Source organism: Rana temporaria (assembly GCF_905171775.1).
Source record: "Rana temporaria chromosome 7 unlocalized genomic scaffold, aRanTem1.1 chr7b, whole genome shotgun sequence".
Classification (NCBI taxonomy): Eukaryota; Metazoa; Chordata; class Amphibia; order Anura; family Ranidae; genus Rana; species Rana temporaria.
This window is the reverse complement of record NW_024404469.1, coordinates 92,462-236,640: the sequence shown is the minus strand read 5'-3', so window position 1 is coordinate 236,640 and position 144,179 is coordinate 92,462. Positions and strand designations below refer to the sequence as shown.

Here is a 144,179-nt window from a genome sequence, read left to right as displayed (position 1 = left end):
TCAGGGTGAATTCGGGGGTGGAGTGTCGGGTTACTTCGGATCGGGGGGTGGGGTGTCGGGGTGTCTGGGGTGACTTTGGGTCGGGGAAGGGGTGGCGGGGGTTACTTCGGGGTGTCGGGTTGTCGGGGGTGACTTCGGGTCGGGGGTGGGGTGGCGGGGGTTACTTCGGGGGTGTCGGGTTGTCGGGGGTGACTTCGGGTCGGGGGTGGGGTGAGTCAATCGATCGTCCCCGGGATTATTGATCGTCTTTCTTGCAGGACGTGATTCGGACGAGGAGTTTCCGGGAAATCTCGGATTTGGGGATGATCAGCATCCTGAAGAGCGATCGGATCTCCCTGGATGAAGTTCCTCTGATTCACGCCGTCCGGGAATGGGCCCATGTCAGCTCAGTGAGTGATCCCGGCCGATGTGTGGCGGGGGAGGGGCGGTGAATGAGTGGTGGGGGAGGGGCGGTGAATGAGTGGCGGGGGAGGGGCGGTGAATGAGTGGTGGGGGAGTGGCGGTGAATGAGTGGTGGGGGAGGGGCGGTGAATGAGTGGTGGGGGAGGGGCGGTGATTCGGTGAATGAGTGGCGGGGGAGGGGCGTGCCCGGTACTGAAGGGGTTAATGGTAAAAGGGCGGAGTCTTGTGACGGGTTCTCTTTCTATTTCCTGTTTGATGATTACAAAGTATCACTGAGAGGAAATGTTTGCTGGTTGTCGGGGGGCGTGTCCATGTCTTCCATGACAACTCTGCTGTGACCTCATCACACAATACCGACCAGAGGGCGGGGCTTATTATACATAGATTTGGAGAATTAGGGTGGGGTTTGTAGCAGAAGTGCCCCTCCTCCTCCCCCCGGGAACCCCTCATAATGGGGGACAGACATTCACGGGGTATAACTAACATTAGTCTGAGGATCCTCGGGGGCGGTCCTACATTTTAGGGGTTCTTATATTTGATTGGATGTGTAACGATGGTGTTTCTGGTTGTAGGCGGTCCTGGGCGTGTCCGTGGCTGAAGTCGCACATGATGTGGTGCGGGAGCTCCGCCTCTTCCTGTTGTCCCCGGAGGAGCTGACCACTCTGGAGAAGGAGAACGCCAAAGACGAGCTGATCCCTGTAAGACCGCCCCCTGTGTCACCCCCGGCCTATGAGGAGCTTAATAATTCCCGGCCAATCAGAACTGATCTTCTCTTTGTTTTCTCAGGAGTTTCAGATCGCTCAGTCCTGGAAGTTCCTCGCCCTGAAGAAAGCGATCGGCTCGGAGCCCCAACTGATCCGCCGGAGGAGGGGCACTCTCCCCAGAGACCATCACCGCTACCTGGACCCGCCCCCTAAGGGAGGAGCAGAGCGCTAGCTCCTGGACCCGCCCCCTAAGGGAGGAGCAGAGCGCTAGCTCCTGGGCCCGCCCCCTAAGGGAAGAGCAGAGTGTAAGCTCCTGGACCCGCCCCCTAAGGGAGGAGCGCTCTCTCCTGGACCCGCCCCCTAAGGGAGGAGCAGAGCGCTAGCTCCTGGGCCCGCCCCCTAAGGGAAGAGCAGAGTGTAAGCTCCTGGACCCGCCCCCTAAGGGAGGAGCAGAGCGCTAGCTCCTCGACCCGCCCCCTAAGGGAAGAGCAGAGCGTTAGCTCCTGGGACCGCCCCCTAAGGGAGGAGCAGAGCGTTAGCTCCTGGGCCCGCCCCCTAAGGGAGGAGCAGAGCGTTAGCTCCTGGGACTGCCTCCTAAGGGAGGAGCAGCGCGTTAGCTCCTGGACCCGCCCACAGTCTGATGACGTCATTCGTTCAGCTTGTAAACGATCGTCTGGAAATTTCATAAAAATCTTTTCTTATTAAACTTTATTGTTGTCAATCATTTCCTGTCCGGAGAATGTCCAGCAGCATCAAGTCCTTTCTTCCCCATCCCCAGCCTGACCACGCCCCTTTCATTCCTCCCTCCCCCTTCCAGGCTCCTCCCCTCATCCTACTCACAATGCTCCGCCCTTTTCAGCTCTTTCAGTCAGAATCACATGTGGGCGTTACCTATGCAAATACGGCCTGCCTAGGAACGCCCACTTCTCCACCCATCAAGGCATGACTCCGCCCACTTCTTACATCAGCAGTGAGGGTTCTGAAGAGGCGTATTAAGGCGGGGCTGGGATGGTTTCAGGAAGTTATGTACCGCCCCCTGCTGGCTCCTCCCACCAGCCATGATCTTCCCACATTGCATAGAGAAGCGCAGAGACCCGGCGATGACGTCACAGTATGTCAAGAAAATTGAAAAGTTTTGTTACAAAAATTAAACCGGAATCTTGATGGGGGAGGGGCAGGGGAGAAATGTAGCGGGGGCAGCACTCCCGGGGGGGGAGGGGCTTCTGATATTCACAGTACCGGGGTTCCTCCGCAGGATGACGAGCCGCAACCTTCCCGACCAATCACATTAGGGAAACCCGGAGGAGCCTATTACCAGGTCAGGGGCCCCAATTACAGGGCCACTCCCAACTAAACTGATCTCCATCAATTATCGATGGGACTCTGACCAATGAAAGGAACTCATAACTCCTCATACTGGGGGGCCCTGTCAGATGTTGGGGTTCCGGGGACCTGGGGGGCCCTGTCAGAATTTTGGGGTTTCGGGGACCTGGGGGGCCGTCTGATGGTTCTGGGAAAAGAATTGGGATTTATCGGATAATTTGATGTTATTTAACTGCTTTAGACCCAAAAGACGGCCTCCAGGGGGCGCTAGAAATCCGGGAGGCCGTTTTTGACGGCCTTGCGTCCTCCGGCCACTGGGGGGCGCACCCGGCGCATCCCCGAGATGTCGATGCATGTGCCTGGAGGCCGCGATGTCCGCCAGGTACCCGCGATCGGCAGTCACAGAGCAGAGACATGGATCTCTGTGTAATGATGGGGTGCAGGGGCGGACTGACAACTCATGGGGCCCCCGGGCAATAGAAGATTATGGGGCCCCCGGGCTTACAGGTGGCCACCACGCCAGGAGGCAGTGCAGAGGCGAGCAGCTAAAATCTCAGGATTTTCACATTAAAAGCATGTCGGTTTCGGACATATCGGGGACAGATCTAAAAAAACACAGATTTTTACATACTGTCCCTGGTTTTACTGAGCCTGGGGGCCCCCTAGTGGCACGGAGCCCTCGGGCAGTGCCCGAGTGACTCAATGGTCAGTCCGCCCCTGATGGGGTGTAAACACAGAGCTCCATGTCCTGTCAGGGGGAGGAGGTGTGTCCCTTGTACATAGGAACACAGATCGGTCCCCTCCCCCAGTCAGTCCCCTCCCCCCACAGTAAGAATCACTCCCTAGGGAACACAACCCCTTCCCTGCCAGTTACATTTTACAGTTATTAGTGCATTTTTGTAGCTCCGATCGCTGTATAAATGTGAATGGTCCCAAAATAGTGTCAAAAGTGTCCGATGTGTCCGCCGCAATGTCGCAGTCCTGACAAAATTCGCAGATTTCCGGCACTACTAGTAAAAAAAAATAATAATAAAAAAAATGTCATAATTCTGTCCCCTATTTTGTAAACACAGTGGGCCGGATTCAGAAAGAAGATCCCCCGTCGTATCTCTGAGTCCGGCCGTCGTATCTCTGAGTCCGGCCGTCGTATCTCTGAGTCCGGCCGTCGTATCTCTGAGTCCGGCCGTCGTATCTCCGAGTCCGGCCGTCGTATCTCTGAGTTCCGGCCGTCGTATCTCTGAGTCCAGCCCGTCGTATCTCTGAGTCCGGCCGTCGTATCTCTGAGTCCGTCCGTCGTATCTCTGAGTCCGGCCGGTCGTATCTCTGAGTCCGTCCGTCGTATCTCTGAGTCCGGCCGTCGTATCTCTGAGTCCGGCCGACGTATCTCTGAGTCCGGCCGTCGTATCTCTGAGTCCGGCCCTCGTATCTCTGAGTCCGGCCCTCGTATCTCCGAGTCCGGCCCTCGTATCTCCGAGTCCGGCCGTCGTATCTCTGAGTTCCGGCCGTCGTATCTCCGAGTCCGGCCCGTCGTATCTCTGAGTCCGGCCGTCGTATCTCTGAGTCCGGCCGTCGTATCTCTGAGTGCGGCCGTCGTATCTCTGAGTCCGGCCGTCGTATCTCTGAGTCCGGCCGTCGTATCTCTGAGTCCGGCCCGTCGTATCTCTGAGTCCGGCCGTCGTATCTCTGAGTCCGGCCCTCGTATCTCCGAGTCCGGCCGTCGTATCTCCGAGTCCGGCCCTCGTATCTCCGAGTCCGGCCCTCGTATCTCCGAGTCCGGCCGTCGTATCTCTGAGTTCCGGCCGTCGTATCTCCGAGTCCGGCCCGTCGTATCTCTGAGTCCGGCCGTCGTATCTCTGAGTCCGGCCGTCGTATCTCTGAGTGCGGCCGTCGTATCTCTGAGTCCGGCCGTCGTATCTCTGAGTCCGGCCGTCGTATCTCTGAGTCCGGCCCGTCGTATCTCTGAGTCCGGCCGTCGTATCTCTGAGTCCGGCCCTCGTATCTCCGAGTCCGGCCGTCGTATCTCCGAGTCCGGCCCTCGTATCTCCGAGTCCGGCCGTCGTATCTCTGAGTCCGGCCGTCGTATCTCTGAGTCCGGCCGTCGTATCTCTGAGTCCGGCCCTCGTATCTCCGAGTCCGGCCGTCGTATCTCCGAGTCCGGCCCTCGTATCTCCGAGTCCGGCCGTCGTATCTCTGAGTCCGGCCGTCGTATCTCTGAGTCCGGTCGTCGTATCTATGCGCCGGATTCATAGAATCAGGTTACGCATAGATCTCCCTAAGTGACTTACACCGTCGGATCTTAGGCTGCAATTCCAGGCCGGCCGCTAGGTGGCGCTTCTGTATTATTACGCAAGGAATATGCAAATGAAGATTTACGCCGATTCAGAAACGAACGACCGCCCGGCGCTTTTTTTTTACTCGTTTGCGTTCAGCTTTTTCCGGCGGATAGTTACCCCTGCTATTTGCGGCGTATCCAATGTTAAGTATGGGCGTCGTTCCCGCGCCGAGTTTTGAATTTTTTACGTCGTTCACGAATACGGATGGACGTAATTTACGTTAACGTCGAAACCAATGACGTCCTAGCGACGTCATTTGGAGCAATGCACACTGGGAAAATTTGCGAACAGCGCATTCGCTGTTTGATCAGCGCGAGGACGCCGGGGGATTTACGATACGCCGCCGCAACTTTAGAGGCAAGTGCTTTACCTCAAAAACTTGCAGCGGCGGATTGTAAATCAGATCTAAAGATCCGCTCACCTATCTGAATCCGGCCCTGTAACTTTTGTGCAAACCGATCGATAAAACGATTATTGTGATTTTTTTTACCACAAATATGTAGAAGAATTCGTATCGGCCTAAACTGAGGGAAAAAAAATGTTTTTTTATTTATTTTTTGGGGGATATTTATTACGGCAAAAAGTAAAAAATGTGTTTTTTTTTCAAAATTGTCGCTCTATTTCTGTTTATAGCGCAAAAAATAAAAACCGCCGAGGTGATCAAATACCACCAAAAGAAAGCTCTATTTGTGGGGAAAAAAGGACGCCAATTTTGTTTGGGAGCCACGTCGCACGACCGCGCAATTGTCAGTTAAAGTGACGCAGTGCCGGAAGCTGAAATTCCACCTGGTCAGGAGGGGGGTATGTGTGCCCAGTAAGCAAGGGGTTAAAAAAGAATCCTGGGGGGGGGTTTATAATATCAGCACACGTGTCATGACCTCTGACCTCTGACCCCCAGACAGCTGAAGGGGGAGGGGGAGGGGCATCTGTCATCGCACTCTGCGACTTCCATGTCATTGGGACCCCATTGCAGTTCTGGGAGACCGGTGGAGACACAGCAACACCTTGTGGGATCCGGCAGTACTGCGCCCGACATTCCTTCTCCATTCACACCGACGCGTTTTGCAGAAACGCAGGGAAATGTTTTATCACTTACCTCAGTGCCGTCCTCCTTCACTCACCTCAGTGCCGTCCTCCTTCACTCACCTCAGTGCCGTCCTCCTTCACTCACCTCAGTGCCGTCCTCCTTCACTTACCTCAGTGCCGTCCTCCTTCACTTACCTCAGTGCCGTCCTCCTTCACTTACCTCAGTGCCGTCCTCCTTCACTTACCTCAGTGCCGTCCTCCTTCACTTACCTCAGTGCCGTCCTCCTTCACTTACCTCAGTGCAGTCCTCCTTCACTCCCCTCAGTGCCGTCCTCCTTCACTCACCTCAGTGCCGTCCTCCTTCACTCACCTCAGTGCCGTCCTCCTTCACTCACCTCAGTGCCGTCCTCCTTCACTTACCTCAGTGCCGTCCTCCTTCACTTACCTCAGTGCCGTCCTCCTTCACTTACCTCAGTGCCGTCCTCCTTCACTTACCTCAGTGCCGTCCTCCTTCACTCACCTCAGTGCCGTCCTCCTTCACTTACCTCAGTGCCGTCCTCCTTCACTTACCTCAGTGCCGTCCTCCTTCACTTACCTCAGTGCCGTCCTCCTTCACTTACCTCAGTGCCGTCCTCCTTCACTTACCTCAGTGCCGTCCTCCTTCACTTACCTCAGTGCCGTCCCCCTTCACTTACCTCAGTGCCGTCCTCCTTCACTTACCTCAGTGCCATCCTCCTTCACTTACCTCAGTGCAGTCCTCCTTCACTCACCTCAGTGCCGTCCTCCTTCACTTACCTCAGTGCCGTCCTCCTTCACTTACCTCAGTGCCGTCCTCCTTCACTTACCTCAGTGCCGTCCTCCTTCACTTACCTCAGTGCCGTCCTCCTTCACTTACCTCAGTGCCGTCCCCCTTCACTTACCTCAGTGCCGTCCTCCTTCACTTACCTCAGTGCCATCCTCCTTCACTTCCCTCGGTGCAGTCCTCCTTCACTTACCTCAGTGCAGTCCTCCTTCACTTACCTCAGTGCCGTCCTCCTTCACTCACCTCAGTGCCGTCCTCCTTCACTTACCTCAGTGCCGTCCTCCTTCACTTACCTCAGTGCCATCCTCCTTCACTTACCTCAGTGCCGTCCTCCTTCACTTACCTCAGTGCCGTCCTCCTTCACTTACCTCAGTGCCGTCCTCCTTCACTTACCTCAGTGCAGTCCTCATTTCCACCCCCTCCCCCCATTCATGTGTGTGGGGGACGGAGGAGCTGGAAGGAGGAATGTGTGCGAGACGATCGTCTGCTGTTCTGTGGCGCCCTCTAAGGCCTCGTACACACGGATCTCTCCGATGAAAACGTTCCGCGGACCTTTTTCAGAAGACATGTTCGGTGGTGTGTAGACGGCCTTACAGGACGATCTATAGATGAATGTGGGGGGAGGGCGCCATCTAGTGGTGAAATGTCTGCAATGCAGGAATATGGATCACACAGGAAGAACCGTTTGTAATTTTTATTCTGTAATCCACTGAAATCCAACCAGCTTACATCCGATACGCTGAAATCGTAGGCGGGATCGCGGTGTAAGAAGTGAGTAGGCGGGATCGCGGTATAAGAAGTGAGTAGGCGGGATCGCGGTGTAAGAAGTGAGTAGGCGGGATCGCGGTGTAAGAAGTGAGTAGGCGGGATCGCGGTGTAAGAAGTGAGTAGGCGGGATCGCGGTGTAAGAAGTGAGTAGGCGGGGAGTAGGCGGGATCGCGGTGTAAGAAGTGAGTAGGCGGGATCGCGGTAGAAGAAGTGAGTAGGCGGGATCGCGGTGTAAGAAGTGAGTAGGCGGGATCGCGGTAGAAGAAGCGCTCGGTGATCGGGGAGTAGGCGGGATCGCGGTAGAAGAAGCGCTCGGTGATCGGGGAGTAGGCGGGATCGCGGTAGAAGAAGCGCTCGGTGATCGGGGAGTAGGCGGGATCGCGGTAGAAGAAGCGCTCGGTGATCGGGGAGTAGGCGGGATCGCGGTAGAAGAAGCGCTCGGTGATCGGGGAGTAGGCGGGATCGCGGTGTAAGAAGCGAGTAGGCGGGATCGCGGTGTAAGAAGCGCTCTGGCGAGGAGTAGGCGGGATCGCGGTGTAAGAAGTGAGTAGGCGGGATCGCGGTGTAAGAAGTGAGTAGGCGGGATCGCGGTAGAAGAAGCGCTCGGTGATCGGGGAGTAGGCGGGATCGCGGTAGAAGAAGTGCTCGGTGATCGGGGAGTAGGCGGGATCGCGGTAGAAGAAGCGCTCGGTGATCGGGGAGTAGGCGGGATCGCGGTAGAAGAAGCGCTCGGTGATCGGGGAGTAGGCGGGATCGCGGTAGAAGAAGCGCTCTGGCGAGGAGTAGGCGGGATCGCGGTGTAAGAAGCGCTCTGGTGGGGAGTAGAAGGGATCGCGGTAGAAGAAGCGCTCTGGTGGGGAGTAGAAGGGATCGCGGTGTAAGCAGCGAGTAGGCGGGGAGTAGGCGGGATCGCGGTAGAAGAAGCGCTCGGTGATCGGGGAGTAGGCGGGATCGTGGTAGAAGAAGCGCTCGGTGATCGGGGAGTAGGCGGGATCGCGGTAGAAGAAGCGCTCGGTGATCGGGGAGTAGAAGGGATCGCGGTGTAAGAAGCGAGTAGGCGGGATCGCGGTAGAAGAAGCGCTCGGTGATCGGGGAGTAGGCGGGATCGCGGTGTAAGAAGCGCTCGGTGATCGGGGAGTAGGCGGGATCGCGGTGTAAGCAGCGAGTAGGCGGGGAGTAGGCGGGATCGCGGTAGAAGAAGCGCTCGGTGATCGGGGAGTAGGCGGGATCGCGGTGTAAGCAGCGAGTAGGCGGGGAGTAGGCGGGATCGCGGTAGAAGAAGCACTCGGTGATCGGGGAGTAGGCGGGATCGCGGTAGAAGAAGCGCTCGGTGATCGGGGAGTAGGCGGGATCGCGGTGTAAGCAGCGAGTAGGCGGGGAGTAGGCGGGATCGCGGTAGAAGAAGCGCTCGGTGATCGGGGAGTAGGCGGGATCGCGGTAGAAGAAGCGCTCGGTGATCGGGGAGTAGGCGGGATCGCGGTAGAAGAAGCGCTCGGTGATCGGGGAGTAGGCGGGATCGCGGTGTAAGAAGCGCTCGGTGATCGGGGCGGCTCTAAAGTCTTCTCTTCACTTCCACATTCCAGAACTGCGTCAGGAACAAACATCTGGATGACAATATTTTCCTTCTGTGGTCAGAAAATCTCCAATTCTGGGACTTTAGTAAATAAGTGAAAAACTTGCAATTTAACATGAAAGATAAAGAAATTCTTCGGACACATGAAGGGTTAAGCCGCCTCCCACGGTCACCAGCGGTACTCGGCGTTCACCAGCAGAGGGCAGCGCAGGACTTCTATTCTACATTTTGGTAACATTGTATCTCTTCCATCCACTTCATATCCCAGGGGGGGAGGGGGCGCTCATCCAGCAGCCCTCCAACTACAAGTCCCATCATGCCTCTGGGAGTCATCGGCTTGCAATGCCTCATGGGGCTTGTAGTTCTGCAACAGCTGGAGGGCCGCAGGTTGAGCCCCCATTATGTGACACTTTGGAGAAGAACTAAAGACAGAATAATAGAGGATTGTAACCCGTCAGATTTCTTTGCCTCCTGTGTCCCCATTGGAGAGATTTCCCTTCACTTCCTGTCCCATGGCCACAACAGGAAGTGAGAGGAAATCTTTAGAACGTCCCCATTGGCAGATTTCCCTTCACTTCCTGTTCTGGTGACAACCCAAAATGTAGGATTTTCTTTCACTCTCGGTGATAGCGGGACAAATAGAGAGGGGGAGGGGGATCTCCCCAGAAGGGGCACCGGCAGCCCTTAGGACCCCTTTCCACGCTGAGCTCATTTTAAGGCGTTTTAGCGCTAGAAATCACCCTTTGGAAAAAGCGCCTGAAAACCGCCTCCCATTCATTTGAATAAGCGATTTCACACGGGGGGCACTGCGCCTGCGCAACGTTCGAAAAAGTCCTGCAGGCAGCATCTTTGGGGCCCACCCCATTGAAATGAATGGGCAGCGCTTCCCAAGCGCAATAAAAGCGCCAGAAAACGATATTTTGGGGATTTGTCACATGACAAAAAACACCCCGCTAACGCCTGAAAAACGCCGCTAAAACGACCAGCGCTTCAGTGCTAAAGGGCTAGATTCAGAGAGAACTGACGCCGACGGATCGGTTGATACGCCGCGTGAGTTCAGTGATGCGCCGTATTCACATTACAAGATACGCCTGAATTTTGCCAAGATATGACCAACGCAAGTCTCTTACGCCGTCATAACTTGGGCGCATATTTACGCTGGCCGCTAGGGGCGCTTCCATTGATTTACGCGTCGAATATATAAATGACCGAGATACGCCGATTCACGAACGTACTTGCGCCCGTCGCAGTAAGCTACGCCGTTTACGTAAGGCTTACGTCTGGCGTAAAGCAGGGGTAAGTCATGTTAAGGTATGGCGCGGGAACAGCGTCGTATTTTACATCGTTTACGTAAGTCGTACGTGAATGGGGCTGGGTGTAAGTTACGTTCACGTCATACGCATTGAGCCGTCGTATCTAAGGGAGTATATGCAACGCGATTCTGAGCATGCGCCGTTCGATCAGCCATGCATTCACATGGGGTCACGCTTCATTGCAATACATCACGCCCACTGCCAGCCTACATTGAATTAGGCGCGCTTACGCCGGCGTACATATGGGAGCGAGTGCTTTGTGAATACTGGACTTGCCTCTCAATGTTACGTCGGCGTAGGGCATATGAGATACGTTACGCCCGCACAGAGATACGCCGATCTACCTGAATCCCGCCCAAAGTGTCTAAATTATACTGCAATAGTTAATTTCACATCCATTAAACAATATAAACAAATACGTGTATAATCCTAATACATACATAAATAGAAATAGAAAATAAATATGTACAATATTATATATATATATATATTATTTTTGAAAAAATTATAAAGAATAAAAGATATTTAAATAGGAATAAAAAAATCAAAATGTTAAATTTAAATATAAATAATAAATTATTGTACATAAATAGACAAATAAAAAAGTAAATGAATAGAACATAAAAAAATATTAATACAAAATAAATAATAATAAATATATATATTGTATTATTACTTATTTTGTATTGTTATTTGTTTTGTATTTTTTTTTATGTTCTATTTATTTACACACAGAGGGCCAGATTCACGTAGAGATACGCCGTCGTATCTCTGAGTTCCGTCGGTCGTATCTATGCGGCTGATTCATAGAATCAGGTTACGCATAGATCTCCCTAAGATCCGACAGGTGTGTTTCACCGTCGGATCTTAGGCTGCAATTCCAGGCCGGCCGCTAGGTGGCGTTTTGCTTTATTTACGCGACGATTATGCTAATGTGGAGATATGGTGATTCAGAAACGAACAACCGCCCGGCGCTTTTTTTTTTACGTCGTTTGCGTTCGGCTTTTTCCGGCGTATAGTTACCCCTGCTATATGAGGCGCAGCCAATGTTAAGTATGGCCGTCGTTCCCGCGCCGAGTTTTGAATTTTTACGTCGTTTGCGTAAGTCGATTCACAAAAAAGCTGGACGCAAGTTACGCTCACGCCGAAACCAATGACGTCCTTGCGACGTCATTGGGAGCAATGCACGCTGGAAAATTTAGCCGGCGGCGCATGCGCAGATCAATGGGCGTGGGGACGCGCCTGATTTAAATAGTACACTCCCCCTAGCCGCGGAATTTGAATTCCGCCGGGGGATTTACGATACGCCGCCGCAAGTTTTGAGGTAAGTGCTTTGTGAATTAACCACTTGCCTCAAAAACTTGCGGCGGCGTATCGTAAATCAGATCTAAAGATCCGCTGATCTATGTGAATCCGGCCCATACAGTATATATATATATCCATCTATATAATATAAATATATTGATTTTAAAAGAAATATTAAATATTTTTAAAACATAAATAAATATAAAAATAAATAAATATAAAAATAAATAAATTAAAATGATAAAATAAATCTGCATTTTTTTCCTGCCTGAAACCAAACCTGGCGTGATTTTTGTGTAGGGGGGAGGGGAGGGGGGGGTTATGTATTGGGGTCTCCCTCTATCCCGGACCCTCATCATTCCACACTAATGAGATACATTGTGTGAGAGATCTGAGGCTCTGCTGGTCCTTGTAGTTCCTCAGTAGCAGGTGACACCAGGTAGGGGAGGGAGGGACAGGTCGGGGGTCTCGCTGTGGGTGGTCTCTGTCTGTATCTCACACATAGAAGTGTTTACTGATCCTTCCTCCATACATCAACCACAAGCACCTCCCTGACACATGGAGACCCGCCGCCGCCGGACCACCCACAGCCGTCCAACCACATTCACCGGGGTGAGCGTCTCCCGTCCCTGCCGGGAAATGTCTCCTCTAGATGGGGGTCCGCGCCCTTCCCCCTCTCCAAATCTACCAACCCCACCCAATATTCCAAACAGAATCTCCTCCAGAGATCACTTGGGGGTCCCAGAACAATGACACCCTGACACTTGGGGGCCCCAGAACAATGACACACTGACACTTGGGGGCCCCAGAACAATGACACCCTGACACTTGGGGGCCCCAGAACAATGACACCCTGACACTTGGGGGTCCAGAACAATGACACCCTGACACTTGGGGGATCCCCAGAACAATGACACCCTGACACTCGGGGGTCCCAGAACAATGACACCCTGACACTTGGGGGCCCCAGAACAATGACACACTGACACTTGGGGGCCCCAGAACAATGACACCCTGACACTTGGGGGCCCCAGAACAATGACACCCTGACACTTGGGGGTCCAGAACAATGACACCCTGACACTTGGGGGATCCCCAGAACAATGACACCCTGACACTTGGGGGTCCCAGAACAATGACACACTGACACTTGGGGATCCAGAACAATGACACCCTGACACTTGGGGGCCCCAGAACAATGACACACTGACACTTGGGGGCCCCAGAACAATGACACCCTGACACTTGGGGGCCCCAGAACAATGACACCCTGACACTTGGGGGTCCAGAACAATGACACCCTGACACTTGGGGGTCCCAGAACAATGACACCCTGACACTTGGGGGTCCCAGAACAATGACACCCTGACACTTGGGGGTCCAGAACAATGACACACTGACACTTGGGGATCCAGAACAATGACACCCTGACACTTGGGGGTCCCAGAACAATGACACCCTGACACTTGGGGGTCCAGAACAATGACACCCTGACACTTGGGGGTCCAGAACAATGACACCCCGACACTTGGGGGTCCAGAACAATGACACCCTGACACTTGGGGGTCCCAGAACAATGACACCCGGACACTTGGGTTCCCAGAACAATGACACCCTGACACTTGGGGGTCCAGAACAATGACACCCTGACACTTGGGGGTCCAGAACAATGACACCCTGACACTTGGGGGTCCAGAACAATGACACCCTGACACTTGGGGGTCCAGAACAATGACACCCTGACACTTGGGGGTCCCAGAACAATGACACCCCGACACTTGGGGGTCCCAGAACAATGACACCCTGACACTTGGGGGTCCAGAACAATGACACCCTGACACTTGGGGGTCCAGAACAATGACACCCTGACACTTGGGGGTCCCAGAACAATGACACCCTGACACTTGGGGGTCCAGAACAATGACACCCTGACACTTGGGGGTCCAGAACAATGACACCCTGACACTTGGGGGCCCAGAACAATGACACCCTGACACTTGGGGGTCCAGAACAATGACACCCTGACACTTGGGGGTCCCAGAACAATGACACCCTGACACTTGGGGGTTCCAGAACAATGACACACTGACACTTGGGGGTCCCAGAACAATGACACCCTGACACTTGGGGGGTCCCAGAACAATGACACCCTGACACTTGGGGGTCCCAGAACAATGACACCCGGACACTTGGGGGTCCCAGAACAATGACACCCTGACACTTGGGGACCCGGAACAATGACACCCTGACACTTGGGGGTCCGGAACAATGACACACTGACACTTGGGGACCCAGAACAATGACACACTGACACTTGGGGATCCAGAACAATGACACACTGACACTTGGGGGTCCAGAACAATGACACCCTGACACTTGGGGGTCCAGAACAATGACACTCCGACACGTGGGGGTCCAGAACAATGACACCCTGACACTTGGGGGTCCCAGAACAATGACACCCTGACACTTGGGGGTCCCAGAACAATGACCCCTGACACTTGGGGGTCCCAGAACAATGACACCCTGACACTTGGGGGTCCAGAACAATGACACCCTGACACTTGGGGGTCCCAGAAGAATGACACCCTGACACTTGGGGGTCCCAGAAGAATGACACCCTGACACTTGGGGGTCCCAGAACAATGACACCCTGACACTTGGGGGTCCCAGAACAATGACACACTGACACTTGGGGATCCAGAACAATGACACCCTGACACTTGGGGGCCCCAGAACAATGACACACTGACACTTGGGGATCCAGAACAATGACACCCTGACACTTGGGGGTCCCAGAACAATGACACCCTGACACTTGGGGGCCCCAGAACAATGACACACTGACACTTGGGGGCCCCAGAACAATGACACACTGACACTTGGGGATCCAGAACAATGACACACTGACACTTGGGGGTCCCAGAACAATGACACACTGACACTTGGGGATCCAGAACAATGACACCCTGACACTTGGGGGTCCCAGAAGAATGACACCCTGACACTTGGGGGTCCCAGAACAATGACACCCTGACACTTGGGGGCCCCAGAACAATGACACACTGACACTTGGGGATCCAGAACAATGACACACTGACACTTGGGGTCCCAGAACAATGACACCCTGACACTTGGGGGTCCAGAACAATGACACCCTGACACTTGGGGGTCCCAGAACAATGACACCCTGACACTTGGGGGTCCCAGAACAATGACACCCTGACACTTGGGGGTCCCAGAACAATGACACACTGACACTTGGGGGTCCAGAACAATGACACCCTGACACTTGGGGGTCCCAGAACAATGACACCCTGACACTTGGGGGTCCCAGAACAATGACACACTGACACTTGGGGGTCCCAGAACAATGACACCCTGACACTTGGGGGTCCCAGAACAATGACACACTGACACTTGGGGGTCCAGAACAATGACACCCTGACACTTGGGGGGCCCAGAACAATGACACACTGACACTTGGGGGTCCAGAACAATGACACCCTGACACTTGGGGGTCCCAGAACAATGACACCCCGACACTTGGGGGTCCCAGAACAATGACACACTGACACTTGGGGGTCCAGAACAATGACACCCTGACACTTGGGGGTCCAGAACAATGACACCCTGACACTTGGGGGTCCCAGAACAATGACACCCTGACACTTGGGGGTCCCAGAACAATGACACCCTGACACTTGGGGGTCCCAGAACAATGACACCCTGACACTTGGGGGTCCCAGAACAATGACACCCTGACACTTGGGGGTCCCAGAACAATGACACCATGACACTTGGGGGACCCAGAACAATGACACCCTGACACTTGGGGGGTCCCAGAACAATGACACCCTGACACTTGGGGGTCCAGAACAATGACACCCTGACACTTGGGGATCCCAGAACAATGACACCCTGACACTTGGGGGTCCAGAACAATGACACACTGACACTTGGGGGTCCAGAACAATGACACCCTGACACTTGGGGGTCCAGAACAATGACACCCTGACACTTGGGGGTCCAGAACAATGACACCCTGACACTTGGGGGTCCCAGAACAATGACACCCTGACACTTGGGGGTCCCAGAACAATGACACCCTGACACTTGGGGGTCCCAGAACAATGACACCCTGACACTTGGGGGTCCAGAACATTGACACACCGACACTTGGGGGTCCAGAACAATGACACCTTGACATTTGGGGGCCCAGAACAATGACACCCTGACACTTGGGGGTCCCAGAACAATGACACCCTGACATTTGGGGGCCCAGAACAATGACACCCTGACACTTGGGGGTCCCAGAACAATGACACACTGACACTTGGGGGTCTCAGAACAATGACACCCTGACACTTGGGGTCCCAGAACAATGACACCCTGACACTTGGGGTCCCAGAACAATGACACCCTGACACTTGGGGTCCCAGAACAATGACACCCTGACACTTGGGGGTCCCAGAACAATGACACACTGACACTTGGGGGTCTCAGAACAATGACACCCTGACACTTGGGGTCCCAGAACAATGACACCCTGACACTTGGGGTCCCAGAACAATGACACCCTGACACTTGGGGTCCCAGAACAATGACACCCTGACACTTGGGGTCCAGAACAATGACACCCTGACACTTGGGGGTCCCAGAACAATGACACCCTGACACTTGGGGATCCCCAGAACAATGACACCCTGACACATGGGGGTCCCAGAACAATGACACACTGACACTTGGGGGTCCAGAACAATGACACCCTGACACTTGGGGGTCCAGAACAATGACACCCTGACATTTGGGGGCCCAGAACAATGACACACTGACACTTGGGGGTCCAGAACAATGACACCCTGACACTTGGGGGATCCAGAACAATGACACGCTGACACTTGGGGGTCCCAGAACAATGACACCCTGACACTTGGGGGTCCAGAACAATGACACACTGACACTTGGGGGTCCCAGAACAATGACACCCTGACACTTGGGGGTCCCAGAACAATGACACCCCGACACTTGGGGGTCTCAGAACAATGACACCCTGACACTTGGGGTCCCAGAACAATGACACCCTGACACTTGGGGTCCCAGAACAATGACACCCTGACACTTGGGGGTCCAGAACAATGACACCCTGACACTTGGGGGATCCAGAACAATGACACCCTGACACTTGGGGGTCCAGAACAATGACACACTGACACTTGGGGGTCCAGAACAATGACACACTGACACTTGGGGGTCCAGAACAATGACACACTGACACTTGGGGGTCCAGAACAATGACACCCTGACACTTGGGGGATCCAGAACAATGACACCCTGACACTTGGGGGTCCAGAACAATGACACCCTGACACTTGGGGGTCCAGAACAATGACACCCTGACACTTGGGGGTCCCAGAACAATGACACCCTGACACTTGGGGGCCCAGAACAATGACACCCCGACACTTGGGGGTCCCAGAAGAATGACACCCTGACACTTGGGGGTCCCAGAACAATGACACCCTGACACTTGGGGGTCCCAGAACAATGACACCCTGACACTTGGGGGTCCCAGAACAATGACACCCTGACACTTGGGGGCCCCAGAACAATGACACCCTGACACTTGGGGGTCCCAGAACAATGACACCCGACACTTGGGGGATCCAGAACAATGACACCCGACACTTGGGGGATCCAGAACAATGACACACTGACACTTGGGGGACCCAGAACAATGACACCCCGACACTTGGGGATCCAGAACAATGACACCCGGACACTTGGGGGTCCAGAACAATGACACCCTGACACTTGGGGGTCCCAGAAGAATGACACCCTGACACTTGGGGGTCCCAGAACAATGACACCCTGACACTTGGGGGCCCCAGAACAATGACACACTGACACTTGGGGATCCAGAACAATGACACCCTGACACTTGGGGGCCCAGAACAATGACACCCTGACACTTGGGGGTCCAGAACAATGACACCCTGACACTTGGGGGTCCAGAACAATGACACACTGACACTTGGGGGTCCAGAACAATGACACCCTGACACTTGGGGGTCCAGAACAATGACACCCTGACACTTGGGGGTCCCAGAACAATGACACCCTGACACTTGGGGGTCCCAGAACAATGACACCCTGACACTTGGGGGAGCCAGAACAATGACACCCTGACACTTGGGGGTCCCAGAACAATGACACCCTGACACTTGGGGGTCCCAGAACAATGACACCCTGACACTTGGGGGTCCAGAACAATGACACCCTGACACTTGGGGGTCCCAGAACAATGACACCCTGACACTTGGGGGTCCAGAACAATGACACCCTGACACTTGGGGGTCCCAGAACAATGACACCCTGACACTTGGGGGTCCCAGAACAATGACACCCTGACACTTGGGGGTCCCAGAACAATGACATACTGACACTTGGGGGTCCCAGAACAATGACACCCTGACACTTGGGGGTCCCAGAACAATGACACCCTGACACTTGGGGGCCCAGAACAATGACACCCTGACACTTGGGGGTCCCAGAACAATGACACCCTGACACTTGGGGGTCCCAGAACAATGACACCCTGACACTTGGGGGTCCCAGAGCAATGACACCCTGACACTTGGGGGTGCAGAACAATGACACCCTGACACTTGGGGGTCCCAGAACAATGACACCCTGACACTTGGGGGACCCAGAACAATGACACCCTGACACTTGGGGGACCCAGAACAATGACACCCTGACACGTGGGGGTCCAGAACAATGACACCCTGACACTTGGGGGTCCAGAACAATGACACCCTGACACTTGGGGGTCCCAGAACAATGACACCCTGACACTTGGGGGTCCAGAACAATGACACCCTGACACTTGGGGGTCCAGAACAATGACACACTGACACTTGGGGGTCCCAGAACAATGACACCCTGACACTTGGGGGTCCCAGAACAATGACACCCTGACACTTGGGGGTCCCAGAACAATGACACCCTGACACTTGGGGGTCCCAGAACAATGACACCATGACACTTGGGGGACCCAGAACAATGACACTCTGACACTTGGGGGGTCCCAGAACAATGACACCCTGACACTTGGGGGGTCCCAGAACAATGACACCCTGACACTTGGGGGTCCCAGAACAATGACACCCTGACACTTGGGGGGTCCCAGAACAATGACACTCTGACACTTGGGGGTCCCAGAACAATGACACCCTGACACTTGGGGGTACAGAACAATGACACCCTGACACTTGGGGGATCCAGAACAATGACACCATGACACTTGGGGGTCCCAGAACAATGACACACTGACACTTGGGGGTCCAGAACAATGACACCCTGACACTTGGGGGATCCAGAACAATGACACCATGACACTTGGGGGTCCCAGAACAATGACACCCTGACACTTGGGGGTCCCAGAACAATGACACCATGACACTTGGGGGACCCAGAACAATGACACCCTGACACTTGGGGGGTCCCAGAACAATGACACACTGACACTTGGGGGTCCAGAACAATGACACCCTGACACTTGGGGATCCAGAACAATGACACCCTGACACTCGGGGGTCCCAGAACAATGACACCCTGACACTTGGGGATCCAGAACAATGACACCCTGACACTTGGGGGATGCAGAACAATGACACACCGACACTTGGGGGTCCAGAACAATGACACCCTGACACTTGGGGATCCAGAACAATGACACCCTGACACTTGGGGGTCCCAGAACAATGACACCCTGACACTTGGGGGTCCCAGAACAATGACACCCAGACACTTGGGGTCCCAGAACAATGACACCCTGACACTTGGGGGTCCAGAACAATGACACACTGACACTTGGGGGTCCCAGAACAATGACACCCTGACACTTGGGGGTCCCAGAACAATGACACCCTGACACTTGGGGGTCCCAGAACAATGACACCCAGACACTTGGGGTCCCAGAACAATGACACCCTGACACTTGGGGGTCCAGAACAATGACACCCTGACACTTGGGGGTCCAGAATAATGACACCCTGACACTTGGGGGTCCAGAACAATGACACCCTGACACTTGGGGGTCCAGAACAATGACACCCCGACACTTGGGGGTCCCAGAACAATGACACCCTGACACTTGGGGGTCCAGAACAATGACACCCTGACACTTGGGGGTCCCAGAACAATGACACCCTGACACTTGGGGGTCCAGAAAAATGACACCCTGACACTTGGGGGTCCAGAACAATGACACCCTGACACTTGGGGGTCCAGAACAATGACACCCTGACACTTGAGGGTCCAGAACAATGACACCCTGACACTTGGGGATCCAGAACAATGACACACTGACACTTGGGGGTCCCAGAACAATGACACCCTGACACTTGGGGGTCCCAGACCAATGACACCCTGACACTTGGGGGTCCCAGAACAATGACACCCTGACACTTGGGGGTCCCAGAACAATGACACCCTGACACTTGGGGGTCCAGAACAATGACACCCTGACACTTGGGGGATCCAGAACAATGACACCCTGACACTTGGGGGTCCCAGAACAATGACACCCTGACACTTGGGGGATCCAGAACAATGACACCCTGACACTTGGGGGTCCCAGAACAATGACACCATGACACTTGGGGGTCCAGAACAATGACACCCTGACACTTGGGGGTCCAGAACAATGATACCCTGACACTTGGGGGTCCCAGAACAATGACACCCTGACACTTGGGGGTCCCAGAACAATGACACCCTGACACTTGGGGGTCCAGAACAATGACACCCTGACACTTGGGGGTCCCAGAACAATGACACCCTGACACTTGGGGGTCCCAGAACAATGACACCCTGACACTTGGGGGTCCCAGAACAATGACACCCTGACACTTGGGGGTCCAGAACAATGACACCCTGACACTTGGGGGTCCAGAACAATGACACCCTGACACTTGGGGGCCCCAGAACAATGACACCCTGACACTTGGGGGTCCCAGAACAATGACACCCTGACACTTGGGGGTCCCAGAACAATGACACCCTGACACTTGGGGGTCCCAGAACAATGACACCCCGACACTTGGGGGTCCAGAACAATGACACCCTGACACTTGGGGGTCCAGAACAATGACACCCTGACACTTGGGGGTCCCAGAACAATGACACCCTGACACTTGGGGGCCCCAGAACAATGACACCCTGACACTTGGGGGTCCCAGAACAATGACACCCTGACACTTGGGGGTCCAGAACAATGACACCCTGACACTTGGGGGTCCCAGAACAATGACATACTGACACTTGGGGGTCCCAGAACAATGACACCCTGACACTTGGGGGTCCAGAACAATGACACCCTGACACTTGGGGGATCCAGAACAATGACACCCTGACACTTGGGGGTCCCAGAACAATGACACCCTGACACTTGGGGGATCCAGAACAATGACACCCTGACACTTGGGGGTCCCAGAACAATGACACCATGACACTTGGGGGTCCAGAACAATGACACCCTGACACTTGGGGGTCCAGAACAATGATACCCTGACACTTGGGGGTCCCAGAACAATGACACCCTGACACTTGGGGGTCCCAGAACAATGACACCCTGACACTTGGGGGTCCAGAACAATGACACCCTGACACTTGGGGGTCCCAGAACAATGACACCCTGACACTTGGGGGTCCCAGAACAATGACACCCTGACACTTGGGGGTCCCAGAACAATGACACCCTGACACTTGGGGGTCCAGAACAATGACACCCTGACACTTGGGGGTCCAGAACAATGACACCCTGACACTTGGGGGCCCCAGAACAATGACACCCTGACACTTGGGGGTCCCAGAACAATGACACCCTGACACTTGGGGGTCCCAGAACAATGACACCATGACACTTGGGGGTCCCAGAACAATGACACCCCGACACTTGGGGGTCCAGAACAATGACACCCTGACACTTGGGGGTCCAGAACAATGACACCCTGACACTTGGGGGTCCCAGAACAATGACACCCTGACACTTGGGGGCCCCAGAACAATGACACCCTGACACTTGGGGGTCCCAGAACAATGACACCCTGACACTTGGGGGTCCAGAACAATGACACCCTGACACTTGGGGGTCCCAGAACAATGACATACTGACACTTGGGGGTCCCAGAACAATGACACCCTGACACTTGGGGGTCCCAGAACAATGACACCATGACACTTGGGGGTCCCAGAACAATGACACCCTGACACTTGGGGGTCCCAGAACAATGACACCCTGACACTTGGGGGGTCCCAGAACAATGACACCCTGACACTTGGGGGTCCCAGAACAATGACACCCTGACACTTGGGGGTCCAGAACTTCCCCGATCACAGTGGAACGATCTGTCAGATGTGACATTTGACATCTATGGGGTCCTCACAATATCTGGTGAAATGTCACCCGTCAGTCTGGGACAGAATCGTCCAATCACTGAGCGCCCCCCCCCGGTCACACGCTCTCCCCAGGATCTGTGTCTATTGACAATGTGCGGGTGGAAGGAGCCATGACACACAATGCAGACAATGGGCTAGGTGGGAAGTTTGGGATTAGTTACAGAGGGGGGGTGGAGGAACATCTCATCCTTCTCTTTAGTAACCTGTCCCCCGGGGGAGGGGAGGGGGGAGAGTGACAAGACACTTAATTAGACAGCAGACCACCCAACAAGACCCCCCCAGCACAGAGAACAGTCCCGGGTCACAGGGGCCCCACAAGACGCCTTAACCCTGCAGGGGCCACACCGCAGCCTGACCACCGCCCAATGTACTGGCACCGAAATCCGGCCAATAAATGCCGGACCCCCAAATCCCCCCCCCCCCCCCCCGACCACCAACAGACTCAGTGATCTCTGTACAGCACTACGGTATATGTCAGAGCTATAGAAATGGATAATAATAGTCAGTGAAAGGGTTAATGTCTGGGGGGGGGAGGGGGGGTCCTGCCTGGGTGGGCTGCAGCCTTTGTTGTGATAGGAGGCGGCTCTTCCCTCCATGTGGATTAGTCTCCTCTGTCACCGTCCAGTCCTGGGTGGCCTCAGTCCCGTCACCGCCATATACCGACCCCCCCCCCCAACGCTGACAGGAAGTGCGCTCAGCGCAGACCGCGGGACGTTCGATTATACAGGGACCGGCGACCGGCTCAACCTGGATACACACCATACAATCTTCTTCAGATTTACCAAAACCGTCTGATATGAGGTCAGAGCTGAACCCTCCCCGTGTGATCCGAGAGAAATCCAAGGACAGAAGTTGTGTAATGTGTGTCCAATCTCAGGATTGCCGTTCACTGATATAAAATCCGATACAAAGAGATAAAATCCGATACAAAGAGATAAAATCCGATACAAGGAGATAAAATCCGATACAAAGATATAAAATCCGATACAAAGAGATAAAATCCGATACAAAGAGATAAAATCCGATACAAAGAGATAAAATCCGATACAAAGAGATAAAATCCGATACAAAGAGATAAAATCCGATACAAGGAGATAAAATCCGATACAAAGATATAAAATCCGATACAAAGAGATAAAATCCGATACAAAGAGATAAAATCCGATATAAAGATATAAATCCGATACAAAGAGATAAAATCTGATACAAAGAAATAAAATCCGATACAAAGAGATAAAATCCGATACAAAGATATAAAATCCGATACAAAGATATAAAATCCGATACAAAGATATAAAATCCGATACAAGGAGATAAAATCTGATATAAAGAGATAAAATCCGATACAAAGAGATAAAGTCCGATACAAAGATATAAAATCCGATACAAAGATATAAAATCCGATACAAGAAGATAAAATCCGATACAAAGATATAAAATCCGATACAAGGAGATAAAATCTGATATAAAGAGATAAAATCCGATACAAGGAGATAAAATCTGATATAAAGAGATAAAATCCGATACAAAGAGATAAAGTCCGATACAAAGATATAAAATCCGATACAAAGATATAAAATCCGATACAAAGATATAAAATCCGATACAAGGAGATAAAATCTGATATAAAGAGATAAAATCCGATACAAAGAGATAAAGTCCGATACAAAGATATAAAATCCGATACAAAGATATAAAATCCGATACAAGAAGATAAAATCCGATACAAAGATATAAAATCCGATACAAGGAGATAAAATCTGATATAAAGAGATAAAATCCGATACAAGGAGATAAAATCTGATATAAAGAGATAAAATCCGATACAAAGAGATAAAGTCCGATACAAAGATATAAAATCCGATACAAAGATATAAAATCCGATACAAGAAGATAAAATCCGATACAAAGATATAAAATCCGATACAAGGAGATAAAATCCGATACAAAGAGATAAAGTCCGATACAAAGATATAAAATCCGATACAAAGATATAAAATCCGATACAAGGAGATAAAATCTGATATAAAGAGATAAAATCCGATACAAAGAGATAAAGTCCGATACAAAGATATAAAATCCGATACAAAGAGATAAAATCCGATACAAAGAGATAAAATCTGATACAAAGAGATAAAATCCGATACAAAGAGATAAAATCCGATACAAAGAGATAAAATCCGATACAAGGAGATAAAATCCGATACAAAGAGATAAAATCCGATACAAAGAGATAAAATCCGATACAAGGAGAGAAAATCCGATACAAGGAGATAAAATCCGATACAAAGATATAAAATCCGATACAAAGAGATAAAATCCAATACAAAGAGATAAAATCCGATACAAAGAGATAAATCCGATACAAGGATATAAAATCCGATACAAAGAGATAAAATCCGATACAAAGAGATAAAATCCGATACAAAGAGATAAAATCCGATACAAGGAGATAAAATCCGATACAAAGAGATAAAATCCGATACAAAGAGATAAAATCCGATACAAAGACATAAAATCTGATACAAGGAGATAAAATCCGATACAAGGAGAGAAAATCCGATACAAGGAGATAAAATCCGATACAAAGAGATAAAATCCGATACAAGGAGATAAATTCCGATACAAAGAGATAAAATCCGATACAAGGAGATAAAATCCGATACAAGGAGATAAAATCCGATACAAAGAGATAAAATCCGATACAAAGAGATAAAATCCGATACAAAGAGATAAAATCCGATACAAGGAGATAAAATCCGATACAAGGAGATAAAATCCGACACAAGGAGATAAAATCCGATACAAAGATATAAAATCCGATACAAAGAGATAAAATCCGATACAAAGAGATAAAATCCGATACAAAGAGATAAAATCCGATACAAAGAGATAAAATCCGATACAAAGAGATAAAATCCGATACAAAGAGATAAAATCCGATACAAAGAGATAAAATCCGATACAAAGAGATAAAATCCGATACAAAGAGATAAAATCCGATACAAAGAGATAAAATCCGATACAAAGAGATAAAATCCGATACAAAGAGATAAAATCCGATACAAAGAGATAAAATCCGATACAAAGAGATAAAATCCGATAAAAGGAGAAAAAAAACGATACAAAGAGATAAAATCCGATACAAAGAGATAAAATCCGATACAAAGAGATAAAATCCGATACAAGGAGATAAAATCCGATACAAAGAGATAAAATCCGATACAAAGAGATAAAATCCGATACAAAGATATAAAATCCGATACAAAGAGATAAAATCCGATACAAAGAAATAAAATCCGATACAAAGAGATAAAATCCGATACAAAGAGATAAAATCCGATACAAGGAGATAAAATCCGATATAAAGATATAAATCCGATACAAAGAGATAAAATCCGATACAAAGATATAAAATCCGATACAAAGAGATAAAATCCGATACAAAGAGATAAAATCCGATACAAAGATATAAAATCCGATACAAAGAGATAAAATCCGATACAAAGAGATAAAATCCGATACAAAGAGATAAAATCCGATACAAAGAGATAAAATCCGATACAAAGAGATAAAATCCGATACAAAGATATAAAATCCGATACAAAGAGATAAAATCCGATACAAGGAGATAAAATCCGATACAAAGAGATAAAATCCGATACAAAGAGATAAAATCCGATACAAGGAGATAAAATCCGATATAAAGATATAAATCCGATACAAAGAGATAAAATCCGATACAAAGAAATCAAATCCGATACAAAGAGATAAAATCCGATACAAAGAGATAAAATCCGATACAAGGAGATAAAATCCGATATAAAGATATAAATCCGATACAAGGAGATAAAATCCGATACAAAGATATAAAATCCGATACAAAGATATAAAATCCGATACAAAGATATAAAATCCGATACAAAGAGATACAATCCGATACAAAGAGATAAAATCCGATACAAAGAGATAAAATCCGATACAAAGATATAAAATCCGATACAAAGATATAAAATCCGATACAAAGATATAAAATCCGATACAAAGAGATAAAATCCGATATAAAGAGATAAAATCCGATACAAGGAGATAAAATCCGATACAAGGAGATAAAATCCGATACAAACAGATAAAATCCGATACAAAGATATAAAATCCGATACAAAGAGATAAAATCCGATACAAGGAGATAAAATCCGATACAAAGAGATAAAATCCGATACAAGGAGATAAAATCCGATACAAAGAGATAAAATCCGATACAAGGAGATAAAATCCGATACAAGGAGATAAAATCCGATACAAAGAGATAAAATCCGATACAAAGATATAAAATCCGATACAAAGAGATAAAATCCGATACAAAGAGATAAAATCCGATACAAGGAGATAAAATCCGATACAAGGAGATAAAATCCGATACAAATATATAAATGTGTTGCGCCGGTTCACACCTCGGGTGCGCTAGAAAAGTTATTCATCGAACGTGGAAACCGAAAACGATAATAAATAATTAACCCTTCTGATGCTGATCTCATTCCGATCACTTCTAATAGATCTTTGACATTTTTTTTCTATTTTCACACAAATTTTTCATTACAAAGAACAGAATTTCTTTCTAAACCCAATAAATGAAATTTTCGGATCTTTATAGGTGAACCCCAAACACTGCAATCAGTTCCATCCTAAAAATAATTAGAATTCAATTTAGTGGAAGAGCCGTTTGATTTCCCTATTGATTTCCCGTTTGATTTCCCGATTGATTTCCCGTTTGATTTCCCGTTTGATTTCCCGATTGATTTCCCGATTGATTTCCTGTTTGATTTCCCGAATGATTTCCCAATTGATTTCCCGTTTGATTTCCCGATTGATTTCCCGTTTGATTTCCCGTTTGATTTCCCGATTGATTTCCCGATTGATTTCCCGTTTGATTTCCCGATTGATTTCCCGTTTGATTTCCCGTTTGATTTCCCGATTGATTTACCGTTTGATTTCCCGATTGATTTCCCGTTTGATTTTCCGATTGATTTCCCGTTTGATTTCCCGATTGATTTCCCGTTTGATTTCCCGTTTGATTTTCCCATTTGATTTCCCGATTGATTTCCCGATTGATTTCCCGTTTGATTTCCCGATTGATTTCCCGTTTGATTTCCCGTTTGATTTCCCGTTTGATTTCCCGATTGATTTCCCGATTGATTTCCTGTTTGATTTACGGATTGATTTCTCGTTTGATTTCCCGATTGATTTCCCGTTTGATTTACCCAATTGATTTCCTGTTTGATTTCCCGATTGATTTCCCGTTTGATTTCCCGATTGATTTCCCATTTGATTTCCCGTTTGATTTCCCGATTGATTTCCCGTTTGATTTACCGATTGATTTCTCGTTTGATTTCCCGATTGATTTCCCGTTTGATTTCCCATTTTATTTCCCGATTGATTTCCCGATTGATTTCCCGATTGATTTCCCGCTTGATTTCCCGATTGATTTCCCGATTGATTTCCCGTTTGATTTCCCGATTGATTTCCCGTTTGATTTCCCGTTTGATTTCCTGTTTGATTTCCCGATTGATTTCCCGATTGATTTCCCGTTTGATTTCCCGATTGATTTCCCGTTTGATTTCCCGTTTGATTTCCCGATTGATTTCCCGTTTGATTTCCCGATTGATTTCCCGTTTGATTTCCAGTTTGATTTCCCGATTGATTTCCCATTTGATTTCCCGATTGATTTCCCGATTGATTTCCCGTTTGATTTCCCGATTGATTTCCCGTTTGATTTCCCGTTTGATTTCCAGATTGATTTCCCAATTGATTTCCCGTTTGATTTCCCGTTTGATTTCCCGATTGATTTCCCGTTTGCTTTTCCGTTTGATTTCCCGTTTGATTTCCCGTTTGATTTCCCGATTGATTTCCCGTTTGCTTTTCCGTTTGATTTCCCGTTTGATTTCCCATTTGATTTCCCGATTGATTTCCCGATTGATTTCCCGATTGATTTCCCGATTGATTTCCCGTTTGATTTCCCGATTGATTTCCCGTTTGATTTCCCAATTGATTTACCGTTTGATTTCCCGATTGATTTCCCGTTTGATTTTCCGATTGATTTCCCGTTTTATTTCCCGATTGATTTCCCGTTTGATTTCCCAATTGATTTCCCGTTTGATTTTCCCATTTGATTTCCCGATTGATTTCCCGATTGATTTCCCGATTGATTTCCCGTTTGATTTCTCGATTGATTTCCCGATTGATTTCCCGTTTGATTTCCCGATTGATTTCCCGATTGATTTCCCGTTTGATTTCCCGTTTGATTTCCCGTTTGATTTCCCGATTGATTTCCCGTTTGATTTCCCATTTGATTTCCCGTTTGATTTCCCGATTGATTTCCCGTTTGATTTCCCATTTGATTTCCCGATTGATTTCCCGTTTGATTTCCCGATTGATTTCCCGATTGATTTCCCGTTTGATTTCCCGTTTGATTTCCCGTTTGATTTCCAGATTGATTTCCCGATTGGTTTCCCAATTGATTTCCCGATTGATTTCCCGTTTGCTTTTCCGTTTGATTTCCCGTTTGATTTCCCATTAGATTTCCCGATTGATTTCCCGCTTGATTTCCTGATGGATTTCCCGATTGATTTCCCGTTTGATTTCCCGTTTGATTTCCCGATTGATTTACCGTTTGATTTCCCGATTGATTTCCCGTTTGATTTTCCGATTGATTTCCCGTTTGATTTCCCGATTGATTTCCCGTTTGATTTCCCAATTGATTTCCCGTTTGATTTTCCCATTTGATTTCCCGATTGATTTCCCGATTGATTTCCCGATTGATTTCCCGTTTTATTTCCCAATTGATTTCCCGATTGATTTCCCGTTTGATTTCCCGTTTGATTTCCCGATTGATTTCCCATTTGATTTCCCGATTGATTTCCCGTTTGATTTCCCGTTTGATTTCTCGTTTGATTTCCCATTTGATTTCCCGATTGATTTCCCGTTTGATTTCCCGATTGATTTCCCGTTTGATTTCCCGATTGATTTCCCGATTGATTTCCCAATTGATTTTCCCATTTGATTTCCCGATTGATTTCCCGATTGATTTCCCGATTGATTTCCCGTTTGATTTCCCGCTTGATTTCCCAATTGATTTACCGTTTGATTTCCCGATTGATTTCCCGATTGATTTCCAGATTGATTTCCCAATTGATTTCCTGTATGATTTCCCGTTTGATTTCCCGATTGATTTCCCGTTTGCTTTTCCGTTTGATTTCCCAATTGATTTCCCGTTTGATTTCCCGTTTGATTTCCCGATTGATTTCCCGTTTGCTTTTCCGTTTGATTTCCCGTTTGATTTCCCATTTGATTTCCCGATTGATTTCCCGATTGATTTCCCGATTGATTTCCCGATTGATTTCCCGTTTGATTTCCCGATTGATTTCCCGTTTGATTTCCCAATTGATTTACCGTTTGATTTCCCGATTGATTTCCCGTTTGATTTTCCGATTGATTTCCCGTTTTATTTCCCGATTGATTTCCCGTTTGATTTCCCAATTGATTTCCCGTTTGATTTTCCCATTTTATTTCCCGATTGATTTCCCGATTGATTTCCCGTTTGATCTCCCATTTGATTTCCCGATTGATTTCCCGATTGATTTCCCGTTTGATTTCCCGATTGATTTCCTGTTTGATTTCCCAATTGATTTCCCGATTGATTTCCTGTTTGATTTCCCGATTGATTTCCTGTTTGATTCTCCCATTTGATTTCCCGATTGATTTCCCGATTGATTTCCCGATTGATTTCCCGTTTGATTTCCCGATTGATTTCACGATTGATTTCCTGTTTGATTTCCCGATTGATTTCCCGTTTGATTTCCCGTTTGATTCTCCCATTTGATTTCCCGTTTGATTTTCCCATTTGATTTCCCGATTGATTTCCCGATTGATTTCACGTTTGATTTCCCATTTGATTTCCCGATTGATTTCCCGATTGATTTCCCGTTTGATTTCCCGATTGATTTCCCGTTTTATTTCCCGATTGATTTCCTTTTTAATCACCCATTTGATTTCCCAATTGATTTCCCGTTTGATTTCCCATTTGATTTCCCGAATGATTTCCCGTTTGATTTCCCGATTGATTTCCTGTTTGATTTCCCGATTGATTTCCCGATTGATTTCCTGTTTGATTTCCCGATTGATTTCCCGTTTGATTTCCCGTTTGATTTTCCCATTTGATTTCCCGATTGATTTCCCGATTGATTTCCCGTTTGATTTCCCATTTGATTTCCCATTTGATTTCCCGATTGATTTCCCGATTAAATTCCCGTTTGATTTCCCATATGATTTCCCGATTGATTTCCTGTTTGATTTCCCGATTGATTTCCCGTTTGATTTTCCCATTTGATTTCCCGTTTGATTTCCCCATTTGATTTCCCGATTGATTTCACGTTTGATCTCCCATTTGATTTCCCGATTGATTTCCCAATTGATTTCCCGTTTGATTTCCCGAGTGATTTCCCGATTGATTTCCCGTTTGATTTCCCGATTGATTTCCCGTTTGATTTTCCCATTTTATTTCCCGATTGATTTCCCGATTGATTTCCCATTTGATTTCCCATTTGATTTCCCGATTGATTTCCCGATTGATTTCCCGTTTGATTTCCCGATTGATTTCCTGTTTGATTTCCCGATTGATTTCCCGATTGATTTCCTGTTTGATTTCCCGATTGATTTCCCGTTTGATTTCCTGTTTGATTTCCCGTTTGATTTCCCAATTGATTTCCCGTTTGATTTCCCGATTGATTTCTCGTTTGATTTCCCGTTTGATTTCCCAATTGATTTCCCGTTTGATTTCTCGTTTGATTTCCCAATTGATTTCCTGTTTGATTTCCCGATTGATTTCTCGTTTGATTTCCCGTTTGATTTCCCGATTGATTTCCCGTTTGATTTCCCATTTGATTTCCCGTTTGATTTCCCGATTGATTTCCTGTTTGATTTCCCGATTGATTTCCCGTTTGATTTTCCAATTGATTTCCCGTTTGATTTTCCCATTTTATTTCCCGATTGATCTCCCGATTGATTTCCCGTTTGATTTCCCGATTGATTTCCCGATTGATTTCCCGTTTGATCCCCCATTTGATTTCCCGATTGATTTCCCGTTTGATTTTCCAATTGATTTCCCGTTTGATTTTCCCATTTTATTTCCCGATTGATTTCCCGATTGATTTCCCGTTTGATTTCCCATTTGATTTCCCGATTGATTTCCCGATTGATTTCCCATTTGATTTCCCGATTGATTTCCCGATTGATCTCCCGATTGATTTCCTGTTTGATTTCCCGATTGATTTCCCATTTGATTTCCCGATTGATTTCCCATTTGATTTCCCATTTGATTTCCCATTTGATTTCCCGATTGATTTCCCGATTGATTTCCCGATTGATTTCCAGATTGATTTCCCGTTTGATTTCCCATTTGATTTCCCGATTGATTTCCCGATTGATTTCCCGTTTGATTTCCCGATTGATTTCCTGTTTGATTTCCCGATTGATTTCCCGATTGATTTCCTGTTTGATTTCCCGATTGATTTCCCGTTTGATTTCCTGTTTGATTTCCCGTTTGATTTCCCAATTGATTTCCCGTTTGATTTCCCGATTGATTTCTCGTTTGATTTCCCGTTTGATTTCCCAATTGATTTCCCGTTTGATTTCTCGTTTGATTTCCCAATTGATTTCCTGTTTGATTTCCCGATTGATTTCTCGTTTGATTTCCCGTTTGATTTCCCGATTGATTTCCAGTTTGATTTCCCATTTGATTTCCCGTTTGATTTCCCGATTGATTTCCTGTTTGATTTCCCGATTGATTTCCCGTTTGATTTTCCAATTGATTTCCCGTTTGATTTTCCCATTTTATTTCCCGATTGATCTCCCGATTGATTTCCCGTTTGATTTCCCGATTGATTTCCCGATTGATTTCCCGTTTGATCCCCCATTTGATTTCCCGATTGATTTCCCGTTTGATTTTCCAATTGATTTCCCGTTTGATTTTCCCATTTTATTTCCCGATTGATTTCCCGATTGATTTCCCGTTTGATTTCCCATTTGATTTCCCGATTGATTTCCCGATTGATTTCCCGTTTGATTTCCCATTTGATTTCCCGATTGATTTCCCATTTGATTTCCCGATTGATTTCCCGATTGATCTCCCGATTGATTTCCTGTTTGATTTCCCGATTGATTTCCCATTTGATTTCCCGATTGATTTCCCATTTGATTTCCCATTTGATTTCCCATTTGATTTCCCGATTGATTTCCCGATTGATTTCCCGATTGATTTCCAGATTGATTTCCTGTTTGATTTCCCATTTGATTTCCCAATTGATTTCCCGTTTGATTTCCCGAGTGATTTCCCGAGTGATTTCCCGTTTGATTTCCCATTTGATTTCCCGATTGATTTCCCGTTTGATTTCCCGATTGATTTCCCGGTTGATTTCCCATTTGATCTCCCGATTGGGGAGGGGACTCGCCCCGAAAGCTTGTCCATGAAAAATGATATGTTGGTGCAAATAATAAAAGATGTCAGTTTTCTCTATAATTTGAATGAATTGTTCAGCTGCGTCTTCCTTTTACCTATTTTGCAGAAATCTCGAGTTGTACAGAAATTGGCCAATCAGATTGCAGAGTGTGTGACCATCCGAAGTGCCGTATTTGGAATGTAGATGTTCCGTGACCCTCTTGTATTGTCACACATGGAACCTTCATCTCGGATTTTATAAAATCCGATACAAAGAGATAAAATCTGATAAAAGGATATAAATGCGTTGCGCCGGTTCACACCTCGGGTGCGCTGAAAAAAGTCATTCATCGAACCTGGAAACCGGCGCACTTTGAAGTGCAAAACGATAATAAATATGTAAACGGTGACTGTTGCCGGGGTAACAGCGGTTTTCTCTTTGATAATGGATAAGGAGGGCACAGTACAAGGGGAGCCAGGAGGGCACAATACCCGGATCAGGAGGGCACAGTACCGGGATCAGGAGGGCACAGTCCCGGGATCAGGAGGGCACAGTACCGGGATCAGGGGGGCACAGTACCGGGATCAGGAGGGCACAATACCGGGATCAGGAGGGCACAATACCGGGATCAGGAGGGCACAGTACCGGGATCAGGAGGGCACAATACCGGGATCAGGAGGGCACAATACCGGGATCAGGAGGGCACAGTACCGGGATCAGGAGGGCACAGTACCGGGATCAGGAGGGCACAGTACCGGGATCAGGAGGGCACAGTATCGGGATCAGGAGGGCACAGTACCGGGATCAGGAGGGCACAGTACCGGGATCAGGAGGGCACAGTACCGGGATCAGGAGGGCACAATACCGGGATCAGGAGGGCACAGTACCGGGATCAGGAGGGCACAATACCGGGATCAGGAGGGCACAGTACCGGGATCAGGAGGGCACAGTATCGGGATCAGGAGGGCACAGTACCGGGATCAGGAGGGCACAGTACCGGGATCAGGAGGGCACAATACCGGGATCAGGAGGGCACAATACCGGGATCAGGAGGGCACAGTACCGGGGTCAGGAGGGCACAGTACTGGGATCAGGAGGGCACAATACTGGGATCAGGAGGGCACAATACAGGGATCAGGAGGGCACAGTACCGGGATCAGAAGGGCACAGTACCGGGATCAGGAGGGCACAGTACCGGGATCAGGAGGGCACAGTACTGGGATCAGGAGGGCACAATACCGGGATCAGGAGGGCACAGTACCGGGATCAGGAGGGCACAGTACTGGGATCAGAAGGGCACAATTCTGGGATCAGGAGGGCACAGTACAGGGATCAGGAGGGCACAGTACCGGGATCAGAAGGGCACAGTACCGGGATCAGGAGGGCACAGTACCGGGATCAGGAGGGCACAGTACCGGGTTAAGGAGGGCACAATACCCGGATCAGGAGGGCACAGTTTCGGGATCAGGAGGGCACAGTACCGGGATCAGGAGGGCACAGTACCGGGATCAGGAGGGCACAGTACCGGGATCAGGAGGGCACAGTACCGAGATCAGGAGGGCACAGTACCGGGATCAGGAGGGCACAATACCGGGATCAGGAGGGCACAGTACAGGGGGAGCCAGGAGGGCACAGTACCGGGATCAGGAGGGCACAATACCGGGATCAGGAGGGCACAGTACCGGGATCAGGAGGGCACAGTACCGGGATCAGGAGGGCACAATACCGGGATCAGGAGGGCACAGTACCGTGATCAGGAGGGCACAATACTGGGATCAGGAGGGCACAATACCGGGATCAGGAGGGCACAATACTGGGATCAGGAGGGCACAATACCGAGATCAGGAGGGCACAATACCGGGATCAGGAGGGCACAGTACAGGGGTAGCCAGGAGGGCACAATACCGGGATCAGGAGGGCACAGTACAGGGGTAGCCAGGAGGGCACAATACCGGGATCAGGAGGGCACAGTACCGGGATCAGGAGGGCACAGTACCGGGATCAGGAGGGCACAGTACCGGGATCAGGAGGGCACAGTACCGGGATCAGGGGGGCACAGTACCGGGATCAGGAGGGCACAATACCGGGATCAGGAGGGCACAATACCGGGATCAGGAGGGCACAGTACCGGGATCAGGAGGGCACAGTACCGGGATCAGGAGGGCACAATACCGGGATCAGGAGGGCACAGTACCGGGATCAGGAGGTCACAGTACCGGGATCAGGAGGGCACAATACCGGGATCAGGAGGGCACAATACCGGGATCAGGAGGGCACAGTACCGGGATCAGGAGGGCACAATACCGGGATCAGGAGGGCACAATACCGGGATCAGGAGGGCACAGTACCGGGATCAGGAGGGCACAGTACCGGGATCAGGAGGGCACAATACCGGGATCAGGAGGGCACAATACCGGGATCAGGAGGGCACAGTACCGGGGTCAGGAGGGCACAGTACTGGGATCAGGAGGGCACAATACTGGGATCAGGAGGGCACAATACAGGGATCAGGAGGGCACAGTACCGGGATCAGAAGGGCACAGTACCGGGATCAGGAGGGCACAGTACCGGGATCAGGAGGGCACAGTACTGGGATCAGGAGGGCACAATACCGGGATCAGGAGGGCACAGTACCGGGATCAGGAGGGCACAGTACTGGGATCAGGAGGGCACAATTCTGGGATCAGGAGGGCACAGTACAGGGATCAGGAGGGCACAGTACCGGGATCAGAAGGGCACAGTACTGGGATCAGGAGGGCACAGTACCGGGATCAGGAGGGCACAGTACCGGGTTAAGGAGGGCACAATACCCGGATCAGGAGGGCACAGTACCGGGATCAGGAGGGCACAGTACCGGGATCAGGAGGGCACAGTACCGGGATCAGGAGGGCACAGTACCGGGATCAGGAGGGCACAGTACCGAGATCAGGAGGGCACAGTACCGGGATCAGGAGGGCACAATACCGGGATCAGGAGGGCACAGTACAGGGGGAGCCAGGAGGGCACAGTACCGGGATCAGGAGGGCACAATACCGGGATCAGGAGGGCACAGTACCGGGATCAGGAGGGCACAGTACCGGGATCAGGAGGGCACAATACCGGGATCAGGAGGGCACAGTACCGTGATCAGGAGGGCACAATACTGGGATCAGGAGGGCACAATACCGGGATCAGGAGGGCACAATACTGGGATCAGGAGGGCACAATACCGAGATCAGGAGGGCACAATACCGGGATCAGGAGGGCACAGTACAGGGGTAGCCAGGAGGGCACAATACCGGGATCAGGAGGGCACAGTACAGGGGTAGCCAGGAGGGCACAATACCGGGATCAGGAGGGCACAGTACCGGGATCAGGAGGGCACAGTACCGGGATCAGGAGGGCACAGTACCGGGATCAGGAGGGCACAGTACCGGGATCAGGAGGGCACAGTACCGGGATCAGGAGGGCACAATACCGGGATCAGGAGGGCACAATACCGGGATCAGGAGGGCACAGTACCGGGATCAGGAGGGCACAATACCGGGATCAGGAGGGCACAGTACCGGGATCAGGAGGGCACAGTACCGGGATCAGGAGGGCACAATACCGGGATCAGGAGGGCACAATACCGGGATCAGGAGGGCACAGTACCGGGATCAGGAGGGCACAATACCGGGATCAGGAGGGCACAATACCGGGATCAGGAGGGCACAGTACCGGGATCAGGAGGGCACAGTACCGGGATCAGGAGGGCACAATACCGGGATCAGGAGGGCACAGTACCGGGATCAGGAGGGCACAGTACCGGGATCAGGAGGGCACAGTACCGGGATCAGGAGGGCACAATACCGGGATCAGGAGGGCACAGTACCGGGATCAGGAGGGCACAGTACCGGGATCAGGAGGGCACAGTACCGGGATCAGGAGGGCACAGTACCGGGATCAGGAGGGCACAGTACCGGGATCAGGAGGGCACAATACCGGGATCAGGAGGGCACAGTACAGGGGGAGCCAGGAGGGCACAGTACCGGGATCAGGAGGGCACAATACCGGGATCAGGAGGGCACAGTACAGGGGGAGCCAGGAGGGCACAGTACCGGGATCAGGAGGGCACAATACCGGGATCAGGAGGGCACAGTTTCCCGGGATCAGGAGGGCACAGTACCGGGATCAGGAGGGCACAGTACCGGGATCAGGAGGGCACAGTACCGGGATCAGGAGGGCACAATACCGGGATCAGGAGGGCACAGTACCGGGATCAGGAGGGCACAGTACCGGGATCAGGAGGGCACAGTACCGGGATCAGGAGGGCACAGTACCGGGATCAGGAGGGCACAGTACCGGGATCAGGAGGGCACAATACCGGGATCAGGAGGGCACATTACAGGGGGAGCCAGGAGGGCACAGTACCGGGATCAGGAGGGCACAATACCGGGATCAGGAGGGCACAGTACAGGGGGAGCCAGGAGGGCACAGTACCGGGATCAGGAGGGCACAATACCGGGATCAGGAGGGCACAGTACCGGGATCAGGAGGGCACAGTACCGGGATCAGGAGGGCACAATACCGGGATCAGGAGGGCACAGTACAGGGGGAGCCAGGAGGGCACAGTACCGGGATCAGGAGGGCACAATACCGGGATCAGGAGGGCACAGTACCGGGATCAGGAGGGCACAGTACCGGGATCAGGAGGGCACAATACCGGGATCAGGAGGGCACAGTACAGGGGGAGCCAGGAGGGCACAGTTTCCCGGGATCAGGAGGGCACAATACCGGGATCAGGAGGGCACAGTACCGGGATCAGGAGGGCACAGTACCGGGATCAGGAGGGCACAATACCGGGATCAGGAGGGCACAGTACCGGGATCAGGAGGGCACAGTACCGGGATCAGGAGGGCACAGTACCGGGATCAGGAGGGCACAGTACCGGGACCAGGAGGGCACAGTACCGGGATCAGGAGGGCACAATACCGGGATCAGGAGGGCACAGTACAGGGGGAGCCAGGAGGGCACAGTACCGGGATCAGGAGGGCACAATACCGGGATCAGGAGGGCACAGTACAGGGGGAGCCAGGAGGGCACAGTACCGGGATCAGGAGGGCACAGTACCGGGATCAGGAGGGCACAGTACCGGGATCAGGAGGGCACAGTACCGGGATCAGGAGGGCACAATACCGGGATCAGGAGGGCACAGTACAGGGGGAGCCAGGAGGGCACAGTACCGGGATCAGGAGGGCACAATACCGGGATCAGGAGGGCACAGTACCGGGATCAGGAGGGCACAGTACCGGGTTCAGGAGGGCACAATACCGGGATCAGGAGGGCACAGTACAGGGGGAGCCAGGAGGGCACAGTTTCCCGGGATCAGGAGGGCACAGTACCGGGATCAGGAGGGCACAGTACTGGGATCAGGAGGGCACAATACCGGGATCAGGAGGGCACAGTACAGGGATCAGGAGGGCACAGTACCGGGATCAGGAGGGCACAATACCGGGATCAGGAGGGCACAGTACTGGGATCAGGAGGGCACAGTACAGGGGGAGCCAGGAGGGCACAGTACCGGGATCAGGAGGGCACAATACCGGGATCAGGAGGGCACAGTACTGGGATCAGGAGGGCACAGTACCGGTATCAGGAGGGCACAGTATCGGGATCAGGAGGGCACAGTACCGGGATCAGGAGGGCACAGTACCGGGATCAGGAGGGCACAATACCGGAATCAGGAGGGCACAATACCGGGATCAGGAGGGCACAGTACCGGGATCAGGAGGGCACAGTACCGGGATCAGGAGGGCACAGTACCGGGATCAGGAGGGCACAATACTGGGATCAGGAGGGTACAGTACCGGGATCAGGAGGGCACAATACCGGGATCAGGAGGGCACAGTACAGGGGGAGCCAGGAGGGCACAGTACCGGGATCAGGAGGGCACAATACTGGGATCAGGAGGGCACAGTATGGGGATCAGGAGGGCACAGTACCGGGATCAGGAGGGCACAATACTGGGACCAGGAGGGTACAATACTGGGATCAGGAGGGCACAATACCGGGATCAGGAGGGCACAATACCGGGATCAGGAGGGCACAATACCGGGATCAGGAGGGCACAGTACCGGGATCAGGAGGGCACAGTACCGGGATCAGGAAGGCACAATACCGGGATCAGGAGGGCACAGTACCGGGATCAGGAGGGCACAGTACAGGGGGAGCCAGGAGGGCACAGTACCGGGATCAGGAGGGCACAATACTGGGATCAGGAGGGCACAGTATGGGGATCAGGAGGGCACAGTACCGGGATCAGGAGGGCACAATACTGGGACCAGGAGGGTACAATACTGGGATCAGGAGGGCACAATACCGGGATCAGGAGGGCACAATACCGGGATCAGGAGGGCACAATACCGGGATCAGGAGGGCACAGTACCGGGATCAGGAGGGCACAGTACCGGGATCAGGAGGGCACAATACCGGGATCAGGAGGGCACAGTACCGGGATCAGGAGGGCACAATACCGGGATCAGGAGGGCACAATACCGGGATCAGGAGGGCACAATACCGGGATCAGGAGGGCACAATACCGGGATCAGGAGGGCACAATACTGGGATCAGGAGGGCTCAATACCGGGATCAGGAGGGCACAGTACCGGGATCAGGAGGGCACAGTACCGGGATCAGGAGGGCACAGTACCGGGATCAGGAGGGCACAATACCGGGATCAGGAGGGCACAGTACCGGGATCAGGAGGGCACAGTACCGGGATCAGGAGGGCACAGTACCGGGATCAGGAGGGCACAGTACCTGGGATCAGGAGGGCACAATACCGGGATCAGGAGGGCTCAATACCGGGATCAGGAGGGCACAGTACCGGGATCAGGAGGGCACAGTACCGGGATCAGGAGGGCACAGTACCGGGATCAGGAGGGCACAGTACCGGGATCAGGAGGGCACAGTACCGGGATCAGGAGGGCACAGTACCGGGATCAGGAGGGCACAGTACCGGGATCAGGAGGGCACAGTACCGGGATCAGGAGGGCACAGTACCGAGATCAGGAGGGCACAGTACCGGGATCAGGAGGGCACAATACCGGGATCAGGAGGGCACAGTACAGGGGGAGCCAGGAGGGCACAGTACCGGGATCAGGAGGGCACAATACCGGGATCAGGAGGGCACAGTACCGGGATCAGGAGGGCACAGTACCGGGATCAGGAGGGCACAATACCGGGATCAGGAGGGCACAGTACCGTGATCAGGAGGGCACAATACTGGGATCAGGAGGGCACAATACCGGGATCAGGAGGGCACAATACTGGGATCAGGAGGGCACAATACCGAGATCAGGAGGGCACAATACCGGGATCAGGAGGGCACAGTACAGGGGTAGCCAGGAGGGCACAATACCGGGATCAGGAGGGCACAGTACAGGGGTAGCCAGGAGGGCACAATACCGGGATCAGGAGGGCACAGTACCGGGATCAGGAGGGCACAGTACCGGGATCAGGAGGGCACAGTACCGGGATCAGGAGGGCACAGTACCGGGATCAGGAGGGCACAGTACCGGGATCAGGAGGGCACAATACCGGGATCAGGAGGGCACAATACCGGGATCAGGAGGGCACAGTACCGGGATCAGGAGGGCACAATACCGGGATCAGGAGGGCACAGTACCGGGATCAGGAGGTCACAGTACCGGGATCAGGAGGGCACAATACCGGGATCAGGAGGGCACAATACCGGGATCAGGAGGGCACAGTACCGGGATCAGGAGGGCACAATACCGGGATCAGGAGGGCACAATACCGGGATCAGGAGGGCACAGTACCGGGATCAGGAGGGCACAGTACTGGGATCAGGAGGGCACAATACCGGGATCAGGAGGGCACAGTACCGGGATCAGGAGGGCACAGTACCGGGATCAGGAGGGCACAGTACCGGGATCAGGAGGGCACAATACCGGGATCAGGAGGGCACAGTACCGGGATCAGGAGGGCACAGTACCGGGATCAGGAGGGCACAGTACCGGGATCAGGAGGGCACAGTACCGGGATCAGGAGGGCACAGTACCGGGATCAGGAGGGCACAATACCGGGATCAGGAGGGCACAGTACAGGGGGAGCCAGGAGGGCACAGTACCGGGATCAGGAGGGCACAATACCGGGATCAGGAGGGCACAGTACAGGGGGAGCCAGGAGGGCACAGTACCGGGATCAGGAGGGCACAATACCGGGATCAGGAGGGCACAGTTTCCCGGGATCAGGAGGGCACAGTACCAGGATCAGGAGGGCACAGTACCGGGATCAGGAGGGCACAGTACCGGGATCAGGAGGGCACAATACCGGGATCAGGAGGGCACAGTACCGGGATCAGGAGGGCACAGTACCGGGATCAGGAGGGCACAGTACCGGGATCAGGAGGGCACAGTACCGGGACCAGGAGGGCACAGTACCGGGATCAGGAGGGCACAATACCGGGATCAGGAGGGCACATTACAGGGGGAGCCAGGAGGGCACAGTACCGGGATCAGGAGGGCACAATACCGGGATCAGGAGGGCACAGTACAGGGGGAGCCAGGAGGGCACAGTACCGGGATCAGGAGGGCACAATACCGGGATCAGGAGGGCACAGTTTCCCGGGATCAGGAGGGCACAGTACCGGGATCAGGAGGGCACAGTACCGGGATCAGGAGGGCACAGTACCGGGATCAGGAGGGCACAATACCGGGATCAGGAGGGCACAGTACCGGGATCAGGAGGGCACAGTACCGGGATCAGGAGGGCACAGTACCGGGATCAGGAGGGCACAGTACCGGGACCAGGAGGGCACAGTACCGGGATCAGGAGGGCACAATACCGGGATCAGGAGGGCACATTACAGGGGGAGCCAGGAGGGCACAGTACCGGGATCAGGAGGGCACAATACCGGGATCAGGAGGGCACAGTACAGGGGGAGCCAGGAGGGCACAGTACCGGGATCAGGAGGGCACAATACCGGGATCAGGAGGGCACAGTACCGGGATCAGGAGGGCACAGTACCGGGATCAGGAGGGCACAATACCGGGATCAGGAGGGCACAGTACAGGGGGAGCCAGGAGGGCACAGTACCGGGATCAGGAGGGCACAATACCGGGATCAGGAGGGCACAGTACCGGGATCAGGAGGGCACAGTACCGGGATCAGGAGGGCACAATACCGGGATCAGGAGGGCACAGTACAGGGGGAGCCAGGAGGGCACAGTTTCCCGGGATCAGGAGGGCACAATACCGGGATCAGGAGGGCACAGTACCGGGATCAGGAGGGCACAGTACCGGGATCAGGAGGGCACAATACCGGGATCAGGAGGGCACAGTACCGGGATCAGGAGGGCACAGTACCGGGATCAGGAGGGCACAGTACCGGGATCAGGAGGGCACAGTACCGGGACCAGGAGGGCACAGTACCGGGATCAGGAGGGCACAATACCGGGATCAGGAGGGCACAGTACAGGGGGAGCCAGGAGGGCACAGTACCGGGATCAGGAGGGCACAATACCGGGATCAGGAGGGCACAGTACAGGGGGAGCCAGGAGGGCACAGTACCGGGATCAGGAGGGCACAATACCGGGATCAGGAGGGCACAGTACCGGGATCAGGAGGGCACAGTACCGGGATCAGGAGGGCACAATACCGGGATCAGGAGGGCACAGTACAGGGGGAGCCAGGAGGGCACAGTACCGGGATCAGGAGGGCACAATACCGGGATCAGGAGGGCACAGTACCGGGATCAGGAGGGCACAGTACCGGGTTCAGGAGGGCACAATACCGGGATCAGGAGGGCACAGTACAGGGGGAGCCAGGAGGGCACAGTTTCCCGGGATCAGGAGGGCACAGTACCGGGATCAGGAGGGCACAGTACTGGGATCAGGAGGGCACAATACCGGGATCAGGAGGGCACAGTACAGGGATCAGGAGGGCACAGTACCGGGATCAGGAGGGCACAATACCGGGATCAGGAGGGCACAGTACTGGGATCAGGAGGGCACAGTACAGGGGGAGCCAGGAGGGCACAGTACCGGGATCAGGAGGGCACAATACCGGGATCAGGAGGGCACAGTACTGGGATCAGGAGGGCACAGTACCGGTATCAGGAGGGCACAGTATCGGGATCAGGAGGGCACAGTACCGGGATCAGGAGGGCACAGTACCGGGATCAGGAGGGCACAATACCGGAATCAGGAGGGCACAATACCGGGATCAGGAGGGCACAGTACCGGGATCAGGAGGGCACAGTACCGGGATCAGGAGGGCACAGTACCGGGATCAGGAGGGCACAATACTGGGATCAGGAGGGTACAGTACCGGGATCAGGAGGGCACAATACCGGGATCAGGAGGGCACAGTACAGGGGGAGCCAGGAGGGCACAGTACCGGGATCAGGAGGGCACAATACTGGGATCAGGAGGGCACAGTATGGGGATCAGGAGGGCACAGTACCGGGATCAGGAGGGCACAATACTGGGACCAGGAGGGTACAATACTGGGATCAGGAGGGCACAATACCGGGATCAGGAGGGCACAATACCGGGATCAGGAGGGCACAATACCGGGATCAGGAGGGCACAGTACCGGGATCAGGAGGGCACAGTACCGGGATCAGGAGGGCACAATACCGGGATCAGGAGGGCACAGTACCGGGATCAGGAGGGCACAGTACAGGGGGAGCCAGGAGGGCACAGTACCGGGATCAGGAGGGCACAATACTGGGATCAGGAGGGTACAGTATGGGGATCAGGAGGGCACAATACCGGGATCAGGAGGGCACAATACCGGGATCAGGAGGGCACAATACCGGGATCAGGAGGGCACAATACTGGGATCAGGAGGGCTCAATACCGGGATCAGGAGGGCACAGTACCGGGATCAGGAGGGCACAGTACCGGGATCAGGAGGGCACAGTACCGGGATCAGGAGGGCACAGTACCGGGATCAGGAGGGCACAGTACCGGGATCAGGAGGGCACAGTACCGGGATCAGGAGGGCACAATACCTGGATCAGGAGGGCACAGTACCCCCCATACACCCTCCATATATACACCCTACACCCCTCTTGTACTCGGTTATGTTTTTTCTTCATCTTCTTTTTTTATGATGAAAATGTGAGAAATAATCTCATCCAATCAGCAGATATCATTTGTGTATAAAATAGTAACTCCTCCCAAATGTTGTCACTTCCTGTCACACAGCCAAACAGGAAGTGAGGGGAAATCCCTACCAATGTCTTTCCTCGGGGACAATCTAACGTGTGTCCCCCTCCCCCAATTAGGTCTCATACTTTGGGGTCACTAGAAGTTCAGCTGCTGGAGATCCGTCTCTGCTTCTTCAGGATTGGATGATAAAATCAGCAGAGCTTCCCCCTTGTACTGCCGAGTGGATTTGTCTTTACTGAACCCCAAAATACCGAATCATTCGGAGGGGGGGGGGGGGGACACTATTTAGAGGGATCAGTGTGTCCCCAAGGAAAGACATTGGTCGGGTTTTGTCACTTCCTGTTCGGCTGTGTGACACAGGAAGTGAAGACAATTCTAAGAAAAGGGACACAAAGCCCAACCAAGCAGGGGTCCTAACACTCACTTCCCCTCAGAGGCCCAGAAGTAGGAGAGGAATCAGCGATTCTCCAGCAGGGTCCGGGTTTGGAATCATGTGTCCGGGTTCAGACTGGACTGTGGACTCCCTGGCTGGCTGTTACTCTCCTTCACACTGCCCCGCCCCCCCCCACTGACATGAGAGGAGAGGGCCTGATTGGCTCCCGTTCCTCCCCCTCTGTGTTCCCGCCCCCCCACACTCCAACCCCCGGCGCTGAGCCTCAGAAAAGGGACGGGGGGAGTGAGCTCACCATCCATCCCTGCCTCTGAGTGAGGATATCAGTGTTCCCAGAGTCCCCCCTTACATCAGAGTCTGCAGAGTCCTCTCCATACATCAGAGTCTGCAGAGTCCTCTCCATACATCAGAGTCTGCAGAATCCTCTCCATACATCAGAGTCTGCAGAGTCCTCTCCATACATCAGAGTCTGCAGAGTCCTTTCCATACATCAGAGTCTGCAGAGTCCTCTCCATACATCAGAGTCTGCAGAGTCCTTTCCATACATCAGAGTCTGCAGAGTCCTCTCCATACATAAGAGTCTGCAGAGTCCTCTCCATACATCAGAGTCTGCAGAGTCCTCTCCATACATAAGAGTCTGCAGAGTCCTCTCCATACATCAGAGCCTGCAGAGTCCTCTCCATACATCAGAGTCTGCAGAGTCCTCTCCATACATAAGAGTCTGCAGAGTCCTTTCCATACATCAGAGTCTGCAGAGTCCTCTCCATACATAAGAGTCTGCAGAGTCCTTTCCATACATAAGAGTCTGCAGAGTCCTCTCCATACATCAGAGTCTGCAGAGTCCTCTCCATACATCAGAGTCTGCAGAGTCCTTTCCATACATCAGAGTCTGCAGAGTCCTCTCCATACATAAGAGTCTGCAGAGTCCTCTCCATACATCAGAGTCTGCAGAGTCCTCTCCATACATAAGAGTCTGCAGAGTCCTCTCCATACATCAGAGCCTGCAGAGTCCTCTCCATACATCAGAGTCTGCAGAGTCCTCTCCATACATAAGAGTCTGCAGAGTCCTCTCCATACATCAGAGTCTGCAGAGTCCTTTCCATACATCAGAGTCTGCAGAGTCCTCTCCATACATAAGAGTCTGCAGAGTCCTCTCCATACATCAGAGCCTGCAGAGTCCTCTCCATACATCAGAGTCTGCAGAGTCCTTTCCATACATCAGAGTCTGCAGAGTCCTCTCCATACATAAGAGTCTGCAGAGTCCTCTCCATACATCAGAGCCTGCAGAGTCCTCTCCATACATCAGAGCCTGCAGAGTTTTCTCCATACATCAGAGTCTGCAGAGTCCTCTCCATACATCAGAGTCTGCAGAGTCCTCTCCATACATCAGAGTCTGCAGAGTCCTTTCCATACATCAGAGTCTGCAGAGTCCTCTCCATACATAAGAGTCTGCAGAGTCCTCTCCATACATCAGAGCCTGCAGAGTCCTCTCCATACATCAGAGTCTGCAGAGTCCTCTCCATACATCAGAGTCTGCAGAGTCCTCTCCATACATCAGAGTCTGCAGAGTCCTCTCCATACATCAGAGTCTGCAGAGTCCTCTCCATACATCAGAGTCTGCAGAGTCCTCTCCATACATCAGAGTCTGCAGATTCCTCTCCATACATCAGAGTCTGCAGAGTCCTCTCCATACATCAGAGTCTGCAGAGTCCTCTCCATACATCAGAGTCTGCAGATTCCTCTCCATACATCAGAGTCTGCAGAGTCCTCTCCATACATCAGAGCCTGCAGAGTCCTCTCCATACATCAGAGTCTGCAGCGTCCTCTCCATACATCAGAGTCTGCAGAATCCTCTCCATACATCAGAGTCTGCAGAGTCCTCTCCATACATCAGAGCCTGCAGAATCCTCTCCATACATCAGAGTCTGCAGAGTCCTCTCCATACATCAGAGTCTGCAGAGTCCTTTCCATACATCAGAGTCTGCAGAGTCCTCTCCATACATAAGAGTCTGCAGAGTCCTCTCCATACATCAGAGCCTGCAGAGTCCTCTCCATACATCAGAGCCTGCAGAGTCCTCTCCATACATCAGAGTCTGCAGAATCCTCTCCATACATCAGAGTCTGCAGAGTCCTCTCCATACATCAGAGTCTGCAGAGTCCTCTCCATACATAAGAGTCTGCAGAGTCCTCTCCATACATCAGAGCCTGCAGAGTCCTCTCCATACATCAGAGCCTGCAGAGTCCTCTCCATACATCAGAGCCTGCAGATTCCTCTCCATACATAAGAGTCTGCAGAGTCCTCTCCATACATCAGAGCCTGCAGAGTCCTCTCCATACATCAGAGTCTGCAGAGTCCTCTCCATACATCAGAGTCTGCAGAGTCCTCTCCATACATCAGAGTCCGCAGAGTCCTCTCCATACATCAGAGCCTGCAGAGTCCTCTCCATACATCAGAGTCTGCAGAGTCCTCTCCATACATCAGAGCCTGCAGAGTCCTCTCCATACATCAGAGCCTGCAGAGTCCTCTCCATACATCAGAGCCTGCAGATTCCTCTCCATACATAAGAGTCTGCAGAGTCCTCTCCATACATCAGAGTCTGCAGAGTCCTCTCCATACATCAGAGTCTGCAGAGTCCTCCATACATCAGAGTCTGCAGAGTCCTCTCCATACATAAGAGTCTGCAGAGTCCTCTCCATACATCAGAGTCTGCAGAGTCCTCTCCATACATCAGAGCCTGCAGAGTCCTCTCCATACATCAGAGTCTGCAGATTCCTCTCCATACATCAGAGTCTGCAGAGTCCTCTCCATACATCAGAGTCTGCAGAGTCCTCCATACATCAGAGTCTGCAGAGTCTTCTCCATACATCAGAGTCTGCAGAATCCTCTCCATACATCAGAGTCTGCAGAATCCTCTCCATACATCAGAGTCTGCAGAGTCCTCTCCATACATCAGAGCCTGCAGAATCCTCTCCATACATCAGAGTCTGCAGAGTCCTCTCCATACATCAGAGTCTGCAGAGTCCTTTCCATACATCAGAGTCTGCAGAGTCCTCTCCATACATAAGAGTCTGCAGAGTCCTCTCCATACATCAGAGCCTGCAGAGTCCTCTCCATACATCAGAGCCTGCAGAGTCCTCTCCATACATCAGAGTCTGCAGAATCCTCTCCATACATCAGAGTCTGCAGAGTCCTCTCCATACATCAGAGTCTGCAGAGTCCTCTCCATACATAAGAGTCTGCAGAGTCCTCTCCATACATCAGAGCCTGCAGAGTCCTCTCCATACATCAGAGCCTGCAGAGTCCTCTCCATACATCAGAGTCTGCAGAATCCTCTCCATACATCAGAGTCTGCAGAGTCCTCTCCATACATCAGAGTCTGCAGAGTCCTCTCCATACATAAGAGTCTGCAGAGTCCTCTCCATACATCAGAGCCTGCAGAGTCCTCTCCATACATCAGAGTCTGCAGAGTCCTCTCCATACATCAGAGTCTGCAGAGTCCTCTCCATACATCAGAGTCTGCAGAGTCCTCTCCATACATCAGAGTCTGCAGAGTCCTCTCCATACATCAGAGTCTGCAGAATCCTCTCCATACATAAGAGTCTGCAGAGTCCTCTCCATACATCAGAGTCTGCAGAGTCCTCTCCATACATCAGAGTCTGCAGAGTCCTCTCCATACATCAGAGTCTGCAGAGTCCTCTCCATACATCAGAGTCTGCAGAATCCTCTCCATACATAAGAGTCTGCAGAGTCCTCTCCATACATCAGAGCCTGCAGAGTCCTCTCCATACATCAGAGTCTGCAGAGTCCTCTCCATACATAAGAGTCTGCAGAGTCCTTTCCATACATCAGAGTCTGCAGAGTCCTCTCCATACATAAGAGTCTGCAGAGTCCTTTCCATACATAAGAGTCTGCAGAGTCCTCTCCATACATCAGAGTCTGCAGAGTCCTCTCCATACATCAGAGTCTGCAGAGTCCTTTCCATACATCAGAGTCTGCAGAGTCCTCTCCATACATAAGAGTCTGCAGAGTCCTCTCCATACATCAGAGTCTGCAGAGTCCTCTCCATACATAAGAGTCTGCAGAGTCCTCTCCATACATCAGAGCCTGCAGAGTCCTCTCCATACATCAGAGTCTGCAGAGTCCTCTCCATACATAAGAGTCTGCAGAGTCCTCTCCATACATCAGAGTCTGCAGAGTCCTTTCCATACATCAGAGTCTGCAGAGTCCTCTCCATACATAAGAGTCTGCAGAGTCCTCTCCATACATCAGAGCCTGCAGAGTCCTCTCCATACATCAGAGTCTGCAGAGTCCTTTCCATACATCAGAGTCTGCAGAGTCCTCTCCATACATAAGAGTCTGCAGAGTCCTCTCCATACATCAGAGCCTGCAGAGTCCTCTCCATACATCAGAGCCTGCAGAGTTTTCTCCATACATCAGAGTCTGCAGAGTCCTCTCCATACATCAGAGTCTGCAGAGTCCTCTCCATACATCAGAGTCTGCAGAGTCCTTTCCATACATCAGAGTCTGCAGAGTCCTCTCCATACATAAGAGTCTGCAGAGTCCTCTCCATACATCAGAGCCTGCAGAGTCCTCTCCATACATCAGAGTCTGCAGAGTCCTCTCCATACATCAGAGTCTGCAGAGTCCTCTCCATACATCAGAGTCTGCAGAGTCCTCTCCATACATCAGAGTCTGCAGAGTCCTCTCCATACATCAGAGTCTGCAGAGTCCTCTCCATACATCAGAGTCTGCAGATTCCTCTCCATACATCAGAGTCTGCAGAGTCCTCTCCATACATCAGAGTCTGCAGAGTCCTCTCCATACATCAGAGTCTGCAGATTCCTCTCCATACATCAGAGTCTGCAGAGTCCTCTCCATACATCAGAGTCTGCAGAGTCCTCCATACATCAGAGTCTGCAGAGTCTTCTCCATACATCAGAGTCTGCAGAATCCTCTCCATACATCAGAGTCTGCAGAATCCTCTCCATACATCAGAGCCTGCAGAGTCCTCTCCATACATCAGAGTCTGCAGCGTCCTCTCCATACATCAGAGTCTGCAGAATCCTCTCCATACATCAGAGTCTGCAGAGTCCTCTCCATACATCAGAGCCTGCAGAATCCTCTCCATACATCAGAGTCTGCAGAGTCCTCTCCATACATCAGAGTCTGCAGAGTCCTTTCCATACATCAGAGTCTGCAGAGTCCTCTCCATACATAAGAGTCTGCAGAGTCCTCTCCATACATCAGAGCCTGCAGAGTCCTCTCCATACATCAGAGCCTGCAGAGTCCTCTCCATACATCAGAGTCTGCAGAATCCTCTCCATACATCAGAGTCTGCAGAGTCCTCTCCATACATCAGAGTCTGCAGAGTCCTCTCCATACATAAGAGTCTGCAGAGTCCTCTCCATACATCAGAGCCTGCAGAGTCCTCTCCATACATCAGAGCCTGCAGAGTCCTCTCCATACATCAGAGTCTGCAGATTCCTCTCCATACATCAGAGTCTGCAGAGTCCTCTCCATACATCAGAGTCTGCAGAGTCCTCCATACATCAGAGTCTGCAGAGTCCTCTCCATACATAAGAGTCTGCAGAGTCCTCTCCATACATCAGAGTCTGCAGAGTCCTCTCCATACATCAGAGTCTGCAGATTCCTCTCCATACATCAGAGTCTGCAGAGTCCTCTCCATACATCAGAGTCTGCAGAGTCCTCCATACATCAGAGTCTGCAGAGTCTTCTCCATACATCAGAGTCTGCAGAATCCTCTCCATACATCAGAGTCTGCAGAATCCTCTCCATACATCAGAGCCTGCAGAGTCCTCTCCATACATCAGAGTCTGCAGCGTCCTCTCCATACATCAGAGTCTGCAGAATCCTCTCCATACATCAGAGTCTGCAGAGTCCTCTCCATACATAAGAGTCTGCAGAGTCCTCTCCATACATCAGAGCCTGCAGAGTCCTCTCCATACATCAGAGCCTGCAGAGTCCTCTCCATACATCAGAGTCTGCAGAATCCTCTCCATACATCAGAGTCTGCAGAGTCCTCTCCATACATCAGAGTCTGCAGAGTCCTCTCCATACATAAGAGTCTGCAGAGTCCTCTCCATACATCAGAGCCTGCAGAGTCCTCTCCATACATCAGAGCCTGCAGAGTCCTCTCCATACATCAGAGTCTGCAGAATCCTCTCCATACATCAGAGTCTGCAGAGTCCTCTCCATACATCAGAGTCTGCAGAGTCCTCTCCATACATAAGAGTCTGCAGAGTCCTCTCCATACATCAGAGCCTGCAGAGTCCTCTCCATACATCAGAGTCCTTTCCATACATCAGAGTCTGCAGAATCCTCTCCATACATCAGAGCCTGCAGAGTCCTCTCCATACATCAGAGTCTGCAGAATCCTCTCCATACATCAGAGTCTGCAGAGTCCTCTCCATACATCAGAGTCTGCAGAATCCTCTCCATACATCAGAGTCTGCAGAGTCCTTTCCATACATCAGAGTCTGCAGAATCCTCTCCATACATAAGAGTCTGCAGAGTCCTCTCCATACATCAGAGCCTGCAGAGTCCTCTCCATACATCAGAGTCTGCAGAGTCCTCTCCATACATCAGAGTCTGCAGAGTCCTCTCCATACATCAGAGTCTGCAGAGTCCTCTCCATACATCAGAGTCTGCAGAGTCCTCTCCATACATCAGAGTCTGCAGAATCCTCTCCATACATAAGAGTCTGCAGAGTCCTCTCCATACATCAGAGTCTGCAGAGTCCTCTCCATACATCAGAGTCTGCAGAATCCTCTCCATACATCAGAGCCTGCAGAGTCCTCTCCATACATCAGAGTCTGCAGAGTCCTCTCCATACATCAGAGCCTGCAGAGTCCTCTCCATACATCAGAGTCTGCAGAGTCCTCTCCATACATCAGAGTCTGCAGAATCCTCTCCATACATAAGAGTCTGCAGAGTCCTCTCCATACATCAGAGTCTGCAGAGTCCTCTCCATACATCAGAGTCTGCAGAGTCCTCTCCATACATCAGAGTCAGGGCCGGACTTACCATTGGGCTTGACTGGGCTCAATGGCAGCCCCCCCTTTTTTTATTTATTTTAAATGTTTTTATATATATTATTATTAAAGGGCTCAGAGGTCCCCAGGGCCCCGGATGGCTACCCCCCTTTTTAAGATGTATTATTGCCCCCCCCCCCCCCGGTCTCCTGGTCGGGGGTGTTGGGGGGTCTTTCTCGGGGGGGTCGCTGTGATGAGAATTGTATCTCTGATGATTTAATTGTAGCAATTTGTGTAATTCTTTTAGAGCAGCGGGATGTGGGGGGGGAGGGGAGGGGGGGCTTCCTGTGTCATGTAAATTCCCTGAGATAAAAGGTTCTGCTCACTTCTTACCATCAGGGGGCGCTAGACACAGGGCAACATTTCCAGCAGGGGGCTTATATGAGGGGGGGGGGGCTCATCTGAGGGGGGAGGGGCTCATCTGAGGGGGGAGGGGCTCATCTGGGGGGGAGGGGCTCATCTGAGGGGGGAGGGGCTCATCTGAGGGGGGAGGGGCTCATCTGGGGGGGAGGGGCTCATCTGAGGGGGGAGGGGCTCATCTGGGGGGGAGGGGCTCATCTGGGGGGGAGGGGCTCATCTGAGGGGGGAGGGGCTCAGTGCTTCCCATATGACATCATCAGAGGGGAGAGGGGCTCATCTGAGGGGGAGGGGCTCATCTGAGGCGGGAGGGGCTCATCTGAGGGGGAGGGGCTCATCTGAGGGGGGAGGGGCTCATCTGAGGGGGAGGGGCTCATCTGAGGCGGGAGGGGCTCATCTGAGGGGGAGGGGCTCATCTGAGGGGGGGGGGGGGCTCATCTGAGGGGGGAGGGGCTCATCTGAGGGGGAGGGGCTCATCTGAGGCGGGAGGGGCTCATCTGAGGGGGAGGGGCTCATCTGAGGGGGGAGGGGCTCAGTGCTTCCCATATGACATCATCAGAGGGGGGGGGGCTCATCTGAGGGGGGAGGGGCTCATCTGAGGGGGGAGGGGCTCAGTGCTTCCCATATGACATCATCAGAGGGGGGGGGGGCTCATCTGAGGGGAGAGGGGCTCATCTGAGGGGGAGGGGCTCATCTGAGGGGGGAGGGGCTCAGTGCTTCCCATATGACATCATCAGAGGGGGGTGGGGCAGAACATTTCTAATGATATCATTCCGGATCAATGATGAGAAGTTTCTACATTTCTGACCTCCGGAAGGTTCCCCTTCATGACGGGACGTTTGTTTTCTATTCGGCGCGGCGCCGTCATGTGACTTTTATATTATTATTTTCACACAACTAGAGATTTCTTTTGGGGGGATTTCATCACCTCTGGGGGGGGGGGGCTCAGTGCTTCCCATATGACATCATCATAGAGGGGGGGGTTTATTTTCTACTTTCTGTGAGATTTCCAATAAAATCTAATTTCTTTGTATGTTTTGGTAAAAATCCCGATCGGTGTTTATCGATCGGTGTTTATCGATCTGTGTTTATCGATCGGTGTTTATCGATCGGTGTTTATCGATCGGTGTTTATCGATCGGTGTTTATCGATCTGTGTTTATCGATCGGTGTTTATCGATCGGTGTTTATCGATCGGTGTTTATCGATCGGTGTTTATCGATCGGTGTTTATCGATCGGTGTTTATCGATCGGTGTTTATCGATCGGTGTTTATCGATCTGTGTTTATCGATCGGTGTTTATCGATCGGTGTTTATCGATCGGTGTTTATCGATCGGTGTTTATCGATCGGTGTTTATCGATCAGTGTTTATCGATCAGTGTTTATCGATCAGTGTTTATCGATCGGTGTTTATCGATCGGTGTTTATCGATCGGTGTTTATCGATCGGTGTTTATTGATCAGTGTTTATTGATCGGTGTTTATTGATCAGTGTTTATTGATCGGTGTTTATTGATCGGTGTTTATTGATCGGTGTTTATCGATCGGTGTTTATCGATCGGTGTTCATTGATCGGTGTTTATCGATCGGTTTGTGTGAAAGTTCTTCTTCTACAAACTTCGGGATTTATATCTAATAATCGATCAATCCTGACGTAATGACGGCCGATCTCATTTCTTGAGGTCAAAGGTCCACCTGGTACTTAGTGAGGGGCTTTCCCGAAGACAGACCCCTCCGGAGGGGAGGGGGAGGGGCAGATAGTCTCTCCGGCCTTTTGTATCCCCATTGGGATCGGAAGTGATGGGATTTTTTTTCCAATAGAGATACAAGCAGAGGGGGAGGGGGAGGGGTCAAACCTGCCGATCATTTTTTTATTCCTTCCTGTCCCGGTGACAACCACTCCCTCCCTTTGTGTTCTTGGGGTCACAAGGACAGGAAGTGAGGGGATATCCCATATACAATTGGGATTGGTTTTTAGTTATTTTCCAGTCACCCCCCCCGCCCCGCCCCTTTCACTTCCACACAAGAGGAGGAACAGTAAAGTGCAGCCACTGTGCTGTACAACCTGCATGTGTGACGAGTATTGGAAAGGAGATTTCTAGAAGTGACGCTCGGGGCGGAGCATTCACACTGACGTAACACATATATGTGGCCTCACAGAAGTGGGGGACGTATATAAGCGTACCTTCCTATGCGCTTGGAGCGCGCCGCACGGCGTCTCACCGAGAGTCCCAGGCCCGGTACTAACAATCCGGGTCACCTGATCGCTGTGGTAGCCTCTGATTTGCTGCCACATTGATCAGTCGCTCTGCCTTTTGGCTCAGATGAAGTGTAGTACCTGTTCTTATCAGTTGCCAGGAGGTGGCGCTCTGCTGACCGTCCCCAGTACACGGCGAGGTGGAAAGGGACAGCGGTGGTATATGCAAAGCCTTTTTGGCGTAATGGCGGCAGCCTCCAGATGAGGATGAAGAACCATTGGGTCTCGGCGGAGGGTCGGGTCCCTCGATTTGGCGCGTGCTCCGGACAGTTTTTCGGGAGAGAACACCGGCCCCCCTTTCCCACCGGGGGAGGGGTTAGTATTTCCCGAATGTGATCAGATGGGAGTGGTGGTTGAGCCTTCTGGCACGGGCTCCCCCCAATCTCTCAGAGCTCCTACCTTCCTGGCTGGGACGGGTGCTGCACGGTCCGGGTTGTGGGTCCGGGTTGAGAGAAAAGCCCGTAGTGATTGTGCCCCTGGAGTGGCAGTCCAGGGGGGGCCGTACTTGCACAAGTGTTGAGGGGCACTTCGAGATGTGGCACCATGGTCACGTCACTTTTCACACCTGCCTCTAGGGCGGGGCCTTTTGGTTAAGACCAGGGGAATTTTTGTTTCCTGGATGGAGGGCCGGCCATCGTATTGCACATTGGTCACTTTCACTCACCCCTCCCCCTTCCTTCTCCCCCACTTTCTTTTTTATTTTACCCCCCTGTGTTTGTCACCTTGTGTGTGATTAGTAGGGTGCGGGTCCTCGGGCCTTCCCTGAACGTCTTGGGGGGGGGGGACACGGCCTTCTGGCTTAGTTCTGCTCTCATGGGGTCTCCCTTCGGGGGAGGAGCCTCACCTAGTACTGGGAGGGGTCTGTTTCGGCAGTCCCTCCAGAGAAGGGGGTCCGTCTCGGAGCCTAACGCCCCGGGGGGATCAGGGGAAGGTCCTTCCTTGTGGGGGACAAGTGTAGCGCCCGTTGCCCGTTTTGTGTCGCTCTTTATGTGTTGCACTTTGTTTGGCACCGGTGGAGTTTTTGGGCTTTTAAAAAAAATAAAAAATTGATCAATCGCTGTGAAGCCCCGCCCCTTTTCTTTCTGCAAATGGAGATACATTGTATATTTATCTTTCCTTGCAGAAAGAAGAAGGAATAAAAAAAAATATTTGTAAAACAATGAAATATAAATAATCAATAAAAGAAAACATTCCTAGATCGCGGTGAGTGCCAAAGCACGGCGACTTTCACACGGGAGGCTTTTTTCTAAAAATAGCGCCTGAAAATCGCCTCCCCTGTCTCTCCAGCGTGAAAGCCTGAGCGTTTTCACACTGGGGCGGTGCGCTTGCGGGGCGGTAAAAAAAAGTCCTGCAAGCTGCATCTTTGGAGCAGTTTGGTAATGCTGTATACACCCCTCCCCCGCCCCATTGGAATGTATGGGCAGAGCTTCCGAATCGCCTGAAAAGCACTTCCAAAGTGCCGCAAACACAGGCGATTTTAACCCTTTCTTCGGGCGCTAGCAGGTGTTAAAAGTGCCCTGCTAGCTGTCAAAAAGGGCCGCTAAAATGACAGTGTGGCCCCAGTGTGAAAGTAGCCTCAGTGTTTGGGTCAAAGGTCAGTGTCAGTATATATATATTTATTTATTTTTTTAGCATCAGTGGGGTAGATTCAGGTACAGCTGCGCGCTCCTTACGGAGGCGCAGTGTACCCTTTTTACCCTGCGCCTATGCAAATTTACTGCGCTACGCTTCATTCATGAAGCAGTAGCCACGTAATTTGCGTGGGCGCTGCTCAAAAATGCCCGGCGTAAGCGTGCGCAATTTAAATGATCCCGTAGGGGGCGGGAATCATTTAAATTAGGCGCGTTCCCGCGCCGAGCGTAGTGCGCATGCTCCGTCGGTAAACTTTCCCGACGTGCATTGCGGTAAATGACGTCGCAAGGACGTCATTTGCTTCAAAGTGAACGTGAATGGCGTCCAGCGCCATTCACGATTCACTTACACAAATGACGTAAATTTCAAATTTCGCAACGCGGGAACGACGGGTATCCTTTAGCATTGGCTCCCCCTGCTTTTAGCATGTGCAGCCTTACGTGAAACCCGACTTACGCAAACGACGTAAACTGCGTATGCAGGGCTCGCGTAACGTTGTGAATCGGCGTTAGTATGCAATTTGCATACTATACGCTGACCACAACGGGAACGCCACCTAGCGGCTATCGCAAGAATGCAGCCTAAGATATGCGGGCATAAGAGCCTTATACCGCGCATATTTTAGGCTGCAGTCGGCGTAACGAGGTTCCTGAATCAGGAACATTTGTAACACCGGGGCAAGTAAGCAATTGCGCTGCGTAACTTATGGTTACACAGGCGCAATTGCTCTCTGAATCCAGACCAGTGTGTTTTAGTTAGGACAAATAAATAAATAAAATGCGCACTTTTGTTTCTGGGTTGTGCTCCGGATACAAACATCACCCAACATACAATATGGGGCGTCGCCGCCATCGGATTTGTTTTGGGCTGATCATTGATGGTTGTTAGGGTAGTAAAACGAAATATTCAGCTAAAAAAAAAATTGAATTTTTTATTTTTTTTTACAATTTTGGGCCGGTTTTCATTTGATCATAAAAAATAAAAGAAGAAAGAGGAAGAAGAAAGGAGGAGGAGAAGACCATTACTATTTACCAACAAATGAAAGCCCAATTCATCAGGCGGAAAAAATGCGGAATAATCCCCCCGGAAGTTGCAAAATTGTGCTCAGGCATTTAGATTTTGTTTACCCTGGGGGGGGGGGAGGGGTTAATAACATTCATATATCTAAAAAAAATATTTGTATTTATTGTAGAAATTGTGTCAGCACCAAGGTGGATTGTAAAATACGCCATCTCTGTTTGGTGCTGGTAGTGCGCCCAGCGTGGCGACTGCGAGGTTCTCAGCAATGATTAGTAGGATCGGCTCCGGATCAGCCAATCACAGCGATCACATGATCAGGAAACCCAGATTTCTTTTCTGAAAGGCCCCCCCCCCTCCCCCGAAGGGGATAAAAACACTCGATGTGGAAGAAAAGTCACCCAAGAAAAGACAGGAGCCGGAGATTATAATTATATATAATATATATTTTACTCTTTTGCCTCCAGTTGAACGGCTAAACTTCTGTACAAACTACAAAAATAAATTCTTTTTTCCTTTTAATATAAATAATTTATAGAGCACAGTGACCGAGCTTCAGTCTGTAAAATAGACACAAAACACAAAGAACGACCCTTTCCGGGGGCCGGCGGGAGGAGCCGCGGGCAGCTTGGTAGGGCCCGCCCCCGCGGATCCCCTCGGCAGCCTGTAAAGGGTCATATTATTATTATATTCTTTAAGAGGTTAGACAAGCTGCCGGTTCACAACAACAACAAATATATACAACACGCTAATAATAAAAAATAATAATTAATATTATATTAGGTAAAACTGTCTGAATACTATGAGGGTCCCCTAAACAGGGACAAATAGAAGAAAGTCCCAGACGGGACGGGGAGGGGCAGGGGAGGGGGGGGCGGGGGAGGGGGTAAAGGTTTCACAGCGAAGACATAGTGGGCATTAACCACTTCAGTGCTGGAGCGGTGTGTGTGTGGCGGGACGGAGCCGGAAAAGGTGAACTAGACGCAGTGCTACAAGTGTGGGGGAGGGGCTTAACGGTCACATTTCACTCATAGGCTTGTCCTGGAGCGCGGCATTTATACAAACGGACTGATCAGAAAATGTTTCAAAGCCACAAAATAATGTTTGTTACAATGTGTGTGATGGACGCACCCAGGAGATACAATGTAACTCACAGGAGGGTCATCCCTGTCAAAGTTTGCATAGATGTCGGGGAGCATTCTGGGTAATGGAGGACACTGAAGATCGCCATGGAGGAAATAAAGGTGAACTTCAGGGATAAATGGAGGAGGTGACATAATAGAAGCTGTGCGTTTATCACAGAGGGCAACATGGAAGGTGCGTAGAAGAGATAGGAAAGAAATCGAGGATCTATGTGGGAATTTGGGACAAAATCTGTGTAATGCCGCGTACACACGGTCGTTTTTTGTCTTCTAAAAAACGACCAAAAAAAAATTCGAACATGCTTCAATTTTTTATGTCGTTTTTTTGATCGTGTGTGGGCTAAAACAACGTTTTTAAACCCGCGCATGCTCAGAAGCAAGTTATGACGCGAGCTTGAATGGAACAGAGTGCCCTCGTACGTGTTGTACGTAACCGCGTTTTGCTAGAGAATTTTGAAAAAAACGACCGTGTGTACGCGGCAATAGAATTTTGGACAAAATTGAAGATCTTTTTAAGAATTTGGGACACAATTGAGGATCTATGGACACAATTGAGGATCTATGGGGAGTGATGGACACAATTGAGGATCTATGTGGGAATTTTGGACACAATTGAGGATCTATGTGGGAATTTGGGACACAATTGAGGATCTATGTGGGAATTTGGGACACAATTGAGGATCTATGTGGGAATTTGGGACACAATTGAGGATCTATGTGGGAATGTGGGACACAATTGAGGATCTATGTGGGAATTTGGGACACAATTGAGGATCTATGTGGGAATGTGGGACACAATTGAGGATCTATGTGGGAATGTGGGACACAATTGAGGATCTATGTGGGAATTTGGGACACAATTGAGGATCTATGTGGGAATTTTGGACACAATTGAGGATCTATGTGGGAATTTGGGACACAATTGAGGATCTGTGTGGGAATTTTGGACACAATTGAGGATCTATGTGGGAATTTGGGACACAATTGAGGATCTATGTGGGAATTTGGGACACAATTGAGGATCTATGTGGGAATTTGGGACACAATTGAGGATCTATGTGGGAATTTGGGACACAATTGAGGATCTATGTGGGAATTTGGGACACAATTGAGGATCTATGTGGGAATTTGGGACACAATTGAGGATCTATGTGGGAATTTGTCAGCCCCCCCCCCTCCCCCCATAGATGAGAATTCTCCGGACTACAGACCTGAATTTCTTCTCATCTCACAGAACTTTTTATCGCGTGTTACAGAGTGAGATTAACCTCTTGCTGACCGCTCTATAAATGGCCGCCATCGCCCAGCAGAGCCCACCATTGTTCTCTATGGAATTGCTCCCCTGTGATTGGCCCGGCTGGCGAGAGAGAGACTCCATAGAAACAAGTGGTGCCTGCCGCTGGCGACAGCGCGATCCGCTCACGTGACGCGGCCGATTAACACGTTTAATAAATATCTTACAAATAATTGACAAGAGGTTAGCCTCAGTCCGCAGCAGATCTAGCGCCCCTGCGGGACGCCATGTAGGAATCTGCGATTGCCGGTAAAATACAATCCTCACTATGCAGAACATACAACCAAAACATTTCATAACGTGTACATTTCTCAGGGTGGGGGGGAGGGGCTTTTCTTCATCGGGAAGGCACACTGCGTAGAACGCCGTCATTGCGCCGTCATGGCGGTAAAGTCCGTGTTTTTCTTTTCTTTTCCTCCAATTCCACTCCAGCATCAGAACGTTAACATTAGCAGCAAGATTGGCGAGTTGATTGGCGGGTTAAATAGGGGGGGTCGATCGTAGATGTCGGTGGGGGGAGGGGTCGATCGTAGATGTCGGTGGGGGGAGGGGTCGCTGCCTCTTCCGTATCCGCCTCCGGCGAGCAGCGCCCCTCCCCCTCACAGTACATTATCATCGTCAGCTTATTAAATAGAATTTTTCTGTTGATTTCCATATTAAAATATAAAGGATGTCGTCTCTAATACTTCTCTTGTATTAATAATATTATTAGAATATTTATAATCAGTGTCCTTTTATTTTCTCTGTACAAGTTCCTGTTGGGTTTATATACAGGGGGTGGGTGGAGCTTGTCGTATGGGAGGAGTCACCTAAAAAAAGAAGAATAAAAAAAAAGGTTAACATTTATTTACAAAATTTGTGCAAAAAAAGCAAAAATGTCCCTTTATTTATTTATTTGCATTTCTGCCTGCAAAGCATCAGTGAGGAACGTCAGCGATGGACTCCAAGTCATGGGATGGGATGTCATGGGATGGGATGGGATGGGATGGGATGGGATGTCATGTGATGGGATGGGATGTCATGTGATGTCATGGGATGTCATGTGATGTCATGGGATGTCATGTGATGTCATGTGTCATGGGATGTCATGTGATGTCATGGGATGGGATGTCATGTGATGTCATGGGATGTCATGTGATGTCATGGGATGGGATGTCATGGGATGGGATGTCGTGTGATGTCATGTGATGTCATGGGATGTCATGTGATGTCATGGGATGTCATGTGATGTCATGGGATGTCATGTGATGTCATGTGATGTCATGGGATGGGATGTCATGGGATGGGATGTCATGTGATGTCATGGGATGTCATGTGATGTCATGGAATGTCATGTGATGTCATGGGATGGGATGTCATGTGATGTCGTGTGATGTCATGGGATGGAATGTCATATGATGTCATGGGATGGGATGTCATGTGATGTCATGGGTTGGGATGCCATGTGATGTCATGGGATGTCATGTGATGTCATGGGATGGGATGTCATGGGATGTCGTGTGATGTCATGGGATGTCGTGTGATGTCATGTCGTGGGATGTGTTGTCATGGGTTGGGATGCCATGTGATGTCATGGGATGGGATGTGATGTCATGGGATGGGATGGGATGTCATGTGATGTCATGGGATGTCATGTGATGTCATGGGATGGGATGTCATGTGATGTCATGGGATGTCGTGTGATGTCATGTCGTGGGATGTGTTGTCATGGGTTGGGATGTCGTGTCCGGGGATGTCATGTGATGGGATGTCACAGCACTTGTTATGTACATAGTGATATAAGGATATAGAAAGGAGATTTGGGACTGTGAGAAAATACACAAATATATATATATAAAAACATATTTTTTTATAAAATGGACAGAATAGGTTTAGCAGGTACCGCAAGGCTAAGTAAGCCTAGGAGCCAGGGGGCTTGGCATTTTGGTTATATGAACATTACTGGAGAAGAACCCCTGCGTGGGAAATCCTGCATCTGAACTGTTGTTTTGTTTCCTTTCAATAAAAATGGGCCGCCGTGCCCTGAAACCCGACATCTGACTGCTTTACCACTTGAGTCAACAACCCCCAATGTCACAGTAGCCAGTGCCCAACAAATGTAAATCTCCTGAAGAAGCTACTAAAAGTAGTGAAACATGTTGAGAATTCTGTCCACTTGCACACTGTGAAATGAATGCTTATGCATTAGATCAGGGGTCTCCAAACTGCGGCCCTGGGGCCGGATGTGGCCCTTTGCTTGCTTTAATGCGGCCCTTGGGGCATTATTCCATCCAATTTAAATGGGGCATAATTCTTGTTGCCGACACCAATGGGGCACTAATCCTCCAACTGGCACCATCCATTCTTTCCATTGGCACCAACGATGGGGCACCAGTCCTCCCACTGTCACCAAATATATGGTATTATTTACTCCCAATGGCCCTAGTCCGGCCCCCCTAAAGTCTGAAGGACCGTAAACTGGCCCTCTGTTTAGAAAGTTTGGACACCCCTGCATTAGATGGATGTTATTCTGCCAATTAAATAAAATTATTTTTTTATATATATTTATTATTATTTTTATAATTCTGCATGCTCCCCATGTTTCATGTCACACCCCCAATCCAGGTCTGAGACGAAGGTGCGACACGAAGGAAGGTCTGGAAGATGGAGTTATCCTTGAAGGACTTTCTAAATCTTGCAATGCTGCCATTGGCCACCTGGTGGCAGACTTGGGCTACTTTGGCCAATAAGCTCCTTGTAATTGGTTGGCTTTAGACTCCTTTCACACGGAACGCGTGGGCCGTTAGCAATGTTTGAGTGGTGCTTTTGCGCCACTTTTCGGGGGGGGGGGAGGGGATAAATACTCCTGTTTTGCAGCGCTTTTCAGGCGCTCAGCAGAGGCAATTTCCAGCGCTAAAATGACTGAAAACCGCCCCGGTGTGAAAGGTTCTTAGGGCACCGTGTGAAAACGCGAAACGCACACCCCGCACTTTGCTGACTCCCTACACTGACCAATCACAATCAAGGGATAACGGGTACGCTTTTGGTTGGTGCGTGCATGCGCAGTCTCCAGCAGCCTGACCCCCGCGCTCTCCTTCCCTTTTCACTTTCAATTGATTAATATTAAACTTCCTTTGGATCGATTTCTACGATGAAAAGATCGGCTGCGGCTGAAATTCCCCAACCACTCAGTATAGAGCCTGAAATAAGAACTGTCCGACGCCTTCAGCCGCCACTGAGGTGAGGCCGGGGAGCTTGGCTTTGGGGTTACTGTTAGGCAACACGGACGTTTCCTAATTCAGACGCAGGCTGGGCGCAGTGGGCGGGGTTACTTTTAGGAACTACTTCCAATAATACCACCATAGATGCCAACTGTCCCGGGTTTGCTGGGACAGTCCCGGATCTCAGTCCTCCGTCCCGAAGGCGTCAAACAAAATTGGCGTCGCCCTTAATTGAGTCGCTACACAAACGGCGGGGACTGCGGACACTTTCCGGGGAGATACACCCTTAAATATGGGGGGGAACGGCCTAGAAAGTGGGCGGGATCTTGGTGGGACCACCTTGAAGGTGGATGCGGGGGTGAGGCCCACCAAAAAATGGGCGTGCTCTGGGCAGAAGCGCCCAGAAGATGGGTGTGTCCAGTGTGTGCGGGGGCGGGACTAACATGTTGGTAAGTATACGGAGGACACTGACCTAGTGCACAGCGGAGGGCCCTTCTTGTCTCCGGTCTTGCTTTAGATCCTCCAACTCGTACACTTCCACCTGGTTGCATTTGCTCCGCCCCCACGCGGGTTTGTGCTCTGTACTGTCCTCGAAGCCGCTGTGGCTGTAACTCGGCACGGCTCCCGGCAAGTTGGGGTGAACGGCGACGGTCACCGAGGCGGTGGCGGTCACCGTGGTGATGGAGCCGCTCGGCCCGGTCACTTTGGCGCAGTAGGCCGGGGGGGCAGTCCTGTGACCTTGGGGCCTGTGTTGAGTCCTAGAACTGGGAGCCTGCTTAGTCCATGCATGGGGCCCCTGTGAGGCGGGAGGCGGCTGATGCCTCTTTCTCCAGTCTCTCGCCTCCTGAAAGTCTTTTAGGTCCGGCCCGGCGCTCCGGGTTAATTCCGGCGGCGGAAGGGGATCGGCGCGACCGTCGCCGTCTTTGGGGGAATCGTCTTGGCTCCCTTTACAAGGCTTCACCAACTGAAAAAAAATAAGAGAGAGAAAAGTATAAAAATCTGCAATGTGGGCGGAGCTACAGGTCACAAAATGTTTCAAAATCTCACAATTCAACTTCCTAAAAGGTTCAAAAAGAGGATCAGATGAGGGAGATCCAGGAGGAAGAGCAAAGAGGGGGGGGGGGGATCAATACGATCACAATAGACGAATAAGAGACGGGAGGGAAACTCAGCCCATCACCCATCACTGGGGGGAGGGGACTTCCAGAAATGGCAACCCTAACCCAACAGATGCCTAATAGGCCCACAGATGACGGGACCATCAGAAGCCACCCATAACTGGAAGAGAGGGGGGGGGGTGACCACGTGTCCCCGGATTGCCCGGGAAAGTCCTGCCCTTTGCAGGTCTGTCCCGGGCACATTTATTCCAGGACAATACAGTGTCCCCGAATGAAACTGCCCCCCCCCCAGGGCCAATCTGATGCCCCAAAAAAAGGCCGCCACATCACCGCTTTACTCACTGACCGTACTTCTCCTGGCCGGGAATGCCTGGAGGAGCACAGTCCCCGCCCCCTGCTTGTGATTGGAGAAATCATAAATCCCGCCTCTTGTGTCCAATCACTGTGCTGTGATTCGTTGGAGCACAAGCTGATTTTTGGGAAGGGGGGGGGTAGTTTGGAAATGTGGTCACCCTAGGGGGGGGGGCGGGATTTATAGCTTCTCTGCAGCGGAAGGTCCGCCCCCGCTTAGCGTGCGTCAGGAAATCTCACCATGATTTTGGGGTAGGTGGGGTTCTCGCTGGCCTCCAGCAGGATGTGCGACGGGGGTTTGGGGGGAATGATGTAAGCGCTGCGCTCGTAGAGTTGCGGATCGTCTTCCTCGATCCCGGAGGTGGCGGTGGTCTCGGAGTAATAATCCGAGGATTCCTCCATGTCGCTGAGCCCCTCCTTCCCTCCGGACTTGCGGCAGACGTAGAAGGTGTGGTGGTTGAGGTGGGGCGGCTCCGGGCTCGGGGTGGGCAGGCGGTCGCCGTTGTCTGCGGGAGTCACCTCCGCAGGCGGACCAATCAGAGAGAGGAGCACCGGCAGCAGTACCAGGCCGTTCAGCAGTCCCAGGATGGTGAGGATGGTGAGAACCGCGAAGAAATACCTGAGGAGCCGAAGAAAGAAGAACATCAAAAAACTGAAAGAGAAAATACATTTAAGAATTTTTGCAATAAACTTTATTGACACAATTTGCTCCTTTTTTGGAGCGACAAGCTTTACGTGTTGCAATTCTGCCGCGATTTGTCGCGCGACAGCCACAGGAAAATTGCAGGGCGGTTGGGGCGCCATTTATGCCGCGTACAGACGATCGGAAATTCCGCCAGCAAAAGTCCGATGTGAGCTTTCGGTCGGGAATTCTGACCGCGGCGTGTGCGTCGTATCCATCGGACTTTTGCTGTCGGAATTTCCGCCAACAAAAGATTGAAAGTCGGTTCTCAATTTTTCCGATCGGAAATTCTGATCGTCTGTCAGGGTTAAGCGCGGCGGAAGGGTTAAGCGCGGCGGAAGGGTTAAGCGCGGCGGGAAGGGTTAAGCGCGGCGGGAAGGGTTAAGCGCGGCGGAAGGGTTAAGCGCGGCGGAAGGGTTAAGCGCGGCGGGAAGGGTTAAGCGCGGCGGAAGGGTTAAGCGCGGCGGAAGGGTTAATTTTTCCGATCGGAAATTCTGATCGTCTGTGGAGAACGTTTGTGTGATGTGTGAACGCGACACAAGAGTGGAATTCCATCAGAAAAAACATCCAACTTTTTTCCGACGGAAAATTCGATGGCGTGTACGCGGCATAAGAATTAATCACGGTCCTGCGTTTTGCCGCGATTCCGGAATCGCCAGGTGTGAATCTGGGCGCAGAATCTGGCTGTACGCGGCAACCAATCAGCTTCCAGGTCTTGTTGTCAGTGAGAAGCTGATTGGCCGCCGTGCTCAGCGGCTCCGGGTTCCGCTCTCTCCCGTTATCGACTTTTATTTTTATTTTTTTTCGGTTCCGAGGAAAGTTTCGGAAACGTTTTTTGGGGGGAAAGTTGTAAAATAAAAACTTGAGGGCGAGATTTGGATGGCGGCGGCGCCGGGCCTGGCACAGTACAGGATTGGCAGTATTTTTTTGGGGGGCCCCGACCTGTGGCCCCTGGATGTGAGGTTGGAGCTGGAGGGTCCCCAGAGGCTGCATGGCTGTCAATGCCGCTGCCCCTGGCTTCCTGAACTCTGCTCCCCCTCCCCCCTCTTCTTTTCCATCCATCAGAACCCACGGGAAGGGGGGGAAGGGAGATCCTTGGAGAGCCTGAGAGCGCCGGGGAAGATCGGAAGGGGGAAGGAATAAACGCGGAGCGAGTTGACGTGAGCAGAACTGGGTCACCTGCGCCAAGAGCGCCGTCTGGCCGGAATTCCTTTCATTTTGCTGCGGCTTGGACTCGATACTCAGAAGGTGCGCAAAGAAAAAAAAAGTGAGGAACGAAAACGCTATCCGGCCTCCAGCGCGGCGGAGCGACGAGGGCGGAAGGGTTAAGCGCGGCGGGAAGGGTTAAGCGCGGCGGGAAGGGTTAAGCGCGGCGGGAAGGGTTAAGCGCGGCGGGAAGGGTTAAGTGTGGCGGGAAGGGTTAAGCGCGGCGGAAGGGTTAAGCGCGGCGGAAGGGTTAAGCGTGGCGGAAGGGTTAAGCGCTGCGGAGCGACGAGGGCGGAAGGGTTAAGCGCGGCGGAAGGGTTAAGCGCGGCGGGAAGGGTTAAGCGCGGCGGGAAGGGTTAAGCACGGCGGGAAGGGTTAAGCGTGGCGGGAAGGGTTAAGCGCGGCGGAAGGGTTAAGCGCGGCGGAAGGGTTAAGCGCGGCGGAAGGGTTGAGCGCGGCGGAAGGGATAAGCGCGGCGGAAGGGTTGAGCGCGGCGGAAGGGTTAAGCGCGGCGGAAGGGTTAAGCCTGGCGGAAGGGTTAAGCGCGGCGGAAGGGTTAAGCGCGGCGGAAGGGTTAAGCGCGGCGGGAAGGGTTAAGCGCGGCGGAAGGGTTAAGCGCGCTCGGTGCCAAGCTGTGAATCAGTACGGTTCTTAGAAGTGGGCTGTGATGTTTATGTTGGGTCTTGTAATCTCCCTCCAGTCAGTGTTTAGTTTAGGGGGGGGCGCGCATACGCAGGCCTGCTGGGTTGGCGGTCTGCGCGGAGGGGGGAAGGGGGGGCGCGCTCAGATCTCTGTAGGGCTTTTAGCTGTTTATACCGCGCTGCGTACAAAATGTCTGTTTACATGAGGGATGCTTGTGCTATTTCCTGATCAGCTAGGACTTGCCCGGCTCCCCCTCCTCCGCTCTTCTAAACAAGACCTCCCAGGTTGAAAGGCTCTGGATGGGATTCAGACCGCTGAGAGAAAAACGCACGCAAGGCGATCATTCCTCGCCAACAAAGCTTTAGGAATCGCGAAAAAGTACAAAATACGTCAAACCCACGCCGGCAGTTCTTTTTTTTTTATTTCTTTTTTTTGGACCCAAAAATGAACTTAACCCCTTCACTCCCGGAGGAGGAAAAATATTTCCACCCGGAAGATAACGGGAGGCGTGAAAATATAAAGCGAGGGGATTGGCTGGTGGGGGCAGGAAGAGTGAGGGACCCAGTAATGGGGGAACTGGATGGATCAGAGGGGGTGGGACCTCAGGTTGTGGATAGGTGGGGAGCTGGATGGAGCAGAGGGGGAGGGGCCTCAGATTGTGGATAGGTGGGGAGCTGGATGGCTCAGAGGGGGTGGGGCCTCAGATTGTGGATAGGTGGGGAGCTGGATGGCTCAGAGGGGGTGGGACCTCAGGTTGTGGATAGGTGGGGAGCTGGATGGCTCAGAGGGGGTTGGACCTCAGGTTGTGGATAGGTGGGGAGCTGGATGGCTCAGAGGGGGTGGGGCCTCAGATTGTGGATAGGTGGGGAGCTGGATGGCTCAGAGGGGGAGGGACCTCAGGTTGTGGATAGGTGGGGAGCTGGATGGCTCAGAGGGGGTGGGGCCTCAGGTTGTGGATAGGTGGGGAGCTGGATGGCTCAGAGGGGGTGGGGCCTCAGGTTGTGGATAGGTGGGGAGCTGGATGGAGCAGAGGGGGAGGGACCTCAGGTTGTGGATAGGTGGGGAGCTGGATGGCTCAGAGGGGGAGGGACCTCAGGTTGTGGATAGGTGGGGAGCTGGATGGCTCAGAGGGGGTGGGACCTCAGGTTGTGGATAGGTGGGGAGCTGGATGGCTCAGAGGGGGTTGGACCTCAGGTTGTGGATAGGTGGGGAGCTGGATGGCTCAGAGGGGGTGGGGCCTCAGATTGTGGATAGGTGGGGAGCTGGATGGCTCAGAGGGGGAGGGACCTCAGGTTGTGGATAGGTGGGGAGCTGGATGGCTCAGAGGGGGTGGGGCCTCAGGTTGTGGATAGGTGGGGAGCTGGATGGCTCAGAGGGGGGTGGGGCCTCAGGTTGTGGATAGGTGGGGAGCTGGATGGAGCAGAGGGGGAGGGACCTCAGGTTGTGGATAGGTGGGGAGCTGGATGGCTCAGAGGGGGAGGGACCTCAGGTTGTGGATAGGTGGGGAGCTGGATGGCTCAGAGGGGGTGGGGCCTCAGATTGTGGATAGGGGGGAGCTGGATGGCTCAGAGGGGGAGGGACCTCAGGTTGTGGATAGGTGGGGAGCTAGATGAAGCAGAGGGGGAGGGACCTCAGGTTGTGGATAGGTGGGGAGCTAGATGAAGCAGAGGGGGTGGGACCTCAGGTTGTGGATAGGTGGGGAGCTGGATGGCTCAGAGGGGGAGGGACCTCAGGTTGTGGATAGGTGGGGAGCTGGATGGCTCAGAGGGGGAGGGACCTCAGGTTGTGGATAGGTGGGGAGCTGGATGGCTCAGAGGGGGAGGGACCTCAGGTTGTGGATAGGTGGGGAGCTGGATGGCTCAGAGGGGGTGGGACCTCAGGTTGTGGATAGGTGGGGAGCTCAGAGGGGGCGGGGCCTTGCTGTACAAACCAAGTTGTGGATAGGAGGGGAGGGGGGACACATGATGAATGACATTTGGAATCATACCTTAAAATAAAATCGAATTCAGACCCTGCGAGCATCAGGACCCCGAGAAGGGTGGAAATGGCGCCGTCCAACACCGGAGCGAACATGTGTTCCAGAGCCAGGACCGAACGCTGGTTCCGGTCGCCGATTGCGGTGAGGAAACCCTGGAGGAAAACACAAATATATTTTTGTATATTCTACAGTCTAATCGACCTCAATGCGACTCTCATCCAATCAGGAACATCGGTGAGAATTCTCCAGCATGCCGACAAATTTCTGACAAATTTCAGGTTTTTTAGAATAATTTTCCTGATAAAGAAAATCAAGTTTGTTTTCTGGTGTGAGGAGCTGCTGGTGACTTACCAGAGCCACATGGACGGTGAACTCAACGCCGATGCCGACGGAAGCGATGAGAATGACCACGGGAATGGCGCTCAGCTTAATGCCGATGAGACCCATAATTCCGAACAGCTCCACCGTCATCATAGCCAAGACGAAGACCTGCGGACACAAAGGAACACGTGATAACCTGATGTCTGTTTAATGATATAGAGGGGCCTATGGGGGCCCCGGAGGGCCACATATAATATGCAATCTATGTAATGCTACAGAAGACAGAGACTGAAGAATAACCACAGCAAATGGTTGGAGGCATGTGACTTCTAGAGATCCACTGGTATTACCCTTAGGGCAGAGGGGTAGCCCCTTTCCTCCTGTACGGGCCCCATAAGGGGGGGCCCAGAGCAGCAGGAGTGGGTACAATTACTCAAACCAACCCCCTGTGGCCCTCCCCGTGTATTCAATGCTTGAGTTTGTTAATGAACAGGGAGCCTCTATACAGAGTGCTTCCTGTTCATGTGGGAAGGGAATGAGGAATCTGTGTCCTCAATCTCTTTCTCTGTCCCAGAAGTCAGACGCTGGGTGTCTGTTAAGACCCGCTAATATTTCACCAACCCCCACAGGGCTGTTTAAAAAATGTAAAAAAGAAAACTGAATGAACAGAGAGCCTGTTGGGTGTCTGTTTAGACACCCCCCCCCCCCCCCACACACACACAGGGCTATTCAAAAAATGTAAAAAAATATATATAAAATATAAAAAATAATGAAAAATGTTTTTTTTTACCCCCTTCGTGACCAGAGCTTTTTTTGCTGCTCAGCACTGCGTTGCTTTTAGTGGAAATTGCGCGGTCCTGCGGCGCTGTACCCAAACAAAATGTATATCATTTTTTTCCCACAAATAGAACTTTCTTTTGGTGGTATTTGATCACCTCTGCGTTTTTTGTTTTTTTTCCCGCTATGAACTAAAAAAGAGCGACAATTTTGAAAAAAAAAATGTTGTACTTTCTTTTATAAAATAAATCCAAAAAATAAAATAAATCAAACGTCTTCAGAAATTCTGCTAGATAAAAAATCCCAATCGGTGATTATTGATTCAGCTCGGCTGTACGGGGGCCCCGTGATTTCTACCCTTGGGCCGCAGGTTGGGCACCGGGGCTCCAGCCACACGGGGGCGCTCCTACCCACATAACAATATCTAGCAATGTAAGAAGATCTGCGGGTACTTACAATAATGCCAGCGGTCCAGGGGTTGAGCAGGAGGATGGCGCACACCAAGAAGGTACAAGCCAAGACGATGCTTATGGCCAGGAGGAACCAGTGCCGGAGCCCGATGTACTGCTCCCAGAAGAGGAACGGGTACCCGCTGGGGTAACTGTACACTCCTTGCTTGGCGAACTCATCGCACACCGATCGCACGCTCTCGATCGCCTCGATAAAGTCCGACGTCTGGCGCAGGCCGTTGAGGTAGAATGGAAATTGGGCAAACTCGATGGGTTCTGCCGCTGGGACTGGAGAGAGGGAAGCAGAGAGGTCAGAGACCCTTATAGATCCGGCTTTAGTTTATTAGTAATAATCAATAAAACTTACTTCTCAGGTTCTCCCCGGTCGTGTCGTATCGGTCGTGGATCCACTCGGGCGGCGGGGGGTAGAAATTCGCCTGGGAGGCGGCATAGCCCAGGGGGTCGTTGCTGACCCAAACCGTTAGGTAGATGTAGAAGGCGTCCTGAGGGATGAGGCCGTTCCCGTCTACCAAACGCCGGCCGGTGAGCTGTTCAGGAGAAAACTTCTTATTAGAGGCGGCGGACATTTAATCAGGGGGGTCTTTAATATTGATTGGACCCGGGCAAACATTTTCTTGGGGCCCCACCCCCCCAAATCCACTTGTCAAGTGTTTTCAGGCAGTGTAGGCTCAAGGGCCAGCTGCTTTGGGCCCCACAACCATGACTGGGCCCGGGGCAGCTTCCCCTTTTGCCCTGTCTTAAAGACGGCCCTGCATTTAATCTGCTTATATTCTGCCTTCCTTGGTCCCCCCCACCCCCACCCATCAACATGATGATGGCAGTTTTAACCCCATGGCACCGGCGCCTCCAAGCCCATAAGGGGAGGCGGGGCAAGGTTTATGATCATGTGACAGCCATGATTGGCGGTCACGATGGTCACATGATTGGAAAGCTCCCGATTGCAAGGATTTTTCCGTTAGCCGCAGGTAACTGTGCCGGGAGTGCGCAGGGCATTCTCTCTCGGCACAGCTGTGCAATGTGGTAAGCAAATATGCGGCCGCTCTGCGCCAAGGCCCACCCCTCCGAGAGGCCGCATATTTGTGCAGTGACATCACAGTAAGCAAGAATTTACCTGATCGAGATTAAAGGGATCTTTCTTATTCCCGGTCTGAATGAGAAGTTTGTAGGCCAGGACTCCGTCTTCCGTGCCGTTGCGGTAGTTGTCTGGCGTGATGCGGCCGGATTCACAGTCTTTGTCAAAGGCGGCCTGGAGACCTGGGCGAGAGGCGGAGATCGTAAGAACAATGATGTGACCTTATGGGGCTATGTGACCCATCTGAACTACTTCTACTCCAAAGCGTCAGCTCTGAGGACAAGATATTAAACAAGCAGAACCATTACACTACTCTGCCACTGAGGAGCAGCAGAAGACTATGATGCAGACCTTGCTTATCACCCCCGCCATGGCCGAAACGTGTTGGATGTACTCTCTGTGTATTTTACATGTAACTGATGAAGACTTGGATTTTGGAGAACACCGATTTGCTGGCTTTTATTGGCTACAGGGAAGGTACATCCCAGCCAAGAGCACCAGTCTTCAGCCGCACACTTACTAATGAAGCAGTAGAACTTTGGTATTGCGTATCGCCCCCGCCATGGCCGAAACGTGTTGGGTGTACTCTCTGTGTATTTTACATGTGACTAATGAAGACTTGGATTTTGGAGAACACCGATTTGCTACAGGGAAGGCTACAGGGAAGGCACATCCCAGCCAAGAGCACCAGTCTTCAGCTGCACACTTACTAATGAAGCAGTAGAACTTGAGTATTGCATATCGTCCCCGCCATGGCCGAAACGTGTTGGATGTACTCACTGTGTATTTTACATGTAACTAATGAAGACTTGGTCTTCAGCTGCACACTTACTAATGACGCATAGAACTTTGGTATTGCGTATCGCCCCCGCTATGGCCGAAACGTGTTGGGTGTATTTTACATGTGACTAATGAAGACTTGGATTTTGGAGAATACCGATTTGCTGGCTTTTATTGGCTACAGGGAAGGTACATCCCAGCCAAGAGCACCAGTCTTCAGCCGCACACTTACTAATGAAGCAGTAGAACTTTGGTATTGCGTATCGCCCCCGCCATGGCCGAAACGTGTTGGGTGTACTCTCTGTGTATTTTACATGTGACTAATGAAGACTTGGATTTTGGAGAATACCGATTTGCTGGCTTATATTGGCTACAGGGAAGGCACATCCCAGCCAAGAGCACCAGTCTTCAGCTGCACACTTACTAATGAAGCAGTAGAACTTGAGTATTGCATATCGTCCCCGCCATGGCCGAAACGTGTTGGATGTACTCACTGTGTATTTTACATGTAACTAATGAAGACTTGGTCTTCAGCTGCACACTTACTAATGACGCATAGAACTTTGGTATTGCGTATCGCCCCCGCTATGGCCGAAACGTGTTGGGTGTATTTTACATGTGACTAATGAAGACTTGGATTTTGGAGAATACCGATTTGCTGGCTTATATTGGCTACAGGGAAGGCACATCCCAGCCAAGAGCACCAGTCTTCAGCTGCACACTTACTAATGAAGCAGCAGAACTTTGGTATTGCGTATCCTCCCCGGCATGGCCGAAACGTGTTGTGTGTACTCACTGTGTATTTTACATGTAACTAATGAAGACTTGGTCTTCAGCCGCACACTTACTAATGACGCATAGAACTTTGGTATTGCGTATGGCCCCGCCATGGCCGAAACGTGTTGTGTGTACTCACTGTGTATTTTACATGTAACTAATGAAGACTTGGTCTTCAGCCGGACACACTTACTAATGACGCATAGAACTTTGGTATTGCGTATCGTCCCCGCCATGGCCGAAACATGTTGGGTGTACTCTGTGTATTTTACATGTAACTAATGAAGACTTGGTCTTCAGCTGCACACTTACTAATGACGCATAGAAGTTTGGTATTGCGTATCGTCCCCGTCTTACCTCTCAGCCAGTCCTGGAAGTAATGGAGCCACATTTTGGGCAGCTCCCTCCCTTCTTCCCGTACGATGAATCGGACAGAATCGAAGGACTCATGAAGCTCGTAGAGCGACGCCTGGGCTTTCGGGTAGTCGAAGCCGCCTTTGGTAATGATGAACATGTTGTAGAAGGAGAAATATTTGAACTGGGCGGAGATGAAGTTGTATTCTTTGGTCTCTCGTGGGACAATGTCGGTCAGGTAGAGACCATCGTGGACCATGGTGGTTCCATACAGGCCGAGGCCCAACAGTGCCATGAACAAGGCCACCACAATGCCCTACAAAAGGAAAAGCAGAGGTATGAGTATCTGAGAATCTGCATTCATTATGGTCCATACTGGTTTGTCTAGAAAGCTCCGGTGCAGTTACCTTGGTCTCGGGTTTGAGCAGCAGAGGGGCGTACGTCTCGCGAGCAAACTGGGAGAGGCTCCACTTCAGGAAAGGCAGCGGAACGCACTCTCGGCCTGCTTTGGCGTCATCCATCTGGGCCAGCAGATCCCGAGTGGAACTGGAGCTGAACACCTGGGAGCCAAGAGGATCCATTGTGGGTATGACAACCGACGGCGAAGTGGAGATCTGGGAGGTGGGCGGCAGGATGGTGACAATGTGGTGCCCAGAGGAGTCGCACTGAGTGAAGGCCTGCACAGTGGTGGTGATCTGGGTACTGGTAGTGATGGTGGGATTGCCATACGGTGATGGGTGGTATGTGTGATTGTCATTGGCATCAGGGACCTCCTGAGGCTGAATCTGGATTACTCTGGTAGAGCAGGGGCTGCATGAAGGGGAAAGAAACGCCGGTCACTTCGGAGATACAAAAAACAAAACAAATTCAGGTCTGAAGAGTTGGTAGATCCATGCGCCCTACCTGTAGAAGCAGCAGAGAATATCCAACCTCTGGTCCTCCCGACGCTGCAGGTCCAAGCTCAAGATGGCCGGAAATATTAACAACACCATCCCAAAATTGAATACGACCACCACAGCCGCCTGGAAGAGACACAACGGAGAAATGAAGGAGATATGTGGCACGCAATGTGGAGATACGTGACATTCAATGTAGAGATACGTGACATTCAATGTAGAGATACGTGACATTCAATGTAGAGATACGTAACATTCAATGTGGAGATACGTGACATTCAGTGTGGAGATACGTGACATTCAATGTGGAGATACGTAACATTCGATGTCGCGATAAGTAACATTCAATGTAGAGATACGTGACATTCAGTGTGGAGATACGTAACATTCAATGTGGAGATACGTAACATTCGATGTCGCGATAAGTAACATTCGATGTGGAGATACGTGACATTCAATGTGGAGATACGTGACATTCAGTGTGGAGATACGTGACATTCAGCATGGAGATACATAATATTCAGTGTGGAGATACGTAACATTTAATGTAGAGATACGTGACATTCAGTGTGGAGATACGTAACATTCGGTGTAGAGATACGTAACATTCGATGTGGAGATACGTGACATTCAGCATGGAGATACGTGACATTCAATGTAGAGATACGTGACATTCAGTGTGGAGATACGTAACATTCAATGTAGAGATACGTGACATTCAGTGTGGAGATACGTGACATTCAATGTAGAGATACGTGACATTCAGTGTGGAGATACGTGACATTCAATGTAGAGATACGTGACATTCAGTGTGGAGATACGTAACATTCGATGTAGAGATACGTGACATTCAATGTGGAGATACGTGACATTCGATGTAGAGATACGTGACATTCAGTGTGGAGATACGTAACATTCGATGTAGAGATACGTGACATTCAATGTGGAGATACGTGACATTCAATGTGGAGATACGTAAAATTCGATGTCGCGATAAGTAACATTCTATGTCGCGATAAGTAACATTCGATGTGGAGATAAGTAACATTCGATGTCGCGATAAGTAACATTCGATGTCGCGATAAGTAACATTCGATGTGGAGATACGTGACAGATAACGTTCAGACTGCCCCATCTGCTCTCCAGCTAGGAGCCGATAATTACAAATCAGCCTTTGGAGAGAAGCCAATGAGGCCACCAATATATATCTTGGAGGAAACGTTGGCCCCCGGAGGACATACAATCGCCGTGTCGGGACAAGTTCTGATGATGAAGCCGCCCGTCTCGCCTAATTTTATTCAAAGACTTTTATAATGAGATGTTCTTTAGGCAGCAGAACCATCCGGCGGTCTCCAGATAAAGCTGAAATAACATTCCACCAGCACACTGTATCTTCTCCATGGTGGACACATCCTGACACCCGGACCTTCTGTCCATCCTTATGTTGTGCCCTTATCTCCCGGACCACCCAGAGAGGGAGAAGCCCCCCCACCCCCCTCCCCAGCTGCCCTCAGGGAAGTGACATCTGAATGCATCCGAGCCCTTTGTACTGAAGTCACCTTTCACCTGATCAGCTCTGCGGATCGCCATTAGAGACCTCTGGAAGGGTGTCACCTTTCACTGGGGTCACTGCGATGGACAGACCCCTCCCCCACTCTTTCTCATATCACTTTCTAGACTCTAAAATGGGAGATTTTCAACGTTTGTCCTCCAAAGACCTCCGTTCTCTATCTCCCTTGTCCCCCCCTACTTTCATCATCACCTCCGGGACTTCTCCAGGGCCCCCCCCCTATCTTCTGGATTTTCCTACCCCAATCTATCAGCGCGCCTTCAAGCACCCCCCACCATGTTTTCTTTTTTCCCGCCGGGATTCCCGGTGGTTTTTAACCCAGAAGTTTTCCTGTGGGAAACACTGCGATGGAGCATACACACGGCCGGGATTCCCGACCAAAGCTCTCATGGCAGTTTTCCCCTCGAGAAACCCGGTCGTGTGTACGGGGAAGAAGTTACCGAGCCGGTTCTCAGTTTTCCTCTCGGGTTTCCCGGCGGACGGTCGTGTGTACGGGGAAGAAGTTACCGAGCCGGTTCTCAGTTTTCCTCTCGGGTTTCCCGGCGGACGGTCGTGTGTACGGGGAAGAAGTTACCGAGCCGGTTCTCAGTTTTCCTCTCGGGTTTCCCGGCGGACGGTCGTGTGTACGGGGAAGAAGTTACCGAGCCGGTTCTCAGTTTTCCTCTCGGGTTTCCCGGCGGACGGTCGTGTGTACGGGGAAGAAGTTACCGAGCCGGTTCTCAGTTTTCCTCTCGGGTTTCCCGGCGGACGGTCGTGTGTACGGGGAAGAAGTTACTGAGCCGGTTCTCAGTTTTCCTCTCGGGTTTCCCGGCGGACGGTCGTGTGTACGGGGAAGAAGTTACCGAGCCGGTTCTCAGTTTTCCTCTCGGGTTTCCCGGCGGACGGTCGTGTGTACGGGGAAGAAGTTACTGAGCCGGTTCTTGGAGGGCGGAGACTTTGAGTTCAAACCCCAGAAAGTTCCAGGTGAACACGAGCAACGTTCACTGCGGTTCTTCTCCGCCCCACACAGCGTTCTAATGATAATAACAAAGTAGCGTTTCCTAAATAAAACCCAAAGAGCTGAGAGAAGGGAGAGCCGCCCTTACCTGCAGAGAAAAGGCCCTCAGGGCCGGGATCGGCACCAAAGCCGCCATGAAAAAGGCAATCATGTTATTGATGGAAGTCAGAGCCACGCTGGTGCCGGTACGCCGGAGACATTCGCCCGTCCTTTCCTGAGACAGAGAGAGAACAGAAGGATGAGACGTCTCGCCCACACAGGGTTGGTTGGGGGGGGGGGGGAGGGAGAGGGTGACTGGTTGGCAGATCTTTACAAACCTTAATTGGGGTACTGCGGCCGGTTTCGGTGAAGGCGTGCGCCAAGAGGAACATGTCGTCCACGCCGATCCCCAGAGCAAGAAAGGGAAGGACCTGCAAGAGAACGGCGGATAGTTTGTTAGAGGACCTTCCAAAAACCTCTTCTTATTTAACCTCTTGACCTCGAAGGTCCCCCCCATCCCCCCTCCCCCGGATGACCAGAATTTTTTTTACCAATTCAGCACTGCGTTACTTTGCGTGGTCATGTGATACTGCGCCCAAATTACATTTATATCATTTTCTTATATAGACAAAAAAGGGAGAAGAAGCGCACAAATCGCTGTTCCCTGTACACAGGGGTCTCTGCTTTTGTTCCCCACTTTGCAGGGAGAAGAAGCGCACAGATCACTGTTCCCTGTACACAGGGGTCTCTGTTTTTTGTTCCCCACTTTGCAGGGAGAAGAAGCGCACAAATCGCTGTTCCCTGTACACAGGGGTCTCTGCTTTTGTTCCCCGCTTTGCAGGGAGAAGAAGCACACAGATCACTGTTCCCTGTACACAGGGGTCTCTGTTTTTTGTTCCCCTCTTTGCAGGGAGAAGAAACGCACAGATCGCTGTTCCCTGTACACAGGGGTCTCTGCTTTTGTTCCCCTCTTTGCAGGGAGAAGAAGCGCACAGATCGCTGTTCCCTGTACACAGGGGTCTCTGTTTTTTGTTCCCCTCTTTGCAGGGAGAAGAAACGCACAGATCGCTGTTCCCTGTACACAGGGGTCTCTGCTTTTGTTCCCCTCTTTGCAGGGAGAAGAAGCGCACAGATCGCTGTTCCCTGTACACAGGGGTCTCTGCTTTTGTTCCCCTCTTTGCAGGGAGAAGAAGCGGACAGATCTCTGTTCCCTGTACACAGGGGTCTCTGCTTTTGTTCCCCTCTTTGCAGGGAGAAGAAGCGGACAGATCGCTGTTCCCTGTACACAGGGGTCTCTGTTTTTGTTCCCCACTTTGCAGGGAGAAGAAGCGCACAGATCGCTGTTCCCTGTACACAGGGGTCTCTGCTTTTGTTCCCCTCTTTGCAGGGAGAAGAAGCGCACAGATCGCTGTTCCCTGTACACAGGGGTCTCTGTTTTTGTTCCCCTCTTTGCAGGGAGAAGAAGCGGACAGATCTCTGTTCCCTGTACACAGGGGTCTCTGCTTTTGTTCCCCTCTTTGCAGGGAGAAGAAGCGCACAGATCGCTGTTCCCTGTACACAGGGGTCTCTGTTTTTTGTTCCCTGCTTTGCAGGGAGAAGAAGCGGACAGATCTCTGAACTCTGTGTGTGATTGGCCAATCAGCTGTTTTTTCCCTGAAATCATTGGCTGAAATCAGCTGCCAAACCTGTGCTGTGTCCAATAATCAGATGAGCAGGGGGCACACGCATGCACGCCCCACACCTGGAACAAGGCCGATCATATATTTACTGTGAGGGATCGGCAGGTGGTTAAAGGACTATAATGTATTTTTAGCCGTTATTGGGACGTTTATTGGCCATTGTTGACCTTTTACTTTTCTTTTACTGGCTTGTAATGTTCACAAATGGCCGACCCTTAAATATCAATATAATCTATAGATAGGCGGCGGCTTGTGACCCGCACCGGTGCAGACCCGCCGCTTTCACCTAAAATAACTTTCATAGGCTGTAAACTCACAGTTTAGGAGAATTGGCGTACCTGGGTGGTTGCGGCGTTGAAGGAGATCCCGAGCAGAGAGCAGAGCCCCAGGCCCGAGGCCACGGATAGGGCCACAAGGAGGACGCCGGCCAAACCCACCGCGCCCTGAGACTTGGAGCAATCCCAGCGCAGCATGGTGACACAGGCATACGCCAGCTGGAAGGAGAGAAGACTTTGTGAGGATTACGATGATCATGCAGCGCGGGAAGATAAACGCACAATATTAATTCCATCATTCAATATATTTGATAAATCCAAGTATCTCTAAACAGCAGAGCTCAAGCTTGCAGAAGGAGAAGCAGCACAAGGAGCCAACCAGTTGTGTTGCAGAGCAGAGTGACAGACAGGTGACCTCATCAGTCTTCTGCTTCTCCTTTCGCTGTCCAATCACAGGCTTGGGGGAGGGACAAGACCCGTCAGTGTTACTGAAGAATTAGGTCTCCCGTCCCGCCGTGTGCCGGGTGGCAGAGCTGTGAATTCCACTAAACGTTCACTGGTGGAGAATCAATCACGGTCATGACAACGAGAGATTCCCCTGCAGTGAATGTTACAGACCGATTGAAAAAAACGATGAAGCGTCGGTAATATTTCTTACCATCAGCAGGTAGCCGCCGGCGACGCGGATGACGCTGACGTCAGAGAAGGACTTCATGATGTCATTCAAGGTGGTGGTGGAAAAGGCGTGGATGTCCTGCGAGGCGTTCTGCCCGACGGATTGCTGCGCTTGCTGCGGGAAAGAAAAAAAATGGTCAGAGATCGGTTGTCAGGTCACCTGTGGCCAGATGACAAGTGCACCCCGTTGGAGTCAGGAGTGAACCCAATAGAAGACTGCTGCGGATGGACCACAGAGTGGATATGGAGGTGAGATTCACTGGGGCACAAACAGGGACCCTACAGGAAGCTTGAGCCCAGGATTCCCCATGGCGCGGAGTCTAAGATTCGCCAGAGCCTCTAGTGGTGAGGACGGCCCTCGCTGCAACTGGATCCAGGTCGCGGCCCCCGGAGTCCCCTAGGTCACGCTCCGTAGGGAGAGAGGGGAAGCAGTCATTTAGGACACAGAGAAAGTGAGGGATAAGCCGAGGTCGGAAGGATTGTCAGTGGGACTGACCAGCAGGGGGCGCCCCTTCATTCATAGATTTGAAGGGGGTTGGGCTTTTACTCACCCCTGACCTCTGACCTCACACAGCAACACAACTTGTTTGCCACAAAGATTTTTATTTAATTTTTTCTCACCTCAACAAATTTCCTTTGCCACGCCTCCAAGATGGCCGCCGCCTTCTCCTCGTTCCAGTTGATGTCGTGGATCTCGTAGTCATCTTTGAAATGCTCATAGAGCTGACCGGGGCTCATCAGGAGGTACATGGTCTGCAGAGCTTCAGCACTGCAAATAAATACAACAGACGGCTGTGAGTGGGGGGAGAAGACAACCGGATTGTACAGATTTGGTACAAGATTGTGCAGGTTTAGCACCAGATTATACAGATTTGGCATCAAATTGCACAGTTTCGGTACTAGATTGTACAGATTTGGCCCCGGATTGTACAGATTTGGCCCCGGATTGTACAGATTTGGCCCCGGATTGTACAGATTTGGCCCCAGATTGTACAGATTTGGCCCCGGATTGTACAGATTTGGCCCCGGATTGTACAGATTTGGCCCCAGATTGTACAGATTTGGCCCTGGATAACACAATACGCCTCATACCTCTTCAGCTCTCCGTTCGCCCCCTTCGACATGCCACCCATGATGAGATCCTTCTGCCAGTGCATAAACTTCTTGGAAAAGCCGTGACAGCCGTTCTGGAGCGTGGCGACGATATCCGGGATCTGGGGGAGAAGAATTGGGATTATAATAAGAAAAGAAACCCAAAAGGTCTGCCAGATATCAGTCCTACCGGGACTGGGAATTCCTGGTAGGGTGGGACCAGATCCGAGGGGGAGGGATGAGAGGCGGCCAGCTTGGGTGTTTTAGTAGGGGGGGGTAAAAAGGTGTAATAATTCAGAATGTCTTTGTCCCGGGACGGTGGGACCCCTTCCTGGGGGGACCCCCTTATCCCCCCCCTCCCCCGGCACTTCATAGGACTCACCTTTTGTGACTTCTTGTTGGGGGCGCTGTCCGGGCACTCGGAGTCGGTGGGGTCGAGACACGGACGTTCCATGTACGCCTGTCCCACCTCCGCCTTGTCCAGCATTTCTTTGAAGCCGTCCAGACTGGTGAACTGACCGAGTTCCTCCATCAGCTGCATCGGGTCCAAGTTCGTCCATTGGATGTCCCGCCTTCCCCTGAGAAATACAAAATATCCACGTTACTTCCCCCGAAATCCCTCCATGGAGGCGGGGCAAGATAAGAGGCGGAGCCAGAATCATGTGTAAGCTCCTCTGTACAGAGACTGATGTGATGTGATGTGGGGGGGAGGGGACATTAGAGTGTAAGCTCCTCTGTACAGAGACTGATGTGACTGTGTGGGGGGAGGGGACATTAGAGTGTAAGCTCCTCTGTACAGAGACTGATGTGATGTGTGGGGGGAGGGGGACATTAGAGTGTAAGCTCCTCTGTACAGAGACTGATGTGACTGTGTGGGGGGAGGGGACATTAGAGTGTAAGCTCCTCTGTACAGAGACTGATGTGATGTGGGGGGAGGGGACATTAGAGTGTAAGCTCCTCTGTACAGAGACTGATGTGATGTGGGGGGGAGGGGACATTAGAGTGTAAGCTCCTCTGTACAGAGACTGATGTGATGTGGGGGGAGGGGACATTAGAGTGTAAGCTCCTCTGTACAGAGACTGATGTGATGTGGGGGGGGGGGGGGACATTAGAGTGTAAGCTCCTCTGTACAGATACTGATGTGATGTGGGGGGGAGGGGACATTAGAGTGTAAGCTCCTCTGTACAGAGACTGATGTGACTGTGGGGGGGGGGGGGGGAGGGGACATTAGAGTGTAAGCTCCTCTGTACAGAGACTGATGTGATGTGGGGGGAGGGGACATTATAGTGTAAGCTCCTCTGTACAGAGACTGATGTGATGTGGGGGGAGGGGACATTATAGTGTAAGCTCCTCTGTACAGAGACTGATGTGATGTGGGGGGAGGGGACATTAGAGTGTAAGCTCCTCTGTACAGAGACTGATGTGATATGGGGGAGGGGACATTAAAGTGTAAGCTCCTCTGGTGCAGATACTGGAACTGCTCTGGACTATGTTGGTGCCATATTACAGTGAACATTCCCAATGATGACATATATAACCTTTAAAGGATTGGTTGTCCTGAAGGACTCGGCAGATATCGGAGGCAGGGGGCCGGCTCTGACACGCAGACTGTTTACATTCCACTTAGAGGGAAGTTGAGGTGAAGGAAGAATTTTTTTTATATTAATCTCTCTTTGTTATTGAAATGCGGCTTGTCGCTCGCTCCCCTTCACCTCGCAGGATGGCTCCCGGGGGCCGGATCCCCCCTTAACCAGCGAGGCGTGCCAGATGCCCGAGAAAAGGAGCATGTATTATCCTGTTACACAGAGGAACAAAGCTGTGTGCTGCCATTACTTCAGCGCGCAGCGCAAGTCAGGCCAATTAACAGCGACTCCGTAACATCTTGATAGAGCCGGGGAGGCCGCAGGGCACTCTGGGTAATAGGGGATGCGAGAGCGTGGGGGGGCGCCTGAGAATAAGACATCGGGAGGGGAAGGGGATTCCTACGGATCTGATGCCGGACTGTCCACACGATCCCGCCAGGCTACCGGCCATCAATTAAAGGAGCAGTACACCCGATCAATGATACGTTTCCCATACATTGTATTGCTTTGCGTCAGCTGCCATTTTGGGCTACAAATTAACAAAATATAGAAACTTCGAAATTTATACAAGGCTTTTTTTCTCAAACAATAGATGCTGGAACTCAACCACGACCCCCCAAAGCCCCTCCTCCCCCACACACACCCTCCAAATCACATCAAATAGTGGGTGTGGTCAGTCAAATTTCACAAACAGTAGGAGGGACTTAAAGGGGCATTAAATAAGAGGATTGCATTACATACAGAGTGCAGGAGGGTTACACACAGAGTGTAGCGTTCAGGGGGGTTACACACAGAGTGTAGCGTTCAGGGGGGTTACATACAGAGTGTAGCGTTCAGGGGGGGGTTACATACAGAGTACAGAGTTCAGGGGGGGTTACACACAGAGTGTAGCGTTCAGGGGGGTTACATACAGAGTACAGAGTTCAGGGGGGTTACACACAGAGTACAGGGTTCAGGGGGGTTAGATACAGAGTACAGAGTTCAGGGGGGTTACATACAGAGTACAGAGTTCAGGGGGGTTACACACAGAGTACAGGGTTCAGGGGGGTTACATACAGAGTTCAGGGGGGTTACATACAAATACAGAGTTCAGGGGGGTTACACACAGAGTGTAGAGTTCAGGGGGGTTACACACAGAGTGTAGAGTTCAGGGGGGTTACACACAGGGTGTAGAGTTCAGGGGGGTTACACACAGAGTGTAGCGTTCAGGGGGGTTACATACAGAGTACAGAGTTCAGGGGGGTTACATACAGAGTACAGGGGGTTACATACAGAGTACAGAGTTCAGGGGGATTACACACAGAGTTCAGAGCTGTCATTTGTAAACACAGAAACCGGACTTCTGTGTTTGCAAGTGATTGTGGTGAGCAGCCCCCCCAAGGGTCTGAGCCAGAGGTGGTGGAACTGAGTTCCCCCTGAAAAAAGCCCTGAATCTATAAAATAATAATTGTCCACAGATGGGTGTGTTTGTGAGAACATCAACTGTATCTAAAATTTGAATTTAGGAAACAAATATTCCAATTGGGACAGAAGACTCGTCTACATAAATCTCTCTGAATAACTTAACCAATGATAAAAAAAAATGGCGGCCATACTGGGGAACTCTATGGAAGTTTGGGACCCGTTGATAACTGCCTAGCTTCTGATTTTGATTGCTCTCCATTGACTATTTATCACCTACTCTTGGATGTTTCATGGAATCTTTAGCCTCAAGGTCCTATACCCCACCCCCCCTCATTCCTGACCTGCCCTTTTCTTCACCTCCACTTTCTTTCTTGTCCTCGGACTCACACTCTACTCCCCTCCTCGGAAATGACTTGGCTGTTGGGTTGTCCCAATACCAGGCTCATATATACCTATAGGTGATAAAACCAATGTGGCCATAATGTGACTCTTTGGATAGTATTGTTCCTGGTCTCTTGCTGTACCCTTTGCCACCGCCAGGTTTCTTGCTGGTGTGGTGTTGTACAAGGTATAAGGAGAGGCTGTAGTCCAGGGCAATGTGGCCTCCAGGTTGGATATGGTAATGACGGACCAATGGCAAAGCGCCACCATTGAATGTGGTGCTGTACAAGGTATAAGGAGAGGCTGTAGTCCAGGCCAATGTGGCCTCCAGGTTGGATATGGTAATGACGGACCAATGACATAGCGTCACCATTGAATGTGGTGCTGTACAAGGTATAAGGAGAGGCTGTAGTCCAGGGCAATGTGGCCTCCAGGTTGGATATGGTAATGACGGACCAATGGCAAAGCACCACCATTGAATGTGGTGCTGTACAAGGTATAAGGAGAGGCTGTAGTCCGGGCCAATGTGGCCTCCAGGTTGGATATGGTAATGACGGACCAATGACAAAGCGCCACCATTGAATGTGGTGTTGTACAAGGTATAAGGAGAGGCTGTAGTCTAGGCCAACGTGGCCTCCAGGTTGGATATGGTAATGACGGACCAATGGCATAGCGCCACCATTGAATGTGGTGCTGTACAAGGTATAAGGAGAGGCTGTAGTCCATGGCAATGTGGCCTCCAGGTTGGATATGGTAATGACGGACCAATGGCATAGCGCCACCATTGAATGTGGTGCTGTACAAGGTATAAGGAGAGGCTGTAGTCCATGGCAATGTGGCCTCCAGGTTGGATATGGTAATGACGGACCAATGGCATAGTGCCACCATTGAATGTGGTGCTGTACAAGGTATAAGGAGAGGCTGTAGCCCAGGCCAATGTGGCCTCCTTCATCTATGGTCCCCACGACGAGTGAACCTTCCTCCCACCCCTGAATGGGTTAAACTGTGTAATACAATCTTCCCTCATGAAAAGGGGGCTCCAGTGCCCATTTTCGGGCCCCCCAAACAACCAGCTTAGAGAGAGTACGGGTCTCTGCGTCCCCCTTCTTTGGAAGCTGAGAAATTCCCATTTCTTCTCCTCCAAAAGATGTGATGACCCCTCAGGAGAAGGTTCTGTGTTTTCTCAAGCCCCCTGATAAAAAGAGGTGAACGAGGGGGGAGACGGGAGGGGGAAGGAGGTCCGCAGAGGAGAAAGAGAGGTAACATGTGCACCAAGAGGCGGGGGTCCCTCATTCACCAAGCTTACCCATCATCCAAAACATCCCCCCCCCCCCCAGTACAAGGTGCAAAACAGCAGAAAATTTGGGGGAACGGCGGTCTCCGGGTCCGAAGCGGACGGGAGAATTGGATCTCTGCGGCGAGAGGAACATAATGTGTAGAGAAAAGGGGGCACACACACACATTTTGCCGGGCGAGGGAGGGGGCAGCGCCATAATTCATTAAAACTGGCTAGAAAAACAAGGCCCCGCTTCTCGCCGGATTCCCACATACCAAGCGGCTGCTTCCACAGTGAAGCCCCTTTATCTGCCCTTTCTTGCTTCACTGAAGCCAACTCGCCTCCTTTGTTTATCGCACACATTGCTGCTCCTTTGTTGAGCGGGCTTCACTCTCTCTGCCTCTCGCTTCTAAAAAAAAAAGAGGGAGAGATCCCCCCAAAGCTGAACTGAAGCGGAAGAAGGGGAGCAGAGCGACCCCCACAAAAAATAAATACATTACAAGTCCGTGCCACCAACTCCCTTGGGGGGAAGATCTCCTCTGCTTGGACTACAAGTCTCAGCAGGCTTAGGGGGACCTGTAGCACCTTGTCGGTCGGGGGACTTGGAGTTTTCGTTGCATGAAAATAAATTAGAGGTCATTAGGACTGAATTTTACTTTTTGGCATTTATGTTGTCCCTTAGTGTTGGATTTTTGATGGGGTGACGGGGTAGAAACCCATCGGACTGACGCAGCGGTCAGCGCAGCGTCCCCTCTCTCCTTCTCGCAGCCCCCCCCTCTCTCTCTCTCTCTGCCTCGTTCTTTATTCCAGCCGGACTCTGAATAATGGCAGCATTTCAATTTGTTTAGCAACTGCCTGCTATTTACTGGATCATTAGCATGAGAATACACTGTGTTACCATTTGCTGACAAAGCAGCAGCTCGGCCTGGGCCCCATATAGATAAACACACTTGTAAACAGAAAGAATGGAGGCTTTTGTCCCAGCTTCCATCTTCTCTTCCCTCCCCCCCCCCCCCTCTCCACTTACCCCCCCCCTCGTCAAAAAAAAAAAAACCTTCCCCTCTTCTCCGCAGTCCCTCAGCCTTAATAGACACATAATTGGCAGGACGGGGAACGAGGCAGGGTGGCCGGGAAGGTAGAAGGTGACGTTAGCTTGGTCAAGATGGTTGAAGGGCGGGATCTGAGATAAGGGGGGCGCCGACAATATCTGGGGGTGCAATAGAAGAAGTCCAATGGGTCTTTGGCGACAAGACCAAAACCGTTCCCATTGAATGGCTGACTAACTGACATTGGCATGGATAAGGAGGCTCAAGGGCAAGGTCTGGGACAGGGTGGGGGTTCTAGACCCCAATGATATCTGGGGGTGCAACAGAGAAAATCCAACCGGTCTTTGGTGAGGAGACTTAATCCGTTCCCAATGAAAAGATGACTAACTGACATTGGCTTGGACAAGGTGGCTGAGGGGCGTGATCTGAGACCTGGGGGGGGGGGAGATTGTGGGTGCCATCGATATCTGGGGTGCAACAGAAGAAGTCCACTGGGTCTTTGGCGAGGAGACCAAAACCATTCCCAGTGAATGGCTGACTAACTGACATTGGGTTGGACAAGGTGGCTGAAGGGCGTGATCTGAGACCTGGGGTGGGGGGGTTATTGTGGGTGCCATCGATATCTGGGGTGCAACAGAAGAAGTCCAATGGGTTTTAGATCCTTGTTGAACCCAATTGGTTGGTTGGTCTACTACCATTCTAATGGTGAACATGGCGCTTTGATCATAGGATTCCGTACATGCGCACAATTCTAAACAGAGAAGGATGCGTGTTTACTTACGGTAAGTAGGCGGAGCCTCCTTGTAGTTGTGACCCTTCCCAGAAGCAGTCCAGTGGAGTGACGATCACACAAGGGAACAGTTTTTCGATCATCTGTTAAAAACACCATAAATACAGACAATTAAACCCAATACTGTATATTTAGCAGAACTGTGTGCATCCAATGATGTCATTAGAAGAGTATTGTACCGTTTTAGCCATTCGTTTAACGCAGAAAGTTTGGAGTGTAAGTGATTCCTTTTAATGGCTGACTTAAGCCCCTCCCCTTGTAGGCAATCAGCTGGTGTAGGCACTTTTTATTCTAACAGGTTAGTTAAAGAAAGGTTGTGTGCACCATGCGTGCTCCCACTGCCTGTGAAGGTCACTAGCAAAATGTACAGAGCCGATCAGAATGGCTCTTTACTATGTGATTGCTGTGAACCACAGCCCTCCCCTTTCAACTCTGTGAGAAAAAGGAGGCTTGCGGCTGATCACATCCACCTGACAACCTCCCACAGGAAGCAGTTACTGTCAACAACACCCACCAAGGGGGAAACGGGCGAGAGGCCGAAGGCAGGAATGGTTTACTCGCCCCGGAGCCCCTGTACTGTATAGCAGCAGCCAAAATAAGGTTCTGTATAAACTAACAGTAGAGTCTGAAGAGTCTCCTCAGCCAATGCAACAGCAGCATTTCTCCTCATCCTCCAAATGAGATCTCCGAAATACTCCCCATGCAACGTTCAAAGGGTTCTTTATTGGCCTTCATGTGTTATATAATCTCATAAACCCGACCAAGAAACAAATGCGTTGTGAAAGCTTGCTTCTTTATCACGTTAGGTTAGCCAATAAAGAAGAACACTTATCCTCCAAACTCTCCACAGAGAGTGAAAAAAGAACCTTTATGAACCAAAAATTCCAAAAAATGGGCAGGTGTTAAATTCTGGTAAGAAATCGGCACGTTTGGACATGAAGAACCCCGTAATGGCCGAGCAGCCAGCAAGGTTCCTACGTGAATAAAAGAGGAGCAGCTCCCGTCCACTCACCCGCTCAATCATCCCGTTCTCGATAATCGGCACACCAGACTTGTAGCAAATCTTGTTCAGATCCCACGACCTGCAAGGCAAAGATATATAGATGACGTTCCCGGCAGACTCAGATACTTCTGTCCCCACCCGAGAAGTTATAAAGCATCTGAGATCCTTTAGAGTAGTGTTGTAGGAAAGTAGAAGGGGGCGCCATGTTTAGAAGAGCCATGTTAAAGTGTAACTCCGCTTTTTAAAAAAACACCCCCCCCCTCTCTGGGTGATCTCTGTACATTGCAGGGATTGTAACAAACTTTCTGACCTTTCCTCGCTCTGAAGAAATAGCTGTTTCAGCATGTCTTCTGCAGACTGATCCTGAATGGGAAGGGCCTGAGGTTTGTGAATGGGAGGGGTCTGGTTACAGAATGGGAGGGGTCTGAGGTTTTTGAATGGGAGGGGTCTGAGGTTTGTGAATGAGAGGGGTCTGGTTCCAGAATAGGAGGGGTCTGAGGTTTGTGAATGGGAGGGGTCTGGTTCCAGAATAGGAGGGGTCTGAGGTTTGTGAATGGGAGGGGTCTGGTTCCAGAATAGGAGGGGTCTGAGGTTTGTGAATGGGAGGGGTCTGAGGTTTGTGAATGGGAGGGGTTTGGTTCCAGAATGGGAGGGGTCTGATGTTTGTGAATGGGAGGGGTCTGGTTCCAGAATGGGAGGAGTCTGAGGTTTGTGAATGGGAGGGGTCTGGTTACAGACTGGGAGGGGTCTGAGGTTTGTGAATGGGAGGGGTCTGATTCCTGAGTGGGAGGGGTCTGAGGTTTGTGAATGGGAGGGGTCTGAGGCTTGTGAATGGGAGGGGTCTGATTCCTGAGTGGGAGGGGTCTGAGGTTTGTGAATGGGAGGGGTCTGATTCCTGAGTGGGAGGAGTCTGAGGTTTGTGAATAGAAGGGGTCTGAGGTTTGTGAATGGGAGAGGTCTGGTTACAGAATGGGAGGGGTCTGAGGTTTGTGAATAAGAGGGGTCTGGTTCCAGAATGGGATGGGTCTGAGGTTTGTGAATGGAAGGGCTTGAGGTTTGAGAATAGGAGGGATCTGAGGTTGGTGAATGAGAGGGGTCTGGGTTTTATGAATGGGAGGGGTCTGGGTTTTATGAATGGGAGGGGTCTGAGGTTTGTGAATAGAAGGGTCTGAGGTTTGTGAATGAGAGGGGTCTGGTTCCAGAATGGGAGGGGTCTGGTTCCAGAATGGGAGGGGTCTGAGGTTGGTGAATGAGAGGGGTCTGGGTTTTATGAATGGGAGGGGTCTGGGTTTTATGAATGGGAGGGGTCTGAGGTTTGTGAATAGAAGGGTCTGAGGTTTGTGAATGAGAGGGGTCTGGTTCCAGAATAGGAGGGGTCTGAGGTTTGTGAATGGGAGGGGTCTGGTTCCAGAATAGGAGGGGTCTGAGGTTTGTGAATGGGAGGGGTCTGATTCCTGAGTGGGAGGGGTCTGAGGTTTGTGAATGGGAGGGGTCTGAGGTTTGTGAATGGGAGGGGTTTGGTTCCAGAATGGGAGGGGTCTGAGGTTTGTGAATGGGAGCGGGGTCTGGTTCCAGAATGGGAGGAGTCTGAGGTTTGTGAATGGGAGGGGTCTGGTTACAGACTGGGAGGGGTCTGAGGTTTGTGAATGGGAGAGGTCTGGTTACAGAATGGGAGGGGTCTGAGGTTTGTGAATAAGAGGGGTCTGGTTCCAGAATGGGATGGGTCTGAGGTTTGTGAATGGAAGGGCTTGAGGTTTGAGAATAGGAGGGATCTGAGGTTGGTGAATGAGAGGGGTCTGGGTTTTATGAATGGGAGGGGTCTGGGTTTTATGAATGGGAGGGGTCTGAGGTTTGTGAATAGAAGGGTCTGGTTCCAGAATAGGAGGGGTCTGAGGTTTGTGAATGGGAGGGGTCTGGTTCCAGAATAGGAGGGGTCTGAGGTTTGTGAATGGGAGGGGTCTGGTTCCAGAATAGGAGGGGTCTGAGGTTTGTGAATGGGAGGGGTCTGAGGTTTGTGTATGGGAGGGGTTTGGTTCCAGAATGGGAGGGGTCTGATGTTTGTGAATGGGAGCGGGGTCTGGTTCCAGAATGGGAGGAGTCTGAGGTTTGTGAATGGGAGGGGTCTGGTTACAGACTGGGAGGGGTCTGAGGTTTGTGAATGGGAGGGGTCTGGTTACAGAATGGGAGGGGTCTGAGGTTTGTGAATGGGAGGGGTCTGAGGTTTGTGAATGGGAGGGGTTTGGTTCCAGAATGGGAGGGGTCTGATGTTTGTGAATGGGAGCGGGGTCTGGTTCCAGAATGGGAGGAGTCTGAGGTTTGTGAATGGGAGGGGTCTGGTTACAGAATGGGAGGGGTCTGAGGTTTGTGAATGGGAGGGGTCTGGTTACAGAATGGGAGGGGTCTGAGGTTTGTGAATAAGAGGGGTCTGGTTCCAGAATGGGATGGGTCTGAGGTTTGTGAATGGAAGGGCTTGAGGTTTGAGAATAGGAGGGATCTGAGGTTGGTGAATGAGAGGGGTCTGGGTTTTATGAATGGGAGGGGTCTGGGTTTTATGAATGGGAGGGGTCTGAGGTTTGTGAATAGAAGGGTCTGAGGTTTGTGAATGAGAGGGGTCTGGTTCCAGAATGGGAGGGGTCTGGTTCCAGAATGGGAGGGGTCTGAGGTTGGTGAATGAGAGGGGTCTGGGTTTTATGAATGGGAGGGGTCTGGGTTTTATGAATGGGAGGGGTCTGAGGTTTGTGAATAGAAGGGTCTGAGGTTTGTGAATGAGAGGGGTCTGGTTCCAGAATAGGAGGGGTCTGAGGTTTGTGAATGGGAGGGGTCTGGTTCCAGAATAGGAGGGGTCTGAGGTTTGTGAATGGGAGGGGTCTGGTTCCTGAGTGGGAGGGGTCTGAGGTTTGTGAATGGGAGGGGTCTGAGGCTTGTGAATGGGAGGGGTCTGATTCCTGAGTGGGAGGAGTCTGAGGTTTGTGAATGGGAGCGGGGTCTGGTTCCAGAATGGGAGGAGTCTGAGGTTTGTGAATGGGAGGGGTCTGGTTACAGACTGGGAGGGGTCTGAGGTTTGTGAATGGGAGGGGTCTGGTTACAGAATGGGAGGGGTCTGAGGTTTGTGAATAAGAGGGGTCTGGTTCCAGAATGGGATGGGTCTGAGGTTTGTGAATGGAAGGGCTTGAGGTTTGAGAATAGGAGGGATCTGAGGTTGGTGAATGAGAGGGGTCTGGGTTTTATGAATGGGAGGGGTCTGGGTTTTATGAATGGGAGGGGTCTGAGGTTTGTGAATAGAAGGGTCTGAGGTTTGTGAATGAGAGGGGTCTGGTTCCAGAATGGGAGGGGTCTGGTTCCAGAATGGGAGGGGTCTGAGGTTGGTGAATGAGAGGGGTCTGGGTTTTATGAATGGGAGGGGTCTGGGTTTTATGAATGGGAGGGGTCTGAGGTTTGTGAATAGAAGGGTCTGAGGTTTGTGAATGAGAGGGGTCTGGTTCCAGAATAGGAGGGGTCTGAGGTTTGTGAATGGGAGGGGTCTGGTTCCAGAATGGGAGGGGTCTGAGGTTTGTGAATGGGAGGGGTCTGGTTCCTGAGTGGGAGGAGTCTGAGGTTTGTGAATGGGAGGGGTCTGAGGTTTGTGAATGGGAGGGGTTTGGTTCCAGAATGGGAGGGGTCTGATGTTTGTGAATGGGAGCGGGGTCTGGTTCCAGAATGGGAGGAGTCTGAGGTTTGTGAATGGGAGGGGTCTGGTTACAGACTGGGAGGGGTCTGAGGTTTGTGAATGGGAGAGGTCTGGTTACAGAATGGGAGGGGTCTGAGGTTTGTGAATAAGAGGGGTCTGGTTCCAGAATGGGATGGGTCTGAGGTTTGTGAATGGAAGGGCTTGAGGTTTGAGAATAGGAGGGATCTGAGGTTGGTGAATGAGAGGGGTCTGGGTTTTATGAATGGGAGGGGTCTGGGTTTTATGAATGGGAGGGGTCTGAGGTTTGTGAATAGAAGGGTCTGAGGTTTGTGAATGAGAGGGGTCTGGTTCCAGAATGGGAGGGGTCTGGTTCCAGAATGGGAGGGGTCTGATGTTTGTGAATGGAAGGACTTGAGGTTTGTGAATGGGAGGGATCTGAGGTTGGTGAATGGGAGGGGTCTGGGTTTTATGAATGGGAGGGGTCTCGGTGTTGCAAGGGGTGCCTAACATCTGACTTGTATCTTAGTGTAGACTTCTGGGGAAATCAGTGAGCCAATCACACAAGCAGGAAATGACATTTCTGTGGGCGGTCCATACACCAATGGTACACATAACACCTCCAGGCTGCCATATTGAATTTTACAGAAAGTTACAGTGCCTGGAGATTTGTTGCTACATTTTTCCCATGAAAGTGGAGTTACCCTTTAATGGAGGAACCCGAATGGAGGAATCACTGGCCATACAGATTACAGACATTCACCACGGATATCAGAACAGGTACAGAACGGCACATCTGTGTGTCCGCTAAAACCCCCAAAATCCCACCGACCCGCCAAAACTGGCCTACTTACTTTCCATACATGGAGATCTGCACTTTGCTGGCGGCCAGCGCGGCGTTCAGGTGGATCATCATGGCTTCCTGAGTCAGTACGTTCTCTCCTTCCTTCTTCGTAGTCTGGATCAGCATTTGAGACGTGTAGACCGATTCCTCGCCCAGCTTTTCCTTCGTGTACCGGAGCTCCTGGCTAACTCGGCTCCCGGCTAGAGGAGAAATCAGAAGAAACAGGTGTTAACAGCTTCTCTATGTCTATTGTTCCCCATGATTAAGCTCCAGGGGGGGAGCGAAACGCGTTGGGTTGTAACCTGGGTGAGACTTATTCATTTACAGTGGGACTGGCAGCGATGTGTGGCATATGGGAACGTTTTCCTTCTCTACATCGAGTGCAAGGAACCAGAAACCCCAGCATGCTTTTCCACACAACCATTGGCCCTAGGGTGGCCCCCTCATCCCTTTAAACCCGAACACTTATGAATTACACGGGTTCCGAGGATAATTTAATGCAGATAAGGCACTGAGTGAGTTTAATTAACACCTTAGACAGCCTCAGGACCCGTGTAAAAGGGTTTAAAGGGATGAGGGGGCGACCCCAATTGGGCCTTAGTGGTAGCACCACCCAAGAGGATTCTGGGTAATCACAATAAGCAAGGGGCAAGCAGCCGAAGGAAATATTGATCCCTGAAACTCTCGGGGGTCCTACTATGAAAAGTTCTCCTGTGGCCTTCGGGGGCGCCGGGACCTCACAATCTCTCCCGGCAGGAAGCGGGTTAAAACGTGTCTTGTCATAATGAACTGTCAGGACTATGGGAACCGCGTCACCCGGGTATTCAGTCCTCCGCTTTGCGAACTTTGTGAGGAAGAAAGAAAGTTTCTCGTCATTAGTGCTAATTTGAAGCAGCGCGGGTCCATCTGGGGCTTCAAAGCCCATTGAGAGAGGCTGAGGAATTTCAACTCCCTAATTAACCCAGAGAACAGACATGAAAAGAGGAGGCAGGGGGACCGAGGAGACCAACTTCAAACGGCGAGACGCCGAGGAGGACGCGGGCGGGAGGAAGAAGAGGTGAACCCGCTTCTTCCCCAAATGAGGCCGGGGACAAGTTTACAGCGGAGGTTCACCCAAATCACATTTATAGAACACCAAATTCTTTATACTACCAGCATGTATATTTGCAATCCGGCTTCCGGGTACTTCTCCCGCGGGAGTAGGCGTTTCCAAGCTGAGCCGCCATGTAATCTGGGCGTTCCCCTAGATTGATGTCTATCAGAAAATGTTCCCCCCGGCAGATAAGGCCCCGCCCCCATACTGCGTAGGCGCGTCACAGAGTTTCCGAAAGGTGCCGAACAGGTAAAGGGGCGAGTCGGCTCTACCACGGGCGCCTGCGGACCGACTAGGAGCCGTGTAGAGCTGACTGCGCAGGCGCCGTGTAGAGCCGACTCGCAGCTTTACATGTTCGGCTCCTTTCGGAAACTCTGACGCGCCTACGCAATACGGGGGCGGGGCCTTATCCGCCCGGGTACAATGCCACTATATAAGTACAATGCCACTATATAAGGCTAGGTTTGCAACCCTAGAATCGTGCGATTTTGCAGCGATTTTTTGCCGTGATTTTGATGCGACTTGAAGCAATGCCTGTATATTCTTGAGGTCTATGGACCTCAAGTCGCATCAGAGTTGGACCCAAGTAGTGCAGGGACTACTTCACGTAAGTCACACGGATATGAACGGTGCTCATTGGAAATCATTGGGGAAAGTCGCATGACAAGTCGCACTAGTGGAAACCGGGCCTCACTGAGAATTGCGCGGTCATGCGACGCTGTACACAGATACAATTTATGTTTTTTCCCCACAAATAGAGATTTCTTTCTTTCTGATCACCTCTGCAGGTTTTATTTTTTCCGCTATAAACAAAAAAAAGAGTGAAAATTTAGAAAAAATAAATAAAAAAATGTTTTACTTTCTGTTATAAAACATCCAATAAAAAAAAATTTAAAAATCGAATTTCTTCATCAATTTAGGCCGATATGTATTCTGCGGTGCAACCTTTTTACGGGACATCAGAGGAGAAATTTCCCCCCGGCCCAGCCCTCCGCTGCAGAAACCCGAAGTCCTCGAGTTGTCCTCACTGAGACTCGTTCTTCTCCTGGACACAAAATTAAAATGAATCCTGACGTATTTTTTAAAGCCAAAACTGTTCTTTTTTCCCAGTTTGGATCAGGCAGGGATTGGATACAAAGATAAAAGAAGAAGGCGCTTCGGCCTTGTGCATTATCCTAAGATGATTAATAAAAAACGATAAGATAACACTCACAAAGACGTAGTGAAAGTAGTAGTATCTTATTTGTACCTACTACGATCCCCCTATCAAGGCCAAAGACACCACCCCTTGAGTCATTGATCGGCTGACCTTCACTATTACTAGGGATTGGTTAGAGTCATCTGGTGAGGGTTCTCGGTGAAGGTTCTCGGTGAAGATTCTCGGTGAAGATTCTCGGTGAAGGTTCTCGGTGAAGGTTCTCGGTGAAGGTTCCCGGTGAAGGTTCTCGGTGAGGGTTCTCGGTGAAGGTTCTCGGTGAAGGTTCTCGGTGAAGGTTCTCGGTGAAGGTTCTCGGTGAGGGTTCTCGGTGAAGGTTCTCGGTGAGGGTTCTCGGTGAAGATTCTCGGTGAGGGTTCTCGGTGAAGATTCTCGGTGATGGTTCTCGGTGAGGGTTCTCGGTGAAGATTCTCGGTGATGGTTCTCGGTGATGGTTCTCGGTGAAGGTTCTCGGTGAGGGTTGTCGGTGATGGTTCTCGGTGAAGGTTCTCAGTGATGGTTCTCGGTGAAGGTTCTCGGTGAAGGTTCTCGGTGAAGGTTCTCGGTGAAGGTTCTCGGTGAGGGTTCTCGGTGAAGGTTCTCAGTGATGGTTCTCGGTGAAGGTTCTCGGTGAAGGTTCTCGGTGAAGGTTCTCGGTGAAGGTTCTCGGTGAAGGTTCTCGGTGAAGATTCTCAGTGAAGGTTCTCGGTGAAGGTTCTCGGTGAAGGTTCTCGGTGAAGATTCTCGGTGAAGATTCTCGGTGAAGATTCTCGGTGAAGGATCTCGGTGAAGGATCTCGGTGAGGGTTCTCGGTGAAGGTTCTCGGTGAGGGTTCTCGGTGAAGATTCTCGGTGAAGGTTCTCGGTGAAGGTTCTCGGTGAAGGTTCTCGGTGATGGTTCTCGGTGAGGGTTCTCGATGAGGGTTCTCGGTGAAGGTTCTCGGTGAAGGTTCTCGGTGAAGATTCTCGTGAGGGTTCTCGGTGAAGGTTCTCGGTGAAGGTTCTCGGTGAAGGTTCTCGGTGAAGGTTCTCGGTGAAGGTTCTCAGTGAGGGTTCACGTTGAGGGTTCTCGGTTAAAAGGTTCTCGGTGAAGGTTCTCGGTGAAGGTTCTCGGTGAAGGTTCTCGGTGAAGGTTCTCAGTGAGGGTTCACGTTGAGGGTTCTCGGTGAAGATTCTCGGTGAGGGTTCTCGGTGAGGGTTCTCGGTGAGGGTTCTCGGTGAGGGTTCTCGGTGAGGGTTCTCGGTGATGGTTCTCGGTGATGGTTCTCGGTGAGGGTTCTCGGTGATCAAGGCCATACTCTGGACTTGTTCTGTAATGTTGAAGACGTTCTCCAAGCCACTTCCTTAGTTCTGAGTGAGGAACCTTTCCCCCCGAATTTATGGAATGAACCGGAATCTGAATGCGAGTTTTCGGGTGGCGGTGGAATTTCATACGTAAGAAAGTCTGTTTTCGGCCTCTGCAGCTGGCGGGATAACTGAGGATTTCTACGACAACTCAAATCACCTTGAAATATTGAAACGGCACCAAAGGCGGCCAGATGTACCACGGGAGACCAGGAACCGCTCGATGGCTTCCCCTCTCACCGCCACAGACATGAAGACAAGAAGAAGTTTGTATTGGAGGAAATTTAGTAATTACAAGGGGCCCTAATATCAACCCCCCCCTCCCCCCCACTGTCTTCCCTCACCCATCTGGACCACCCATGGTGCCGTGTCATCTGCTCGCCATGTGAACTAGACCAATGTTACAGTCATCGGCGAGATGCAGACACACACTCCCACACAAGATGGGGCTACGGCCCAGACCGGACGCAAAGAGACGTTTAATTGTCCAAGACCGAAGAACGAAAGGTCAGAACCCCAAATACGAGGAATCTCCAGAAATAACATCGACTTTTCATGGATGGGCTAGAAAGAGGCCGGCCAACCAACCGACCCCAACAGCTGGAGAACTACAAGTCTCAGCATGGCCTGACAACCATCGGAGGGCAAGTTTGCCAAATCTGAAGTGCTAAAAAAATCTTTCAACAAATTACCGAGATCACTGAGCCAATCACATCAGTCTATTCACCAGAGGAGCTTACACTCTAATGTCCCCTCCCCCCACAGTCACATCAGTCTCTGTACAGAGGAGCTTACACTCTAATGTCCCCTCCCCCCACAGTCACATCAGTCTCTGTACAGAGGAGCTTACACTCTAATGTCCCCTCCCCTCCACATCACATCAGTCTCTGTACAGAGGAGCTTACACTCTAATGTCCCCTCCCCCCCACATCACATCAGTCTCTGTACAGAGGAGCTTACACTCCAATGTCCCCTCCCCCACACATCAGTCTCTGTACAGAGGAGCTTACACTCTAATGTCCCCTCCCCCCCACATCACATCAGTCTCTGTACAGAGGAGCTTACACTCCAATGTCCCCTCCCCCACACATCAGTCTCTGTACAGAGGAGCTTACACTCTAATGTCCCCTCCCCCCCACATCACATCAGTCTCTGTACAGAGGAGCTTACACTCTAATGTCCCCTCCCCCCCACATCACATCAGTCTCTGTACAGAGGAGCTTACACTATAATGTCCCCTCCCCCCACATCACATCAGTCTCTGTACAGAGGAGCTTACACTCTAATGTCCCCTCCCCCCCACATCACATCAGTCTCTGTACAGAGGAGCTTACACTATAATGTCCCCTCCCCCCACATCACATCAGTCTCTGTACAGAGGAGCTTACACTCTAATGTCCCCTCCCCCCACATCACATCAGTCTCTGTACAGAGGAGCTTACACTCTAATGTCCCCTCCCCCCCACATCACATCAGTCTCTGTACAGAGGAGCTTACACTCTAATGTCCCCTCCCCCCCCCACATCACATCAGTCTCTGTACAGAGGAGCTTACACTCTAATGTCCCCTCCCCCCCCACATCACATCAGTCTCTGTACAGAGGAGCTTACACTCTAATGTCCCCTCCCCCCACATCACATCAGTCTCTGTACAGAGGAGCTTACACTCTAATGTCCCCTCCCCCCCACAGTCACACCAGTCTCTGTACAGAGGAGCTTACACTCTAATGTCCCCTCCCCCACACATCACATCAGTCTCTGTACAGAGGAGCTTACACTCTAATGTCCCCTCCCCCCCCACATCACATCAGTCTCTGTACAGAGGAGCTTACACTCTAATGTCCCCTCCCCCCCCCCCACATCACATCAGTCTCTGTACAGAGGAGCTTACACTCTAATGTCCCCTCCCCCCCACATCACATCAGTCTCTGTACAGAGGAGCTTACACTCTAATGTCCCCTCCCCCCACATCACATCAGTCTCTGTACAGAGGAGCTTACACTCTAATGTCCCCTCCCCCACAGTCACATCCGTCTCTGTACAGAGGAGCTTACACTCTAATGTCCCCTCCCCCCCACAGTCACATCCGTCTCTGTACAGAGGAGCTTACACTCTAATGTCTAATGATGGGCGGCGCCAAAGTACAAACACCAAAGCCAATCGGGTTCATCCAAAACCCCAATCACACCTCAGCGTTCTGTACCTCCAAAACACTGGAGGAGGAAAAATTCAATTCTTCTCTATAGAGACGCTTCCCATCCCCCACTACAAGTCGCCTCAAACTCACCAAATTCTGGAGGGTTTTTTTTTTATGTAGCGCCAATCGGGCTGATTGGTGAGTTTTCGAAACGTTTTTTTGTTCCATAGAAATGCATAAAAACGCTGGATTCTGGAGTTTTCCTGCATTTTGTTGCATGTTTTTTTTTTTTTTGCATTTTCTGCTCAAATGCAAAATTTAACCCTAACCCTAAAAAAATACAAAAATGTATAAATAATAAAAAATAAATAAAAACCCAACCCTATACTAACCTTTGACCCCTTACAAAAACAAAAAGTAAAATAAATAAATATAAAAAACACAACAAATAATGAAACAGATTATATTTCTCTCTATTGGCGAATTAAAAAAACGCCAAAGTTAAAAAAAAAAAAACCTCAGAAAGCGTCGGCGCAGAGCAGCCCATTCATTTCAATGGTCTTTCCAATACACAAGAATCTCGGAAAACGAGTCCCTGGCCCTTTTTTAAAAAAACTTGTCGCCCAAAAACCACGCGGGGCCCCGACATTGAACAATTATTGGCATCTGCCAAAGGGCATCGCGTTTCTGTGCGTGTTGGGAAAGCGTGCGTTTCTGTGCGTGTTGGGAAAGCGTGCGTTTCTGTGCGTGTTGGGAAAGCGTGCGTTTCTGTGCGTGTTGGGAAAGCGTGCGTTTCTGTGCGTGTTGGGAAAGCCTGCGTTTCTGTGCGTGTTGGGAAAGCGTGCGTTTCTGTGCGTGTTGGGAAAGCGTGCGTTTCTGTGCGTGTTGGGAAAGCGTGCATTTCTGTGCGTGTTGGGAAAGCGTGCGTTTCTGTGCGTGTTGGGAAAGCGTGCGTTTCTGTGCGTGTTGGGAAAGCCTGCGTTTCTGTGCGTGTTGGGAAAGCGTGCGTTTCTGTGCGTGTTGGGAAAGCGTGCGTTTCTGTGCGTGTTGGGAAAGCGTGCATTTCTGTGCGTGTTGGGAAAGCGTGCGTTTATGTGCGTGTTGGGAAAGCGTGCGTTTCTGTGCGTGTTGGGAAAGCGTGCGTTTTTGTGCGTGTTACTGCCCTTCGATCTACCACAAGCTATGCCGTGCAAGCTCCTCCCTGATTGGATACAAATGAATTGGCTAGTTTAGGTAGCCCCCCCCCCCCCCCATTCCATCATTTTGGTAAATCTAAAGTTGATTGTACAAAGATTGTAACAAGTATGGCGACCCCTAGATCAGCAATTCCAACCAAACCGCCACGGCAAAGGGTGGAACCTTCCTGGCGGCAAACAAATGGTACAGGCCATTCAGGCCAAGGAGCGCCAACGTTAATGAATGGGCCCTTTGGCTGCAGCCAGCGCATGAATCGGAGCGGCCCAGACCGCCGCGGGATCCGCTGCCGGTTGACTGGCGCTCAGGAATGGCTGACATTTCCTGAGACAGAAACCAGCGCACACGTGCGAGCGCGCCCGCGCCATATTTCACCTCCCGCGGCAGGTCTTAAAACGGGCAGGTGAGCGCGTGGAATGGACGGACGCCGGCGTTTTTTTTACGGCCGATCCTGGGCTTACGCTGTTTGGATTGCCTGCGTCATTAACTCCTTTACTTCCACGGGGCCTCGGCGGCGCGGTTCCCGCACCCAGTAAAAATAAAGCGAGGGGAACATTATCCATTCCCAATATTTGGATACGGCTGCTGCATTAAATCTGTCAATCCCGGCTCTGCTCGCAAAATAAACAGCGCATTCCACTGGCGGAAGGCGTAGCGGAGGAGGGGGGGGTGGAAGGCGCGGAGCGGGAGGGGTTAACGCAGGTTTTTTTCTTTTTCTCGTCTCGCACCCAGTCGTGTTTAAACAGGAAATCTTCCCACCCTTCGGTTACGTTTCTCTTCAGCAGCAGCAGATGTGATAACAGCCACACACAGGCACACTTTCCACGCCGCTCTGAGGCCCTGCCAGCGCACACACCGCCGCCGCCGCCTTGGCATACGCTCCGCGCCAAACGCCGAGGAAAGAAAATACCAGCCGGCCAGCAACGGGAACCATTAACTCCTCCCGGGTCACAGAACCCACGCAGGAGGACGGGAACGGCCGCAATACGCGCGCAACTACGATTGGTTTGGAATGGTTGGCTTCTAGATCTGCACTAAAAAATAAATAAAAAAACACTAATAATACTAATAAAATAATATCATTTTATTTTTTGTTTGTTTATCCTTTATTAATAATAATAATTCAATAGATAAATAGATATCATTTTATTTTATATATATAATGAAAGTGAAAGTCCCGGGGGGGGGGGGGTCAGGACGATATCTACACCCCGCGCACTTTCCGTGTCGCACTTTTTGGTTTTTGCACCTGGGCGGAGTTTATGAAGCGTTAAAAAAAATATTTGGATTTGATTGACAGCAGCGGGAGCCAATGGTTGCACTGCTATCAATCAAACCAATCAGGACCCGAGTCACCGGCTGGAGCTGCTGTGCTGGTTCTCGGGCTCAGGTGAGTAAAAGAGGGGGGTCTGGGAGGGGGGGGGGGTGCCGCACTATAGAAGGAGTTCCGCCGAAATCTTTCCCCCGAAGAGGGAGAAAATACCCGTATTAGACAATATCTGCTCCCTCCTCTCCCCTGAAAGGTGCCAAAGGAGACCCCGGAGGGGGGGGTTCCAAAAAGCAGGAGTTCCATTTTTGGGTGAAATGCATAGATTAAGGTGAAGGGTTTACATGCCCTTTAAATTTGGTGTTATCGCTCTCACTCTCTCATACTGGTCACTGGAAGGACAACATGGCGCCTCATGGCAAAGATCTCTCTGAGGATCTGATAGAAAGAATCGCGGCTCAGGAACTGGCGTTCCCAGGACGTCACATTCTCCACAATGAAGCCATGAAGTGCAGTCAGCCACGCCTCCCAACTTCCTCAGAGGGACACCTACCAGCAAAAGTATGCAGGCATAGGACACACACCCTTGCCACGCCCTCTTAAAGGAGAATTGTACAAAAAAACAAGATTGGGTAAACCCACAAGTGCATTTTTTACCATTACTATTCCTTTATATCGGCTTTTGGAATTCACAAATGTAGCAAATTAGAAATCAGATGAAAAGATTATCTCTGGAAAACACTTTTTGATAGATAAAAAGTGCATTTTATTTACAAATATAGAAATCAGACCGACATGAGAAACAAATGAGGGGGACAGAGGGACAGAGGGACATTGCTCCAAATCAGGGACAGTTGTGAGGTATGTAGTAAGGGGCCCTCAGTGGGCGGAGCTGAGAACACCCAGATGGATCGTTCACATGGCTCAGGAACCAGCCAGCGTTTTACAAATCGATCGGCGGGACGATATAAATGGGGCGTCTTTGATGTCTGCATTACCGAAATGAAGTGCCTTGTCCTCTGAAGGCTCCTAATCATCGCTAAGTACGGGATTTGGCGCATACATCAAGCAGCGTGACCTCGCTGTCACAGGAGGGGCGCTTTAAATCACGTAGACGCATTTTATGGGGTAATTACGGCCGGTGATGTAATTGGATTGCACGTCGGATCTCGCCTAAAGCAACGATGCAATTGGCTGAATCGGGAAAATTTACCAATATTGGGGGCTATTTATAATCCTCTAATACAGGGGTCTCCAAACTTTCTAAACAAAGGGCCAGTTCACTGCCATTCAGACTTTCTGGGGGGCCGCAGTGTGGCCAGTGGGAGTAAACAATCTTCCATCCTTAGTATTAGGGGAGGAATAGTGTCCCATCATTGGTGTCAGTGGGTGGAATAGTGTCCCATCATTGGTGTCAGTGGGAGGAATAGTGTCCCATCATTGGTGTCAGTGGGAGGAATAGTGTCCCATCATTGGTGTCAGTGGGAGGAATAGTGTCCCATCATTGGTGTCAGTGGGAGGAATAGTGTCCCATCATTGGTGTCAGTGGGAGGAATAGTGTCCCATCATTGGTGTCAGTGGGAGGAATAGTGTCCCATCATTGGTGTCAGTGGGAGGAATAGTGTCCCATCATTGGTGTCAGTGGGAGGAATAGTGTCCCATCATTGGTATCAGTGGGAGGAATAGTGTCCCATCATTGGTGTGAGTGGGAGGAATAGTGTCCCATCATTGGTGTGAGTGGGAGGAATAGTGTCCCATCATTGGTGTCAGTGGGAGGAATAGTGCCCCATCATTGGTGTCAGTGGGGGGGGAATAGTGTCCCGTCATTGGTGTCAGTGGGAGGTACAGTGTCCCATCATTGGTGTCAGTGGGAGGTACAGTGTCCCATCATTGGTGTCATTGGGAGGAATAGTGTCCCATCATTGGTGTCGGTGGGAGGAATAGTGTCCCATCATTGGTGTCGGTGGGAGGAATAGTGTCCCATCATTGGTGTCAGTGGGAGGAATAGTGTCCCATCATTGGTGTCAGTGGGAGGAATAGTGTCCCATCATTGGTGTCAGTGGGAGGAATAGTGCCCCATCATTGGGGTCAGTGCAGGAATGTTTGCCCTGCTGCTGGTGTCAGTGGATTAAACACAACATGCATTACCACACCAGAACGCCGAGGTGTGAAGATAACCACAAAGTGAAAATTAAAATAAATAAAAGCGAACGGTATTCACAGCGTACTACGGGAGTTCTACCAGCTTTACCTGCTCCTGCTCTGTAGATCATGCAAGAGACTGAAGCAGCAACTTCCTCAAACTACAGGAAGTGGGGGTGCTAAGTGGGAGGGTCTGCCCTGCTCCAATCACATGATACTGGAAAAAGCGGTGAGCCAATCACCATTAGGAGGAAGGAAGAGTTCATCAGAAATGTAAACAGAAAGGTTGCTTGTTATACTGATGTACACAATGGCGGGCGCAGTCGTTATGCGTCACTAGAAAACGATAAGGAAGGTGGAGATTTCCTTAATAAAAGATGGCTTCAGGGTGGAGTGACCGGGTTTGGCGCAAAAGGCAAATTTGTATTGCAGGCCAAATAAAAACTTCAACCACAGACATTTTTCTTTCCATTTTCCCACACCCTATATAAACGCCGCAACAACGCTCCGCCCCAGCCAAGCACTCCAATCATAAATACCGGGAGCAGATGCCGGAGGACGGCGGTCTGAAAGGGACTTTACCAACTCAGACGGGTCCATTGTGTGCCGCCATGAACGTCCTGCTAGATTGTTCTCACCCAAACAGGACAGAGAGGAGAAAAAGAGACACAAGTAATCCCCCAACCAGATCCTCAGACTTCCCCCAACCAGATCCTCAGACTTCGCCCAACCAGATCCTCAGACTTCCCCCAACCTTACCAGATTCTCAGACTTCCCCCAACCAGATCCTCAGACTTCCCCCAACCAGATCCTCAGACTTCCCCCAACCAGATCCTCAGACTTCCCCCAACAAGATCCTCAGACTTCCCCCAATCAGATCCTCAGACTTCTCCCAACCAGATCCTCAGACTTCCCCCAACCAGATCCTCAGACTTAATCCAACCAGATCCTCAGACTTCCCCCAATCAGATCCTCAGACTTCTCCCAACCAGATCCTTAGACTTTCCCCAACCTTACCAGATCCTTAGACTTCCCCCAACCAGATCCTCAGACTTCCCGAAACCAGATCCTTAGACTTCGCCCAACCAGATCCTCAGACTTCCCCCAACCAGATCCTCAGACTTCCCCCAACCAGATCCTCAGACTTCCCCCAACCAGATCCTCAGACTTCCCCCAACCAGATCCTCAGACTTCCCCCAACCAGATCTTTAGACTTCCCCCAGCCAGATCCTCAGACTTCCCCCAACCAGATCTTTAGACTTCCCCCAACCAGATCCAAAGACTTTCCCCAACCAGATCCTCAGACTTCCCCCAACAAGATCCTCAGACTTCCCCCAACAAGATCCTCAGACTTCCCCCAACCAGATCCTCAGACTTCCCCCAACCAGATCTTTAGACTTCCCCCAACCAGATCCTCAGACTTCCCCCAACCAGATATTTAGACTTCCCCCAACCAGATCCTCAGACTTTCCCCAACCAGATCCTCAGACTTCCCCCAACAAGATCCTCAGACTTCCCCCAACAAGATCCTCAGACTTCCCCCAACAAGATCCCCAGACTTCCCCCAACCAGATCCTCAGACTTCCCCCAACCAGATCCTCAGACCTCCCCTCGAGTTTCTGCCAAAACTGACCCTGAAAAGGGCAGAAATGCCAAATCCGAGCCCCGCAACTCGGGGGATGCAGAACGGCTCCCAAAAACGGCAGCAAATAAAGTCAAATGATACAGATATTTCTAGAAAAGAAAAAAAAACATACATTTTTTGGGGATAAAAAAAATGACTCGCCAGCGGTTAAAATGGCGATATTTGACTTGTGATATGGTCCAGTGGAAAGTGAGGCCTGATTACAGCACAGATACATTTGCATCAGTCTTGATATTAACCCCCTTTATTTTTGTATATATTTATTGATCATTACACAGAAAGGACACATAAAAAGATAAATCCCGAATAGTAATATCCAAAGGCGGCGCGTGGTAACCATAGCAACCAGTAGTGCGAATAATAATGGCCCGCAACACACGATCCAAAAAAACGGACGAAAAATACAGATTTGGAAGCGATTGTACGATAATCGGATCGTTAGTATAGAGCCGATCACGACAGTTCAAACACGAAAAAAAAAATTGTATAATTTTCGTTTAATCAGTACAGTTGTCATCCGAAAATACAATAGAAATGCAACACAACGAATGACATCACTTCCCATTTTTTATTCTGTCATATGAGAATTTTCGTCACTTTAGTCACCTCGCCATTTTCGATATGTGCCGGAATCAGGATCAGGGACAGTCCTTAGGAATCAGGGACAGTCCCTCGGAATCAGGGACAGTCCCTCGGGATCAGGGACAGTCCCTCGGGATCAGGGACAGTCCCTCGGAATCAGGGAAAGTCCCTCGGAATCAGGCACAGTCCCTCGGAATCAGGCACAGTCCCTCGGAATCAGGGACAGTCCCTCGGAATCAGGGACAGTCCCTCGGGATCAGGGACAGTCCCTCGGGATCAGGGACAGTCCCTCGGAATCAGGGACAGTTGGGAGGTATGGTAATGAGAGTGTAAAAGGGAGGAACCCTAAATAAACATAAGTGTTATTAGGTTGCTATGGGTGACCGCACTCTTTCCATATCTTTGGATGCATTATTAAAGTCAAGCCATGACATTATTTATATAAAACAATTACATGTTCGGCTATTTCAGAATATAACATATATATATCTGCCTGAAGGCTCTAAAAAAAGATGTTTTCGATTTCTTAGTTACTACCAGCCAGGCTTCGGCCTACACCAGCCATTGTTGCTAATAGAGATGGGCTCGGGCGTGTTCGGGATCCCACCTGCACGATCCCGCCAGGAAGCTGACACCGCACATTTCCCAATCCGGGAAGCTGCGGATCAGGAAACTTCTCAGTGCCTGTGATTAGCGTTGCCCAGTGTCGGCTTCCTGGCGGGATCAGACAGGTGGGACCCCGAACTCCCTCGAGCCCGCCATTCCTAGTTGCTAGCAATGGAAACCAAAACTCCCAGAGAACAAAACATGTCTAGAAAAAAACAAACCTAATTAAAGATGATAAAAAAAACAACAAGCTTCTAATTGAGAGTTTGGATAATAATCTTATTACAGGACGTGATTCGGCCTCCTCTGTGAGGAACGTTTGTTTAGTGAGATGGAGGGTGGGAAGACTTGCGACACCAAATTAATCTGTTCTGCAATTAACTAAGGTGACAGGTTTACTACCAGTCAGGCTTCGGCCTGCACCAGCCATTGTTGCTAATATAGAAATATCAAAACTCCCAAGAACAAACCATGACTGGAAAAAAACAAACCTAATTAAAGATTATACAAAGGGAGAGTATGACTATTAATCCCATTACAGTATGTTATTAACACACCTTTTTTAATGAGACCCCTGGGGGGGGGGGTTAAGCTTGTGACACCAGAGTTACGGAAGGTGACAGGTCACTAACGCCTGATAAGAACAAGGTCACAGGGCTACATTTTCCAGAAAGGACGACGGCAACCCTAATTAAACGTCTTTGGCTGCATTATTAAAGTAAAGCCATGCCATTATTTATATAAAACAATTATTTTTATATATGGACAGTAAATAACTTATATACATATAAAATATATCTGCCTGAAGGATCAAAAAAAAAAGATACATCTGAATTTTTTGTTACTACCAGACAGGCTTCGGCCTACACCAACCATTGTTGCTCACATGGAAACCAAAACTCCCAATAACAAAACGTGACTGGAAATAAACAAAACTTCTCACAAAACAACAACAAGCTTCAAATTGAGATTTTGGCTAATAATCTTATTACAGGACGATATTTGCCCAGCTCTGCGAAGAGCGTTTGTTAATTCAGACGAAGGTGGTGGGGAAGGTTATCTGTTCTGCCATTAAATAAGGTGACAACTTATAACCTGAAAGGAAATATATATATATATATATATATAAAGTATCTAAAAAAATATGTTTTTGAATTCTTAGTAACTACCAGTCAGGCTTCGGCCTACACCAGCTATTGTTGCTAAGATAAAAACTAAAACCCCCAAGAACAAAAACATGTCTGGCAAAAAGCAAACCTAATTTAAGGCCTCATTGAAAACTCTACTAGAATCCTTTTCTCCTGGCAGCAGCGATTTTGCAAAACACCTGACGCTTGTAAAATATGTCTAACACTTTTACAAGCATTCAGGCGCATTTAAAGGGCGTCAAGCACTTAAGAGTTAATTTATTTCATTGGCCAGAATAATAATTGAATCTGGTCATTGAAATGAATTAACGCTCAAGGCATGCCTAGCGCCAACAAGCGTTTAGGCGCGTTTACAAGCATCAAGAGTTTTTTCTGCCAAAATTATTATTATTATTATTCCCGCCGCTGCTCCTGGACACACTGGCAAACTTGCCCCTAACGCTTCTGCCACTAAATGCTGCTATAAATCTTTGTGTGTATGGACCCATAGGATAACATGGAGGGGAGTTTAGAGGCAGGGAAATAAGGCATACCTGTACGTCCCTTTAAATTTGCCGCCTAGCGGGTTCGCATGTGCGCCGCAGATGGCACACACACACTGCGGGAGCGTGCCCGCGGGTCCCGCAAACTCAATGTTTGCCGGCGGGCCACGATCGTGTCACGGAGCAGCAGAACGGGGAGATGCCTATGTAAACAAGGCATTTCCCTGTTCTGGGATCTACTGCTCCCTGTCATTGGGAGCATTGATCTCTGTTATGTTGTAGTGAGACCATCCCCCCACAGTTAGAATCACTCCCTAGGACACACTTAACCCCTTGATTGCCCCCTAGTGTTTAACCCCTTCCCTGCCAGTGTTATTGACACAGTAATCAGTTGCTATTTGTAGTTCTGATCGCTGTATAAATGTGAATGGACCCAAAATAGTGTCCGATGTGTCTGCCATAATAGAAAAGATTGGTGCTACAAGAGACACCAAAAAGGGTCGGACTTTTTGGTGTCCGCCATAATATCGCAGTCCCGATAAAAATCGCAAATGAGGTAAGGGGGAATACGGATGCCGATTTTTTTTTACCTTTATGCAAGGAATGCATTAAGGTAAAAAATGTTTAGGCCTTAGAACCACTTTAAGTAAACATGAGGGTCAGTTGGTTGCATTACTAAGGAGAGCGATGACATTATTTATATAAAGAAAATGAATGCTTTTATATATGTACTGTACAATATATGTGTGACCACCGTGTCCAAATTAACAAACTTTTTCCAGAGGTGAGCTAATATCGTCCTGTAATGGGATTATTCGCCAAAAATCTCATTTAGAAGCTTCTTGTTTCTGATTATCATTAATTACGTTTGTTTTTCCCAGTCATGTTTTGGTTTCCATGTTAGCAATAATGGCTGGTGTAGGCCGAAGCCTGACTGGTAGTAACCAAGAATTCAAGAGCTTCTTTAGATCCTTCAGGTGTAATATATATATATACCTAAAGGCTCTAAGGATGACGGGAAATTCTTAGTCACTACCAGTCAGGCTTCGGGCCTACACCAGCCATTGTTGCTAACATGGAAACCAAAACATGACTGGGAAAAACAAACGTAATTAATGATGATCAGAAACAAGAAGCTTCTAAATGAGATTTTTGGTGAATAATCCCATTACAGGACGATATTAGCTCACCTCTGGAAAAAAATGGTATAATTAGACACGGTGGTTGTTGGGCTCTTACACCAAAGTTATCCATTTTGCAATTAACTAAGGTGACTATTGTCCGATAGGAAAGAGATTATAAGGGTTCATTTTTCAGAGACAACCTTAATTAAATATAAATGTTAATTGGTTGCATTATTGAAGTAAAGCCATGGCATTATTTATATGAAGAAAATACAATTATTTATATTCTTCCTGTATTGAATCATATTGTAAGTCGTGCACTGCTCAAACTGTTGGCGCCATATAAATCCTGTATAATAATAATACGTATAATATAAATATATATACACAGTACATATATACGGAGGATCCAAAAAAAGATGCTTTTGAATTCTTAGTTACTACCAGACAGGCTTCGGCCTACAGCAGCCATGGAAACCAAGACAACAAACAAACCTAATTAAAGAAGATAAAGCACAACAAGCTTCTAATTGAGATTTTGGCTAATAATCCCATTACAGGATGATATTCGCCCACCTCAGCGAAGAGCGTTTGTTTAATGAGACACAGGGGGGAGGGGCTCGCGACACCAAAGTTATCTGTTCCGCCATTAACTAATGTGACAGGTTAGTGTCGCCTCGCACGTTTTCAAAGCGGCACCCCCAGACAGATGTTTACACTTTGTCCGGCCCCTAATCTGCAATCTGTTCTTTATTTCGCTGACTAATTCTCTGGAAATTGAAGTTTATGTACTCCAGACTCAATTTTAAAAAATCGCTTTTGCGCTGCCGGGCCCCCCGATTGGACGCCGAGGGGGACCCCGGGTGCAGGACTTATCAGAAATATTATCAAATAAAAAGGAATAAGTCCTCATCTGCATGGAAGGGTCTTTGGCTCGCAGCACACCGAGGCGGCTGGAGGCCTCTGAACATCTGTTACTGTCTTTACGACTCTGTTATCAGGAGTGACGGGACTCCATCGCTTTTATCTGCGCTGACAGGCCAGGTTAATTGAGCCATTCGTTATTTTGCCATTTACACTAATATGTCACAATCAGAAATATAAATGAGACTCATTGACCTTTCTAGTATGACGCAGATCCCCCGCTAAGGTCAGCCCAGGATACAAGATGGCTTCCCACTATATAGACACCAACTTCCCACATGTGTACAGAGATTGTCTGGGGTGCTGAAAGGATCTCGGTACCCCATGTTATAGATTGCATCCCCTTTACTGATCTTGTCATGTATAATAATAATAGTGTGTGACTGTGGGGGAGGGGACATTAGAGTGTAAGCTCCTCTGTACAGAGACTGATGTGATGTGGGGGGGGGGACATTAGAGTGTAAGCTCCTCTGTACAGAGACTGATGTGACTGTAGGGGGAGGGGACATTAGAGTGTAAGCTCCTCTGTACAGAGACTGATGTGATGGGGGGGGAGGGGACATTAGAGTGTAAGCTCCTCTGTACAGAGACTGATGTGATGTGGGGGAGGGGACATTAGAGTGTAAGCTCCTCTGTACAGAGACTGATGTGATGTGGGGGGAGGGGACATTAGAGTGTAAGCTCCTCTGTACAGAGACTGATGTGACTGTGGGGGGGGGGGGGACATTAGAGTGTAAGCTCCTCTGTACAGAGACTGACCAGTGTTCTCGGTAATTTGTTGCAATATTTTTTAGCACTTCAAATTTCCAAATTAAATATTTTTTTATATATTTATGAATTTATTAATGTGTTTTTTATACAATGTATCTCCTCTGTCTGTCCATATATAAAGTCCCGTATAGATGGAAGTTATTTTGAACCCATATATATGGCAGTATATGTTTAACAGACTTCCCATCCCCCTCCCTTACGAGACACAGCTGCTTACCATCTCGTCAGCTTCAGCAACAAGCCTTTTGTAGCCCTCCTATTAGGTCCTAGACCACCCACTACCTATGGTGACCACCCAAGTTTGGAGCAGTCCCCTCCGCCACCCCCCTCTGCTCTTCCTGCTTACAGAAAGCAGCCTATGAGAGCCTTGAGCTCTAATACTCAGTTTGTTTTCACTGACTTTGTATATGCTACGTTCCTGACGGCCTGTGAAAAGTATGGAGCCCTTGTGTGTCTCCCCCTTCCACGGACCCCCATACCCCATCCTTTACAATCAAGCACACACTGCCTGGGGTCCTCATCTCAGCAGCCTCAGTCCTTTTATTTGGCTTATCTAGTTAGAGGGGGGGGGCTCTATAGTTTAACCCCTGGGCCTGATCCCGGGTCATGAACTACAACTCAAAAGGAGCAATAACCAAGGGCATGAAATGCACCCAGCGAGCAGAATAAAGCAAAAATAAGCCACAAACAACAAAGAGACATTCAACATGAATTAGACATAAAACATTGACCAGTCGGGCAACACAGACCTACAAAACCATCACCGATAAGCCAACATTTGATTGGAGATTCTAAATGTGTGGAGTAACAGCCATTCAGAGAGCCAGGAACATGGACACACAACGTTCACATAGCGATGGAGACACAACTTTCACACAAAGATGGAAACATAATGTTCACATAGCGATGGAGACACAACTTTCACACAAAGATGGACACACAACGTTCACATAGCGATGGAGACACAACTTTCACACAAAGATGGAGACACAATGTTCACATAGCGACGGAGACACAACTTTCACACAAAGATGGAGACACAACGTTCACATAGCGATGGAGACACAACGTTCACATAGCGACGGAGACACAACTTTCACACAAAGATGGACACACAACGTTCACATAGCGACGGAGACACAACTTTCACACAAAGATGGAAACATAATGTTGACATGGAGTCACAAAATTCACATAGAGATGCATGCACAACTTTCACATAAAGATGGAGACACAATGTTCACACAGAGATGAAAAAACAACAGTTACATAGAGATGCAGGACAACTTTCACACAGATGGAAACACAACATTTAAAAAGAGATGGAGACACAACGTTCACACAAAGATGGAGACACAACATTGTAGAGATGGAGACACAAAGTTCATACAAGACAGAGACACAATGTTGTAGAGATGGAGACACAACCACAACGTTCATCAGATGAATTGCGAGCTTTAGAGAGAACTCAGTAAAGTATTTTGGAACAATGAAGGTTAATAGAGGTGAGAAATGTCCGGTTCTTTCTTCTTGGCCACACAGACCCGGATTTCAGGACAGACCCGGATTTCAGGACAGACCCGGATTTCAGGACAGAGCGTCATTCTACTTCCTGGACTTTACTTACTCAAGGACTGGACTTGGACACCCCCCGATATTAACAACTTTAATGTTTTTTTTCCACAATCTTGCAGCTGATCAGTATCGCCAGTAACTCGATTTGTATCCAAAGGTACAATTATTTTACATTTTGGGTGGACTGAGGAAGGGTTATTGTTGTCTGTGTCCCCATTAGAGAGATTCCCCCCCTTTACTTGTCCTGATGACCCCTATCCCCAAGACGGCAATCTCAAATCTCAAGTTGTCACCAAAACAGCAATAGAGCGGAAATTTTCCAATGGATTATTTTGGTGACAACTGAGAGAGATTTCCCCCCTTTTCTTCCTGTTTCCTGTTGTGTCTACAGGACAGGAAGTGAAGGGAATTCTCCCCAAGGGGACACAGATGGACAGAGGTTTACCCTTGAGATACACTTTAACTTGAAGTTCTACCACAAACAAGGCGACGACCCAACGAGACCAACAGAATGTGCTTCTGCAGCAGCTTTCATTTCATGTTTCTGGGAATTGGTGGCCAGCTTGGCGCTCACCCCTTACGGCTGGATGGCAGAAGTGGATTTTTTTTCGTGTCCAAGCGTTTTACAGAAACACCTCTGGTTGTGTTTGCCGAGGCGCTCTTCCTAACATTTGTAAATGCGCCCCTGCTTGTATTTAGTGCCCGGCGGGCCAGTATCGGGGGAGCATAACTGGCGCTCTGTCTGCGGTGCATAACACCTCTCTGTTACACGGCGCTCCCCTGCAACACTGCTTCCCCTGTACGCCGCCGCCGCCGAGCCTCTGGCTTTTTTTATAGTATAGTACACTAGCAGCAGCCAGGCTTTCCAGCAGAGAAGTGTCGAGTTTGCACAATAAATCTGAAGGCGATCTACGCACGGCCGGGGCGAGACAAGCCAGCACACAAATAATCAACAATCTTTTTAATGCCACAATAAATTTCTCTGCGTCCCAGAAGGACGTTTCACAACTAAAGACGTTCAGTTTCTTCTCACACTGCCGGACTACAACTCCCAGCCGGCCTTGGAGCAAAGGCACAAAACCAAAGGCTTTTTCATTTTATTATTCGACATGTCAAGACGTTGTGGTCACTCACCTTCCACCCACAGCCGTTCGATGTCTGTCTCGATGGACGCCACACGCAGGCCCACAGCCAGAGCACCAAAAACCAAAAGTCCAACAAATAGTACTTTCCCGCAATGCCTCTGGATGGAGCATCCCAAGGAGAAGAGCAGCGCCTGGAACTGAGCCCGGAGCCAAAGAGGAGCCTTCTGGCCTACCGCCTTACCCTAAGGAAGAAAGTGGCGCCATTAATAGGTGACATAACACATGACTGGACCAAGCATACAAACCATTTGATTGCTCTACATTCTAGTTCAATGAAAAAGTCAACACGTTTCGGGCGATGTCGTGGTTGGGGACCTACTCAGGAGGACTTTGGCAAACAAGGAGCAATAACATTGACCCACACACTTGCCACAATGTTTTTTTGTACGTTGTGCCAGCGGGATGATTAAACGCAGATGCCCCCCCCCCCCCCCATGTACAGGAGCGCTCTGCAACATGTGTCATGCCCTGACCTCTTGCTCCACGCAGGTTCTACTAACTTTTATGGGACAGATATTGCACATGAGCTTTCAGGGTCATAAAAATTTGTTCTGAGGATGCGAAAAACACAGATGACTTATTAAATGGCCCACTGGCCCACCTGGTCTGCTGGACCCTTATGGCTTGTGTTCCCAGCAATGAAGTGGGAAGGGGGGGGAGGGGGGTTCTAGTTGACAGGTTATAAGGAAGAGAGGATTATGGGAAGAGGAAGCTGAGACATTCTGAGCTATGGCACAAATTAGAGAGAAGCCTTCAGAAATTCAAGGGTGAGGAGGCCATGGTGTCCACACATTGCTGTGGCCAGTGGCAGAAGCCTGCCAGTCCCCTGTGGCTGGAAAACTGAACCGGTGCCAACCACAGAGGGGGAACTAAGAAGTGTGGGGGGGGTGCCATGCTGCGGCAAAGGGAAGCTTTTTTTCTTTTCGAACGCAGGTGGTCCTGCTTATGTAATGCCCACAAGACTTCCTCCCTCTGACTAACGTCAAGTCACCACGCTGATGTTCTGCCCAAGGAGGACACAATCCAAAAATCGATAAGTGATGAGTAGACCCCCCAACTTGACAGCCACCGCCTGCAGAGAGTTTGCCCCCCTGGTAACTCCTTCTGTGCCCGACCCATTCACCCGACGCAGCAGGAGACCATTCTTCTCTTCCTGGGAGAACTTTATAGAAACTCCCGACTTTGTCACATTCCACCGATAAGGACGGGGAAGACATAACAAATTCTTCCAGGAGGAGGAAGCCGAGGTTGTCACAGCTCTACAACGCTCCCAACAACCTTCACCGCAATGGCAAACATCGGCCACGCTCGGCTCCTGCTACACCACACCGGCTGCAGAGTGTCAGCTTATTGGGCAACCAAAGAGACGGAGAGTAAGGACACAGAAGGGGGGTTAGGATATTAGAGAGGGGGGCTTTAACGCTTCCCCTGCCGGGCCAGGCCCCCGTGTTCCTGCCAGATTCCTCAGCCTTGATCCCCTCCGCTTTCCCACCCCGGCGATAAAAAACAAAATACAAGAGGAGTCATGCAGGGGAATGGGTTTTCCATCCGCACATGTGCTGGGTGGGAGTGCGGCCCCCCGTCCCCACACAAGACTTTAAGTGAAAACAAAAGTTTAATACTTCCAAAAAGCCACAAAAACGTCCAACCCTGAGAGTCAGACAAACACCGCATTCTGGCAAAGCAATAAATGGTTTAGCAGCAGGACGGTGAAGGAGGAACATCTGACAACCAACAGGAGAAGATTGGGGGCAGAAATTATATTATTATCAGATGTCCAGCGCTGGAGGAGATCCAAGTCCGGGGCCAAAGGGCCCGTCACCCGGCAGGACTTGTCCAGAGCTGGAGGAGATCCAAGTCTGGGACCAAAGGGCCCGTCACCCGGCAGGACTTGTCCAGAGCTGGAGGAGATCCAAGTCCGGGACCAAAGGGCCCGTCACCCGGCAGGACTTGTATCTCCTCCGACATCGGAAGACCAAAACTTGCCGAGAATTGGCATTCTTCATCGATAAGTCCAGTCACATAAAATGCCAATCTCAACCGGGGGGTTCCTCCAGAGTGTGCCGGGGGTCCTCAACCTGTAGCTGACTGACCCCCATCTAATGGGACCAATGTCACCTGGCAGTGACAGCTCCACGACACCAATGATCCGTATAATCGTCTGTAAGGGACATTCTTCCCACTGATCACCAATGTAAGGGACATTCTTCCCACTGATCACCAATGTAAGGGACATTCTTCCCACTGATCACCAATGTAAGGGACATTCTTCTCACTGATCACCAATGTAAGGGACATTCTTCTCCCTGATCACCAATGTAAGGGACATTCTTCTCACTGATCACCAATGTAAGGGACATTCTTCTCACTGATCACCAATGTAAGGGACATTCTTCCCACTGATCACCAATGTAAGGAACATTCTTCTCACTGATCACCAATGTAAGGGACATTCTTCTCACTGATCACCAATGTAAGGGACATTCTTCTCACTGATCACCAATGTAAGGGACATTCTTCCCACTGATCACCAATGTAAGGAACATTCTTCCCACTGATCACCAATGTAAGGGACATTCTTCTCACTGATCACCAATGTAAGGAACATTCTTCTCACTGATCACCAATGTAAGGGACATTCTTCTCACTGATCACCAATGTAAGGGACATTCTTCTCACTGATCACCAATGTAAGGGACATTCTTCTCACTGATCACCAATGTAAGGGACATTCTTCCCACTGATCACCAATGTAAGGGACATTCTTCCCACTGATCACCAATGTAAGGGACATTCTTCCCACTGATCACCAATGTAAGGGACATTCTTCTCACTGATCACCAATGTAAGGAACATTCTTCTCACTGATCACCAATGTAAGGAACATTCTTCTCACTGATCACCAATGTAAGGGACATTCTTCCCACTGATCACCAATGTAAGGGACATTCTTCCCACTGATCACCAATGTAAGGGACATTCTTCTCACTGATCACCAATGTAAGGGACATTCTTCCACTGATCACCAATGTAAGGGACATTCTTCTCACTGATCACCAATGTAAGGAACATTCTTCCCACTGATCACCAATGTAAGGGACATTCTTCCCACTGATCACCAATGTAAGGGACATTCTTCTCACTGATCACCAATGTAAGGGACATTCTTCTCACTGATCACCAATGTAAGGAACATTCTTCTCACTGATCACCAATGTAAGGGACATTCTTCCCACTGATCACCAATGTAAGGGACATTCTTCTCACTGATCACCAATGTGAGGACATTCTTCTCACTGATCACCAATGTAAGGGACATTCTTCCCCCTGATCACCAATGTAAGGGACATTCTTCTCACTGATCACCAATGTAAGGGACATTCTTCTCACTGATCACCAATGTAAGGGACATTCTTCCCACTGATCACCAATGTAAGGGACATTCTTCTCACTGATCACCAATGTAAGGAGCATTCTTCTCACTGATCACCAATGTAAGGGACATTCTTCCCACTGATCACCAATGTAAGGGACATTCTTCCCACTGATCACCAATGTAAGGGACATTCTTCTCACTGATCACCAATGTAAGGGACATTCTTCCCACTGATCACCAATGTAAGGGACATTCTTCTCACTGATCACCAATGTAAGGAACATTCTTCTCACTGATCACCAATGTAAGGGACATTCTTCTCACTGATCACCAATGTAAGGGACATTCTTCCCACTGATCACCAATGTAAGGAACATTCTTCCCACTGATCACCAATGTAAGGGACATTCTTCTCACTGATCACCAATGTAAGGACCATTCTTCTCACTGATCACCAATGTAAGGGACATTCTTCTCACTGATCACCAATGTAAGGGACATTCTTCCCACTGATCACCAATGTAAGGGACATTCTTCCCACTGATCACCAATGTAAGGGACATTCTTCCCACTGATCACCAATGTAAGGGACATTCTTCCCACTGATCACCAATGTAAGGGACATTCTTCTCACTGATCACCAATGTAAGGGACATTCTTCTCACTGATCACCAATGTAAGGGACATTCTTCTCACTGATCACCAATGTAAGGGACATTCTTCTCACTGATCACCAATGTAAGGAACATTCTTCTCACTGATCACCAATGTAAGGGACATTCTTCCCACTGATCACCAATGTAAGGGACATTCTTCTCACTGATCACCAATGTAAGGGACATTCTTCTCACTGATCACCAATGTAAGGGACATTCTTCTCACTGATCACCAATGTAAGGGACATTCTTCTCACTGATCACCAATGTAAGGGACATTCTTCTCACTGATCACCAATGTAAGGGACATTCTTCTCACTGATCACCAATGTAAGGGACATTCTTCTCACTGATCACCAATGTAAGGGACATTCTTCTCACTGATCACCAATGTAAGGAACATTCTTCCCACTGATCACCAATGTAAGGGACATTCTTCCCTCTGATCACCAGTGTAAGGGACATTCTTCCCACTGATCACCAGTGTAAGGGACATTCTTCCCACTCACCCCGGATGAATTGGGCCCTCAGAGGTTCCTCTGGGGTTAGATGGTAGAATGTGACAGACATCAGGAATCCCCCCTCCCCATTGGTCGGGACTCTCCTTCCATCACTCACCTTGGCGATCTGTTTAAGTGCGAAAGCGGCGTGGCAGTAGCTGGGTCTGCGCAGAAGGTCGGCGCTCGGAGCCGGGTGCGAAGTTTTGTAGCCAGAAGGTAAATGTGTGAAGCCGCCTTCCCCCGTGGTGGGGGGAACAGGGGCCATTGGAATCCTATAGGAAGCGGTTGGACGGCGGGGGGGACCACAGGCGTCAGCGACCCTCAAAGGTTCTCGGAAATCACCGGCTCAGCTCGTTGGTCGGTAAAATCCATGCAGGAATAATCGGCATCCAGAAAACGACGGGGGTCCATCTAGGTGGGCAAATCCTTGGATCCCGAGCTGCTCTTCATGCTTCTTCCCGTGCAAATCGCAATACGAGGGGATGTGTGGGGGGGCGGCGCGGGGGGGTCTTCTATTCGGAAGCGACGTTCGGGGCAAATAGCGCGTCCCAGAGTGACGGGAAGGCAGGAAATCCCAGGAAGAGAGGAGAAGGTTCACTTCTGTGTCCTGATTCCAAGCATCTGTGCTGAAGGCGACTCTTCACAGTCCCTGAAAAGAGAGAGAAAGGGAAGAGGGGGGGGGGCCCGGGGGGGGGGGGGGGGGTCGCATGGAAATGTGCCGGCAATCTCATTGGCTGAGGAAAAGGCAAATTACTCTCTAAACAAGTCCTATTATTAGCTGCTAAGCAACAGCTCCCCAATGTGAGGAGGGAGAGGAGAGCCCGGGACCACCCAGGCTGAGGCTTCTCTCTCAAATCAATGTGGGGACACAGGAGGAGGGGGAGGAGGAGGAGGAGGGAGGGAGGGGGGGGGGGCAGAGAAGCCGCACAATTCTTTACAGGAATCTCGCTTCACAGACCTCCAAATGCTACAAATTTCTTACCACCCTGCTCTGTCCAAACCGCCCCCCCCCCCCCGCCGCCGCACAGCCCTTCACCTCTTATTTAGTGCCGCACAGAGACAGCTGCAACCTCAACCATTGTACGTCAGGGACAAAAACAAGGACCCCCACATTTTACACACCCCCAAAAAACAAGGACCCCCACATTTTACACCCCCCCCAAAAAAACAAGGACCCCCACATTTTACACACCCCCCCCAAAAAAACAAGGACCCCCACATTTTCCCCCCCCCCAAAAAAACAAGGACCCCCACATTTTACACCCCCCCCAAAAAAACAAGGACCCCCACATTTTACACACCCCCCCAAAAAAACAAGGACCCCCACATTTTACACACCCCCCAAAAAAACAAGGACCCCCACATTTTACACCCCCCCAAAAAAACAAGGACCCCACATTTTACACACCCCCCCCCAAAAAATTACAAAAAACAAGGACCCCCACATTTTACACACCCCCCCCCCAAAAAAACAAGGACCCCCACATTTTACACACCCCAAAAAAACAAGGACCCCCACATTTTACACACCCCCCCAAAAAAAACAAGGACCCCCACATTTTACACACCCCCCCCAAAAAAACAAGGACCCCCACATTTTACACACCCCCCAAAAAAAAAAACAAGGACCCCCACATTTTACACACCCCCCCCCAAAAAAAACAAGGACCCCCACATTTTACACACCCCCAAAAAACAAGGACCCCCACATTTTACACCCCCCCCAAAAAAACAAGGACCCCCACATTTTACACACCCCCCCCAAAAAAACAAGGACCCCCACATTTTACACCCCCCCAAAAAAACAAGGACCCCCACATTTTACACCCCCCCCAAAAAAACAAGGACCCCCACATTTTACACACCCCCCCAAAAAAACAAGGACCCCCACATTTTACACACCCCCCAAAAAAACAAGGACCCCCACATTTTACACACCCCCCCAAAAAACAAGGACCCCCACATTTTACACACCCCCCCCAAAAAACAAGGACCCCCACATTTTACACCCCCCCCAAAAAAACAAGGACCCCCACATTTTACACACCCCCCAAAAAAAAACAAGGACCCCCACATTTTACACACCCCCCAAAAAAACAAGGACCCCCACATTTTACACACCCCCCAAAAAAACAAGGACCCCCACATTTTACACCCCCCCCCAAAAAAACAAGGACCCCCACATTTTACACACCCCCCCCAAAAAACAAGGACCCCCACATTTTACACCCCCCCCAAAAAAAACAAGGACCCCCACATTTTACACACCCCCCAAAAAAAAACAAGGACCCCCACATTTTACACACCCCCCAAAAAAACAAGGACCCCCACATTTTACACACCCCCCCCAAAAAACAAGGACCCCCACATTTTACACCCCCCCCAAAAAAACAAGGACCCCCACATTTTACACACCCCCCAAAAAAAAACAAGGACCCCCACATTTTACACACCCCCCAAAAAAACAAGGACCCCCACATTTTACACACCCCCCAAAAAAACAAGGACCCCCACATTTTACACACCCCCCAAAAAAACAAGGACCCCCACATTTTACACACCCCCCAAAAAAAAAACAAGGACCCCCACATTTTACACACCCCCCAAAAAAACAAGGACCCCCACATTTTACACCCCCCCCCAAAAAAACAAGGACCCCCACATTTTACACCCCCCCCCAAAAAAATACAAAAAACAAGGACCCCCACATTTTACACCCCCCCCCCAAAAATACAAAAAACAAGGACCCCCACATTTTACACACCCCCCCCAAAAAAACAAGGACCCCCACATTTTACACCCCCCCCCAAAAATACAAAAAACAAGGACCCCCACATTTTACACACCCCCCCCAAAAAAACAAGGACCCCCACATTTTACACCCCCCCCAAAAAAACAAGGACCCCCACATTTTACACACCCCCCCCCAAAAAAACAAGGACCCCCACATTTTACACACCCCCCCCAAAAAAACAAGGACCCCCACATTTTACACACCCCCCCAAAAAACAAGGACCCCCACATTTTACACACCCCCCCCCAAAAAAACAAGGACCCCCACATTTTACACACCCCAAAAAAAACAAGGACCCCCACATTTTACACACCCCCCCAAAAAAAACAAGGACCCCCACATTTTACACACCCCCCCCAAAAAAACAAGGACCCCCACATTTTACACACCCCCCAAAAAAAAAACAAGGACCCCCACATTTTACACACCCCCCCCCCCAAAAAAACAAGGACCCCCACATTTTACACACCACCCCCCCCCAAAAAAATACAAAAAACAAGGACCCCCACATTTTACACACCCCCCCAAAAAACAAGGACCCCCACATTTTACACACCCCCCCCCAAAAAAACAAGGACCCCCACATTTTACACACCCCCCCAAAAAACAAGGACCCCCACATTTTACACCCCCCCAAAAAAACAAGGACCCCCACATTTTACACACCCCCCCAAAAAAACAAGGACCCCCACATTTTACACACCCCCCCAAAAAAACAAGGACCCCCACATTTTACACCCCCCCAAAAATACAAAAACAAGGACCCCCACATTTTACACACCCCAAAAAAACAAGGACCCCCACATTTTACACACCCCCCCAAAAAAACAAGGACCCCCACATTTTACACACCCCCCCCCAAAAAAACAAGGACCCCCACATTTTACACCCCCCCAAAAATACAAAAAACAAGGACCCCCACATTTTACACCCCCCCCAAAAAAACAAGGACCCCCACATTTTACACCCCCCCCCAAAAAAACAAGGACCCCCACATTTACACACCCCCCCAAAAAAATACAAAAAACAAGGACCCCCCACATTTTACACACCCCCCCAAAAAACAAGGACCCCCACATTTTACACACCCCCCCAAAAAACAAGGACCCCCCACATTTTACACACCCCCCCCCAAAAAAACAAGGACCCCCACATTTTACACCCCCCCAAAAATACAAAAAACAAGGACCCCCACATTTTACACCCCCCCCCCAAAAAAACAAGGACCCCCACATTTTACACACCCCCCCAAAAAAACAAGGACCCCCACATTTTACACACCCCCCCAAAAAAATACAAAAAACAAGGACCCCCCACATTTTACACACCCCCCCAAAAAACAAGGACCCCCACATTTTACACACCCCCCCAAAAAACAAGGACCCCCACATTTTACACACCCCTCCAAAAAAACAAGGACCCCCACATTTTACACACCCCCCCCAAAAAAACAAGGACCCCCACATTTTACACACCCCCCCCAAAAAAACAAGGACCCCCACATTTTACACCCCCCCCAAAAAAATTACAAAAAACAAGGACCCCCACATTTTACACCCCCCCCCCAAAAAAACAAGGACCCCCACATTTTACACACCCCCCCAAAAAAACAAGGACCCCCACATTTTACACACCCCCCCCCCCAAAAAATTACAAAAAACAAGGACCCCCACATTTTACACCCCCCCCCCCCCAAAAAAACAAGGACCCCCACATTTTACACACCCCCCCAAAAAAAAATCTAATTTAATACACCCCCCCCAAAAAAAACAAGGACCCCCACATTTTACACACCCCCAAAAAAACAAGGACCCCCACATTTTACACCCCCCCCAAAAAAACAAGGACCCCCACATTTTACACCCCCCCCAAAAAAACAAGGACCCCCACATTTTACACACCCCAAAAAAAACAAGGACCCCCACATTTTACACCCCCCCAAAAAAATACAAAAAACAAGGACCCCCACATTTTACACCCCCCCCCCAAAAAAAAATTACAAAAAACAAGGACCCCCACATTTTACACCCCCCCAAAAAAATTACAAAAAACAAGGACCCCCACATTTTACACACCCCCCAAAAAAATTACAAAAAACAAGGACCCCCACATTTTACACCCCCCCCCAAAAAAATCTAATTTAATACACCCCCCCCCCTCAAAAAATACAAAAAACAAGGACCCCCACATTTTACACCCCCCCCCAAAAAAATACAAAAAACAAGGACCCCCACATTTTACACCCTCCCAAAAAAATCTAATTTAATACACCCCCCAAAAAAATTACAAAAAACACAGACCTCAAATTTTACACCCCCCCTCAAAAAAAATTCAAATTTAATGCATCCCCCCCAAAAAATATAAAAAACACAGACCCCAAATTTTACCCCCCCCCCCCCAAAAAAAATACAAAAAACAAGGACCCCCAAATTGTACCCCCCCCCCCCCCAAAAAAAATAATACATCCCTCAAAAAAAACAAAAAAACACAGACCCCAAATTTTAGCACCCCCCCCCCCCCCAAAAATCAAATTTAACACCCCCCCCCCCAAGAGACACAGACCCCAAATTTTACCCCCCTTCAAAGAAAAAAACAGACCCCCAAACCACTCCCCCAAAAAATTAATTCTAATTGAATACACCTTCCAAAAAAAAAAATACAAAAAAACACAGACCCCAAATTCCCCTCCCCCTCCAAAAGAACGTGACTTAAAAGCGTATACCTGAAAAAGAAAAATAACAGACCCCAAATTTAACCCCCCCCCCCAAAAAAATAAAAAAAATAAAAGCAGACTCCAAATTTGACATACCGTGCAAAACAATAAAAGGAAATAGATAAAAAAAACAGACCCCCAAATTGGAACCCCCCCCCCAAAAAAAGACAAAAGCCCCCAAATCACTCCCCCCCCCCCAAGTCAGACTCCACACTTTACATACTCTGCAAAAAAACATAAATAAAAATAAAAGACCCCCCAATTTATTTGCGCCCCTTCCAAAGGGAATTTCAGGATTTTACCCCCCCCTGCAATATAAATATTTATAGCCAGATTCAGATAGACTGGCGCATCTTTGAGGCGGCGTAGCGTATCTCATTTACGCTACGCCGCCGTAAGTCAGAGAGGCAAGTGCTGTATTCACAAAGCCCTTGCCTCCTAAGTTACTGCGGCGTAGCGTAAATGGGCCGGCGTAAGCGCGCCTAATTCAAATGAGTATTTTAATTTTAACCCCCCCCCCCAAAAAAAAGTAACCAACCCCCAAAAAAATAACTGTCCGCAAATTATACAAAGTTCTAAAGTGAAGGATACTTTACAAACAAAATAATAATAATGGACCCCCCAGGCACCCCAAATTTTACATACACCCCCCAAAAAAACTGGCCCCAAATTGTACACACTTCCACCCCCAAAACCAACCCCCTCCCCCCCTCTTCTCGCAACTGCCCCTAAAAAGTACAGAAAAGTACGGCCTAGATTTACACTTTACTGCTTTAAAAAAATATATTGGGCCCCAAGTCCCCCCCCCCCCCCCCCCAAGTTCAGTATCACCCCACTAACCCCAACCCCCTCAACCCCAAATCCTAACCCCAACCCCCCAGGGGGGAATGTAAAAAATTCTTCATGGAGGATTCTTACAAGGCCGACATTTTTACCCCCCATTTGAAAACATTTTTGGGGGACAAAATAAATAAATAAATGATAAAGTACGAGAATTGAACCCGAAGCGCCACAAATAATCATTTTACAAATTGGAAACAAATTCTTCCTAAACCGCAACTTATTTTTTACCTCCCATCCAAAATAAAAATGGGGGCGGGCGAGGAGCGAGCGGCGCGAAAAGAGGAGCGTGGAGCGAGCAGCGCGGAAAGAGGGGCGAGGAGCGAGCGGCGTGGAAAGAGGGGCGAGGAACAAGCGGCGCAGAAAGAGGAGCAAGCTGCGCAGAAAGAGGGGCGAGGAGCGAGCAGCGCGGAAAGAGGGGCGAGGAGCGAGCGGCGTGGAAAGAGGGGCGAGGAACAAGCGGCGCAGAAAGAGGAGCAAGCTGCGCAGAAAGAGGGGCGAGGAGCGAGCGGTGCGGAAAGAGGGGCGAGTAGCGAGCGGCGCAGAAAGAGGGGCGAGGAGCGAGCGGTGCAGAAAGAGGGGCGAGTAGCGAGCGGCGCGGAAAGAGGAGCGAGCTGCGCGGAAAGAGGGGCGAGGAGCAAGCAGCGCGGAAAGAGGGGCGAGGAGCGAGCGGCGCGGAAATAGGGGCGAGGAGCGAGCTGCGCGGAAAGAGGGGCGAGGAGCGAGCAGCGCGGAAAGAGGAGCGAGGAGCAAGCGGCGCGGAAAGAGGAGCGAGGAGCGAGTGGCGCGGAAAGAGGGGCGGGGAGCGAGCGGTGTGGAAAGAGGGGCGAGGAACAAGCGGCGCAGAAAGAGGAGCAAGCTGCGCAGAAAGAGGGGCGAGGAGCGAGCGGTGCGGAAAGAGGGGCGAGGAGCGAGCGGCGTGGAAAGAGGGGCGAGGAACAAGCGGCGCAGAAAGAGGAGCAAGCTGCGCAGAAAGAGGGGCGAGGAGCGAGCGGTGCGGAAAGAGGGGCGAGGAGCGAGCGGCGCAGAAAGAGGGGCGAGGAGCGAGCGGTGCGGAAAGAGGGGCGAGGAGCGAGCGGCGCAGAAAGAGGGGCGAGGAGCGAGCGGTGCAGAAAGAGGGGCGAGTAGCGAGCGGCGCGGAAAGAGGAGCGAGCTGCGCGGAAAGAGGGGCGAGGAGCAAGCAGCGCGGAAAGAGGGGCGAGGAACGAGCGGCGCGGAAATAGGGGCGAGGAGCGAGCTGCGCGGAAAGAGGGGCGAGGAGCGAGCGGCGCGGAAAGAGGAGCGAGGAGCAAGCGGCGTGGAAAGAGCGGCAAGGAGCGAGTGGTGCAGAAAGAGGGGCGGGGAGCGAGCGGTGTGGAAAGAGGGGCGAGGAACAAGCGGCGCAGAAAGAGGAGCAAGCTGCGCAGAAAGAGGGGCGAGGAGCGAGCGGTGCGGAAAGAGGGGCGAGGAGCGAGCGGCGTGGAAAGAGGGGCGAGGAACAAGCGGCGCAGAAAGAGGAGCAAGCTGCGCGGAAAGAGGGGCGAGGAGCGAGCGGCGCGGAAAGAGGGGCGAGGAGCGAGCGGCGCGGAAAGAGGGGCGAGGAGCGAGCGGTGCGGAAAGAGGGGCGAGTAGCGAGCGGCGCAGAAAGAGGGGCGAGGAGCGAGCGGTGCAGAAAGAGGGGCGAGTAGCGAGCGGCGCGGAAAGAGGAGCGAGCTGCGCGGAAAGAGGGGCGAGGAGCAAGCAGCGCGGAAAGAGGGGCGAGGAACGAGCGGCGCGGAAATAGGGGCGAGGAGCGAGCTGCGCGGAAAGAGGGGCGAGGAGCGAGCAGCGCGGAAAGAGGAGCGAGGAGCGAGTGGCGCGGAAAGAGGAGCGAGGAGCGAGTGGTGCAGAAAGAGGGGCGGGGAGCGAGCGGTGTGGAAAGAGGGGCGAGGAACAAGCGGCGCAGAAAGAGGAGCAAGCTGCGCAGAAAGAGGGGCGAGGAGCGAGCGGCGCGGAAAGAGGGGCGAGGAGCGAGCGGCGTGGAAAGAGGGGCGAGGAACAAGCGGCGCAGAAAGAGGAGCAAGCTGCGCAGAAAGAGGGGCGAGGAGCGAGCGGTGCGGAAAGAGGGGTGAGGAGCGAGCTGCGCAGAAAGAGGGGCGAGGAGCGAGCGGTGCGGAAAGAGGGGCGAGTAGCGAGCGGTGCAGAAAGAGGGGCGAGGAGCGAGCGGTGCAGAAAGAGGGGCGAGTAGCGAGCGGCGCGGAAAGAGGAGCGAGCTGCGCGGAAAGAGGGGCGAGGAGCAAGCAGCGCGGAAAGAGGGGCGAGGAACGAGCGGCGCGGAAATAGGGGCGAGGAGCGAGCTGCGCGGAAAGAGGGGCGAGGAGCGAGCAGCGCGGAAAGAGGAGCGAGGAGCGAGTGGCGCGGAAAGAGGAGCGAGGAGCGAGTGGTGCAGAAAGAGGGGCGGGGAGCGAGCGGTGTGGACCGAGGGGCGAGGAGCGAGCGGCGCGGACAGAGGAGCAAGCGGCGTGGACAGAGGGGCGATGAGCGAGCGGCGCGGACAGAGGGGTGAGGAGCGAGCGGCGTGGACAGAGGGGCGAGGAGCGAGCGGCGTGGACAGAGGGGCGAGGAGCGAGCGGCGCGGACAGAGGGGCGAGGAGCGAGCGGCGTGGACAGAGGGGCGAGGAGCGAGCGGCGTGGACAGAGGGGCGAGGAGCGAGCGGCGCGGACAGAGGAGCAAGCGGCGTGGACAGAGGGGCGATGAGCGAGCGGCGCGGACAGAGGGGTGAGGAGCGAGCGGCGTGGACAGAGGGGCGAGGAGCGAGCGGCGTGGACAGAGGGGCGAGGAGCGAGCGGCGCGGACAGAGGGGTGAGGAGCGAGCGGCGTGGACAGAGGGGCGAGGAGCGAGCGGCGTGGACAGAGGGGCGAGGAGCGAGCGGCGTGGACAGAGGGGCGAGGAGCGAGCGGCGTGGACAGAGGGGCGAGGAGCGAGCGGCGCGGAAAGAGGGGCGATGAGCGAGCGGCGTGGACAGAGGGGCGATGAGCGAGCGGCGTGGAAAGAGGGGCGAGGAGTCAGTGGCGTGGACAGAGGGGCGATGAGCGAGCGGCGCGGACAGAGGGTCAAAGTTGAGATTTTTGGGGGGAATTTTGGGATAAAATATTTTCGCTGGGAAAGGAGAATTTTTTTTTTTTTATTCAGCTTTGGAAATAGTAAAATAATAAAATGGGGGGGGGGGACGAGGAGGGGGGCGGTGGGGGGGGACATGGGGGGGGGAGGGGTGGTGGGGGGCGGACCCTTCCTTCTTTTCCCGCAGACATGTGTTTATAGAAAGGAGATTGCGGCGTGGAGACGGATTATTTATGTAAGGGGGTTGTGTATATTGCGCTGGGTAGAAGGCCGGCCCCTCTCTTCCCCTCCCACCCACTAAATGCTCCATTTCACTTCTCTGCACAAACAATGTGTCACCAAATACACCCCAAACCCCTCGCCATCCATCCCGCCAGCTTGCAGCAATTACTGATCTCTGTAATCTCCTTGTATCTGTCAGGACTCCATCAGGGGCCCCTCATCCCGGGGGGGGGGCATCTATGCTGGAGGAACTACAAGAGCCAGCACACCCAGGCCCGTCAGGAAACAAAGACGCCTTTCCCATATTATCAATCAATAAAGCTTCCGGCTCTCCCTTCCCAGATCTCCCTCCACGTGCGATTCCGAGTGCGACTTCACAATCTCTGCCACTCAAGCAGCGCGGGAACCTTTTCCAAGTCGCCGCGGCGTCAAGTCGCATTGATCAGAACAGGTGAAATCAATGCGACTCGTCATGCGACTTTCTGTGTCCCAAGTCACACAAGTGGGAAAGGAGCCAAAACTAAGCGAAGCCACTGCTGAGATAAAGGCAACTGCAAGATAAGGCGACCAAAGCAGGAGAATCTTCGGAGAAAAGGATCGGACAGACGCTCCGACGGACGTGTTTTATAGGACAATCCGATCGTCTGTACGCTCCATCGGACAATCGTTGTCGGAATTTCTACGGACAAATGTTCGCTGGGGTCACGCTCTTAAACTTTCCGACAACAAATGTGTCCATCGGACTAAAATCCGATGTACAAACACGCATGCTCGGAACCAATTCTAACCATCAGACAACAATAGCAGAAGTTGCCCAGAGGGTGGCGCTAAAGAGCTGGAAAACCACGTTATTTGGTGAAAGTTTTCTGAAAATGTTCTGCCGTCGGTATGCAGAAGAAGTTCACGCCCTTCAGACCAAAATCCACGGAAAAGTCCGATGGAAGTCCGATCCGATCGCGTGCACGAGGCCGGATGGGTTTTGCTATCTGAACAGCAAAGCATAATGGGCTAGTATGCATCGCTTATTAGCCCATTATGTGACACTTCCCTGCAAAATAATTCAGCGAAGTCCCCACTGCAGGAAGCGTCCATCTTCTGTCTTCTTCCTTCCTGGCTACGGACTGCGACGCTGTGATTCGCCGGAGCCACGTGACAGCGCATGCGCACTAGAGCCGCAATTCACGGCACTCCGTTTTGTTTCTTCCCCGCGCATGCGCCGTTGGGATTTTCTGCGCCCGTTTAGGAGATATTTCCACTACCTATAGGCAAGCCTTAGGCCTCGTACACGCGGGCCACAAAACGCTGTTTTTCCTGACGCGATTCTTGGCGAGAATCTCTTGCCGCCCGAGTGTACAGACAGTCCTTTCAAAAGAACCGCGGTGACGTCATCGCGTGCGACGAGCATCTTGCTTCACCTTACCTAGGCCGTGGAAGCTGGCGCGCATGCGTCAAAGTCATTTCGAGCATGCGCGGGTTTCCACGGCGACAGGTAAGTATTCACACTCTCGGGTTTCTCGTCGGGAAAATAGTGAGCGGGATCTCCAGATTTCCAGACGAGAAACCTCAAAGCCTCGCGCACGCGCCCGGTAGAGGAGAAAAGCGAGCGCGTGCACGAGGCTGGATTCTAGGCTCACCTATCGGTAGAAGGAGTCAGACGTGGTTTACAACCACTTTAAGGAGTTGAGGTCAGAGGGTTATGGGGATGGGCTTAGAGGGATAGAGATACGGGGGTTAGAGGGATTAGGTTAGGTTTAGAGAGTGGGGGGTTAGAAGTTTAGGGGATTGAGGTCAATATTAGGGACTGGAGATAGGGACAGGGGGTTAGGATAGGGATTGAAGGGTTTTGGGGGGTTAGGGATAGAGTTAGGACTAGGGGGATAGGGTTGGAAGGTTAGGGTTACGGGATTGGGGTTATGGTGAGGGACTGGGGTTAGGGACAGGAGGTTAGGACTAGGGGGTTAGGACTAGGGGGATGGGGTTGGAAGGTTAGGGTTAAGGGACTGGGGTTAGGGATAGGAGGTTAGGACTAGGGGGTTAGGACTAGGGGGATGGGGTTGGAAGGTTAGGGTTAAGGTATTGGGGTTATGGTGAGGGACTGGGGTTAGGGACAGGAGGTTAGGACTAGGTTAGAGGGATGGGGTTGGAAGGTTAGGGTTAAGGTATTGGGGTTAGGGATAGTGTTAGGACTAGGGGGATGGGGTTGGAAGGTTAGGGTTAAGGGACTGGGGTTAGGGATAGGAGGTTAGGGTTAGGACTAGGGGGATGGGGTTGGAGGGTTAAGGTATTGGGGTTATGGTGAGGGACTGGGGTTAGGGATAGGAGGTTAGGATAGGGGTTGAAGGGTTTTAGGGGGTTAGGGATAGTGTTAGGACTAGAGGGATGGGGTTGGAAGGTTATGGTGAGGGACTGGGGTTAGGGATAGGAGGTTAGGGTTAGGACTAGGGGGATGGGGTTGGAAGGTTAGGGTTAAGGGACTGGGGTTAGGGATAGGAGGTTAGGACTAGGGGGTTAGGACTAGAGGGATGGGGTTGGAAGGTTAGGGTTAAGGGACTGGGGTTAGGGATAGGAGGTTAGGACTAGGGGGTTAGGACTAGATTAGAGGGATGGGGTTGGAAGGTTAGGGTTACGGGACTGGGGTTAGGGATAGGGGGTTAGGATAGGGGTTGAAGGGTTTTAGGGGGTTAGGGATAGTGTTAGGACTAGAGGGATGGGGTTGGAAGGTTATGGTGAGGGACTGGGGTTAGGGATAGGAGGTTAGGGTTAGGACTAGGGGGATGGGGTTGGAAGGTTAGGGTTAAGGGACTGGGGTTAGGGATAGGAGGTTAGGACTAGGGGGTTAGGACTAGGGGGATGGGGTTGGAAGGTTAGGGTTAAGGGACTGGGGTTAGGGATAGGAGGTTAGGACTAGGGGGTTAGGACTAGATTAGAGGGATGGGGTTGGAAGGTTAGGGTTAAGGGACTGGGGTTAGGGATAGGAGGTTAGGACTAGGGGGTTAGGACTAGGGGGATGGGGTTGGAAGGTTAGGGTTAAGGGACTGGGGTTAGGGATAGGAGGTTAGGACTAGGGGGTTAGGACTAGATTAGAGGGATGGGGTTGGAAGGTTAGGGTTACGGGACTGGGGTTAGGGATAGGGGGTTAGGATAGGGGTTGAAGGGTTTTAGGGGGTTAGGGATAGTGTTAGGACTAGAGGGATGGGGTTGGAAGGTTATGGTGAGGGACTGGGGTTAGGGATAGGAGGTTAGGGTTAGGACTAGGGGGATGGGGTTGGAAGGTTAGGGTTAAGGGACTGGGGTTAGGGATAGGAGGTTAGGATAGGGGTCAGAAGGTCAGGGTTAGGTTTAAAGCAGGGGTGGCAAACACAAGGCCCGCGGGCCGAATCCGGCCTGCGAGACCTTGCCATGTGGCCCGCGCAACGTTGCCATCCGTTGCCACTAGTGAGGCAACGGATCGTGACTAGGGTTGCCAACTCATCCCTTTAAAACAGAACACATCTGAATTACACAGATTCTGAGGCTAATTTAACCTCTTCCATACCAGGCACTTACGCACCTTCCCGCCCAGGCCAATTTTCAGCTTTCAGCGCTGTCGCACTTTGAATGACAATTGCGCAGTCATGCTACACTGTACCCAAACAAAATTGGCGTCCTTTTTTCCCCACAAATAGAGCTTTCTTTTGGTGGTATTCGATCACCTCTGCGTTTTTTTTTTTGCGCAAAAACTAAAAAAAGGCTGAAAATTTGGAAAAAAAATTACGTTTTTATTTTTTTCTGTTAATTTTTTTGTAAATAAGTTTTCTCTTTCAATTACGGGCACTGATATGGCGGCACTAATGGGCACCGATGAGATGGCACTGATGGACATCGATGAGGTAGTACTGACGGGCACAGATGAGGTGGCACTGATTGGCGGCGCTGGTATGCGACACTGATGGGCACACATAGGCGGCACTGATGGGCACACATAGGCGGCACTGATGGGCACACATAGGCGGCACTGATGGGCACACATAGGCGGCACTGATGGGCACTCATGGGCGGCACTGGGCACTCATAGGCGGCACAGATGGGCACTCATGGGCGGCACTGATGGATACTTATGGGTGGCACAGATGGGCACTGATAGGTGGGCACTGGGCATGGATGGGCACTGTGGGGTGGCACTGATGGACACTGGGGTGGCACTGATGGACACTGGGGTGGCGCTGATGGACACTGGGGTGGCGCTGATGGACACTGGGGTGGCAGCACTGATTTTTGCCAGGTTGCCAGTCAGTGCCCATTTGTGGGCACTGACTGGCATCTTTTTTCTTTATGTTTTTTTTTTTATTTATTTTTTAGACTTTTTTTTTTTTTCTGGCTTTTTTTTTTTTTTTGCCCTTCCCTGGTGCTCCAGGGTGGGCATCCCTGGTGGTCCAGTGTGGTGATCCGAGGGGGGGCTGCGCTGATAAACAATCAGCGCTAACCCCCCCTGTCAGGAGAGCCGCCGATCGGCTATCCTCTACTTTCGTCTGTCAGACACGAGTGAGGAAGAGCCATCAACGGCTCTTCCTGTTTACATCGTGATCAGCAGTGATTGGACACGGCTGATCACGTGGTAAAGAGTCTCCGCCGGAAGCTCTTTACCGAGATCGGAGATGCAGGGTGTCAGACTGACACCCCGCATCACCGATCGCCGCGATGCGCGCCCCCACGGGCGCGCGCGGCATGAAATCCTGCAGGACGTTCTAGAACGTCCTGTCAGGATTTCATAACCACTTCCCGGACGTAAATCGGCTATAGGCCGGGCGGGAAGTGGTTAATGCAGGAAAGGCACCAAGTGAGTCTAATTACCTCCTTAATCATCCTCACAACCCGTGTAATTCAGATGTGTTCCTTTTTAAAGGGATGAGTTGGCAACCCTAATCGTGACCGATCCGTGATCCGCGGAGCGCACCACTGCCTCGGCCTTAGGAAAGACCGCGGCTTCGGCCTAGCTCCGGAGCGGTCGGCCATCTTGGTACACCCGGCTCCTATGATGGACGTCCTGGAGATCCAATCACAGGACTGCGGGACTAGGGTTGCCACCTCATCCCTTTAAAAAGGAACACATATGAATTACACGGGTTCTCTGGCTGATTAAGGAGGTAATTAGACGCATTTGGAGCCTTACCTGCATTAAATTAGCCTCAGAACCTGTGTAATTCAGATGTGTTCCTTTTTAAAGGGATGAGGTGGCAACTCTACGCGGGACGTCCATCATAGGCGCCGCAGACTCCAGATGGCGGCATTTACAAGCCTCCTCGACACCATGCACTAGGGAGCAGAATATGACAACACTCGTGCATGGGCGGGCGGCTCTCCTCTCCTCCCCTCTCCTCTCCTCCTTTCTGGCTGGCTGGATGCTGTGACCCATGATGTCAGGTAGGTCCATGTTACATGATGTCAGGTAGGTGAGGTCAGTGTATGTCAGGTAGGTGAGGTCATTGTGTATGTCAGGTAGGGTGAGGTCATTGTGTATGTCAGGTAGGTCCATGTATGTCAGGTAGGTCCATGTATGTCAGGTAGGTCCATGTATGTCAGGTAGGTGAGGTCAGTCTATGTCAGGTAGGTGAGGTCATTGTGTATGTCAGGTAGGTCCATGTATGTCAGGTAGGTGAGGTCATTGTGTATGTCAGGTAGGTCCATGTATGTCAGGTAGGTGAGGTCAGTGTGTATGTCAGGTAGGTCCATGTATGTCAGGTAGGTGAGGTCATTGTGTATGTCAGGTAGGTCCATGTATGTCAGGTAGCCCATCCCATCCCACTCCACCCCTACCCCATGCCATCCTATACCATCCCACCCCCATCCCATCCTACGGCACCCCCCCCCCCCATCTCATCCCAGGGTGGATGGAAGGAGAGTGGAGGGTGCAGAGGTCAGATATTGCACGCGCTCCATAGCATGCTCCTGAACCCTGCGCTCCATAAAACCAGCAATAAACAAAAGCAGTGACAATTATTTATGATAAGAGTGACACACTATATAGTCTTACAGATACAACCGGCCCTTTGAGGGCAACCATACTGCTAATGCGGCCCCCGATGAATTTGAGTTTGCCACCCCTGGTTTAGAGGGTTAGGATATGGTTAGGACTACGGGGTTGGGGTTAAGGTATTGGGGTTAAGGTTAGGGACTGGGGTTAGGGATGGGGTTTATAATTAGAGGGTTTAGGGGATTGGTGTTCAGGATAGGGGTTTAGGATAGGGTTGGGGGGTAGGGTTAGAACGAGGGGCTTGGGGTTAGAAGGTTAGGGTTAAGGGATCGGATTAAGGTTAGGGACTGGATTTAGGATTAGAGGGTTAGGATTAGAGGGTTAGGACTAGAGGGTTAGAGAATTGGGGTTAGGCATTTATGGTTAGGGTTAGAGTTAGAGGGTTGGGGTCATGGGGCCAAAGAGTTGGGGTTAGGATTAGGGTTTGAGGAGTTAGAGGGTTAGGGGTCTAGGTTTAGAAGGTTTAGGGGGATTATAGTTAGATGGTTAGGGCACTGGGTGTATAGAAAGGGGATTAGATTTAGGGTTAGAGGGCTAGATTTAGGGGGTTGGGGTTAGAAAATTAGGGGTTGGATTTGGGGTTGAGGTTAAGTTTTGGGGTTCAGGTTTGGATCGACTATGTGAACATTTAATCTCACACAATAAAACAACAAATCTCAGGTATAAAATGACGTAAATGAGGGGGACGGAACGTGCAGGGCGGCTCAGATTTGGAGTTGAGGGGGTTGGGGCTAGGATTTGGCTCAGTCCCATCTCTCTCCAGCAGGGGGCGTGGCTCAGCTCCATCTCTCTCCAGCGGGGGGGGAGGCGTGGCTCAGTCCCATCTCTCTCCAGCAGGGGGCGTGGCTCAGCTCCATCTCTCTCCAGCGGGGGGGGGAGGCGTGGCTCAGTCCCATCTCTCTCCAGCAGGGGGCGTGGCTCAGCTCCATCTCTCTCCAGCGGGGGGGAGGCGTGGCTCAGTCCCATCTCTCTCCAGCAGGGGGGCGTGGCTCAGCTCCATCTCTCTCCAGCAGGGGGCGTGGCTCAGTCCCATCTCTCTCCAGCAGGGGGCGTGGCTCAGCTCCATCTCTCTCCAGCAGGGGGCGTGGCTCAGCTCCATCTCTCTCCAGCAGGGGGCGTGGCTCAGTCCCATCTCTCTCCAGCAGGGGGCGTGACTCAGTCCCATCTCTCTCCAGCGGGGGGCGTGGCTCAGCTCCATCTCTCTCCAGCAGGGGGCGTGGCTCAGTCCCATCTCTCTCCAGCAGGGGGCGTGACTCAGTCCCATCTCTCTCCAGCGGGGGGCGTGGCTCAGCTCCATCTCTCTCCAGCGGGGGGGGCGTGGCTCAGTCCCATCTCTCTCCAGCAGGGGGCGTGGCTCAGTCCCATCTCTTTTCACCGTACAGGATAGTGCAACACACAGCACCCCCTACACACCATACAGGATAGTGCAACGCACAGCTCCCCTACACACCATACAGGATAGTGCAACGCACAGCTCCCCCTACACACCGTACAGGATAGTGCAACGCACAGCTCCCCCTACACACCGTACAGGATAGTGCAACGCACAGCACCCCCTACACATCATACAGGATAGTGCAACACACAGCTCCCCCTACACATCATACAGGATAGTGCAACGCACAGCACCCCCTACACATCATACAGGATAGTGCAACACACAGCTCCCCCTACACATCATACAGGATAGTGCAACACACAGCTCCCCCTACACATCATACAGGATAGTGCAACGCACAGCACCCCCTACACATCATACAGGATAGTGCAACACACAGCTCCCCCTACACATCATACAGGATAGTGCAACACACAGCACCCCCTACACACCGTACAGGATAGTGCAACACACAGCACCCCCTACACACCGTACAGGATAGTGCAACGCACAGCACCCCCTACACATCATACAGGATAGTGCAACGCACAGCACCCCCTACACACCATACAGGATAGTGCAACACACAGCACCCCCTACACACCATACAGGATAGTGCAACGCACAGCACCCCCTACACACCATACAGGATAGTGCAACGCACAGCACCCCCTACACACCATACAGGATAGTGCAACACACAGCGCCCCCTACACACCATACAGGATAGTGCAACGCACAGCACAGCACCCCCTACACATCATACAGGATAGTGCAACGCACAGCACCCCCTACACACCATACAGGATAGTGCAACGCACAGCACCCCCTACACACCATACAGGATAGTGCAACACACAGCTCCCCCTACACACCATACAGGATAGTGCAACGCACAGCACCCCCTACACACCGTACAGGATAGTGCAACGCACAGCACCCCCTACACATCATACAGGATAGTGCAACACACAGCTCCCCCTACACACCATACAGGATAGTGCAACACACAGCTCCCCCTACACATCATACAGGATAGTGCAACACCCCCTACACATCATACAGGATAGTGCAACGCACAGCTCCCCCTACACACCATACAGGATAGTGCAACACACAGCACCCCCTACACACCATACAGGATAGTGCAACGCACAGCACCCCCTACACACCGTACAGGATAGTGCAACACACAGCACCCCCTACACACCATACAGGATAGTGCAACACACAGCACCCCCTACACACCGTACAGGATAGTGCAACGCACAGCTCCCCCTACACACCTTACAGGATAGTGCAACACACAGCGCCCCCTACACACCGTACAGGATAGTGCAACGCACAGCACCCCCTACACACCGTACAGGATAGTGCAACGCACAGCACCCCCTACACCCCATACAGGATAGTGCAACGCACAGCACTCCCTACACACCATACAGGATAGTGCAACACACAGCGCCCCCTACACACCGTACAGGATAGTGCAACGCACAGCACCCCCTACACACCATACAGGATAGTGCAACGCACAGCTCCCCCTACACACCATACAGGATAGTGCAACGCACAGCGCCCCCTACACATCATACAGGATAGTGCAACGCACAGCACCCCCTACACACCATACAGGATAGTGCAACACACAGCTCCCCCTACACACCATACAGGATAGTGCAACACACAGCACCCCCTACACACCATACAGGATAGTGCAACGCACAGCACCCCCTACACACCATACAGGATAGTGCAACGCACAGCGCCCCCTACACACCGTACAGGATAGTGCAACGCACAGCTCCCCCTACACACCATACAGGATAGTGCAACACACAGCACCCCCTACACACCGTACAGGATAGTGCAACACACAGCACCCCCTACACACCGTACAGGATAGTGCAACGCACAGCACCCCCTACACATCATACAGGATAGTGCAACACACAGCTCCCCCTACACATCATACAGGATAGTGCAACGCACAGCACCCCCTACACATCATACAGGATAGTGCAACACACAGCTCCCCCTACACACCATACAGGATAGTGCAACGCACAGCACCCCCTACACATCATACAGGATAGTGCAACACACAGCACCCCCTACACACCGTACAGGATAGTGCAACACACAGCACCCCCTACACACCGTACAGGATAGTGCAACGCACAGCACCCCCTACACATCATACAGGATAGTGCAACACACAGCTCCCCCTACACACCATACAGGATAGTGCAACACACAGCTCCCCCTACACATCATACAGGATAGTGCAACACCCCCTACACATCATACAGGATAGTGCAACGCACAGCTCCCCCTACACACCATACAGGATAGTGCAACGCACAGCTCCCCCTACACACCATACAGGATAGTGCAACGCACAGCTCCCCCTACACACCATACAGGATAGTGCAACGCACAGCTCCCCCTACACACCATACAGGATAGTGCAACACACAGCTCCCCCTACACACCATACAGGATAGTGCAACGCACAGCACCCCCTACACACCGTACAGGATAGTGCAACACACAGCACCCCCTACACACCATACAGGATAGTGCAACACACAGCACCCCCTACACACCGTACAGGATAGTGCAACGCACAGCTCCCCCTACACACCTTACAGGATAGTGCAACACACAGCGCCCCCTACACACCGTACAGGATAGTGCAACGCACAGCACCCCCTACACACCGTACAGGATAGTGCAACGCACAGCACCCCCTACACCCCATACAGGATAGTGCAACGCACAGCACCCCCTACACACCGTACAGGATAGTGCAACGCACAGCACCCCCTACACACCATACAGGATAGTGCAACGCACAGCTCCCCCTACACACCATACAGGATAGTGCAACGCACAGCGCCCCCTACACATCATACAGGATAGTGCAACGCACAGCACCCCCTACACACCATACAGGATAGTGCAACACACAGCTCCCCCTACACACCATACAGGATAGTGCAACACACAGCACCCCCTACACATCATACAGGATAGTGCAACACACAGCTCCCCCTACACATCATACAGGATAGTGCAACGCACAGCACCCCCTACACACCATACAGGATAGTGCAACACACAGCACCCCCTACACACCATACAGGATAGTGCAACACACAGCACCCCCTACACACCGTACAGGATAGTGCAACGCACAGCTCCCCCTACACACCATACAGGATAGTGCAACGCACAGCGCCCCCTACACACCATACAGGATAGTGCAACACACAGCTCCCCCTACACCATACAGGATAGTGCAACGCACAGCGCCCCCTACACACCGTACAGGATAGTGCAACGCACAGCACCCCCTACACACCGTACAGGATAGTGCAACACACAGCACCCCCTACACATCATACAGGATAGTGCAACACACAGCGCCCCCTACACACCATACAGGATAGTGCAACGCACAGCACCCCCTACACATCATACAGGATAGTGCAACGCACAGCGCCCCCTACACACCATACAGGATAGTGCAACACACAGCGCCCCCTACACATCATACAGGATAGTGCAACGCACAGCTCCCCCTACACATCATACAGGATAGTGCAACGCACAGCACCCCCTACACACCATACAGGATAGTGCAACACACAGCACCCCCTACACACCATACAGGATAGTGCAACGCACAGCTCCCCCTACACATCATACAGGATAGTGCAACACACAGCTCCCCCTACACACCATACAGGATAGTGCAACTCACAGCACCCCCTACACATCATACAGGATAGTGCAACACACAGCACCCCCTACACACCATACAGGATAGTGCAACTCACAGCGCCCCCTACACACCATACAGGATAGTGCAACGCACAGCGCCCCCTACACACCATACAGGATAGTGCAACGCACAGCACCCCCTACACACCATACAGGATAGTGCAACGCACAGCTCCCCCTACACACCATACAGGATAGTGCAACGCACAGCACCCCCTACACACCTTACAGGATAGTGCAACACACAGCTCCCCCTACACACCATACAGGATAGTGCAACGCACAGCGCCCCCTACACACCATACAGGATAGTGCAACGCACAGCTCCCCCTACACACCATACAGGATAGTGCAACACACAGCTCCCCCTACACACCATACAGGATAGTGCAACGCACAGCGCCCCCTACACACCATACAGGATAGTGCAACGCACAGCTCCCCCTACACACCATACAGGATAGTGCAACACACAGCTCCCCCTACACACCATACAGGATAGTGCAACACACAGCTCCCCCTACACACCATACAGGATAGTGCAACACACAGCACCCCCTACACACCATACAGGATAGTGCAACGCACAGCACACCATACAGGATAGTGCAACGCACAGCACACCATACAGGATAGTGCAACACACAGCTCCCCCTACACATCATACAGGATAGTGCAACACAGCACCCCTACACACCATACAGGATAGTGCAACGCACAGCACCCCCTACACACCATACAGGATAGTGCAACGCACAGCGCCCCCTACACACCATACAGGATAGTGCAACGCACAGCACAGCACCCCCTACACATCATACAGGATAGTGCAACACACAGCTCCCCCTACACACCATACAGGATAGTGCAACACACAGCACCCCCTACACACCATACAGGATAGTGCAACGCACAGCTCCCCCTACACATCATACAGGATAGTGCAACACACAGCTCCCCCTACACATCATACAGGATAGTGCAACGCACAGCTCCCCCTACACATCATACAGGATAGTGCAACACACAGCACCCCCTACACACCGTACAGGATAGTGCAACACACAGCACCCCCTACACACCATACAGGATAGTGCAACACACAGCACCCCCTACACATCATACAGGATAGTGCAACGCACAGCTCCCCCTACACATCATACAGGATAGTGCAACACACAGCACCCCCTACACATCATACAGGATAGTGCAACACACAGCTCCCCCTACACACCATACGGGATAGTGCAACGCACAGCTCCCCCTACACATCATACAGGATAGTGCAACACACAGCACCCCCTACACATCATACAGGATAGTGCAACGCACAGCTCCCCCTACACACCATACAGGATAGTGCAACGCACAGCACCCCCTACACACCATACAGGATAGTGCAACGCACAGCACCCCCTACACACCATACAGGATAGTGCAACGCACAGCGCCCCCTACACACCATACAGGATAGTGCAACACACAGCTCCCCCTACACCATACAGGATAGTGCAACGCACAGCTCCCCCTACACACCATACAGGATAGTGCAACACACAGCACCCCCTACACACCATACAGGATAGTGCAACACACAGCGCCCCCTACACACCATACAGGATAGTGCAACACACAGCACCCCCTACACACCATACAGGATAGTGCAACGCACAGCTCCCCCTACACACCATACAGGATAGAGCAACGCACAGCTCCCCCTACACATCATACAGGATAGTGCAACACACAGCACCCCCTACACACCGTACAGGATAGTGCAACACACAGCACCCCCTACACACCATACAGGATAGTGCAACACACAGCTCCCCCTACACACCATACAGGATAGTGCAACGCACAGCGCCCCCTACACACCATACAGGATAGTGCAACACACAGCACCCCCTACACACTATACAGGATAGTGCAACACACAGCGCCCCCTACACATCATACAGGATAGTGCGCCCCCTACACACCGTACAGGATAGTGCAACACACAGCTCCCCCTACACATCATACAGGATAGTGCAACACACAGCGCCCCTACACACCGTACAGGATAGTGCAACGCACAGCACCCCCTACACACCATACAGGATAGTGCAACGCACAGCGCCCCCTACACACCATACAGGATAGTGCAACACACAGCACCCCCTACACACTATACAGGATAGTGCAACACACAGCGCCCCCTACACATCATACAGGATAGTGCAACGCACAGCGCCCCCTACACACCATACAGGATAGTGCAACGCACAGCACCCCCTACACACCATACAGGATAGTGCAACGCACAGCTCCCCCTACACACCATACAGGATAGTGCAACGCACAGCACCCCTACACACCATACAGGATAGTGCAACAAACAGCACCCCCTACACACCATACAGGATAGTGCAACGCACAGCTCCCCCTACACACCATACAGGATAGTGCAACGCACAGCACCCCCTACACACCATACAGGATAGTGCAACACACAGCACCCCCTACACACCATACAGGATAGTGCAACACACAGCACCCCCTACACATCATACAGGATAGTGCAACACACAGCGCCCCCTACACATCATACAGGATAGTGCAACACACAGCACCCCCTACACACCATACAGGATAGTGCAACACACAGCACCCCCTACACACCATACAGGATAGTGCAACACACAGCACCCCCTACACACCATACAGGATAGTGCAACGCACAGCGCCCCCTACACATCATACAGGATAGTGCAACACACAGCTCCCCCTACACACCATACAGGATAGTGCAACACACAGCGCCCCCTACACACCATACAGGATAGTGCAACACACATCACTCCCTACACATCATACAGGATAGTGCAACACACAGCTCCCCCTACACATCATACAGGATAGTGCAACGCACAGCGCCCCCTACACACCGTACAGGATAGTGCAACACACAGCACCCCCTACACACCATACAGGATAGTGCAACACACAGCTCCCCCTACACACCATACAGGATAGTGCAACACACATCACTCCCTACACATCATACAGGATAGTGCAACGCACAGCACCCCCTACACACCATACAGGATAGTGCAACGCACAGCACCCCCTACACACCATACAGGATAGTGCAACGCACAGCACCCCCTACACACCATACAGGATAGTGCAACGCACAGCACCCCCTACACACCGTACAGGATAGTGCGCCCCCTACACACCGTACAGGATAGTGCAACGCACAGCACCCCCCACACACCATACAGGATAGTGCAACACACAGCACCCCCTACACACCATACAGGATAGTGCAACGCACAGCACCCCCTACACACCATACAGGATAGTGCAACACACAGCACCCCCTACACATCATACAGGATAGTGCAACACACAGCGCCCCCTACACACCATACAGGATAGTGCAACGCACAGCTCCCCCTACACACCATACAGGATAGTGCAACGCACAGCACCCCCTACACACCATACAGGATAGTGCAACGCACAGCACCCCCTACACACCATACAGGATAGTGCAACGCACAGCTCCCCCTACACATCATACAGGATAGTGCAACGCACAGCTCCCCCTACACACCATACAGGATAGTGCAACGCACAGCTCCCCCTACACACCATACAGGATAGTGCAACACACAGCTCCCCCTACACACCATACAGGATAGTGCAACACACAGCACCCCCTACACACCATACAGGATAGTGCAACGCACAGCACCCCCTACACACCATACAGGATAGTGCAACACACAGCTCCCCCTACACACCATACAGGATAGTGCAACGCACAGCACCCCCTACACATCATACAGGATAGTGCAACACACAGCTCCCCCTACAGGATAGTGCAACACACAGCTCCCCCTACACATCATACAGGATAGTGCAACACACAGCACCCCCTACACACCGTACAGGATAGTGCAACGCACAGCACCCCCTACACATCATACAGGATAGTGCAACGCACAGCACCCCCTACACATCATACAGGATAGTGCAACGCACAGCACCCCCTACACATCATACAGGATAGTGCAACGCACAGCACCCCCTACACATCATACAGGATAGTGCAACGTACAGCGCCCCCTACACACCATACAGGATAGTGCAACACACAGCACCCCCTACACACCATACAGGATAGTGCAACACACAGCACCCCCTACACACCGTAAAGGATAGTGCAACGCACAGCTCCCCCTACACACCATACAGGATAGTGCAACACACAGCACCCCCTACACACCATACAGGATAGTGCAACACACAGCTCCCCCTACACACCGTAAAGGATAGTGCAACGCACAGCTCCCCCTACACACCGTACAGGATAGTGCAACACACAGCACCCCCTACACACCATACAGGATAGTGCAACGCACAGCACCCCCTACACATCATACAGGATAGTGCAACGCACAGCACCCCCTACACACCGTACAGGATAGTGCAACACACAGCGCCCCCTACACACCATACAGGATAGTGCAACGCACAGCACCCCCTACACACCGTACAGGATAGTGCAATACACAGCACAGCACCCCCTACACACCGTACAGGATAGTGCAACGCACAGCGCCCCCTACACACCATACAGGATAGTGCAACGCACAGCGCCCCCCCTACACACCATACAGGATAGTGCAACGCACAGCACCCCCTACACACCATACAGGATAGTGCAACACACAGCGCCCCCTACACACCGTACAGGATAGTGCAACGCACAGCTCCCCCTACACATCATACAGGATAGTGCAACACACAGCTCCCCCTACACACCATACAGGATAGTGCAACACACAGCACCCCCTACACACCATACAGGATAGTGCAACACACAGCACCCCCTACACATCATACAGGATAGTGCAACGCACAGCACCCCCTACACACCATACAGGATAGTGCAACGCACAGCGCCCCCTACACATCATACAGGATAGTGCAACGCACAGCACCCCCTACACACCATACAGGATAGTGCAACACACAGCTCCCCCTACACATCATACAGGATAGTGCAACGCACAGCTCCCCCTACACATCATACAGGATAGTGCAACACACAGCACCCCCTACACACCGTACAGGATAGTGCAACACACAGCACCCCCTACACATCATACAGGATAGTGCAACGCACAGCACCCCTACACACCATACAGGATAGTGCAATACACAGCACCCCCTACACACCGTACAGGATAGTGCAACACAGCACCCCCTACACACCATACAGGATAGTGCAACGCACAGCACCCCCTACACACCATACAGGATAGTGCAACGCACAGCACCCCCTACACACCATACAGGATAGTGCAACGCACAGCGCCCCCTACACACCATACAGGATAGTGCAACGCACAGCTCCCCCTACACACCATACAGGATAGTGCAACACACAGCACCCCCTACACACCGTACAGGATAGTGCAACACACAGCTCCCCCTACACATCATACAGGATAGTGCAACACACAGCGCCCCCTACACACCGTACAGGATAGTGCAACGCACAGCACCCCCTACACACCATACAGGATAGTGCAACGCACAGCGCCCCCTACACACCATACAGGATAGTGCAACACACAGCACCCCCTACACACTATACAGGATAGTGCAACACACAGCGCCCCCTACACATCATACAGGATAGTGCAACGCACAGCGCCCCCTACACACCATACAGGATAGTGCAACGCACAGCACCCCCTACACACCATACAGGATAGTGCAACGCACAGCTCCCCCTACACACCATACAGGATAGTGCAACGCACAGCACCCCTACACATCATACAGGATAGTGCAACACACAGCTCCCCCTACACACCATACAGGATAGTGCAACACACAGCACCCCCTACACACCATACAGGATAGTGCAACGCACAGCACCCCCTACACACCATACAGGATAGTGCAACACACAGCTCCCCCTACACACCATACAGGATAGTGCAACGCACAGCACCCCCTACACATCATACAGGATAGTGCAACACACAGCACCCCCTACACACCATACAGGATAGTGCAACACTCCCTACACACCGTACAGGATAGTGCAACACACAGCACCCCCTACACATCATACAGGATAGTGCAACACACATCACCCCCTACACACCGTACAGGATAGTGCAACACACAGCTCCCCCTACACATCATACAGGATAGTGCAACACACAGCACCCCCTACACACCGTACAGGATAGTGCAACGCACAGAACCCCCTACACACCGTACAGGATAGTGCAACACACAGCGCCCCCTACACACCGTACAGGATAGTGCAACACACAGCTCCCCCTACACATCATACAGGATAGTGCAACACACAGCTCCCCCTACACATCATACAGGATAGTGCAACACACAGCACCCCCTACACACCGTACAGGATAGTGCAACGCACAGAACCCCCTACACACCGTACAGGATAGTGCAACACACAGCGCCCCCTACACACCGTACAGGATAGTGCAACACACAGCTCCCCCTACACACCATACAGGATAGTGCAACGCACAGCACCCCCTACACATCATACAGGATAGTGCAACACACAGCTCCCCCTACAGGATAGTGCAACACACAGCTCCCCCTACACACCATACAGGATAGTGCAACGCACAGCGCCCCCTACACACCATACAGGATAGTGCAACGCACAGCACCCCCTACACATCATACAGGATAGTGCAACACAC

The 144,179-nt window shown here is 51.1% G+C and overlaps 2 protein-coding genes across 2 annotated transcripts in view; one reads left to right on the top strand and one right to left on the bottom strand.

The window, feature by feature from the left end:
• Nucleotides 1-1,815, top strand: part of LOC120921873 (BTB/POZ domain-containing protein 19-like) — a gene marked incomplete at its 5' end in the record, with an annotated part of 20,089 nt that extends 18,274 nt beyond the window's left edge. Inside the window, 3 exons of the mRNA XM_040334362.1 lie at nt 258-389; nt 975-1,100; nt 1,189-1,815. Coding sequence (XP_040190296.1) covers nt 258-389; nt 975-1,100; nt 1,189-1,338 — 408 coding nt within the window. The remainder of the gene's footprint in view (nt 1-257; nt 390-974; nt 1,101-1,188) is intronic.
• A 56,274-nt stretch (nt 1,816-58,089) lies between these two features.
• Nucleotides 58,090-117,232, bottom strand: PTCH2 (patched 2). The gene is made up of 23 exons (XM_040334364.1): nt 116,714-117,232; nt 112,053-112,245; nt 91,702-91,891; nt 87,193-87,262; nt 86,172-86,263; nt 80,083-80,278; nt 79,701-79,822; nt 79,230-79,377; nt 78,592-78,723; nt 77,997-78,152; nt 76,318-76,410; nt 76,089-76,214; nt 73,441-73,559; nt 72,945-73,347; nt 72,541-72,853; nt 70,666-70,808; nt 69,901-70,081; nt 69,541-69,821; nt 68,338-68,475; nt 67,996-68,138; nt 63,719-64,097; nt 62,482-62,973; nt 58,090-59,618 (listed from the first exon to the last, which is right to left on the bottom strand). Exons 1-22 carry the CDS (start codon nt 116,858-116,860, stop codon nt 62,482-62,484), a joined length of 4,257 nt encoding a protein of 1,418 aa, XP_040190298.1. The 5' UTR covers nt 116,861-117,232; the 3' UTR covers nt 58,090-59,618.
• Between the last annotated feature and the right edge of the window lie 26,947 nt (nt 117,233-144,179).

Excerpts from the sequence above, each read along its gene's own strand:
- PTCH2 (XM_040334364.1), bottom strand. The coding sequence starts at position 116,860 with ATGGCCCCTGTTCCCCCCACCACGGGGGAAGGCGGCTTCACACATTTA. Across the intron at positions 76,215-76,317 it reads GCCGCAGTACCCCAATTAAG|GAAAGGACGGGCGAATGTCT; the intron begins GTTTGTAAAGAT and ends TCTCTGTCTCAG. Across the intron at positions 64,098-67,995 it reads GAATTCGATTTTATTTTAAG|GTATTTCTTCGCGGTTCTCA; the intron begins GTATGATTCCAA and ends TCGGCTCCTCAG.